This window comes from Rhamphochromis sp. 'chilingali' (assembly GCF_963969265.1).
Source record: "Rhamphochromis sp. 'chilingali' genome assembly, chromosome: 2".
In the NCBI taxonomy this organism is placed as follows: domain Eukaryota; kingdom Metazoa; phylum Chordata; class Actinopteri; order Cichliformes; family Cichlidae; genus Rhamphochromis; species Rhamphochromis sp. 'chilingali'.
This window is the reverse complement of record NC_137930.1, coordinates 54,770,063-54,872,134: the sequence shown is the minus strand read 5'-3', so window position 1 is coordinate 54,872,134 and position 102,072 is coordinate 54,770,063. Positions and strand designations below refer to the sequence as shown.

Here is a 102,072-nt window from a genome sequence, read left to right as displayed (position 1 = left end):
ATAAATGTGGGTCAGACAAGGGTGTGGTAGGCTGTCCTCTGTTTACTGGAAACCTCTACCTGTCTAACGGGAGATTAGTGCTCTCTGGTCCTGAGGAGGGGATTGCTTCCATGAGTATTTTTCATGCAGGACACAATAACATACAAAGAACAAAAAGTCAAGCATAACCTCAGTGTTGTAGTTTTTTCTTCTTCTTTTCTTTACCTTGCCCAGGTGTTTGCTCGGGTTTAGGTGGGATTTCCCTGATTGTTATTTTTTACTTAAAATAAATTCTGTTCATGTCCAGTCTCCATGACAATCAAAACTGTGGACAGTAAAATTAAAACAAGAGCAGAAAAAGAAAACTATCTCATAGCCATGTTTATTTCACAACCATTTTATTTTAACACTAAAAAAACACAACAACAGGTTGCTCATAATATAGATGTCCACTCGGTAACAGCGTCAACTCCCGGCCACCCCTCGCTGCTGCCTGAAATGGTCCTGCCCTCATTTGCATAAGTTGTCTGCGGGTTGCTGCATGACCAGCAGGGGTAGGTTAGGGGAAGGAGTGCATGTGGACTGTACACACATGAGTGGAGACACGAGCAGAGGAGCTGTGCGTGGACTGTATCGTGAGCCTGGACTCTTGCACTGAACCAGCAGAGTTATGTACTGCGCTCACCCCGTCTCTGGCGCAGGGAACAACTCACTGATGCACTGCTACAACATGAAACCAGTGAGTACATATTTATATATGTATATATATTACAGTTATATTTCTGTCATTTCCCCTCCCAAGGTTACGTGGGTGTGTTTGCTGATGATGCATTTGCACTGTCCTCTCAGATGTTTGTTTGCTGTATCTGTGCCCTCATTGACTGAATAACCTTTTCTTTTTAATAGATGAGATTTTAGCAGACTTGCATCAGCAGGAAACACATTTGCATACACAACTTGTAAAAGTTAAAAGTGTTCTCTTTCCTTCTTTTTGTGAGAAACTTAAGAGTTTGTGAGAATTTTCGTTGCTTTATTGAGATCATTAGATGCACCACGGGTTAATCTGTACATGCTTCTCTATGAAGGGCAACAAAGAGATAGAGCTTTACATTTTAAGGGTGTCTGTGCTTCAATAAGCTGTGTGCGTGATCAGAGCTTATTCTTTAACTTCTGCAGTTGCAGGTTAGAAGAGGACGAAGAGTTTCTGTGTTACTCTTACACTTGGTTTGTTTTGTCATAATCAAAAGGAGAGTTATTGACAACTTACACACATCTTCATGCACACAATGCTAGTAGCATTTATTTACGTATAACTGTAATATCTCAGTGATCTTTCTCTTAAGGTTAACAAGAGAGAAAAATAAAACGACAAGCATCAACTCGTGCTTCCTGTTTGCTGCCAGAGTATCATGTAGTCAAGCCTAGCAGCAGAAAACATCTTGACATGAAGCAGATTGCTGCTATTTCTATTTGATTTAACCCCACTATGTTAGAGCAGTCCCTCCACCACTGCAGCCATTATCAAAGGCAGCTTTGATCTCTGTGAGACTAACCATATCCAGACATCGTGGATCAGAGAGGCAGAAAATTGGTTGCATGTGGCTGGAGTTGGCCATGGTGGAGCAGAGAGTGGGCCCTGAATAGCAAGTTGAGCTTTTACTCATGCAGCATCGTAATGCTGTGTACTTTTGTTGTTTGCCTGTTTTTGTTTTTATTTCCCCAACTTTATCCTTATTTATAGACTAAAAAAACACAGATTGTAAAGAATAGATTGTAAAGAATATTTATCCAAGATGTTTTAAAACAAATGTCAACCTCTTGAGTATTTTAATGTCCTCCTTTTTTTCTTGTGGGGCTTAGCTACTTAAAAAAAAAGTCCTTTATCATTTGTGATGCCATGATTGATGGTTAATAAATCAATGCTATGCTAAAAGAGGGTGCTATGGTGACGGCTCTTCTCCAGTGGGGGCCAGAGAGGGCGTGCTGGGGCGGGGGTGTGACCATTATTAACGGGTCGCCTGCTATGCTGATGGTAAGGAGGACAATTGGCTTTATCCTCTGCCATATGCTGCCCATGGCGGCTCAGACGGGCCCAGTGTCGACAGGGGCTCCTCTGTTTGGCCTAGCCCACAATCACCATGGGACTCATGCCAGCCAGGGTCATGGCTTGTGTGTGTGTGTGTGTGTGTGTGTGTGCGCGTGTGTGTGTGTGTGTGTGTGTGTGTGTGTGTATGAGCCTGTGAGTGTGCACGCACAAGGATACTCAAGAGAGTCTTTAATAGCCTGCTTTACAGAACTTGTCGTCCGGGTAACTGACACCCCATTGATGCTGCGCAGGGAGGTTTATTTTCATTTCCTGGGGCACATCAAAGCAATGGAGAGAGGTGCAGGTGCAGCCCAGAGCTCTTGGTGTGTTTGAGTAAGTGAGCATGTGTTGGTCTGATTTTTTTTTTTTTTTTGTGCATATGTGCAGTTTGCAGCATCAACACTGGTCAAGAAAGAATTAAAAATATAAAAAAGCTGAAGGTAGCTTTAGTTTAGTCTAAATCTACTAGCCGTTAACAATACTTGGTTTCCAACAGGAGAGGATCATTAGGATCAGACTCTTTTATCTGTTCGGTTTCTCTTTGAGAACAATTCACAAGAAGACCTGGATTTCAATTTTATTCGGGAGGGTGTCCTATCCCAGCCTTCTGAAGCCAGCCGAACCTGATCGTGATTAGGGCTGGGATTTCTCATGGTGAATGGTTCCTAAATCCGGATGAGGAGGTGCATGGATCTGCAGCTTATGGATTAGCGCAATAGCTCTAAGTGTGCATCAGCTCTCTGCTTTGTTTTCATAATACTGTTGCCTCATCTCGCACTCACAGTATTCACGAGTTAGTGTCAGTCAGATTGGTTTTTGCGATACTGAGACAAAGAAATTTATGCTCAGAGTTCATTTTATTCTCTTACTTTTCTTTTCAGGCTTATGGGCAGTCTCCTGGTGCAGACATCGCCACCCAGAACTCATCTTCACATCTGTCGCCCAAGGCCCCCAGCAATGTGTTTGCAAGCATGTTCTTTGGTGAGCTCAAACCCTCTTTACAATTCTGCTGCAGTGCAGTCAGTTTTGATAACAAAATATAGGAAATAAATGCAAATTTAAAAAGTTTATTATTTTATTACATATGCTATCTACTTTCCTATACTTTAGTTGCAAGTTTATAGGTCTATATTTCATATTAAAATATACACGCTCTCTTCACCAGCTGTCTTCTCATAAAAATCTATTTTTACTAAAGTTCTCACTGGTTTTGGAAATATTGTTTTAGCAAATGCCTAAATTGGTGTTCAATATGAACTGGCATTCATTATAACACTAATGGTGTACTCGCCGGAAACCCATTAATATTCACCACAAACAGTCAGTGGGACAAGGAGTAAAGTTGATAGCTGGAATCAAGTTACCGTAACATATTTTCACAACTTACCCAAAAGTCCTATGATTTCACTCCTTTTTCTGTCTCTGTATTAAAGCAAAGTTAAACCAAAAGATCAAAAAAACGTGTCCTCCATTTCTGATTCTCACCGGAGAGAAGCCAGTCTGTGTGAGAAACACAGTTTTAAAGTGTAGCATGAAGAAAATTTTTCTCCAGAGTTGAAATGCTTTAACTCACATGAACACAGACTTGCCTCGATTCACGTCCCCGGTGGTAAATATTGCATCAGTTACTGTCACTCCTTAAAGTTTTGGTTGTTTTGGTGTGAAGAGGTCAGAACAGTCTACAGCCGTGCTAGCCGTGCTATTAAGTTCATTAAACATAATGTTTGCCATGTTCATCATCTCAGGTTAACTCAAACATTAACTCATTAGCCTGCAATACAGCTGAGCCTTATTGGTTTGGACGTTTGGACTCATCATAATTCATTGCGAGGTAGATAGATGGTATATGTGCACCACAGACAGTATAAAAAATAGATATAGATACAGTGACATCACCCACGGCTTTCTGGAGTCGTGTTTTGAAATGTTGAGATCAGCCACCTTGGTTGCAAAAACACATTTTTTAAATGTGTGGACGTGATCATGGCTTGTTGATCTTAACTTGTTAGCCATTAAGTGTGTGGTTTCATGCCACAGTTAATGCTGATTTAAAGAATACTTAATTTTTTTTTTATTCAATATGACCCAAAAATGAGCGACTAAATCCATAAACTCAGCAGGAGAGTGAAGAAATGAAGACTGGAGGTCATTTTTCTCATAGAATTCTAGACGACCAAAATATTTCGGCAACCACAGCTATCGCCATCTGGTGGCCTTCAGATAAAATACAGGTTTAAGGCGCTTCAGCTGTGTCTTCATTTTTCCTGGAAGCTACGTCCGATTTTCAAACTGTCTATGGAAGCTCAGAACAATTTTTTTTAAAGTCTGTTATTCTGGTGTTTATTGTAGTTGTCAGATATTTTACTTACCCAAAAATCCAGCGGAGAGCGTAAGTTGTATTACATTTTATTGGCAATCCACCCAGTAACTATGATGTCTCAGTCTTGGGGGTAAAAGAATCAAAGAAATGCCTAAAAAGCACCATGAAGATTAGATAAAGTCTGTGTACTTCACTTTATTTAAAGATCCGTTTGTATTCTCAGCTAAGCAAATTCAGCTGAGCATCATCGTGTCACACGTTAATGAGCATTGCTTTAACTGAATCTGGACTTCACTGATTTCATAGAGTGCCACTGTAGAGCTTCACGACCTGTCTGGCTGTTTGAGATGCTGCTCCAGTGCAGGCTATAACATATTATTACTCATTTTAGAGGGGATGGGCAATTCGCCGGACATCTGGAATGCTGTAAATGGGCTGAACCAGCAGGGCTATGAAGGTGCACTGGGAGCAGCCACAACCCACCAAACACAGCCGGGGAGTTACAGCAGCCTGCAACCGGCACACGGTCACCTGGTGAGATTTACCACTGGGACTTTGGGCGTTGATAGCAACAAACTTTCTGACCCCTGTTGTTTTTTTTAACTGCATGTTTTCCCCCACTCTTCAGGACTTCTCTCCACATTCAGTGTTGGCTGTGGACATGAACAGGGCTCTCCCGCCCATGTCCACTTTTCATCGTAGCAATGCAGTCTCGCGCACTCAGTCAGTCAACACCTCAGAGAGCTCTGCAGGTCAGAAAATGGAAATGGATACATGCTTTCCCTAATTTAACTGCTCTTTATCACGTGCTTATCTTGTATAATAAATATTTTCTTTTTTAAATTCAGTCTCAGGGAGCCAAGGAAATGTGTCAGGACCATCACAGACAGGCGACACCTTGGGCAAAGCTTTGGCCTCTGTAAGTACCACCACCTCAATCCTATTAGATCTAAGTCCTGAGAGCCCCAGTGGTATAATGCAAAACTCCCCCACTGCCAATGACAGGACACTGCACATTAAAAAGAGCTACTCTCATGCTGCACGACATTTTATTGGTTGCTCACAAGTAAAATGACCAGAATTCACGAGTTAAGTTGAGATTACGAGCCTATGAGGTTGCGGCTGCAGCCGTAAAAACCCATCCAGAAATGACAAGTTGTGCTTTTAAAATGATCCACACCCTGGTCACACTCCTCCTGCTCCCCCTCTCTCCTTTTTGTCGCTGTCTGCTGTTAGATTTACTCCCCTGATCACACGAGCAGCAGTTTCCCCTCCAGCTCATCCACACCGGTGAGGTCTCCGTCTCCGCTGCCCAATTCAGCAGAACCTGCAGGTAAACTGGAGCATAGCACACGTCAGCGAAATATAATTTACATCATCTATGTTCTGTTTCCCTGATGTTTTAAATCCGGTTGTTTTCTTCTTCTCAGGTAGCAACATGTGGCCACGGAGTTCAGTTCAGGCACCAGTCTCACCACATTATGAGTCTTCGCTAATATCGTTGGTAAGGAAGTAATCTGATATCACTGAAACTTTGATTATTTATTGAGTTACGTCTAGACATCACAGAGGTGGCCTTATGAAATATCTGGTATATTATAAGAAAGATTAAAGTGGGTGTGCACATGTGCCAACTTCAGCTTATTTCATGCCGATATAACAATTCTGATAATGTTGAAACTATTTGGTGCCATTAAAGGTTTGACTTTTGGTGATGTTTCTTTGAGAAACAACTTAAGCCAAAGATTAATAACACAAAATAGCAGGTAATAAACCCCTAATCAAAATTAAAGCACAAGCTTCTTGTACCTCACAGCGGGCCTTATTATTTCCAAGAAAAGGGCATTGAAACGCCCCAAAAGACACCAACAACACAAACAGAGGTCCAGTTCAGTTTCTCCAGTTAGCAGAGGAGAGGCCTAGCAGGTATCCGTTGGTTCCAGCTGTGCAGGGACACCTGTTGATCCAGGAGAGCACACCCATAATTCTAGTATCGGGCAGATGAGTTATTAAAAAAATTAAAATAAAATCACCCAACTTTGAGTTGTTCTTCAAAAAGACAGAAATTGTCTTTTTAACATTTATAATGTTGTAAACAACATTATAAGGTTTTGGCTTGGTTATAACTTGTGATAACATTTTATAATACAGCCCACGGCTCAGGTGTAATTCCCCTGTAATTAATTAAATCAAATGTAATTTCAGTGTATTTAATTTGAAATTACAATGTAATTATATTTACCTACAAATACTTTAAGGTGGATAACAAGTCAGGTTTTAAAGGAAATAGCGCAATAATTACACTTCAAGTAATTTTAAATAGTGTGTAATTTCCTGGTAATGTTGCAGAAAAACAAACAATATTTTGCCATCTTACATAATAAATATGCAGTATTTATTTGGGCACAGGGCATATGAGGGAGTTAATTAATCTTGCCTTTTTCTTTATTCAGCATTCATTATGTTGATGTGTATGATGGCTGTTCTGTTATTTAATTGTTCTTTTTTTAATCCAAATGTGATCAAGGACTGTTTTCTGTCTGTAACTTAGAAGAAAAAATACCATCAAAATTTGCAGGATTATGTAAACTTTTGATGACACAATTATAACAATGAACTGTTCTAAATCCCTACTTTATATACCTACTATTAAATAGGTGGATGAAAAGACCATCCATCATGCACATCAGCATAATGACTTTTAAATAAAGATGCAACAAAAAATACAACAAAGATATGAAATGCTAGCTTAATCTGCTCCATAATATGGCCCACGCTCTAAAAAGTACAGGGTACTTACAATGTAAGATGGGGCAGTGTTGCTTGTTTTCTTACAAAATTACAGTGATGTTATGCACCACTTAAAATTACTTTGCAGTATATTTGAATTAATTACGTTGTTTCCTATAAAAAAAACTTGACTTGTTAGCCCTTTATTCTTGTGTATCTAACTTAATTTTTTGTAATGCATTATAATTATATTGTAATTTCAAATAAAATACATTGAAATGCCATTTAATCACTGAAGGAACTACTACTACTGTCTTGCTGTTTTGGGCAAGAGGGTTTGAAATTTAGAGTCCTTTTTGTAAATTTTGAGGATTGTCCCTCTGGTGTTTTCAGTCTCAGGTGGAGGATCGTCTGGACAGACTGGATGACGTAATCCACGTCCTGAGGAACCATGCCGTTGGCCCCACCGCTGGTCTGCCCAGTGACATCCACGGGTTGCTGAACCAGCCCAACCACGGCCACCCGGGCTCTGCCAGCACCCTGCCGCTCAACTGTCACAGTCCAGCAATGGTTAACAACCCTTACTTTGAAGTATTTAAAGAAGGACAGGGCAGTGTGCATGGAAATTCCCTGTTGTGTGTGTGTGTGTGTGTGTGTGTGTGTGTGTGTGTGTGTGTGTGTGTGTGTGTGTGTGTGTGTGTGTGTGTGTGTATCTGCGCTGGCATTCAATTCCAGGAATTTTTCCACCCACTACGTCTGCATGTTTTCCTAATGTAAAGGTTGCTGTCCTTGAAACTGGAAACTGAGGACAATAGGAGCGCTGTGATGTGCTGTCCTTGTGTGTCCAGTATGTGCAGACTTCTAAATCCACTGTAGGGTGATTGGGGATGGAGAGGGGGAGGCAGCACGGTGCACTCCCATTCCACCATGTTTCCCTTTGAGCAGACCAGGGGATTTTAGCTCAGCTGGAGTGGAAGTGTATGCAAGGGAAAGGGGTTTTTAGTGTAATCCGCTGCGAGAGGGGGATATTAAATTCTCTCACTTTTATTTTATTTTTTCCAAACGATGTGTCAGTGAATCATTCCTGAAGAGAATTAGGGGTATGTTTAGGGAGTATATAGTAGTTTAAAGGGAAGGATTAAGATTGTCTGAGATTAAATTAATTCTGTAGAGTGAGAGATCCGCACAGGGTTGCTTTGGAAATGAGAGGGCAGATGTTGTTTTGTGGCCGATTTGTCTCTAGCTTGGATACTATATGCCACTGAGTGTCTTAGAAAGATTTATGGAGCCCTGCAGTCACATTTAGAGGATCCCAGTCTACAGAATACTTAACCATTGACTTATGAACACATGAAGAATGGTCTTATGTCATTCTCTGTGTCATAAAGGTTGAAGCTGTCAGTATGAACAACAACCACTCCGCCTTCCAGGGCCGTGCGCAAAATGGTCACCCGTACCCAGCCAGACAGAGGGCCACCCTACAGCCTGTGCAAGGTGGAGGTAGAGGTGAGCTACCCTTCTCCCTCGCAGCTCTTCTCCACCAGACTCGTATATTTCACTTTTTCTCTTTGTGACAAAAAAATGTTGTTTATGTTTTGTGTGATCGCCCACAGGTGGACTTGGGGTTCAGAGTAATCTAGAGCTTAAGATGGAAAGTGGGGAAATGGAAGAGATAATGCACACCAGCCATGGTCACAGTTCAGACAGCCAGAGATCAGATGAGGAGAGCGAACACAAAACACATGGAGAAAACAGTGCAAGAAACAGGTGAACACTCATGCCTTATCGTGTGTGTGTGTGTGTGTGTGTGTGTGTGTGTGTGTGTGTTTTAAAAAAAAAAAAAAAAAAAAAAAAAAAAAGGGAACAGCAAAACAAAGAAAGGAAAAAAACTGTGTTCATTTGTTCAAAAAATAAAATTTTGTGTGTAAAGCCGGTGAAAAAACCCTGCCCAATTATGAAGACAAAGCACTTTTAAAAAAAATTGGTTGGAATAGTTAATAGTAATTTAAATTCCATTTTAAAAAATATGTTTTAATTTAATTTTGTAATTTAAAAAAAAGTTACTATATATATATATATTTTTAAATAAACTACCTTTTAAAAATCTATTACAATAAAAGCCAAACGCAAGAAGAAGAAGAGCTTTCCTGCCGTTTTGTTTCATTTAAAACACTGCCAGACCCCCTGCAGTCAAGAACAGCTGTGTCTGGACCAGCCTATTTAACTTAGCCTCATATTTCTTCTTCGTGTTGCATTAAGTCGCAGTGAATTAAAGAAGGAAGAACAGCTGTCGGGACGTACACATCACAGTTAAGAGTTAACCAAGAAAATCCCCAAACCACAAAGCAGTCTTTGTAAACTGTCTTACAACTGTCCCCTTTAGCTCTGAGTGAACTAAGGTCTGTGTTCAGCTTTGCTGCACTTGCATTATTTATGACGCATGATTATAGATCTTGGGAAACCTTATAAAAAAGAATAAAAAGTATTTGTTATGTGACTGTGGTGATTTTAACTTGTACACCCAACAGTCAAAACCAAAAAGAACTCAATTTAAAATACATAAACCTGAGAGACAAGCGATCACATTTGTTTTGGTCAAAAATGTTTCAAATTAATGATAATTTTTAGCAGTTTTATATTCTGTCAATCCTCTTATCAATTAAAGGACTAACTGTCAGTAAGTGTGCCCGGCGACGACGAAGGATGCTTTTGGTATTACGTGAGTCACAGAAAAATTTATAAGGCCTGCGTCAGAGAAAAATGATAGCGTATGTCTTGAAAATGTCACAGACTGGAGCTCCTGTCCTGGTGTCTCTACATCCAGAGGTCTTTTCAGGCCAGACCTCTTCAGCTGTGATGTCTTGAGTGCATGTTTTTTTATTTAGATCTGTAATCTAGTTGAGGGATATCAAAGCTGACATATATGGACATCCTCCAGCATTATTCTTTTTTTGTTTGTTTGTTTTCTAAAATATTGAAACCAGATGATAACAAAAAGCAAAGCAAAATAGTTTAAATGTGATTCTAAGAATGGACATATGGGTTCTTTTAAACACACATGTTTAAGGGTTATTCATAAATCTGCGGCTGATTACATTATCTGCTGCCATTGTTCTATGGAAACCCTTTTTTCACTGAACTTTTTAGAGGATTTGAGATGATCCCTGGAGACTGGATCACGTAATCCTGGCACAGCGGCCAGCAGAGGGCAGAAAGACCCGGAATATATTCTGAAAGCAGTCTCGCTCACTTCGCTTTTCTCTGCTTCTTCTGGAGTGTCGGTTTGAATTAGATGAATCTTCATTTTTAAAAGATTCAGCCACACCTTTACCTGTGGGCTTCCTCTGTTCATGTCGTAGCATCCATGAGGATGAGGACCTGAGTCCGGAGCAGAAGGCTGAGCGCGAGCGTGAGAGGAGAATGGCCAACAACGCCCGCGAACGCCTGCGCGTGCGCGACATCAACGAGGCCTTCAAGGAGCTCGGTCACATGTGTCAACTACACCTGAAGAGTGAGAAGCCGCAGACCAAGCTGCTGGTCCTCCACCAGGCTGTGGCGGTGATCCTCAGCTTGGAACAACAAGTCAGAGGTCAGTGCGTGTTTGCTGCAGGGAGGCAGATGATGATGGCACACCCACGATGAAAACTAGGCTTCAGTCAGTTATCCACAGAAAACTCCTTTAGTCTATTTAGACATATTTTTCCTTTACTGCTTCTGGTTAAAATTGAATGAATTTATATATATATATATTTGGCCACATGAGGGCAGCACAGTAAGCTGCAAACACAGCATTATCTGACAGTAAAGATCTGTGAGTGAGAATCTGCAATCAAACAGCCTATTTACACAGTTAGCAGATGGGAAGCAACACTAGCATATATCTTGAGGTGTGCTTGTGTCCTCTTGTTAAAGAGGCCCTGATGCAGCCCCATCGGCCGCTGAAGGGAAAATATGTGGCTGTTTAAATACTAAATGCCATCTCAGTTCGCTTAGTCTGCCTGCTGTGCAAGAAATATCGAGCTTTTATTATTTTTTCCCCCTTTTAGCTGCTTTTTATCACTAAATTATAACTGAATAGGTGACAGCATGAAATAAGCAAAAAATAAAAAAGCTGGGAGATGCTACAAGGCTAAGGGAAGCTCCAGAAAAAAATATTTATTTTTATTTTATTAAACCTTTATTTAATCATTAATCATCCAGCAATAAACTATAAACAGTTCTTATTCTCTGGAGACGATGCTTTCTGTGCTGCATGTTGTAATTTGACCTGTTGCTAATAAGAGAAGCTTCATAGTTAACATGAAAACGTCTGTAAGGATGACTTATAAAGTTTCTAGCTTCTATTATTTTTCTAAAGCAGATTCCCAACATCTGTACCACTGTTGCATAAATACAATAACGAGTATGTACTCCCAGTGTTTCCTATTTTAGTCTTATGCTAACGTGTTATTTGTTGGACTCCACAGAGAGGAATCTGAACCCGAAGGCAGCGTGTCTGCGGAGGAGAGAAGAAGAGAAGGCGTCTGCTGTCATGACGGACCCACAGTCCATGCATCTTGCTTTTCATCCCAATCTGACAGACCCGGCGAACCCCATGGGCCACCTCTGAGCACCTGACCACATCGAGTCTACCATCAAGTATTTACCATCACCTTATATCAGCAATAAACTTTATGAACTAAAGGCTAAAACAATTGGATGTTTCTATTTGAGGGAATAATGTAAAGGACTTCCTCAAATTAATTTCCTGTCTTTGATGTCCAGATGCTGAGGGAAGAGCATCCCAGCTGTTTTGGATGTTTCTCATTTCTTCGGACTTTCAGACCAGGACAGTGAGGTCTTCTCTGATTAGAAAGCGTGATGCAGTTGAACAATCATCTCCTAACTTCCCAAACTGACTCTTAACTTTGTGCCTGAACGTTACTTGTAACAGACAAATGCATTGTACGCTGCAGCTGTTTTGTACATATTTTGTATATTTATTGATTATCCTTCTGTTGGACTATATCTGAATGGATGGAAACCAGTAGTAGCAAGGTGTCATCTGCAGTTTTTAATTTTGGCTTAGCCAGGTATGTTTCTGACTGACACTTTTTACAGTGTGTCGATATTTACTGCAAACATTTGTGTTTTCCACCGAGCTCAGATCCACATTCCCACATTTGTGTGTTCAGACAGCAGATTTTACTTGTCCTGAAGTGCGTGTGTGTGTGTCTGTGTGTGCGTGCGCATATTGCTGCAGGGGTTCGACCATTCTGTGAATGAACAGATCTCCAAGAATGTTCTTTAACACGTGGACAACATCCGGCATTTGTAAAGTTGTTTGAATGTTATTTGTGTTCTTGCACTCTTAAAAGATTACACTTACTGAAACACTGGTGGACAGGAGCCCTCTTCTTCTCAGTGTAATCACTGCTCTTCACACGTAGTCAAACAAGATCTTTGCATGTTTGAGTTTTTAATAGAACCTTTCATTTGTTTTCTAAGTTATATAAGTTATCTTTTATACAAATGTTGTGAATTTGATGATGTGTATTTGCTTTTGTCTCCGATTTTACACGAGGCAACACTTTTTTTTTCTTTTTTTTTGTGCAGTTTACTAGATGTAGCTACAGTTCAACCTCTGAGCAATACAATGTTACAGGATGATTGATGTCTTGCTTCTCACTCTGCTGAAACGATAATACAAATTTTAAAAAAAATATTAATCCTGAATGATCTGAAATACTCTTATCATAACATGTACAGTATGTGTACAGTTTGAACTAGCCTACAGGCATGTGTCAAAATTATATTGTAGCAATAAATGTCTTTTTCAATGAATTTTACTCCCAGTTCTGTCTTTTTCACTCATCTTTAGTCTAGTCCTTGTAGTTACCATTTTCAGATTTACTATTATTATTATTTTTATTTAACACTGACCTAAGAGTCATTCGAGCATTTAAAAAGCATTTATTCAAGTGATAAACTAGTGTTCTGTCTACACGCGGCATAGCAAGAAACCGACTGTATTTTAGTCACTTTGTTACTGTGAAAAAATCACATATTTTGTTCCCTGTCCTTTCTCGAATTTATGAAAACTACCAAGCAAAATTTGACAGGGATGAAGCTTTTTGCACCAAAGAACTATTTGCTGGTGTATCTTGGCATGGTGTGCTGTGTGTCTTTAAGTAATGCGAGGAAACTGGACAAGTGAAGAAGAATCTGAAAGTCATGCCAGAAATGGTCTCAGTGGAAGGGTGGCTATTAAAAGCAGGAAACAAGGACGGAAAGTCTGCAGCACGCCAAATTACACCAGAACTGGATTTAAAATCAGGCCTCGTAGTGTGATGAATCCAAATTTAAATAATCTTCGGTATGTATGTAGGAGGTCAAGAAACAAGTACAACAGTGAGCGTCTGCGGCCATCTGTGAAACACGGTGGTGGCTCTGTCATGGTTTTGGCTTTCAGCTAGGGATGCTGGGCATCTTTGAATGTCCTTCATGGAAAACTTTTCCTGAAGTCTACTGAAAGGAATAGCAAGAAAACTTGTCTAAGAGTTCCGACTGTGTTGAAGAATAAAGGCGGTCATAACAAAACGTGTTGAATTGCACAAACTCAGTTTTTGCTTTGCTTTTTGGTTTTTTGAATAAACTGCTGCACCTACTCCCAATTTTCCAAGTAAATTATAAAGTCACTCAAGACTTTTGCACAGTACTGCATATGCCACGAATTTGCAAATGTTGCCACAAATATAAATTAATACAGTTTTACAAACAATAAGAACTTTAGCCAAATATCAACAAGGCAGCTTCCTTTAAGACCTCTTTGAAATCAAATCTGGATTTTGTGTGAGTTGCCAGGTAAAAAAAAAAAAAAAATCACCTGCAATAAAAAAAAACAAAAAACAAAACAAAACCAAAAAACTCCTTTACCCATGCCTTTATTTATTTATTTTTTAGCTCGAATATTTGTAGTTAAAATATTTCGACCCTTTCAAAAACAAATAAATAAATACATGAAAAGAAAGAAAAGAGGAAGTATTATAAGGATATGAATCCTAAATAATCATGAATCAGAAATAACTAAACGTGCTTTAGAACTGCAGAACTACTAATACAATTACATGTAGGGAATTCTTCGTATCATTATTATAGATTTATGTATAAGCCTACCTCAAAGCGAGCACTAGGCAGCAGCAGCAGCAGTCATATGATGTTTCTGTGTGACAGTGAACGCCTCTCTGAGCGGGGCTGATCATGTCTCGGCGGGTGGAGGCTGGACAGTCCGATCGGACAGAGGAGGAGGAGGAGGACAAGTCAGCGCTCACACAATACGGTAAGTTTGAGATTAAGAACAAAACCTGCTCTAAATAACGCGAACGACCTCAATCCTTCAAAGATACCCCATCTGCGGTGATCAGCAGCGCGTTTAAAGATGTTACTCCAACTTTTTACTACACCTTTTCATTAAGTCGCGGTCTTTTTACAACAGAAGCAGGTAGAGTTCTTGTATCCTTTTTAAAGTAGCGAAGTAAAGTTTATCCGGATAAAGTGTGTGAGTGGCAGATACTGTAGTATCCAAGGACAAATGAGTTCATGTTAAGTACCTAGAATGACAAAGTAAGAACGACCCAATGAAACGTTAGAAGCTCTTATTACGCATGAACATGGCAGGTTGTAGAAAACCCACCAATGGGACAATTTGCTGTCTTTTTTTTTTTAAACCAAGTCATTTAACTTTTACTTAACATCAGCTGAGCAGTCGATTTAAGGGGAATTGAAGGGGGCTGGTCAATTTAAACTAACAGGACAAAGCAGCGGAGTGCTGTTTTTTCTACAACCTGGCAACCAAAAGTAGTTTATGACTGATAGGTGATTGGTGAAAGTTACTGTTTAGTTAGTCTAAGTTCAAACATCGCAATGAACTGAGGCTGGACTGGCTGAAAAATGAACATTTTTAATGTGTTTCTCTCTTTTTTCTGATTTTGTGGTGCTTATAAATCCCTTAAAACTATTATTATTATCATGATTATTTTCCATAACATTGATAGTTAACTAAATCAGCACATTTTGGAATAGTTAAAGGAAAAGATATACGCACAATAAAGCCATGTAGAGTGAAATAAAAATATATATATTATTGCCTACAATATATTGGGGTCACAAATGACCTCACCGGGTCACTTCTGTAAAAGTGTTGGTCATTCGAGGGTTATTTGGAGTGGCAGCATGCTAAGGATGGGGCTCGTAGGAAGACACCATACTGTCTTCTATTGTGTTTGTGTGTTACAGCCTCACAGTAGTGTGTTTGTTGACAAACATTTTCCTCAAGTGTCATACGACGGAGCGGATGACGACACCTCTCCACCTCAGCCAGTTGTAGTCGTCATGCAGTTGGCTCAGCTCGGGCTGTACAATAGTACGCTGTCATTAGCACACAGAAAGAGCTGTTTTCATTGCACAGCAATATCAGGCACTCACCAGCATCCATTTATTGTGTCTTTATGTGCAGCTGTGGGAGGAGCTCCTTCGATGTCTGTCCTTACGTTCCCTCTTAAGCTCCAACCCTGCTCCAGTGTTTTGTAAACAGATGATAAGGCCTGACCAACCTGAAGCATCGGTTTTCAATTCACTCTCCCGTGCAGTCTCCCTCTTGGTGTCATTTTTAACATACCTGTCTGTGCGTGTTACCACCAGTTTATCTCCAGAGGGGTTGGGATGGAGTCTCACAGGCCGAGCGGTTCTCCAGACATCAGGACACAGAGGGGCTACATGCTGGAGCACAGTCACAGGGGCAGCCAGGACAACTCGTTTGGAGTGAGGATTCAGGTTCAAGGGATTAAAGGTCAACCCTATGTGGTTCTGAACAGTTCAAGCCAGGACAGCAACAGGGACGTTTCTGTCATCACTCACCAGGCAGGGTACAACCCGGGTATGGCGCGAAGGTCCATGGATGACAGACAGCTATCACCTGAGCCACAGAAGATGGTTAACTCCCCCGTGTTTAATTATCAGAAACGCCCAGAGATCATGAGATCCTACAGCCCTGAAAATAATAAACTGAGCCCGGGGTTTCCTTCACAAACAGCCTCAAACAAACCGACTACCAACGTGACCAAACCCAGGATCCCTCTGCCTGCTGAGGGCCCAGGAGAAGACCCTGCTGAGTTGACCCAGAACAAGGCGCCTCCATCTGGTGGACAAATTTCTCCAAGGTCCCCAAACTTAGTGGAGACCGACTCCATCATTTCTGTAGGGAAACTAATAAGCCAGTTTAACAGCAACCAACGGAGGGGAAGAGGCCCGAGGAACAGGCTGAACCTCGAGGAGTGTCGTCGGTCACGCAGCGTGGACAGCAGTCGAACCTCTGAATCCTCCTCGCCCTCCCCTTCAGCTAGCAGGAACTCGTCTCTGAAGGGCGGGATGTACCCTCCTGGATCGGCCAGGGCTCGACTCCTCAGTGGAGAAGTCAACTTAAAGCCACCAAGCAACAAAGATACGACCGCCAAAGGGCTTCACAGAGCAGAGAAAGCATCAAGCGGTGACCGGGCTGATGAATCTGATGAAAGAGATGCACAGGTACAGGCTTTTGTTTTAGGGCAAAGTTGTCATTTGAAAGATCAGATTTATTTGCCGTATGTTCCCTAATCAGGTCACTCCCGATCTTCTGAAAGGACAGCAAGAGCTCTCAGTAGATCCAGCCGAAGACACGACGAAACAAATGCTGTTCACTTACCTGAAGGCTGGGTAAGTCCCCCCAAGCTTTCGGCACTTTACTTTAAAGGGGCAAACAGACATTTTAGGAACTATAGAGCATATATTTGATTTCTTGCAAATGGGTTGAATTACGGTGTTTGCCTATACCTTAAATAAGAGACTCCAACAGGAAAGGCAGCTTGATTTGTATTGTTAGCGTTTAAGCACACACTGTAAACTTGGAGGAGCAGCGAGCAAGGCTTTGTGCAAACAGTTACAAAGAACAGTGACCGGCACCTCTAAAGTTCAGCGTTTTCAATTTTGTTTGTTTAAAGTGCACAAAAGCAAAAGTTTAGAAATGTCAGATGACAGTGTTCTGGATTACTTTATAGGCTGTCACATTATTAGCTCTCTGAAGTCTAGCAAACAGGATATGACCTGTTGTGAGATTTAGACCCTTTTTAAAATAAATTATTAGCAATAACAAAGGAATTTTACTGAAATAAAAGTATAATATAGTTTCCCCTTTTTTCTTTTTCCTTAAAAAACAATTTAATTGACTTGGTCTCATTCTATATTCCCCCCCCTGCTCATCCACACCTCACCTGCAATGCCCCACATACTTCCTTACCAGTATATCCGTATATCAGACTCAAAATAGAGGAGTTGTGCACTAATGTGAACACGTGCGGTGGAGATGTTTGTGCTTTACAGACGATCTGGCAACATGGTTAACATTGCACAAACAGTACATACAATACTTATAAATCATAAACTCTGAAGGATGTAGACTTTATCTATACATTTTCCATGAGAAACAGCTTGTTTGAGCTTGAGATCAGATAAGCAAGTGGTCCGGGTGATGGGGGCAGTTGTCTAGGCTCCATCTAAAATATGTAATATCTTCCATAACGGCTCTGCTGTTACTCTAAACTATCTTAATAAACAAGTTTTGTTTCCTGTTTTCAACCTAATTTCCAATAAAAAACCAATCGAACAAAAACAAGTTATATTTGTTGTGTATAACATTGTCTCATTTTTCATAATAGTATATTCAGTACTCCCTGTTGGTCTAGTGGTGAGTGTGTGGTTGAGATCAGGCAGTGCAGTCTGATACGGGGAGCTGCTCCAGATGTGTGTTCTCAAGTCAGGAATGTAGAGCACGACCATGTTTTTACTGATAAAATATCTGCTGCACTTGGAAAGTTTGAAACATCTACCAGTGCCTGTTTGGTGCAATTTATTTACAAAAAAATGCTGAATTATGTGTTGTACCCCTAAGAGAGGTCAAGTGAACAATGTTTTATTTCTGCATACCAAAGCTACTTGACATCACGCTCAGAGGAGGTCCTGCCCTGCCGCAACCAGATCAAGTTTCATCTTTTCATCGGTGTTGTTACTGTGTTTGCTAAATATTTTTTCTTGCTGCCCAGAACGACTGATGACGACTCCACCACCCATAGAAAGGTCCACCTGCTCTTTCGGAGGATCAACAAGCTCAAATGGAGAACTGCTGCCAATGTGGAGCAGGAGGAGAAAGTCAGTGTTGGCATGAGATGTTCGTCAGGGCAGCTCACTCTCCAATGTGATTTATTGTGTTTGTCTGAAACTGCTTATATTATTGCAATGTTTTGCTTTTAGGACTACGAAGAGGCGATAAAGCTCCTGCGGGAGAAACAGGCAGAGCTGGAGAAAGAAGTGTTGGAACTGAGGCAAAGACTAGACGCTGAGATGAAGGTGTAGTGTAGCCCCATCCTGCTGAGTCACCTCCAAACAGCTCACTTCCTCTTCCTGTGACTGACAATGTCCCTGTCTGTTGTTGTTCTTTTCCTGCAGAATGAAATGACTTTAGCCAAAGCCTGTGAGAAGGCGAGGACAGAGAAGAAGAAACTTCAGGAAGAGCTGATAAAAAGCCAAGCTGAGCTCAGCCAACTCAGGGACAAGCTGGGAGAAGTTGAGGCAGAACTTCAGTTTACCAAAGAGGAGTAAGGCTGTGACCTTCAGGTCATTCACCAAAGCTTTAAAGTAAAGCTCTGCCTAGTGATTCAGTTTAATTTGGTTTTAATTATTTAGTGCCAAATCACAACAAATGCCTTAGTGCACTTTATATTGTAAGGTGAAGACACAATAATCAGTCAGCCCCCTAACAGCAAGCACTTGGCAACAGTGGGAAGGAAGAACACCCCTTTAAAAGGAAGAAACCTCCTGCAGAACCAGGCTCAGGGCGGGGCAGCCATCTGACACTAAAGTCAAACTAGACTCGCCAAGCCTGAATGTGTCATGTTTCTGCAGTTTAGGTGAAGCACTCCATATACAAACCGACTGTTGGGATTTAAATGGTCAGGTCCAAGTCCAAGTGCTACTGGTCATGAAAGAGCCCAGCACGTGCATTTTAAAATAAAAATGATACTGCACAGCCTGCTGATCTGGAGGATTTGTTGCTTTTTGACGGAACTAGTACTGCTGCCATATTACAAAGTGCTTTTGATCTTCTAAACTAAGCAAAAAGACAAATTAGTATTTTTCCCACTGGAAAAAAACTCAACAACATTATTTTAATGAAATCCTGAGATACAGAACTTTAACTCAATGCTGTTTTTCAGGGTCTTCGTGTAAGCCTCTGCTCATGCTCTCTGGTCACTTGAGTGCACTCTGATGTATGATTGGATGAAGGGCATTGAACTGAAAGCAGTTAGTTGAATACACTTTTGGTTTAGTGGTAGTTTGTTTCAAAAGTGAAGATTCCTGTTTTTCAGTCTATTCCAGTTAAGCAGCTTTTTGCAGCATTTAAGGAGAATAAGCGAGCTCCTGTCTTTGATATGAAATATGAATCTGTTCTCGTATGTTGCCAGGGTGGCTCAAATGAAGGCTGAGAAAGAGAGAGCTAAAGCAGAGATGCAGGACCTTCAGCAGCAGCTCTCAGAGATGCACGACGAGCTGGACCGAGCAAAGAAAGCAGAGGTGATAAATGAAGAGAAAGAAGTCCTTCTGCAGGTAAATGAAAGCCCGCGAGCCAAAATATAGCAGATGTAAAGCAGCTTTTTCCCTTAAATATATATTTGTGATGGTGAATTTGACAGGATTTATCCCAGCTGCATGCAGAATTTCAGGAGATGCTACAGGTGAAGGAAGAGCAGGAGGACTTGCTGCATCGCAGAGAAAGGGAGCTCAGTGCCCTGAAGGGAGCACTTAAAGAGGAGGTGGAGACTCAGGATATATACACCTCTGCTCTGAAGGAGGAGCACGAACAGGAGCTTCAGAAGCTGCTCGGGCACTTGGAGCTGGTTAAAGAGGTACCAGGAAACATACCTCCATTTGCTCTGATCTATCACACCCCTGTGTCACGTCATATTTCGATGTTGATCTCACACTTTGCTTTCGCCCTGTCTCTCAGAGCAATGCTCTGCTCTGCCAGAAGAAGCTCGAGGCGGAGGAGGAGAGCGGTGCAGCTAAGGTGCAACTGAAGGAGCTGAGCCAGGAGAGAGATCAGCTGAGAGGGAAGGTGCAAGAGCTTAACAACAAGTTGGAGCAGCTGAATCAGGTGATCCAGGAGTACAAAACCACAGAAAGACAGTTGGAGCAGAGATCAAAGCAGCTTGAGGTGAGGAAAGGGGTGCAAATGTAGGGAGATAAATGTCAAATTTTCAGTTTGTTCAGTTTTCTTTTGCTTCATGCCGTTTCAGAGGGAAAAGCAACAGGTTGAGGAAATGCTGGACGATGTGAGGAGGAATGAAGAAGAGATGTGTCAGTCTAACAAGTCGCTGCTCACTCGCTTGGAAGACGTGCAGGTATCAAGGAAATAAGGTTGAGCGGGAGAAAAATGGAGCACACTTCATCATGTCTACTATATCATATTATTTCATGAGCATCATAGCTATGCTCTTGAAATGAATTCTTTACTCTGGGTTTTCTTCTGACAGGGTAAACTAGCCAAATTGAACCATGAGCACAGAGACCTGAAAGAGAAGCTCAGGGAGGAGAAGAAGCAAGTGGAGGAGCTGTGGAAGACAAAAACTGAGCTGGAAGATGAGAGAAGGCTGCAGGACAGGGCCATGGAGCAACTGCAGAGGAAGGTGAGAGGGGGACATAAACTATTCTTTTAAGGCCTTCCAAAAAAATTCTGTGTGTTCTTGGAGCCAAATGAGGCCTGAAAGTCTGCTATCTTAACCCTGAAGCCATGAGATCACCAGAAACAGCTGTTAAGTCTCGTGCTTGCATAACTTCTTTCATCTCCTACACTGTAAAAAGAATAACCCTATTCAAATTAAAAAAAAATGATGTCCAGTTGTCACATCCAAAATATTTGGCTTTATAGAATCCAAATTGAGTCACTTGATATGACCTGATACTTTTATGTTGATATAAACAATATTACTAGACTTGACTGAAACTTTAAATTTTGCATTGATCCAAATTGATTTTTTTACATAGAACCATATTTTAATTATTGAACCAAGCTAATATATTGAAATTTAACCAACCTAATGTATTCACATCGAACCAAATTAACATGAACTAATATGTTTGTGTTGAAGCCAGGTAATTGATTTACATATATTCAAACTATATTTTTTACATTTCATTTCAGTTCAAAAATGCTCTGCATTTCCTATAAAAAACAAGACAGTTGGCCAACCAATTATTTCAAAATTATTTATTGTTCCAAACCATTTTAACTATAATCAATAGAGAGGATTAGTAATATACAGATTTAGTGCTACGGCAGAAATGATTAGAGAAATGTTTGTTTTATAAAACCTGCAATCTTTTGAAAACCAGTATAAAACCTGCAATCTTTTGAAAACCAGTATAAAACCTGCAACCTGTCTAAAACTGGCATAAAACCATTATAAAAACTCTTTTTAAACCAATTTGCAAGTACTCAAAAATGTTTATATGTGCACTGTGCCTGTACAATGTAAAAAAAAAAAAAAAAATCTACACATGTATCAATGAAATCAACTTAAATCTCCCTTTCAAATGGGTGTTCTTATAAATTTTGAATGTAGAATACCACTGCAGGCCAACCAAGCAAAATAACCAAGCACACATGCACATGCATGTGCACATACACATGCACACATGCATGCAAACACACTACTGTGCAGTGTTAAGTTCACAATTAAGTTTGCGAATCTTAGAGGTCATCTTGTTAAAGTCAAGCTCCATCATAATCTTTTGAAGAGCCTCAAAGGTGAACCTGAATCCTCGTGGATATTCCATATTAAGAGCATAACAGAGTCCAAAGACCATTGCCACTCCAGCTGCCACAGAAGGCAACTCATTCAGGACTTCCACACCATCAATGATTATCCCGATGTCTCGAGGCTGATGTAGGAGGCTTGAGTTGTCCCTGAAGACGAAGAGTGCCATGGTGGTACTCTGCAGCTCTTCCTCAGCTTCATCTTTCTGGGATATCTTGAGGTAAAATATGGAACAAAATGTACAAGTGAAGAACTGAAGTCTGGCACACCTGATAAATCTTTGACCATAATAAACTACTATTTTGATAGTTGTTTGGTCACAGACTATTAGAACAATTATTTGACTAATCAGATTGTGAATTGCATAATCATTAAATTAAATCAATGGTGGAACATTTTCATAAATGTTCCACAAAGCCCAAGAAAAAAAAAAGAAAACAGTACAGAACCCTAAGATATTAACTTGATGAGTTGATTAATCGTTGCTGTCCTACATTAATCACTGCATTTAATAGCAGAGTTGTCAAATTTACATCAAGAGACTGCATCTCATGTAGAGACAGAACAGATATGGACATACCATGTATTCTTTTATCAAGTCCTCAACACATCAGCAAGGTGAATGAGAGGATAATGAGGGAGAGTCTAGATTATTATGAAATGTTTAAAAAGGATGTGCAGTGTAAATGCAAAATGATACCTGTTCAGATTAAATGAAAATGTATGCTTCAGCCATGGAATGGATGGAGCGATCTGTGGTTCTGAAAGCATACAGAAAAAAAAGAATAATGTTACTTCTCTATAAAACACATTACACAGAAAAACCAAGAAATACGTAACATGACATACCAAACAGTCTACAGACCAGCCATTAGCGACTAAGTTTGGCATAGGGTCAATTTTTTGCTGTTAAAATTAAAATTTCTTCAGAAAATGCACATTTTTCCGAGCCGCGCCTGAAAGTCAATTGAAGGAATTAGTCTTATGTCATTGATCTTATATGCTGGCTTGTTATTTCTGTCTCTAAATCATGCACATTAATAATTATCTTTTGCGCTCGGTGTACACACACATAACACACAGATATTTATATGAAGAGAGACAAACGTGCGCGCACAAACACAAGCTTGTGTCTAGAAACCGCGCGCTCACCAGAAAAATTCAAACGAAGCGGAGCACGGAGTTATACTATGAATGTTATGAACTATGAACTTATGCTAGCTAGCTTTATCCACCACCGATGCATCGTGGTAACGCTAGCTAGTTAGGCAAAAAGCCGTTTTTTTACCAGTATACTAACTTGTATTCCCGACTGTGATGGTCGGTTTCTGGTAACCAGTTCTAACGTTGCGCAGGATAGCTAGCTAGCTTATAGCTAGCAGCTACAATCATGCAAAAATTAGGGGTGGCTGTCGACCCAGCTTAAATGGGGTTATTTTCTGCAATTTTGGCAATACAAATTATAAAAGCTTTTGTAACACACTTGGCTTTACTTACGTTTATTTTCAGATGAAATTAATCAAAGATGTGACATGATGTTTCCAGCAGCCATGCAGAATAAAAATGGGTCCCGGTCTATTTCTGGTGGGCGTGTTCAAGTGCAAATCACTTTGACTCAAATTAAAGATATTATCTGTTCAACATGAAAAGAAATATATGTTTTGAGAGAAATCAAAAACTTTGCGTTGTGTCCTTTGTACAGATATTTAGTTTCATCCAAATCAAAAGTGGTATTTTAAAATGCAAAAAGAAAGGGTTTCACAATCAAATCAATGATTTTATTCTGTTTTGAATGGCACTTATTAGATTGAATGAATGACTGCATGTTAGACTTTTTTCAGTGTATGTCTCGCTTATCTGAGCTCTTTGTTTATCTGCACGGGTAGATGAATGGCATCATAGAGGAGTGTGAGGCGTCCACAGATGTGCTTCAGAACCAGGTCGATGAGGCCAAAGAAAAGAGTCAGAGGGACTTGGCCGAGCTGCGGAGACAGCTGCAGGAAAAGGGAGCAGAGCTGGAGAAATCCAGACAGGCAGCCAAAAAACTGCAGGAAGAGGTGTGGTGCTCACCGTCTCCCTGATTCATCAGCATGAATTAGTCTTAGTCACCAAAAGAAAAATAAGAGTATGAGAACATGCACGTTTTGTATGATTTTGAATAAAAGTGGTCAGACTCTACGGATTATGTGTTGTCTGTAGAAGTGTCTGCTTTACTGCTCAGCACCGGACATTGCATGTTGCTTTGTGTTTAACCTTTGAGCTGTTTTCTTGTTCAGCTGTTTCCTCTGGAGGAGGATCTGCGGAGGTGTCGCAGGGAGCAGCAGGAGGCCCAGCTGAGGGGCCGGCAGCTGGAGCAGAAGGTGGAGGAGCTGGAGGAGAGGAATGTTGCCGCGATGGACGAGCGAGAGCGCCAGGTCAAACTCATGGAGGTAAAAACATCTCTGAACCTCCAGCTTGTCAAACTCAAAATGCAGCGGTGGTTACCACTGTTACCTCACAGCAAGAAGGTTGTGGGTTCAATTGCTCCATCAGGCTTTTCGGTGTGGAGTTTGCATGTTTTCTGGTTTTCCAAAGGCATGCATTTTTAGGGGCCTGGTTAACTGGTGAATTTGAATAGTTTCCTGTCTCTCTGTGTTAGTCCTGTGACAGACTGTTAACGTGTCCAGGGTGTACCCCGCCTCTCACCCCATGGTGGCTGAGATAGGCTCCAGCACCTCCTGTGTCATTTTATTGGATAAGCAAAAACATATGGATGGATTGATGGTTTACCTTCTGAAACAATATAATTACATTCGGATGGTAACAGAAACAAAATAACCTGTTCCTACCCCATTTTTTATTTTATTTTACTCCGTCCACACGTACACGGGTATTTTTGAAAACGGAAATTTTCCGTTTTCGTTTTAAAAAATAATCCCGTCCACACGTAAAGGCAGAAATGAAGGAAAACGCTGCTAGGAACATGCCAAAGCAGCAGGTGGCGCTATATTCCTAACCGTGTAGAAATGTTGGCCAATCAGAAGTCTAGAAGCCTCGGTGGGAAAAAGTAAACAAAGCTGGGGCATAGAAGCAGAACCGAGTCGTATGTGTGGAGGGACAGTAACTGTGTGTATATGTAAGCATTTAAACACTGCAGAGACTACAATTAACAGTATTGTAGAAATTCATTTCACCGAAACAATAACGTGGCGCACACTGTGACGTCAGAAAAGGCGCACATCTTTGACGCTGCGTTTGTCCACACGTAAATGCAAAAACGGAGTTTTAGAAAATATCCACCCTGGCCGGAGTTTTTTAAAATCTCCGTTTTCAGTGACAAAAAACGCCGTTTACGTGTGGACGAAAGGTGCAAACGCATAGAAAAATCTGCGTTTTCAAAAATACCCGGGTACGTGTGGACATAGCCCAAGTGAACACAAGACTGTTGGTAACACTTTGGCTACTTCCACACTAATGCGCTTTCATTTGAAAACGCATCGTTTTCTCTCCGTTTTGGCCTCCCGTCTACAAGGCGTTTTCCCCGAAGGAAAACGCAGCGTTTTGAAAATGAATAAATTTGAAGACGGTGCTTTCGCGTCGCAGTGTGGACAGCGAAAAATGAGACCTTGGAAAACAATGACGCATTTTAGTCATGTGATGCAGTCATGTGACCAATTAAACAAAGATAGCGGAGGGCAGCAGTTGTTTTGTTTGCTCTCAATTTCGACAGCCCTATTCAAGATTAATATCAGTTTGTACATGCTTCAGATAGCTTTTCTTCAAATTTGTTAATTCTCACTCGCTTTTGCAACTTTGTACTTTTGTGTTACTCGCAGCAACAAGTCCACCTCATCGGTAATCCATTTAAAAACTTGACCTTTCAAAGAGCCGGAAAGTAAATATGCGGCAGACAGAAATCAGGCAGGCCGAATCGTCTTGCGTTTCACGCATGCGCAGTACTGGAACGTAAGTGTTTTCGGCCGTTTCAATGTGGACGCACAACTCTATCCGGGCTAGTGTGGACGTAGCCTTTATTTCACCTTAGTTAATATACTTATTTGTTAAAAATATTTTACATTAAACATTGTAACAAATTGAGCTTAATTGTATCTCCAAACTAGCCAAGGAGTGGAAGTCCTTTTAGTCAGCTGTTATCATCCGTAATAGAATTTCATATAGTCACAGTATTTAAGTTGTTTTAGTCTGGATACTGTTCTGCTGCCCGTGCAAGCCACTTTGCAACCCACCTATTGCCCACCCCCTCCTTTTCCTGTTATTTCTAACTCATTCAGTGGCCTGCCTGCTGTTATTTATGTCTGCAGTGTTCTTTACTGTTCTTGCTGTTGCTCTTTCCACACCAGAGTTTCCAGATATGAGGGGAAAGGTGCTGAGGTTCCCAGGGCAGAATTAGAGAAAAAAATGACTGCAGATGGAAAAACAATCCTGTAATCACTTAAGTGTCTGTCTTACAGTGTCTGCTCATTTACCTACATCCCTATGGGTGCAGAAAGGGAAAGGTTAAAATGAAGCATTGTTAAACTGTCTTTTCCAGGTGCTTGCCTCTTGTTTATACAGACCTGGAGCGAGACTTTTTACTAAAATTTGTGTGGCTGCATTAATAAAACCAAGTAATACAAAAGTATCTCAGAGTTCACTGTAGATCTAATCCTCCAGTTTAAGCTTAAAGATGAAAATCTACCCACATGGTTAGATGGCAACAGTAATATTCCCAGCTATAACACGTGTAAGAGCGTGCAGTCACACACGTAATGTTTACCTGTTCCTCTGCGTGTATTTGCACTGTCACCTGTACCTGCTCTGGGTGAGGAGAAGTTCACTGGAAACAGCGTCTCGCAGCTCAGCCCTGTTTGTCTTGCCGATGCAAAAACATTACACAGTGATACCAGCGTGCGCACTGTTGACACTTTGTATCAACCGAGGAAGAGCGTATTTACTGTTGAAAGTTATCAGACCTGTCCGACCGTTCTCAGAAACCTTCTTCTACCTACCCCCACCCCCCACACACACACATCCACTGCTAACGCAAGCAGAGTTTAACATAATAGCAAAGCGGGTTTTTTTGTGCATTTTTCCTGAAGGCTTCCTTGTATAATGTTACCCAATACCCTCGTCTAATCTGAGTCAGCTTTCTAACCACATTCTCCAGAGATAAATATCTCATGTCCCCTGTGCTTCCAGCGTGCAATTTAAATGAAGTCGATGATGGTTTGAAGCATCTTTTCATTCATTTCCTCTCCTCTCAGGAGCGCATCAGCCACCTGGAAGAAGACCTTTGTGATGAGCGCGGCAGTGCTGACCGCTTGATGGAGCGATTAGACAAAACCAAGGAGCAGGCAGGTTTACTCCCTTGTTGTCTTTGCTGTTTTTTTGTGTGTGTGTTTTTTTTTCCAGATGAAGCTCACATTTTGCATTTTTCTAATGCTCATGAATTTCCCTCCACAAAAACAACAACCTACCAGTGATAGATTTATTGCCTGTCTCAATTTTGGGCCCTCAGCTCTGTTTTGATCATAAACAGATGTTGAGCTGAGAGCTCAGATTTCTCTGCAAACACCCAAAGCTGCTGATGTTTCTGAGCTGCGCGTAAAACAAGTTTGTTTTGTTGTTTCGTCTGGTCATTAATCATGCTTCTTCACCGCTTCCTCATCTTCAGTGTGCTTTTAATGCTGGCCTACGTTTAGGGGAGCAAAGTAGTACACAGTAGGTGACACAAAATGCTCTTTTGGTTAAACTACTAAGCCCCCCACCCCCACTCCCTGCTCCCCCAAAAAACAGCTAACTATTGTGAGCAAGTATTCACACTCCCTCCTCTGGGCCTCTGGATGTTATTAGTGAGGAGAGGCTTTAGATCTGATGTGTCCGCTCAGACCGGACTGAATTTCCTCTGTTTTTATGGAAACCTTTTATTTAAACTGAAAGTTTGTAATAACACATGGTCTTGTTTGCAGTCAGTATTGAAGAGAATGCATGTGAACGGAAAGCAAGTTGTGAGGTTTAGTGTTAAAGGAGAACCCTTGTGCACATTTCTAGTGCCTTATATTCCTTTTAAATCAATGTTTCTTGCATTATTCAAAGGTTACCCTGCAATTTATACTTTGTCCTCCTCTCTTTAAGCGAACTTTCCTCTGATTGGCTGCCCATCACAAACAAAACGTTTGAACGGTAGGAGGTAGATGCGTCTGTCCTCACAGCCTCCGGGCAACTCTGTGCATCTGAGATGCCTTTGTGTCTCTAAGCAAGAATATCAATTTCTTTGACGTCACATTGAACCAACAGGGAAAAAAACACCTCAAACTGAGTGTTTAGAGAAAATAAGTAAAAGTCTACTTTCAGGGGGAAAACATATGAAGTACAAGCTCAGCAAATAATAAATTAGTAGTTCAGTGTCCATATGTCCCAGCTGTATTTCTTATGTGCGATGTTATGCAGTACATGTATAATGGATAATAAAAACTATGTTTCTCTCTGCATTAACAGATGGATCAGATGCGGAATGAACTGATGCAGGAGAGATCTGCCAGGCAGGATCTGGAGTGCGATAAGATAAGCCTGGAGAGGCAGGTAATTATCCCTAACCCCCCAACACCAGACAGCTAAACAGAGTGAAATCATTTCTGGAGAAAAAAAAATCTTAAGGTGGAGTCAATGTGATGCAAGAGACTGCTGCTGAAAAATGAGGGTTAAGATCCAAGTTAGATACTCAGCTCTTTTAAGCTTTTGCTTTTAAATAATAACCAAAATCAAGTGAAATACTCATGTAAATGCATGTGGAATAAAATCAGCATGGCGTTCAAATTGTAAGATTCATGTTCAATATCAGCATTGATGTTAATGGTGTTAATGGAAACCTGCTCAAAGGTGCCCTGCAGAGTTTTTTTTTTAAATTTCTTGTAAAGATACAAAAAGGTTCAGCTTACTCTCAGCATTGCTCACCAAACTGTATTGCTTACATGCTTGAGGGTTAACAACTGTGCAAAGTTTTGCAAAGCTTGTTTTTTCCTACTTTGTTTAATAGACCATTGCCTCCCCCCTTTGGATCCGTGGAATAACAACCTCAAGCTCTTACATTCTTGTGCAAGAAGCAAACAAAACTGCGACCACCCTGAGAAACTACTGCTTCATGTTGCTATTACAGATTTTTTTTTTTTTTTTAAAAAGCTAAAATTCTTCATCGTATTCTCTCTGGCAGAATAAGGACCTTAAAAGCAGAGTGGCTCATCTGGAAGGTTCACAGAAGAGCAACCAGGACTCACTCGTCTCCAAGCTCAACATCCGCATCCAGGAGCTGGAGGAGAGGTTGCAAGGAGAAGAGAAGTGAGCAAACACACAGCAAAAAGTGACCTTACTTTAACAACTTCTCATCAGTTTTAGACATTAATATGGATTAAGGCTGTATGGATCAGTGCAACTACAGAAACTCAGATTCTTGGTCCTGGCTCTCAGTGAGTGGTGGACCCATTTATCACTTGGTTGTAAGAAAAATCATCTCTGGTCTGCACACTAGGAGTGTGTTAAGTTACACAAAGCTGGAGGAAAAAACAGGCACATGATCCCTTGTTGCTTTTGCTCTCAGGGACAACAACAACTTACAACAAGTGAACCGCAGGCTGGAGCGCAAGCTGAAGGAGATGAAAATGCAGGGAGACGAGGAGCGCCTCAACCTGCAGAGCCAGACGGACCAGGTCGACACATCTTTAACCACGAATAAAACCTTGTTACGATGTTCTCTTCAGCAGGCGACTCGACTCGTGATTCTTTATCTCGTTTTTCCCCGAACTCTGCAGCTGACTCAGAGGCTAAAGACGGCGAAGAGGCAGATGGACGAGGCGGAGGAGGAGATCGAGCGTCTGGAACACGCTAAAAAGAAGTTGCAGAGAGAGCTGGATGAGCAGATGGAGGCCAACGAGCAGCTTCACAGCCAGCTGAGTGCAGTGCGGAATGAGATGAGGTGATCGATCGCTCTCTGCCTTTAACATGCCGCTGCACTAAATCACGTCATCACCATCATTTAATGTTTTTGCTTCAACAGGCGGAAGAAGAAGGCCACTCCCCTCACTAAGGTCGCAGAGGACGATGTGAACGACTTAGACGACCTGGGATCTGACTGACCCGCGCTTAAAAAGAATTCAATCTGGAATTTAATGTCACTGTGAACATTTCACAATTGAGTAAAATGTCATTAACAACTCAGGTGTGACTTCCACCTTGAGCTGCATGGCACCTTGCCAATGCTGACCTCTTGTGGTGATATTTATAACTGCATTATCAGACCAACTTGATTATTCTTAATCTCTAATTTATTCTGTTGGTGTATTAATGAATATGACGTGGCGTGAACGTTCTTAAGATAATAACTAAATGCACTAAAATGCTTTTTTCAACATTCACCAGTGTATATACGCCTCCAGACACTGAAATAAATACAGCTGTGTGACATTTCTGTCAGTCTGAGACTTTGACTTTGAACAAAAAAATGAGAGAAAGCTTAGTTTAAATGTAAAAACAACACAAAACTCGTCTGCTGGTAACCCTCAGCTATGAAACTCTGTCAGAATGGTAGTTGTACGAATGGATCAATGGCCTGCTCTTAATGGCTGAGGCTGTGCAGAGGTGGAGATGTGACTCTAATGAGCTCCAGGGATTCAAAGCGCCTGACAGTTTTGACATCTGTTGGCACGGCGATACATGGAAGTACAAAACAAGAGAAGCATGAGGCAACACTGTGCTCTAAAACATGGAATATTTAAGGAATTTCTGGCAGAATTCCTGGGAACGTTTGTCTTGGTTGTAAGTATTCTTTTCTTTTAGAATGAAACTATTTTTTTTCTCAGAAATCAAACATTGCATCTGCTCGCTTTAGAAGTTCCTGTAATTCCTTCAGCTGATTTGATTGCTTTATTTCAGTTTGATTAATGATATGTTCCTCTCTGTCAGCTGTTTGGCTGCGGCTCCGTCGCTCAGACCGTCCTCAGTCGAAACACCCTGGGCGAACCCCTCACCGTCCACATCGGCTTCTCTGTAGGCCTGATGATGGCAGCGTATGTGGCCGGTGGAGTTTCAGGTAAATGCCGCTTTTAATGTTGCTCTTATTTAGTTAATTCTTTATTTCTGCTGACATAAAGTTGGCCTCAGATGGGCTGCAAGACCCCGATTAGCTCTGCTTAATTTATGCATGGCCAGCAGAGCTGACACACTTGTGAAGAAAATCAAAAGTAAAAAGTTTTAACATTGTAGTTGTTAAAAGTTTGTTTAGCGTTCTATCTTAACCTCTTAATTTATAGTCAATACAAACCGTCTCTGCCAGAACATATAAAACAATCTGACACGACTCTCTTGTACGTGCTGCTGTAATAAAAACATTGATACTCATGAGGCATGCAGCTTGTAGTATTAAATCTTTATGGCTTCCTGTCCGGCCATGTGCCACCTCCCCCAGCTCCGGCATCAACAGGAAGGTGCCAGCTCTCTGTCCAGATCCACCAAATGTGTACTGACCATTGATTTATTAACACAGCCTCTCTGGGGTCGTACATAACCCTGGGCACTAAATGTCCTGCAAACTGCATTGATCATAGGCTACGTTCATCTGTCTATAGCAGAGACCAGACTCAGTCCCAGTGAGAATGCTTACTTCATGTGAGCAGGGGTTTGAATTGAATTAAATCAAACCCCCACCCATAGTATTTCATGAAGAGATATAACAGGCAGGTTTCTCATATATATATATATATATATATATAAAAACTACCTGGCCTTATTAAAAATAACAACAGAATCTTTTTTGTTTTTTTGAGGTAGTGACCTTTATTCTGCCTCTAAAAAAACAAACCGTGAACCGCCCTGGGGGGCTGCTCCCCTGCTGTTGCCTCTTGTAAATGTGACAGCCTCACTAATGATGGAGAGGATATCATGCCAGCCACCCACACATACACACACACACACACACTGCACCCCTCTTTTACTCTGTGCTTTGTCCTCTCTCCCAGGGGGCCATGTGAACCCCGCTGTGTCTTTGGCCATGGTAATTTTGGGCAAACTGAAGATCTGGAAGTTTCCTTTCTACGTCATCGCTCAGTTTCTTGGTGCTTTTGCAGGAGCTGCTGCAGTCTTTGGATTATACTATGGTGAAGCCTCCTTTGCATATGTATATAAAGCCATAACAAGTGTTATGTAAAGAAGTGATTAAGTGCACAACACTCAGCTGCCGCTGTGAGAATATTTTAACCCTGGGTTTGACTGCACAAGATAGAAATGGATCCCTGTGACTTGTTGCAGTTATGTCAGATGTCTCTTTGTGCTCCTCACAGATGCCTTCATGGACTTCACCAGTGGGATTCTGTCAGTGACGGGTATCAATGCAACGGGCCACATTTTTGCCTCATACCCCGGCAGACACCTGTCAGTCCTCGGCGGCTTCATTGATCAGGCAAGCTCTAGTCGCGGTGAACCACTGACCTCCGCTCTCTTTCTGCCTCTAAATACTGTAAAGTCTGGCCAATGTGGCTAATGCAGAATCGATCGGCCTATTTAGTCTGAGAACACCCCCTTTTCGGCTCACTTTTGGCCCTAATGTCCATTTCCTGGTACTCTGCAGAAGGTCACATTTACTTAACGCCATTTCCAGTCTGTTTATTTGTTGCAGCAATACAAAATTAACACGTCTGCTTGTGTTTCCAAAGATGGTGGAAACCACAGCAGGTAAAGCGCTGCGATAAGTCTGCTTAGTGCGATTGTGTTTATGCAAATGTTATTTTCATTCTCATGCTCAGAGGTCAAGTACGATTTGAGTCAGAGTGAATCATCTGCACAGGGATCAGAGTTAAGACGTTGCAAATGTGATTTAAATGCACCCAGATCACTATACACATTAACTGGACATGTTTTATTAATTTGTATTCAGATGTTTTCAGTTAGAAAATTATAGTTATTTTATAATAGAAGTTTGAAGAAATTCACATGATGGCATATTATATGACTGTGAAGTAAACAAATAGCTTAGTTACTTCAAATTGCACAAAAATCCCTCAAATAAATGACATGAAATGAGTTAATGAATATATTAATATGTGCACTGGTCCGCGTTATAGAACATTAAACAAAGAAACAATATATAAACAATATATATCTAATATATCAAATAAAAACTACAGCTGAGTTGTGCTCAGCGTTTAGACTGTATCCATGGCTTATGTCTTTATTATGATGTGCGTTGTGAATTTAATAGTCTGATGGCAGATGGGTAAAAGCTGTCACTGGGAAACTGCTGCTCCATGTAGTATATTATTGTAATTGGGATGTTACCAGCGTTTATCAAAGCTACACAGCCAAACTCATCCATTAATCAGAGGTTTGCTGTTCCTCTCTCGAAGGTGGTGGGAACAGGTATGCTGGTTTTGTGCATTCTTGCTATCATCGACGGCGGAAACATCGGAGCTCCTAAAGGCGTCGAGCCGCTGGCCATCGGCCTGATCATCATGGCCATCGGCGTGTCCATGGGGCTGAACTGTGGCTACCCCCTGAACCCAGCCAGAGACCTGGGACCCAGACTGTTCACAGCTGTGGCAGGATGGGGGATGGAGGTCTTCAGGTAGGTGGAGTCGAATCACATATAGATGATTATATGATGATGATGGGTGGGCAGTTTGGCCATTAGGTGAAAAAGTTCTGAAGGATAGATCATTAATGTATACAAAGAAACTATGCATCACATACTAAATGTACACTTATGTAGTAACTTTATTTGATGATCTCTTACTTACAAAATAATTTTGCAGTTATAAACATGTGGACACATTCTGTGAAATGAAAATGTAAATACAGACATATCTCCCTGCCTCTCTTCAAATCTTTCATTGAGCTATTTATCGAAGTGAGCCCGTGCTGGTGACACGTGTTACATAGTGTCACATGCGCTCGACAGATGCAGTCGATGCTTGTGCATGATCCGATGGAGGCACCGGCGATCAACAGCTGCCTCTTTTTTCTCCCACTGGTGTTTTTGACTCTTCCTTCCTGTTTCCCTTTTCTCTGCACGCAGCACCGCAGACAACTGGTGGTGGATCCCAGTGGCGGGACCGATGGTGGGGGGAGTGGTCGCGGCTGTCATATACTACCTGTTCATTGAGCTGCACCACCCCCACGTCGAGCACGAGAAGCCCCAGGAGGAAGAGGAGGAGGACGAGGAAGACGAAGAGGATGATGACAGCAGTCTGAAGGACAAATATGAGATGATCACGATGAGTTAAGAAGACTTTCACCTTCAGGACTGAGCGCTTTTACTGTCAGTCAGATGAACACCAGCGCAGCTTCCATCTGTAAGGACAGGATCCATGTGTCAGTGTCATCTCATTGGTAGCTGTATAGGCTGTAGTTATACTTCAAGCTTTTTTCAGCCCGATACACCACCAAAGACTTCCATGGGTCTAAATAAAAATAAAATATATTTGGAAATGTTCTGAAAACACAGAATAACTTTTGCTCGATTGCCTGTTGTTGCATTTTTCATAAACTCATGGAAATCTCAGTCCTGTGTATTTGAGATCATTACATAAATATTAGCAGCATATGTGTTGTAAATACCATTTTGTATATACAAAAAAATTCTCCTTTTTTGCATATACTAAAAATAGAATATTAGTTCTGCATGCTTGCAAGTTCCCTGTTACATTTCTTTGTGTTTTTCTCAGTGGTTGTCGTGATATTTGCGTATTAACTTCAAACTTTTTGTGCTTGTTTTGACTTTTTGCAAAACTCTCTTACTCACTTTTGTTTGTCGACATTAAAGTTTCTACAAGTTGCAACTTCTCCTAAGATTTTTCTCTTCACCGCTCTGCTGCATTTGTAATAGAAAACTGCACATCAACCTAAAATGAGATGCTCAGTTGATGTAAACATTCTCATACGAGCAGTTTGTAAATTGCTCCACAGACGAAGTATGTCCTGTAGAATGTCATCGCTCCAGCTAATGTCCCCAATGCAGATGAAGGAGCTGAGACTCAGTGGGTTGTCTGATTTTACTTCCACCAGGAACCTCAGGTGGCAACTTCAACGCTGCAGAATTGTTAGAAAAGTCAAATATGATGGGATGATAAGACTTAAAAGTGAGAAGCTTCATCATTGTTTCATCTGGGGGATTCTCACCTTTGAGTTAAAATAAGAATACCAAAAGAATTATTTTAATAATATGGATTGAATTCTAGTTCTGATAATGTTCAAGAAAACCCATGTTAAATAAGAGCTGTGAAGTGGAGAAAAACTTGTTCCAAGTTCTCTAACTTGACGAGTGCTCCTGTATAACATGTGGAAAAGAAGCTATAAAATTTGAGAATAATTTAACATCCAAACAGGATAAATTTAATTCAAAGTCTCCGTTAGCTCAGTTAGCCATGCTTTTTTTTAAGGTTTTCCAAAATAAAAAAGAAAAGTAGTAAGCTAGTAGTAAGCAGCTGTAGCACAAACATGTTGTTGGGCTACCTGCTTCATTCCTTCAGCATTCCAAGAATAGTTAGAAGTGAGTCAGATTTAATGTTAAGTTCCATTATATTGAAAAAATATTTTGGATATTTCCAACAGAAATCGGTGTAAATTTAGGCCCTTATATCTCAGAGTCTCGGTACGTGCCTCTTAAATCTAGCAGAGTAAAAGCACACAGGCATATGAAACAAGTACAAGTAACTCAAAACTCTGTGAGTAAATGGATCATTATTTACAGTCCATATGGCTTCATACAGCAGTTCAACAGTAACACTAGCAGAGAGACAGCAACAATCAGGGGACAAACAAATACTAATACTAAATTAGCTGATATATAATCTTATTCTAAGCTGGGGAGCAGCTACAGAGGACAGAGTGGGCAGTTTGTAGACGGACATGAAGATACATGTGCAGGTACATGTGATTCTTGCTTCTTGTCTTTCATCCCTTTTTCAGGCTTTGAATAATGTGGGGTGACGGTAAAAGAACTGGGTCTGGGGATTTTCCATGTACACAAGTAACCAAGACTAATGACTAAACCCCTCAGACTGACTGAGTGTAGGAGCACTGAAAATCCTCTGGCTGCTGGACAACGAAACAAGCATTCATTCTGCGCAGGTTCTTTGTTTGTGCTGCTGCCTTCATGGTGAGCAGAGCCTTGCTGCCGCTCAGTCCACAAGTGCCCGTTTTACAGTCGTGCTTTTGTCACTGCAAGGAGAAACAAAAGGCACACTGCTTGCTGATCGGCTGTGACATCAGCTCCTTGCAGAGAGCTGGAACTGTAAATGCAGAATATTGATAATATCCTCTGTGTTACGCTGTTTCAGATGTAGAGGGACATAGATGTGGGAGCTGTGGGGGAATTGTATGAGAACGGATCACAAAATCAGTACATATTCAATCACTGGTGTAAACGTACTGGAATATAAATGAGACACAAAATACTAAACCTCATCCCTTGTTCCTGGATTTAATAAAATCGTGTTTACAACCAGCAACTGTAGCCGAAGAAATGCGCAGAGAATCGATAGCGGGCCACATTCCCCTGCATGTGCAAATGCATGCTCCCTGGATTTGACTTACTTTTTTTTATGGGTGTTACATCATTGAATGCACTCATGGAGCAAAGTGATCAATAAGTATAGGCAATAAATAATATAGTGCGTAACACACATGTGGAAGACACGAGCAGGCGTGTGGCGGAGACAGAATAAAAGCTTTTGATCAGCTGCTTTTTCCTTCCAACAAATGTATTCAAATAAATAAAAAAAATTATATCTGAGAGCAGGCAGCAATGAGTGTTGGATTGTGTGTCCTCCTGAAACAAAACATATATAAAGCTGTGCGCGTATCTCTGTGTTGCTGATGCTGGTGACTCACAGGCTGCTAGGAAACCTGCAGCACCATCATGGTCTCTGAAGCAGCTGCGCCCTCTGCTGTGAGCCTCACGCTACTGCATTTATCACAGTAAACAATGTTCACTCCAATGGTACTGTAATTTTTACAACAGGTTCTCATCCCAACCACATCAGGGGCGCCACCAAGGGGTGGGCAGTTGCCCCCCCCCTCCCCCAACTGCATTAATTCTGCGCATCCAGTGCAGGTTCTTTGTTTGTGCTGCAGCCTTTATGGTGAGCAGAGCCTTGCTACTGCTTAGTCCACAAGTGCTAAGTTTAACTAAGTTTAACTAATGCTAATTTGTTATTAAGGGGCCCAGAGTATGCCAAGGAAATATCCCCCACAGCATAACACCAGCAGTAGCCTGAACTGTTAATCCAAAGCAGGATCCACACTTTCGTGCTGTTTACATCCCATTTTATTGTCCGAAATTGCGCAGACCAGGCAACATCTTTCCAGTTTTCCACTGTATAATTTTGTTGATCTTGTTTGAATTGTTGACTCAGTTTTCAGCTGGAGTGATCTTCTGCTGCTGTAGCCCATCTACTTCAAGGTTCGATGTGTTGTGCATTCAGAGATGGTCTTCTGCATACCTTGGTTGTAAAGAAATGATACTCCCTTTTTTCTTTTTCATTCTCTGTAAATCCTACAGATGTCTATGTGTCATTGCTCAGGGCTGAAATATCAGCCTGTCTGGCACAAACAACCACGCCACATTCAAAGTCGCTTAAATCATCTTTTTCTAGCCATTCTGATGCCCAGTTTGATCTCTGGCAGGTTGTCTTGACCTTGTCAACATTCCTGCACTGAATTGCAGGCACGTGACTGGCTGATTGCATATTGTGTTGACCACTTGAACAGGTGTACTTAACAACGTGGACAACAATTTTGCAAGTTTAACTTTTAACTGCTGTAAAAGGATTTCTTATTTTATTAGCGGTGTGTAGATGTTCGCTTCACTAACAGAGTATCACACAGATTGGAGTGGGATGGTGCTTTTCCTCAGCAGTGCTCGTATTAGAACATAGAAAAACAGTTTGGTAAAAAAAAAAAAATCAAAAATCAAAAAAAAAAATCACAAGATCTAATAACTTCACATCGATCTCTTACATTCTCCCCAAACGCAACTTTTTCCACAAACAAAATCAGCATCTTTCAAACACCATGACACCAGTCTGTATTGCAAGCTTTCCATTTATTTCAAGCCCAATGCAAATGACGGTTCATGTGTTAAATCAGGGGGAGTGGCCCTTTAAACATCTGGCTGCACAGTCCTCAGAACAAACTGCCTCACACGGAGAGAAAGAGCCAGAGCACGCACACATTTACAGACAGCAAACAGGGGTCTATTTTATTTTGAATGAGTCTTTTAATTAATGCATTTCAAGTACTCCAAAAAATTACATCTCTTTGCACAATACAATTTGAATTTTTTTTGTTGTTGTTTTTTTTTTAGTAAAAATGTTCAAAGTGAACAAAAATTTCCGATACTGTATAAAACACAGTGAACATTAAAATCAGACAGTAGTATTACTTTTTAATCATGTGTTCTTTCGGCCTACGTCACCTACAACATTTTCAACTCAATTTGGACATTTTTCAGTGCACGTTTATTTAAAAACTTTACCAAGACTACGAAATTAAAAAGAAAGGAAATTTACAGGCATTATTCTTCTGCTCTTCTACCCAAACCATGCCACAGGATAACAAAGACAAAAATGAGAATGTAACATTGACTCCATCACACTGAATTGTTTTTAAGCATTGATGACGGTGGAGAAAAGTATCGTAAGCAAACTCCAGTTCAACTAGCACATATAAGAACAAAAAATAACTTAGAAGAGAGGAAAGTTTGTCACATATGAACATCTTTAAAACAACTTACTCTGGAATTAGGATACAAAAAAGAAATTAAACCGATGTATCAAAAATGTAATTCTCATTTTTCAAATGAAACGCAAATTTTATTCGATTATTTTCCCAAGTACTGTACAAGTTTACAGGTTCAGTTCTCCGGGCCCTGACAGGTGAGACGTGGCTCAGGAGATCAGATTTAAAAAGAGCTCAATTTTTGTACAGAGAAAAGGAAAACAAACAAAAAAAAAAAACACCCCGTCGACCCGCTCGATTCATCTGCCGCGTGAACGGAAAACCGTGAGGTGTCATTATGTTTGTCGCGTCCCCTCCAGAGCACATGTGTGGCTGTAATGACCAGATAGATATTAGTTATGATTAGTACCGCATGCATTTAAAGTATAGCCATAATGCCACGATAAAAATGAAGTCAGAGCACAGAAAGTCCTCCCACAGCATTTAATGCAAAAAATAAATAAAAAATCTGCAACGCGTCGTTGCTGGAGCATCCCGTCGGGCGAAATGTCTGCCTGGTAAATGAAATGACAGGACTTTAACACACTATGTCATGATTACATGATCAAATCCTTCCAGTGAGTGTTGTGATTAAGTTGGTTTTCCAAGATGCCCCTTTGGTGCAGCGAAGAGAGGAAGAAAACACCTGAGGTCGAATCGCACAGCCTTCATTTCATTCTCTTTAAAGTGGAAACGTCGCAGGTGCTTCCTGGATTTTAGGAAAACCTGTGCACTGCTCCGTAAAAGTTCTATGGCACGCTCATGTAAACTCTGAGGCCTGCACTCATGAGCTCTTAAGGGGAATTCAGTCCTTGAGATGAGAGATTGGACCAGAAGCTCGTTTCCCGTGGAAGCAGTGACCCCGCTGAGGGACGTGTTGGTGAATAAATGTGACAACACTGCTGCGTTACACCGCTTGCTCCGGGGGCCCAAAGTAAATCGTGTTGAGTGACATACAAACATTACAAACCTTGGTCAATTAATAGTCACATTTAATAAATGTGTCTGCATGCCCACATTAAAAACTTCTTAGTTTCGCTATCTGAAGAATAATAGAATGATTCCATCTTTTTTTTTTAAGTCATTTTTAAAATTTATTTCCACACTCATGTAAACTAACTCTGTAACATGATACACTCTCACTTCTACACTACGCCACAGCAGCCTTCACTCTTCACCTCGACTTCATATCTGAACAGGCAGGATCAACATCAGCTTCAGTTAGTGGTTATTCGTTCTTCATTATTATTAAAAACAAATAAAGAAACAAACAAACAGACAGTAAACGGTTGCACCAAACTAGGCGATTTCTCCTTCTGTTTCTGACCTCGTCCAATTTGGTGTACAACAGGGGCAAGACATGATGTTAGCGAGACAATTTAAAAAAAAAAAATGGTGAAATAAAGGGACCTTGAACAGAGAAGGCCTAAAACGTGGGATATGGCGACCTTGTTGTTCAAAGAAAAGCAAATCAAAACCTAGCGAGTTCATGAAAGTGAGAGAGATCCACCTGATTGGACTGCTGAGAGAACTCGATGGCGTCAAATCCTCAACGGCAGCATCCAAGGAACTCACCACAACTGTCATTCTTTCATTTATGTGTTAAAAATCCTGAGAGCACTAACCGAAAAATTAAAGAAAACAAAAAAAAAATGAAGAATTACACATTTACAGTAGAAGAAATAGTTTGTTTTCACTTATGATACACTAAATATTTACAATCACATGCAGAAGACCGTCTGCACGAGAGACCGGAGCCTGTGTCTTTTGCCGTTTGACATGTGTGAAATCACAAAAGTGCCGCAAATCCCCACTGAGTGTCTCTCATTCCTGGCTAAGATGACAAAAACAAAAGAACGAAAAAAAAAAAAAAAAAAAAAAAAAAAAAGAGAGTTCACCAGCAGCTACGAGCCTGTCACTCAAGAAGATGTTGCAGATGAAGAAAAAAGAAAAACAAAACAAACCACAGAATGAACTAAAGCTACAAATGATTCCTTAACTCCTTGGCACTCCTTAAAGAAAAAAAAAAGAAAAAACGATGGGGGAAAAAAATTTGCTAGATCGCACTGCAGTGGAAATGGCTGATGGTCAAGTCCCCTCCACAAAGAGCCAATCGAGTTGCTGAATAGCGTTTTCTCTTTTTCGCGTGTCTTGTTTTGTCTGTAGTTGGAGGATATGATGATGACTAACAACCATGTCAGGCGTTTCTTTGGATGGAGTGACGCTTTTGTTTCCCTCTGTAGGCACAAGGAGGAGCCAAGGCATTGGGGGGGGAGCAGGGGGGAGCTGGGTGCAGGGTCTCAGCGTCTCATCTGGCCCATCTGATAGTTCTCTCTGGGCTGACGGTGGTGCCTCTGGGGCTGTGCCTGGCGCTGAGGCTGCCTCTGTGCCTGCCGCTGGCCGCCGTGGCCCCCGTGTCCGCTGTGGCCGTGCGGGTGCTGGGACTGATGCTGCACCTGAGAGCTAGCATGCTGCTGCGCTCGTCGTCTTTTCAAAGTCCCTGTCAGAGGAAAGAGAGTTAACTTAGGCTCAAGAAAGACGAGTATCGTCCTAGATTTGTTTTGTTCAGCTGCAGCACTTGTTCCTAAGCTGGTGGTCTTGCAGTGTGATGAAGGATGACGTGTTTATCTCACATCTGTCATCTCTCATGTAGGGAAACTCAAAAAAAAAATCACAAAGTATCAGCAGCTGTTCTTTCACAGCGGACAAAGAGTGACCCCTGCAAGTGAACAGGCCTACCTTGCATCGCATTCATCTTACAGGGTGATGTCATTTATGACCCCGCGGTACTGAAGGAATTTATTAAATCAGACCCCAATGTGAGGTTTATGCCATGGCTGTACTAAATTAGCAGCATTAGTAATTACCTAATTAGTTTTCTCATGTTTCTGTAATGTTAAACTTGACCAATTTCTGACTTCTTAGAAAAGTCCAAGTTCAGATATAAAAACGTTCAGGGAATTCAGTCATTTTTATTTTGAAGGAGATTTCAGATTCAGATTAACTTTATTATTCCCCCAAAAAGGGTAATTTGTTCGCAGCTTACTCACACAACCACTTATCACCAACACTGTTGCATGTCAACGCAGCGATCGACAACAATGAGGTCCAAAAATAAAAATGTATAACAACGTCTTTTGCCTTCTTTATCACCTGATTTTCCCAGAGTGAGCACAAATCTGACCCCAGTGATTTTGGAGGTGTTAACATTATGACTGAGAGAGTTTCCATCCTTAACAGGCAAAATACTGAACCAGCAGATAAAAGAAGATGTTAAAAGACTTTCAATAAACAAACAATAAAAGTTACACAAAAATAAACCTGTTCTCGTACGGCGTCCTGCAGCTGTCGGCGTACGTAATAAAAAGAAGGGGTGACAGAGCACAGCCCCGAGATCAACGGGAGCTTGACACAATCCTACTGGATATTTGTCCATTAACGAGGACCTGTTGGACTCTTTCAGTGAGAAAGTTTAAAATCAGCATCAGGAGCTAATCTAAAAGTTTAAAAAGAGTCTCATTAAAAGCAGAGGAGAAATCAGCAAACACAAATCTTGCGTGAGGTGCTTATAGACTGTGTTTAACATAAAGTTTGACAGATTATTTTTTGAATATTTGTGCTTTTTTGTATTTATGACAGGTGGTCCAATAAAAGTGTTAAACAATGTTTATTAGAGCCTGACTGAAAATACTATAGAAAGAGTACAAAAATGGCAAAAACCAACATAAACGTCCTATATATGTGTAAGATACAAGCAATCAAAGTGTTTGATGTTTGCATTTTTCCTCTGTAGGCTTCAACCCTGAACCCGCACCTGGTAATCAAAGGTTTGAAAACCCTTGTTCTTAACAATCAAGTAAAGACATTGTCCAAAGTTGGTCTTTCTCACATGTCGGACACAGCAGGAGATACGGAGGCAGAACACCCACACACACTCTCTCTGTTAGCTCATACCGACAGACTTATGATTTATTTTATTTACTGTCAGCGGTTAGCTTTGCTGTCCAAGACTTCAAGAAACCACCTGCCACTAATTGTAGCTGCAGCAGAAAGAAGCTAATTGTAAACAAGCTAGAGGGACCGATCTGTGGTCCTTTGATCTAGAAAAATAAACGGTTGCACGTAGGCTGGAAGATCAGCACTCAAGTGGAGCCGAGCAAAACCCCATTCTGACTGCAGACGTCAACAACTTTAGGAAAGTTGGGCTGCTAATGTTATCAACGTGTAGCGTGTGTGTACAACATGCCAAAAAACAGCAACTTGCAAAAATACTCTTAACAAAGAAAATGTCATTAAACTGCTCTTAAATACATGCAAACATTTTGTACTGATGTTACATCACCTTACCCATTACACTCTGCTTAATTTGAATATGCCTTTTAGAATATTCAACTACACTTTCTTCTTCTCTCACATTTAAACAAGTAGATCAGTTGCCATGACCACCCTTAGGCGCAACAGCACAGGATGCAGTGAGAAAACCAAAGTCATGTAGAGAAACTCTAAGAGTAAGTAATCATAACACTGCTCTCATTCACAGGTATGGCTGCAAGGTTAACAAGGCACACAGTACAGTGGATTTAATGTGATGCTTTTTAGCCTGTGTGAACATTCAAAGCTCAATCTGAGTTTAATCTGGATCAAGTTTAGGAGCTCAGATCAAATCTGTAAGTGTTCTCAGGAAACTGTTCTCACAGCACTGCCCATATAAATTGTTAATAAGCCCGTAAATGATAACATGAACTGCATGATAATAAATAGGTTTTTACAAATATATCTGTATTTTTATTCATTTGTGTCCCTGTAGTGTAGTGGTTTACACACTCTTTTAGCAAGCAAAAGCTCCCCAGTTTGATCGCGGGAGGAGACACAGCGAGGGCATCCGACGTAAAAATCTGCCAAATCAAACATGCGGAGCTACCCGCTGTGACAACCCGTTGTGAAAAAGGCAGGAGCTAAAAGTAGCTTTCATATTTACTGTAATCAGAGTGTCCTCGTAAAAGAGAGCTTTCTCTCGGTGGTTTGACCTGCCTGAATAAAAATGATATTTAACCCTCTCCCCCACCCCCAAAAAACACTGAATGTCACATTCAAATTTAAAGGAGGTTTGAAAGCAAACTGCAGACATGTGACTTAAAACATCTGGGTGGTCAGGTAAGTTATCTAAAAATATTTCATGAAAATGCGTAACAGCTAAACGTTCTTATTAGACGAGGTCTCTTTTTAGTCTTCTGGACTCACCTGGAAGTGGTTTGGGTGGTGGAAGTTTGGGGTTGCTGCTGGGAGTATGCACACTACAGATCTTAATGAAACCAGCCATAAGCAAGATGAGGGCGATACCCATCAAGAGCACTGCCCACCAGTAAGCCTGGGATGAAAATGAAGCTCAAATCAAGCTCAATCAAATACAGAATAGAAAAAGACCCCCCACATACTAACTAATCATTCACAATCAAGATGTCGACACGTACCACAATCCACTCGGCGATGTTCTCATACAGCTCAGGGTTAAAGATGGCCTTCTTTAGTCTGGCAAGTGGCCCATCTGCGTCCACCAGTCGGCACTTCATGAACACATCGCAGTAGCCCTTAAAGTCATTGCAAGGCGAGCCAGCTGGCAACGTGGTGACTTTTTTATTGAAGAAACGAGCCAGGCGCTCTGATCCTGTGCTGCTGCATGTGCTGGGATTTGCTGTGCAGAGAGACAAATCCAGTTTAAAAAAAAAAGAAAAAAAAAAGACAAAACTCACCCGTATATTTATAAAAGAAAGAGCCTGCTTGTAAAAGGTGTGAGAAAGGGTAAATGACTCACTTTTCTCCATGCAGCACACGTGGCAAAGCTCGGTCTCATCCTTGCCATCTTGGCTGGCACAGGTACACGCCTCGAGCCCGTACTTCTCACAGATGGAGCCGGAGCAGCCCTGCGGAGGAGGAGCACGAGGACAGGCGAGATCAGACACTTGCTAGTATGAGTACAGTGTTGCTATGACAACCAGTTCTTCAAGGTGTGATTTCTTCAGCCACTCACCCCGTTGAGGCAGACTTGAGTCTCTCCGTGGCAGGCGGTGAAGTTGGCCTTGGGCTCCGACGTGGGGCACTGGGCGCTGTCGCCCTTACATACGCCATGGTGAGCGCACTCCGACTCCTCTCGGCACTTGTCACCGCGAGCCTTGTAAATGCATTCGCTTGTACAACAAGGACCCTGGCTGGGACTTTTTGGGGAAGAGAAAAGCGCCGAGTTAAGACTCAAAACATGAGAACACCCTCTTTAAGAGATATTAAAATAACTGAAAAATAAAAATCGCCCTCTACCTGCAGACTGTATGGTCCTTTAATGTGCACTTCTTGTTGTCAGGCTGGTTGGCATCATGGCAGCACTTGTCCTTGCACTGATCGCTGTAGCCACAATCGCACTGCTCACCAGGCTCCACCATACCATTACCACAGATGGGCTGGCCAGACTCTGTTTTGAGAAAAAAAAAAAAAAGTGTTGAGCCCTTTGCGGAGCAAGCTCAAAGTTTAAATTAGACATTTATTAAATAATATCAGGGTTTTTATGAATTACAGACTTTTTGATGCTCTGTAGAAGAAAACCGCCTTCTCCTAGTCAGGTGTGACAATGAAAAATTGTCCCCCAGTTTTTTTCTACATTTACACATTGAGATTTTTGATTGTTTTAAGGTTTTTACACCAGACGAATAATAATCGTACGAACATTTTGTGCTTTAAAAATATTTTTGGACTCGCCCATTCCTAATGCACCCTTACACAGGATTGTGCAACTTGCTGGACAAATTTGCTGGATTTATTTTTCCGGATCAGACCTCTGCATTTGGCAACAAGTGTAATTGCAGCACAAAATGTGCACCGCTACTGAGTATACAATGATAATATAATAGTAAAATAATACTATTTTATCTTAGACACACAACTAGATGCTGCTCCGGGTCAATCGATCAGATGTGGTCCCAACTCTGCCAACAAGAGTTCAAACTGCCCGACTGACGGTATGTAGGAAAATGGTTGTGATGCAGCTTCAACTCGTGGGTCAAACCATGAAATTCTTCCTGCTGCTGTCTTCTCCTGAGAACTGGATGAACTCAGATTCTTCCTTTTCACATTTACAAACATCAGGACCAACTCGTCATTGCTTGATCATCACTTGATGTCGACTCCATGTTTTGACTCCCATAGTGTGTTTTTTGAGGAGACATTTTTTTGTGTGCAAAATTTTAACAAAATAAAAGTTTGCTTCTTAAAAATTTTAAATTTCATGGGGGTTTTTTTTCTGCAAAGTGCTTTTTGTGTAAAGGCCTGAACCATTACAAAAATGCACAAAAATTTCCTTCACTGTGTACACAAATCATGCTGACGGTAGTGGACCCTCATCCCCCAAAGGCTCATTCTGAGCGTGCATGCACACCAAACCCTTGAATGCTGCTCTGGAGAGAATGAGTTGCTGGGGCAAAAAAAGAAAAAGAAAAATAGAAAAGGACCCTTCAAAGAGCCAAAAGCATAAACCCAAAAAAACGTCGGTTTGTGGGTGGGTGTATTAAGGCAGTGTCTGAAAAGCTAAAGCATTTTTCAGTCATATCAGTGCAGCCAAGATGCACATCACTTTGAACAGCTTGTGCAAAACAAGAAGATTTTTTAGACACGCCAATCACATGGTGAATTAATCGAGTGACTTCTGAAGCATCGGTTTGCTGTTCTACTGACTCAAAAGTGTGAAACTGGCAAGAAAAAAAAAAGACAAAGAAAAAAGATGACAAGGTTTACTTCCACAGTCTGCCAAATACTGTACAAAAATACCATGGACTAATGCCAAGCTGGCTTTTCTAAGCTGATACTAGCCAATAACTTCTCAGGATGCCTGAATTCTTTCACTAATTAAGAGTTTGCGGTAAAAATATTCCACACCATCAGAAGAACCCTAACCCGGATCACGAGTTAAGATCGAGGCCCTAGATCCAACAGAAACAGTAAAACGTACCGACGAAGCAGTTGTTCCTCTTTTTTTCCAGCACCTGGCTGATGTTGCGAATGCTGCAGAGGGAGAACTTGTTGTTGTTAAGCTTGTCTCCAGATGTAGCCCTTGCATACATGATATAATTGCCCTTCTCCTTCTTGTCTTGGCTTTTGGATTCCCCTGGTGTGCACTCAGATCCAGAGTCATGCTGGCAGCGAGGAAGAAGAAAGAAAATCAAAGATTAAAAGCAAAAAAAAAGGGACAAAGAGTACAGGCATCATAAATTCCTTCTCACCGTGCATAAATGCGGCACTCACCGGGGAGCCAAAGTTGTGGCCTACTTCGTGTGCAAAAGTGATATGGGAGACTTTCGGAGGTACGTGGGAGGCGTAGTTCTGTACAGTGATTATACCAGTGTTGAGAGACTTCTTTTTTCCGTCTGAGTACAGCTTGCTTTTTTCACAGATGCCTCCAGAGCTCCCTGAGAAGGAAAGGCACAATTTGCAACAAACTAAATACGGAAAGATTTCGCTCAATGAAGAGAGTGAATGTGATTAATTTAACACCAGCTATTAAAATAAGTGACAGGAGGCCTTATTTAAAAACATACTTCATCATCATGTTTACAGTACATGCTGAAGACAAATTTTGTTTGTCATTACTGAGAGAAGATGCCCATTTTACTGCAGCAAATTTGCAATTTAACTGCAGTGCTTTCAATTAAAAACTCAAATCAACCCCAGCGTAGAGTTAAAACAGACTGCAACAAATATCTGCCGACAGTTTTAAAGAAAAATATGTTCCTGCTTGATGAGCTTCAGTCTACATTTGCGAGGACAAATTCCTGCTAAGGAATGTGAAAAAAATGATGTTTTTGTACCTTTCTGTAAAAACAAGACACAGACTGCTTGCTTATCACAAGAATAAGATTTGCATACCTGAGGGCGCTCCCACCCAGGCCAAACCCAGCACCCCATCGTCAAAATCTCTGTCAGTGAAAACATAAGCCAAGCAGTAGTCGTCGTGGTTCTGCTCCGAGTTCAGCTCCAAAAACTTCTCCACACCAATGTTGGCAAAGCGGAATGGGTTGGACTTGTCCCTCTCATCATTGGTGGTGTTGATCTGCGAAGACAGGAGACAACTGGTTCACAGGAAAGACTGAACAGACCTAAAATGCAAAAGCGGCCGATCTGCAAAAGACTCACCCGGATCCGTTTCACCATGAAACTGATGTTACGAATGCCCATGAAGTCTGTGCCTTGATAAATGGCATCAATGGCCTTCACATGACTGGAGATCTGAAGGAAGTACGAGGTATTCATACTTTTAATAGCTGACATTTCACTCAAGTACGCCGTATGTGATGGTACAAGTACTAACAAGAGCTGCTTGTACGTAGCTCTATTGCTAACAACAACAGCTAACAGAATACATTATTCAACTGGCTATATGTGGTTTTCGCATTAAAAGAAAAATAAAAAATCAGTGTTTATGCCAGGCGTGGCACTGACCTAGGACATTACCCATGCGGTGGCTTGTCAAATGGCACTGTACGACAACACTGACATTAAACTGACGTCACATCTGCCGTCGCAAGTAGCCATTCCTGCAACTCTTTATTTTTGTAACCTGACGCATTGTTCCACTGCCACCGGGTTGAAGAGGCAAGTTTACGATCGTGTAGGTTTATACCACCGTTTTAATGACATATCAATACAGAATCTCTGACAGTCACAGATCGATGAGAGGGAGATGGTACAAGAATAAACTTTCTGATAATAAACAAACCTAAAAGAACAGCACTATATCAGCACTGATGTGGAGGTATTGTCTGACACCTGCGACACCTATCGTTCAGGAGAATACCGCGCACATAAAAGGATCATGTAATCAAGGTTATACTGGGGGCTTTAAGCTGGTGGAAAAACTGAAGTGGCAACGTGTAAACTATAAAGGGAGTAGACCGAATAATAAGCTACTGCTGGCAATAATATCTTCCTATTGCTGCTAGCCTCCTGTATACTAAGTTAGCTTAGCATACAGATTAGGAAAAATGGAAAACAGCCTCACTCTCATTAGTTGAGCGCAGTAGTTAATGGGTAGTGCTTGAGTGGTGCTAATGTCTTAGTATAACTCTCCCCAGAAAATGATAATAGATTTGCCAAAATATGACAATTCCTACACCGTAACGCAACTCCATAGAAATTGCACTTTGTGGACAATTTCTCTTATCAATATATTCCTAGGCTTTAGAAAGTATTAAGAGTAGTATATACCAAGTCACTTCCTGTGCGTTACCTGCGCTATGACAGCTTCTCTACTCTTGTAATACTTGAAGAAGAGGTGGTCGGTCTGAATAAAAAGCTGACATGTGTTTTTCTCAGCCTGGGCCATCCTCTTCTTCCTCAGCAGCTGGGTGTCCAGATCAGTGTGGACTTCCTGGTGTGAGTGAGACGGAAGAGGCAGAGCAGGAAACACACAGTTAAATAAAACATATTTAAAAGATTTTTCCAACAAAAACAGTAAAAAGAGTAAATAAATAATGTCCGGTATTTTTAGGCTGTGGTTCTTCAGCTGCAGTATGTTCATGAAGCTCTATTCTGCAGAGGAATATGTGCTTTCTATGTCACATACAGGGTGGAGGGAAAAGGCTGACCACTGCCACTGATGGACACCTATCTCAGTTTTAAGGTGTTCAGTACTTTTCGGTCACAGAGTTTTGCAGTGACATGTCACACCAAGTGAGTCAGAAGTAACCGATAAATCAAACTAATGCTTTTTGTTAATGTGGTTTAAATTGAACACAGACATATTTTATTACTGCCTACTATCTCTGATTGGATTGGAGCTAAGAGGCACAGCTTGAGATAAAGTGTTACATTTTATTGTCAGGTACCAAATTGAACATTATGTCGTCCTGTTTGAGTCCATCACTTGAATGTGATAATAATACACGTGAGGCTTAGATGCTGCTTTCCATATTTCTGAATCCAAAAGGATGTCTAAATCTGAAGTTTAGTGTCGCAAACGCGACGCTAAACTTGATCTGTGAAGATATGATGAAATGTCTAACTGTGCCCATCTTGCAGTGATAAAGAATCTTTCCCCAAAATTTCCTGGATTGAGATCTGAACTGACTCCAAGAATGATTCATTTCTGCAATGTGGGCCAAGCCTGAAATCTGGAAAATCTTTCATGCAGTTAAATCTTTAACTTTTTGAGTAATCCTGCTCCCACTCCTCTACAACGGTAACAAATGAACGGGTGAACTTTTATACAGATGATCGTCTGGCCAAACTAAACTGTGTCGTAATACAATTTATGGAAATCTGTGAAATAACAATCATATGCAAAACTATATAAAAAAAAATTACATATTAATAATAAAGTGACAAATCTTAACTGTGACTATACTGGTTTAACACTTACATGGTTATAACTTACAACATAGAACCAGGCACAGAGACTTTAAAAAGACATCTCTAGGTATCTTTGACCCTGACTAAGTAGTACCATAAAATATCCTCAAAGATCTTCACTAAACCCTGTCAGGGTTTATTGTAGTGTGTGGTGAAGTTAACCTTAGGGGGCTGCTCCACGGCAGAGGTTTGGTATTTCTTCATCTTTTCAAACACAGAGCTATCGGCACAGCCTCCCTCTGGGCCATACTTGTGCGGGTAGTCTGTATGAGAGAGACAGACACAACACTGTTAGGATTATGGGAGACAATGTTAGCTACTTAACCCCGTGAGTCACTATTTCAGGCGCTATTCACGATCAGCTAATGGAAGTACTTACACGTCACTTGAGCCTAGCTTTGCTGTGTGAGTTACTTTCCTGTCGCTCTCATTAGTGATTCCTCTCACAATTATGTTTAATTTGCCCCTCAGCCACACGCTATGTGTACACAGATGATGTGAAATTATGATTTGCAAGTGTAGTGAAGTGTACTTGGTGCTCACTATTAGTATCAACATTGCAAAGCCTGCTGAAATGAGCCAGTACCCAAGAGCAAGATTGTGTTACTCAGCTAATGAACACCCCAGGTGTCTGCGCTCCCCAGGGGGGCCTATCACACCAGTCTGCCTCCATCAGCTCGGCAGCACTAACCTCGCACTTTCCAGTCACACACGCACATATCTAAACACACACTCGATGATCACGGGATAATAGCCTGTCAAAGTATTTGCGTGGCTAAAGGTGCAGGGACTCACGTATGTCATCTTCATGGTAGATGACAGAGTGGAAGGGCACGTCTTTGTCCTCAAGGTATCTCTCCGCAGGCTCCACGTAGTAAGTGCCATGGTAGCTCTGAATAAAACCCTCAAATTTACCATCCACAATGGAGCCATGAGTCAATGTGCCTTTCTCGCCTGGGAGTCCAAATCGTACAATTATAAGCATCAGAAGATTGACACAGAAGAGGGTGCATTTGCATTTGAGAAAAACAAAGCCAACAGTTATTTTAAAAATCCCCTAGAGCAGCAGTACTGTAGTGACACATTTAAACAACTGTGAAAAATTTATAGTCTTACCAAAGATTTCTCCAGTGTAGATGTGAGAGGTATCATATGGAATCTCTTCACCTGAAACATCTACCTTCAAATCTGGGGAAAACAAGGTGGTATCTCTCTTCATTCGTAAATTAAAGTGCCTGAAATCAAAGAGATAAAAAAGAAGGCCTTCAGATTCAGGAGAGGAGCTGCAGTTGGCCTTAAGTAGTGGAAGTAAGCAACATTTACCCAGCCTTCTCTAAAAATGAACCTGCAAATTAAAAGGGGGGGGTGGGGTCGAAGCAAGAGCGTTCACAGAGAAAAACAAAATTAAAAAACCCACCAAATACGCCGTTTTCTGCTGCAGATGCAAAACTGTAGCATTTAAATTTGTAAGAGACCAAACAGAAAATTTGAAATTAGGGCATCTAGCAACAGTGCTGTGTTTTTTTGTAGTTCAAACATATGGAGAGGGAAAAAAACATGTTACAGTAAACCTCGGATTTCATGGAACACCTACACAGTGCTCTTATTGTACGCTCGCATTGTGTGAAAGTTGCTGTTCTCTAGGTCCGTGAACAGACGAAACACAAAGCCTTTGTAAAATTTAGATCTGAAGCCTAATATAATAGCAAACAATACATCCTGCAATGTGCACAATGCCTAGTGAATCATTAGGCATTTGTAGGAATCTCAGGGGAAAACTCTGCGGTACATTAACATGTTTATTGGCTGTTTCAGATACATAGAGAACTCTGCAAAGGTTTTAGGCTCTCTGGATGTTATCCACTGCTCAATCCTATTAAGGAGACATGTGAGAGGTCCAAAATCTTTATTCTGTAGGATGGCAATGGGCCCAAAAAACCCCAACAAGAGTCAAAGTCCGCTCTTTGGCGACAAGAACAAGGAGTCTTGCAACAGATGGTAAAGCTCCCACACTGTGATCACAACATCAACGTGGACTCAGTCTGGGATTCCATGAGAAAATAACACAGAGAGCCATAATTTACAGAAAAATAGGGCAATTCTCAAAGTTGTGTGAAGGAAACTACTGCCCCAGCACTTTGAACTAAAAACCTAAGAACTGGTGGCGTTTTAGAGGCAAACCTTATACTGCATATGAATCTAAAAGCATCCTCACTGTACTATTAGTGGCTGTTAGTGTAAAGCACAAGACATTTTGTTCAAATGTCAAAAAGGAAAGCCAGGTGGTGTGCTGCAAATTAAACAGAAGAATCAGGAGTTCTCTCTCTAGCTTTGTCGTAAATTCAAAAGGAAAAGAATATGATGCGGGGTTTTGTTTTTTTTTAAAGGAAGAGACATCTTCCTTCGGAGTTCGCCTTGCTCTTATGATACGCTTCCCTATTAAGCTGCATCTGAGTTTAGAAACAGCAGGCCCTGTTACAGGAAGGGCAACAAACTGCCTTTGCCAAGATCCCAGCCAGATGGTCGTGACTTTGTCATGGATGCTTTTTCACAACACCACCTCCTCGAAATATTAGATAAAGAACCATGACAAGGACGATTAGTATCAACCCATATACGATATTTGGAGGGGTTTCCACTCAGGCAGCATGAAACATCACATACATCACAGAGCTAACGAACACAGACAAATACATGCACAGTTTCACTTTAACTGCAGGGAATAAGAACACCTGGACAACAGCAATTATTTTGAGCTCAGGTTTGTGTCTTTAAATAGACCATTTCTATCCCACCAACACAGTTAGTTTAAGCAATTAAACAAACATTAGAGTAGTTGCCGGTTAATTCAACCAATCAAGGAATACTGAAGCTCCAGGGGAGAGCAGAAAACCCACACAGAAAATAATTGTGATCATTAAAAATCCATCCTGAACACTGACCTAACATGATGCACCAGCGTATGTTTTTGATTTTGTAAAACAACTTTCAATAAAATTGCAAATCCCCCAACACAGAAGACCTCCAACTTTAATCATAAACAGCACAAGTACACGGGACGGTGTTTGCAAATGAATAAACAGACAAATGAATAAAGATACATGAAGAGAAAGGGGAAAAAAAGAAAAACAGATGCAGACAGACTTTACCTTTGGATAATATCTAGGAAAAGAAAGTGCACGAACCTTCCATGGGCATGAAAATCTAAATGCAGGTACTTGTCTTCATGAGAGAGTGCCCTCTTGGCCCTCTGATGCTTGCTGTGCACAAGCTCTGTGTCATAGGACAGGCCTTCATAGTGGCGGATGTACTTGTTCAGGGGATTTCTATAGTGTCCTGTGTGAAAAGAACGAAGGAACATCTGTTAAAGAAAGGTATGCGTGCATGTTTGTTTCCCCCCCCCCTCAAATATATACATACAGCAGCAATTGAAAAAAGAAAAAACACGTTCCCTACTCATTAGAAACTGGGATGCGATTCTAGTTGGTAACACAAACTATTCCTAACAGAAAGACTCAAAAGAATATGTACAAAAGCTACATTTGTAAACAACTGACGCACTGCTCATGTTAGGGTGGGTTTAGATGCCCGTAAGGCGAATAATCTGGACAATATTTGACAGGCAGGATTACAATACAGGAAACAGACAGCAAATCAGTATGTTCTGGGTTTTAACTAAAATCGATTTAAGCCAAATGAATGGCAGCCTTAGACTAACTCTCAACGACAGCCCACAGCGTCACCGCTTAATTATTTCGTCACCAGAAGGCTGGGTAGTGGGCTTGAAAGAAAGCAATTCTTAACCGTCTCCACACATTTTGCCCACTGTTTCACACTGAAACAAAAATGGGTTTTTCTAGATTGATTTTGTTTATGGCATCTATTCCCCCAATGAATGTTGGCATGTTTTCCACATACATATACACCACTTTCCTCAGTGTAAGGTCAGATCGCTGCTCCATATAAAAAAAAGAGAGAGAAGCTTTTTTAGTAAACAGAGTCCATGTAATTAGGCTTCTCTGGCAGGTAATTATGCCTGACTAGTGAGCCATAAATTACAGGATTCTGTGCAACATTATAACAAAGATGGATAAGTAGACCAGGCTTCAGCTACTTCCCTTTTCATGTGCGGTATGAAATATTTAGGTGGTAACATTAAATTTTTCATTGAGGTGACTATGAGAAGTGAAGGCCATGACTATATCTCTGAAATAAATTAATTTCTAAAGACTTACAAAACATAAAGAAAATGTGAGGAGCCAAGATTGATACACTTCAAAAACACTAATCAAAGAGAAACATTAAATATAGGAAAATATGAGACAAGTTGGACTTAATTTATCTTAAAAGTTGGGAAAACTGCTGTGTTACAGTAGCCAAAAACAACATAGGTCAAAAAATAATAATAATGAATCAGAATCAGAAAGTAAAAATTAGAAAAAAGAAATCAAGCGGAAATCCAGGTATGTGAATGAATAGCTTGAGTACATTGTAATAAATAAAAAGAAGTATTGTGGTGTTAGGCATGAAGGATTTCCTGTAGTTTAGACTAGATTAGATTAATAAAAGAAGCATTGCAAGCAAAAACCACTGTGTAATTGTATATGTATCGGTGTATATGACTCCTATATTTAGCTGAGAACATTAGGATTTAAAAGCACAGCATCGGCATATAGCAGATAGTGGTAGGATAGCAGAAGTGCATTACACGTCAATACTGCATTTTACACAGAGCAATTTGGCACCCACACGCACATAGACACACACAAAAACTATTTTTTATTAAAATACTGACTGCAGGTTGATTTGACTTAAAACACCACTGACAGGGAGCAAAACTGCAGACAAAATTATGCCAGCAAAATGCGAAAACTTGTGTCTTTTACACTGAACACAGGTTATTTTCGGGGCTAAACTGTTGTTGTTGTTGTTTTAATAATGACAGAACAATTAGCGGCTAAAGTGGCAGCTAGCTCAGAGCTAACGCTGCTTTAACAGTCGGCATCTCCATCTTCTCATAACAATGGCTGTCGGCGCCGCTCGCACGGTAACAACAAAACCCTCACCCAAAAGCTGGCGATAAAAAACGGTGACAACACACGGACGTAACTCCCCAATGTCCGTTTATTTCAATCGACTGCGCGAATCCGAGTCCGCTTTTAAGCTATGTGTGATTTGTCGCCTTGAAGTAATACGGCAAAAAGGGTGCAGTCCTCTTCATAACAAGCAGGCCCTGCTGATCCCTTCTGTAGCTAGCAGGCTATCGGGATTTCTGCTCCTCTCCGCTCGCTGCTTCATGGATTCAACACAACTCGATTTGCTCCGACAGAAACCGCCTCACTCACCTTGGGTGTAGTTTAGCAAGTACACGAAGAGGAAAACTTTAAGGAGAAGGGTATGTGACAAATCCATTGTTAGAGCATTGATGCCGTTTTCACTTTATTGTCCTACTTAGATAGGCGCAGACGCCCTGTGTGTTTATTGCAGCTTCCTCACATCGCCTCCTCTCCCTCTCTCCAGCGCCGTGACGTCAGACGCAGGATAGCCTGGCATCCCTTCCCCCAGAAGCGTCCATGATCCACCAGGCCTGCATACATTACAACACTCAGTGTGCCTCGGATCTAGTGTCATACGTATCCCTCTCTGTCTGCATGTGTGTAATATATAAATATATGCACACATCAATAAACATGAAAATTCTACAGTTTTTCTCAGCATAACTACTTAACTGCTCAATTATTTCAGCTACGGGGCTTTTAGTACATTTGCAGATGATTTTACATTAATATTACATAAACATTCACTGTTGAAGCCACTTTATGCAAAACTGTGAAACACCCCCAAGTATCAACCTCCCACTGTGAATGATACTGCTACTTGAGTTTTTTTTTTTTTTTTTAAATGTCCACCAAGCAGGTTGTGATTGGCTGGTCTGCCAGAGAGCGATATTGGATACTTTGTGTCAAAGCAGTGACGTATGCCTCTGATTTATGACAGAAGAAGTAATTAAAGGTAATGGCAATCACAATGTTTCTGAATATTATAAATTATGATATATTTAATAACTCGTTAATAATGAATAATCACATTGTTTAACACATTTTCACACACAAAACAGTTTTTGTCATAAAGTAAATGTTTTGGCTTAAAATGATAACAGCGCACCATTATGAATTATTATTCCATCATTTTAATTTCTTTCTCAAACATCCTATTCATCATCCTATTCCATCGCCATATTTTCATGATCATATTTTTTTGGTCAGAATATTATTGATTATTATCGAGTTATGAAATATCATAAAAAGTATTACTGGTTTGACACTTGGTACCTAATATCATCTCTATTGCTTCTTAGGATAGCTCAAAAAGTTGATTCTGTTCATCTGGGCATAGAAACGTTTCGTCACTCATCCAAGTGACTTCTTCTGTCTCGGCTGAGTGGTGTTTCCTTAGTCTTATAAACATCACCTTTGCACAATGACTGAAACTAGCACCAATGATGAACAATGGGCTGTGAGGTCAGTTTCTTGATCATTAAATTGGCAGATGTACAGATGAACAGAAACAACTTTAGGGTTTTCTTACCTGGATGATTGAGCATGTATCAAAACTTTTTTTGTTTGTTTTGTTTTGTTTGTAACTACCTGTTTTTTGGCACTTAATATTTTTATTTCCTTTACTATTTTATGCTGTACAGTGCTTTACGACTGTGAAAAGAGCTTAATAGATAAACTTAATTTATTAATTTACTTACAAATTTCAAAGAGCTGAAACATGAACATTAGATAACAAATTCACTGTTTATGCTACAAAATAGTGAAAACACTTTTTTGGCCTCTAGTTTTGATCATTAAGTGCTTACTTTTACTTCCACCGAGGAGGTTGTGGTTGGTTTGTCTGGGTGTTAGCAGCATTACTCAAAACCTGTTTGGACAGGTTGGAATAATTTCTTTTACAATTATCAAATTGAAATAAAAAAACATTAAAATTAACATTTATCCATCTATTATTCTTTTTTATTTTGTGGTTGTAGGTTTGGCATACTTTATAAATTCTCATAAACTGCCAAAAACGTATGTTGCTTCATTCACAACACTCAGTTTAAACAGTGTGTCCTAAGCCTGTTTAACCTTAGAAAAGATTCACTTTATTACCTCTGTATTTTGGTTCAGCTTATTTGTTTGTTATGGATGAATTTACTCGATTTCTTAAAAATCAGAAGTGGGAGTTGGCCCAAATTTGACTTAATCCAGATCTGGATAAAGGGATTTCTGATACATTCTTCATCACTAACACATGACCCTACGCTGTGTCACTGCATCATTCCATGTTTGGCACTGATCACCACCTGCACTCATGTATATATCTTTCAACGTAGCACTCTTAATTCTTATTCTCATGTATATATCTCATGTATATCTCATGCACATATCTTTCCACGTAGCACTTTTAATTCTTATCCCTACTTTTATTTTTTTCCATGTCTATTTAAGTGCTATTTATGACACTATGTTTGCACTGAAGCACCGCAGCAATTTCCTAATGTTGTAAACCTGCTCAACATTTGGCATTCTGATTCTGATCACTGAATGATGGGAAAAGTTGGAAATTTTGTCTTATCTTCACAACTTTATATCAAACTGAAATATTAAAAAACTCATGATCGTCTTTATGTTCTCAATAAAATATCACTGATCCAGATTCAGATTATTCTGGATTCACGGACTCTTCTCATACCTGATGTAGAGTCATCTGTCAGTGGTGGTGTTTTTTTCTCAGTGTTCTTGTTCTGAGATGAGTCTTACAGTAAAGTGACTGAGTCACATCATACCAGTAATACGATTTTGTCATCTTAGCATCAGGGAACCAATTCAGACTGAACACTTACTAAGTTAATAGAGAAAGCAAACCACAGATTGACTGATAATTTAAAAAAGAAATAATGGGCCTTTGGGAGGATGACTGTACACGGCATTAAGCATGACCACTTTTCTTGGCAGGGTACGGAGCCACTGTGGAGGGGTAGTTTATCAACTATGATACACTTTTATTGTTAATAACTGATTTACGGCAATGTCAAAGTTTGAAATGAACATGCTGAGGCAGAGTCTTAGCTTATTAACAGAAAATCTGTTTCAAGATTTTTTTCTTTCTTTATTATTATTTTTTATACAGCATTTAAAAAGGAAGCAGATTTTTTTGGGCTGACTAAAAATTTCCTTCAGTTCTGCCCTAAAATACTCTGATTAAAAGTAGCCCTATGACTTCTTCTTTTGCACCCAGCTGATATCTTTGATTACCCAATGCTTACTGGCAAAAAGCTTATTTATAGGCATATTATCACAGTGTTTAATTGCATAACAAACTCATAGAGCTGTCATGTAATTTTTAAGCAGCCAAGAAAATGTGAGTCTTGGTTGCATGGCAACACACAATCCTGTGATTACAGGATGTCCCAAAAAGGAAACACCATTATATTAGTGTAGTGGCTGGATCTATTTACTGTCATGCATCAGTTGCAATTTTTGATCCTGGAAGCTGTTAACGATGATCCTCATCACATAGTGCACGACTTCCTGTTGAAGACCAGATGATAATGCCATACAAAACAAAGCACATTAACCTCCTCCTACATAGAAAGGTGAAATTTTATAGATTTTGAAATCAAGATTTACACCATTCTCTATAGGTTGATCAAACAGGATGTTTTTTTCCCAGCATGTCCGATTGCGGATGTTTTCTTTTTGACCGCAGTCTGATTAATTAGCAGCACAAGTCTTATCAGTCAATTTCTCTGTGTCCGTTTATTCCAGACGAGCTCCTCTGGCTCCAGTAGCAGTCACGTGACACACCTCCACATCGGCCCCAAGTTTCTGCAGCTCATCCAGCCAGATCTGTTGCTTGTGAGACAGTCGGTCATTGGGCCCCTTCACCTCCACCAGCTACAATCACATGACATCACAAGAGTTTAAACTACTGGGTACCAAAAATCTCCTGATTCCATAAAAAACAGAGAACAAAACAAGCCAGGATGGCAGGTGATCTCACCTTGTAGCTGTTGTTTGAGCTGTTCCACACCACAAGATCGGGCAAACCTCCACGGCAGTGCCTGTAGTCTTTTGCCATTCGTGCTATTACTCCACCTAGAAAGGCTCCACCCAGGCATGCAACAAGAGACTGGGGAGAGAAAAAAGAAAAGAAAATCAGCATCTAATTGCACATCAGTATCATGTTGGTACCTACAGTAAGAAATGTAGAAACTTACAATCCCCCCCCCCCCCCCCCCCAAAAAAAACCCCACATTGTGTAAAATATAAATAAAAACAAAAAAACAATGAAAACAGTACAAAGAAAAAAAACACATGGTCTTCTTCAACTGGATGCCAGCAATGCCATCAAAAAAAAAATCCAGGACAAGGGCACGTTTACTGACCTTTTCTTGTTTCTTATTTTTCTATTATCAGCTCATACAGATTCATTGAATGCTTCACAAGAAAGTTTCAAACCCCATTCTAAATGTATTACACCAGCATGGCTCCAAAGCAAGAGTCTACGTGCTAATCTGTCAATGAAGGATGCGCCAAACTTGGTAATGAGGTGAGACAATTATTAGAGTGTGTTTGAGGAAAATGTGTCCTCATATGCCCCACTGCGCTGACACATAATGTGAGAAACACTGTATACTGACAGCACTCAACATGTACTTTTAAAACCTTAAGTACCTGCGCTTGCTGAAGGGATGAGAAACGTTCCCAGCTCACCAACGAACACACTTTTCCCTCCTGGGAATTCCAGACATCTTCCAACATATTTTGCAGAGTTTCCACAGACGCCTCACAAAGTAACTGGACACGAGACTCGATTGCATCCTTTCTGTTTTCATAAAAGCAGTCGGTGTAAAAATCCAGCGGACACGTCTGTAAGGGAAAACAAACGTGAGCTCTAGTTTCATACATATTCAGATAAACACGTATAGACCTTTCTTTACCTGGTATGGGTTTCGGAAGACATCTGGAATACTGTCCATGAAAATGATGTCCCACAGCAGGAGAGCAAACAGTGTTGAGAATGTTGAACCCTCTCCATGGATCCCTGATGATGATGATAATAATAATAATAATAATAATAATAATAATAATAATAATACTTAAACAAAAGAAAAAACAAAAAAACCTACTGTTTCTGTTTGTATCTATACATTTTTACAGGAGAAAAAAAGTTGTTTACCTTGGTCAAAACCTTGCTGTCTGTAATGCGCCAAGGACAGCTCCTCTACAGAGCATATTACAGTGGAATGAGCGCCCTCTTCATTTGCTGGTAAAAGAAATTTAGACTTTCCCATGCCTCCCTCATGAGGAAACAGCTGTCCTCGAATAGTCACCTGCAGTCAGATGTAACAACAAACAAACAAACACACAGACACACACAAAAGCATCTTTTAGGTGAGCTAAAAAACTAAGCTGTTCCATTTTGAAACCCACACACTGACACTGTGAAAAACATACATGCTTGACATCTTGTACTTGGACAGTGGGCAGGTCTCTCAGTTGCAGGCGGTACTTCTTGCAGCTGGCAGACTCTTTCATTCTAACAGCTCTGTGATGCAGCGCGAGTTTATGTCCTGTACGCACCAAAGGGTCTGACAGCCCATCTCTAATAGCACAGATAGCCTGACAGGTAAAGAACACAGTCCAACAATTGAAAGATTAACACAAGACATCTGACAAAAAATTAAATCAGACTGTCTCAGTAGGACGTGAATGAGAACAGAGAAGGGTGCAGACTTGCTCAGGACTTTTGAGGTGCTGGTGAACGTTTAGCGCCAGCCTGTCCCACCATCGCCCGCGGCTGTCAGGACAGTAAACGGACTGCAATAGCAAAGACCGCAGCTCTTCAACTGCTTCCTGTGACACGAACAGAAGACCCATGAGATCTTCAACAATGACATGAACAAGCACTTTAATTTGTGTTTCGCGGTGAATGGACAGGTTCAGAAACCTCATAGCGACGGAGCCTTTGCAAAATCTCGACCCCTCTGGATAAAATTCGAGTGTAAGCCCATCCTGCAGTGAAGCAGCGCAGAAATACAGGCAGCTTTTCCTGATGACTGCAAACAAATCATATTGTTATCAGTCACAACTGACTGTTTTTGGAAACACTGAAGCAAATGTTTATGATTTCGCACCTGAGGTCATTGTTTTTCTTCAGCACTAGCCATTGACTTTTGGCTGCAGCATAGAGCTCCATGGCCGTCTCCCACTGACCACCCTGCATAGCCAGGATCACCTCTTGCAGTGCTCGCATGGAAGCTTCATATCTGGTGTGATGCATGCCATTATTAGTACTTATTTGTGCCTATCCTGCTTGATAAAACATAAGAAAGTCATTATAGATATTTTGGTAGAACCTTACCTGATAAGGTCCTCTCTATCCTGAAAAACCTTGGCTACACGCTGTACTGTATAGTCTGGGAAGGCCAGACGACCTGAGTTTACCAAAAGGATGGTATAAAGCTGGCTCTGTCCTCCAGCTGCCATCTCCTCTTCTTCCACGGTGTCCGTCAGAGAGAAGAGCAGGAGAACACGAGAGAAGACAGCCCGAGGACCCCGACAGAGACGGACACAGGAACCTGCAAGCTGCTTAGCCCTTTAAAGACAGGATGGGGTGTGACCACCACTGCAATACTGGTACTAAAAAAACATAACATAAATAATTATCTTACCGTTTAAGAATCACTGCTCCGACACTGTTTTGTGCAGTGGTCAGAGTGAAAAGAGACTTTTGCTTGCTAAGGCGGAGCAGCCCGTCCACTACCTGCTGTTTTTGGGTCGCTGAATTGCCCAGGTGGAAAGTCTTAGCCAAAGCTTTGAGTTCAGGAGCCGGCAGGAGATCCAGAGCCTCACCCAAGTCTTCAAGGTCATTCTCTTTGAGAGGTAAAAACACCAGACGTGGACATTATTAGAGAAAATTTGGTGATGTTTATTCATTGATGTAATTTGATGTTTATTCCAAACATTTTACTGTATTTCCTAGCTTCAACCATTAACATGATGCCAACATAATAGCTAAATGTGATCAGTGCAGTCATATTAATAACATAATTGGAAAAACATGAATATCGAACGGTAACAAAATGACAGTAACAAAAGGAGACATTAAATTTTTTACACATTTACCTGTCTCCAGAAAACCACTTTGAACCAGTTCCTGTGAAATGGGTCCAAGATCGCTGCATATCTCTTCATAATCCAGCTTATTTACTTGGAGCCACTTCAGTTTCCTCTGAAAAAGCCTCACATACAACTTCTGTCCCATGACTTCAAGAGAGAGAATACATGTGAACAATAAAGCCAGATTTTCACAGTTTTTAGAATAACTATTGAATAATATTTTAACATACCTGACAGATTTTCAAATGCACGTATAAAGGACAAATCATCTTGGTTGAACAACTCTCTGTCATCCTCATTCTCCAGCACAGCGTGTAGTACAGTTTTGAAGTTCCTGAGGTAGTAGGGAAGGTGCGGCGAAGCCGTAGTCGAGCTCTGCTCACTTGTGATGCTATCGGCACCAAACACTGGGAGTAAATCACCACTGACAACCGCAACCTTTTCCTCACACGTTTCCTCTAAATTCAAAGGTTGGTCACAAGCAGATAACGCTACTACAGTTTCATGCTGATCCAGATCAGTTGTTCCAGCTTTACCTTCAGAGGACTTCTTCTCCAGCTTGGCTTTCTTTTTAAAGCTAGCTGCCTTACTAATGGAAGATTTACTTTTTCGTTTTGCTGGTTTGGAGGGAGAAGAGTGTGGCTTTGGAGCAACTTGTTTTTGAACAGTATCAGATTTAGATGCTTTGTTTTCAAATTTATGTTGTTTTTTTGAATGTGATGGGTCTTGTACTGTTGCTGCACAGGTGACACTGGTGGACCGGCGTGTCATACCTTCTTTTTCATCTTCTAAACTCTGAATCAGAAGATTCTCCTTCTGTGAGCTATTCAGTGTCTCATCAAGTTCATCCACTGTCTCTTTCCTCTCAGATGCCTTATGAAAATTTCCAGATAATTTGGAAGAGAGACTTTCCCGGTCAATGGTCCTGACCACAGTCTTGCTGTTTATTTCCCGTGGTGCCTGTTGTGAATTATTTGCTGGTTTGGAGGGAGAAGAGTGCGGCTTCGGAGTAACTTGTTTTTGGACAGTATCAGATTTAGATGCTTTGTTTTCAAATTTATGTTGTTTTTCTGAATGTGATGGATCTTCCACTGCTGCTACACAGACAACACTGGTTGATCTGACTGGCAGGTCCTCTTTTTTGTCTTCTAAACTCTGAATCAGAAGATTTTCTTTCTGTGAGCTATTCAGTGTCTCATCAAGTTCGTCCACTGTTTCTTTCCTTTCAGGTGCCTTATGAAATTTTCTAGATAATTTAGAAGAAAGACTTCCAAGGTCAATGGTCCTGACCACCGTCTTGCTGTTTATTTCCCGTGGTGCCTGCTGAAAGTTATTCTTTTTGAAATAAGGGCTTGTTTTGGTCTCTTTGCCTTTTTCACCCGCTTCTTCCACTTTTCGATCCACCGCGGGAGACTCTGGGAGACTCCTTCTGGGTGACAGCTGAGTGCTTGAGATAACACTATTACTTGCTGAGCCGACAGTGCTGTCTCCTCTCTCAAAGTTCTGACATTGCAGATCAATATGCTCATTGATCTTGAATCTCGGTACCAGCTGGCCACACAGGGGACAGGCCAGCTTAGGTGGAGGCTTGCTGGAGAAGAACGACGTGATTGGACTTGTGGTGGCACCCCTGGCAGCAGTGCCAACTTTAACAACATTGTCCGTCTTTTTGGTTCTCGACAATGATAAACGTCCCCTGAGTTTGCCTTTGTTAGCTCGCTCGGCCATGTTTCAGCAATGCAGGCGGCAGTGGTGGTGCTGCTCGGTGAAAACTATTTTCCCCCACAGGTTTTCTTTGTTGCATACTCTGACAGTTGCGCTTTCGGTGTAGAAATGCTTCGTATGCTAGCTTACCTATGTCTCATTTAAAATGGTCACACATTTGCGACTCTTAGTGCTTCACAAATCCAGCAGAAAACTATAAAATACAGCCTGTCAGCGGTTCAAAACAATAGCTAACATACCGATAGCAGATATGGCACCCAATCCCGCTTCTTAGGCACAACCAGTAGAGCGCAGAACATCGAAATCGATCCCAGATACATCGATATTTTTCCTCAACAAACGCAAATAAATCCTAGGAAGCTGTAAGATATAATCATATTAAATATGGCTTTAAAGTAAAGATAATCTAATAATATAAATCACACCTTGGGTGTCTATTTAATGACTTACAAGCCACCACTTATACTGTTAAACAAATTATAAAATGACTAAAAAATTAAAAACAAACAAACAAACAAACAAACATAAAAATACAATCCATTCATATAGAGGTGCATCTGCGTGTGCATTAATGTTTTATGTTGGGTAGAACAGTGCGACTAGTGAGCACATGGTGCGTGTGTGCCTGTGTTAGGGGGTGTATTTTCTACACAGGTTCCTGGGCTGCTGTGCGGCTTTTATTCAAAAATCACCATCCCGGAGATCAATCTCATCTGATCAGCAAACGGGCATTTTAAGGGAGAGGCCCCCACAGGACTGATGTCGGTAAGTGGCACACACATATATTAATGCACGTATAGAGGGGAGCATGCAATATTGATGCATGTAGGCCTGCTCGTGTTTCTGTCACAGAGCGAAAACGATGCTAGATGTGCGTGCTCCTGTGGCACATCAGCCCATTAGTTGGGTGTCAGCATGGTGCAGTCTCCATGCTTCACATCAAGGTCGATGTGAATTTTCCAGCTGCTGTAGGATAATAAGATGCCTCCAGATGGTATAACCACTAGAGCGCGTGTGTGGAGGGAGCGCGCTCCATTAATGCACGGTATATGCGCAGGACATATCCGATTATCTTATCGACATCTAGGCAGAGGGAAATGCGGCGTCCACTTGTGGGGAGACTGGAGCCACAGCAACAACCACCCCTGCAGCTGCGGCAAAAGTTAGGCGTAATAGCTTTATAAAATACTACCACTCATTCTTCAAGGGCAGGGCAGGTGCAAGAAAACTGCAATGGTGAAGGCCAATTCTACTCTGTAATTGCCCCTGTTGTTTTAATTGCCAGTTCAGCACCATGGAGAAGTCATGCTTGGGACTGTTAGCAGGGATTAGAGGTTTTTTGTGCTGATGATGCTATAATCCCAGTTGCATAATGACCTGATCAACACTGATAGGATTCATTTCGTTGTGGAGTCTTTTTAGCTTGAGCCAAATAGTTTGCTCTATGATTTTTCTTTTCAGCCTCAAGCTTAGATGCTTCATGCTGAGATGAGGATGCTGATGATGACATGTTTATACTGGGCGTGTAGCACAGCACTGTCAGTGTGCTGCCTCTCACATATCCTGTACTAATCAAATGTAAAGCATGTATTACTAAACTGAGAGCATCACATTCACACTTAAGGAGCTCACTTCTTTTAAATGATGACAGGGATGAAAAGAGATTTGGTGGAATTCAGAGCTGAGAGAATCATAAATTATATCATTATAATATTGATAAATAAAATCAACAGCATTTTTATGTTGTATTGATGGATACTCTCTAATTTACTGGTGTTAAATCCTGCTGTTGTACATTTGTATTATTACTGTAGGGCTGCGAATAACAGATATTTCCCCATTTCTTAATCTGCCAGATGTTTTCTTGATTGAGAATATATGTTGAATGCACACTCACCAGCCACTTTGTCAGGTACACCTGTTCAGCTGCTTGTTAACGCAAATATTTAATCAGCCAATCACATGGCAACAAAGTTAATGGCATATGCCTAAATGCATATTTACGCATGCAGACATGGTCGAACCAGGCTGTTGACATTGAAACTGAGCATTGGAATGAGAAATGGGGCTGATTTAAGGGACTTTGAATGTGGCATGGTTGTTGGTGCAAGGCAAGCTGCTCTGAGTTGTTTCAGAACTTGCTGATCTACTGGGATTACAGCCATTTCTAGGGTTTATAGAGAAAAATGGTCAGAAAAAGAGATAAGATCCAGTGAGCGGCGTTTTTCCTTGTTGAATGTCAGAGGTTAGATGAGAATGGCCAGACTGCTTCGAGATGATAGGAAGGCAACAGTCATTCAAATAAGTACTTGGTACAGTCTATGCATATAGAAGAGCATCTCTGAATGCACATGATGTTAGTCCTTGAAGCGGATGGGTGACAGCAGCAAAAGACCGCACAAGGTGCCACTCCTCTCAGATAAGAACAGGAAACTGAGACTGCTGCAAAATAGGGTCTGAATCTGGAGTAAAAAACATAAAAGCAGCACCAGCAGTGGTTCCAAGTATATTTTCCTGGCACGCTTTAGGCCTCTTAGTGCCAACTGAGCATCACTTAAACACCACAGCCTACCTGGTTACTGTTTCTGACCATGTCCATCCTTTTATGACAGCAGAAGAACACACCATATCACAAAGCTCAAATCATCTCTAACTGCTTTCCAGAACACAACAGGGAGTTCACTGTACTCAAATGACCTCCACAGTCACCCAATCTCAATCTAGTAGTGCAGCTTTGGGGTGTGGTGGACTTCACATTATGGAGGTGCAGCCAACAAATCTGCAGCAAATGTGTGATGCTGTCATGTCAATATGGACCAAAGTCTCTGAGGAATGTTTCCAGACCCTTGTTGAATCCATGCCATGAAAAATTAAGGCAGTTCCGAAAGCACAAGGGGGTTCAGCTCTGTACCATTTAGGTGTACCTTATAAAGTGTCTGGTCAATGTAGACTATCATGTCTCTATTTAAAATTTCTCGTTTCTGTCAACTGTAGACTATCGGTAAAAGAATGACAGAAAAAAACCCCAAATAGTTACATTCGAGAGGCTGGAACTCGTTAAATGCCAGTATTTACTTTTAATTAACAGCTGTAATCATTTTTCCACGATTAATTTCTATCGGTTCAGCTGTGAAGTACTTTCTGACTAATTTAGACAGTTTTGTGTTGTTGTTCTTTGGTTCTTTACTGTTTTTCAAGGCAGCTTCTTGAAGATACTGTTTAGCAAACTATAAAACAATAACATAGTTTATAGAAAACACCACATGCTACAATCTGAAAGCAGGCATGGGCAGCATTTTTGTCAGCATTACTTGTGCCAGAATTTTGTAATAACTTTTTAGGATGTTATATTTCAAGCGGTGTGTGAGAGAGCTAGACTAGGTTAAGCAGATGACTTTCACCCGCAAGAGAAGAGTTTAAATTGTGTGTGAAGGCAGACTGACTTACAATAAGCCAGTATAGAGCATCTGCATATGTCTGTGCTTCTGTGGTGGGAGGTGCTAAGAATAGAGAGCAGTGTTGCAGAAGGAAGGCTGTGTGTCTGTAGTTTTACTGCAGGCTTCCTGTTCTGCAGGACATCAAGACAAAATTAGAGCAGGCACAACGGACCAAGATCACAGATAACAAACACCATCAAAGACAAATGGACTGAGATGGTGCATGTAAGTAAAATATGGATGTTTGGTACGGAGGGAGGATGTGTGTGTGTTTTTAAAGTATGACAGAGATAGTCACTGTATACAAAAGTGGATCTTTGACCATATGCAAAGAGGAATCTTTGATGTTTGGTTATTTAAATTGACGGCACCTGTGCTGTAGGCTTGTAGCGGAGGAGCTCGAAAACTGAGAAGAGTTGCTGAAGAGTTTCTGTTTTTATGAAAGAGAGCATCGAAGTCTTTGGAAGGTGATTTCTCCAGTGTGATGAACCTACGTCATTTGCAAAATACAATATGTGTTCAGTTATTTTTCATAATAATATAAAGAGTCTGAATGATGATATACTGTTGAAAATATAACATTTCTCAAAAATGTGAAATTGATTTTCTATTAATGTTTACAGGGCTTAGGGTAGTGGGCTAAAGGGGCCAGTTATGGCTCATGGAAAGAGGCCAGGATCCATTTCCAAAATATTGGTACCCGGCACTTCATCATGCCCCGGTCCTGGACAGAGCAAAGAAGAGCGGGGAGGTTTGGTGAACGAGGCGACTGAGCAACCACCTTGTGCGCTGGAGGAGGATAATAATGACCAGCTGACTTCTCCTGTTTCTGCAAATCACTATTACATGAGTTGTGACCCTAGTCCTGAGGACATGGAGGACACCTGCTCTGAGTACGACAACGTGGGCTCCGATGTCGAGCAGGACTATGATGAGGTTCTGCATTTGAACAGAGAGGGCGGTGTGGACATGAGGTATTACAAGCAGTACTGTCCTGAGGACGGTGGCTATATAAAGCATGCTGTCAGTGATAATACTAATGAGAACACCAGTGCTCCTGACCAGATGACTCCGAGGCCACGGCATGGCACAGAAATATGTGAGGGATCACAATCAGACGCTAAGCCGAGTAAGATGAGCCATCGCTTCAGGTCGCATTGTGCTCCAGTTGCTGGTGATGAAACAGAAGGGGGAGTTAAAAAGGGCCAGGAGGACAGGTTCTTCTTCGGTGATGGAGATGAGATAGAAGAGGTGCTAGATGGGGCCAAATTTATAGAGGATTTAGAGGAGACGGAGGACAGTATTCAGAGGCAGGCTAGCCTTTATCAGGGTAATGAGAACGAAAGAATTAGGAAGGGGGGAGAGGAACGGCAAAGAGAAGGTGACGTCCGAGTCACAAGGAACCCTAATGTCCTAGGAGCCAGCAAGAAGTGTGAGCCATCTCACATAGATTCAAAGGAGAAGGAGCGGCAGGGTAAAGGGCGAGGAAGGAGGGGAACAGGAGAGGGCATCGAGCAAATTGCCTCTGGGATCAAAGGATGCATGACCAGCAACACTGAGCAGCGTCCAAAGACTTTGCCCAGGGACTGCAAAAAAGTTGCCGTGAGGACCAAAGCTAGGTCCAGTTCCAGTAAGCAACACCCTATTCCCCCACCTCGCCACTCCCATGCTCAGCCTCCTACTGAAACCCAGAAACCCCAGCCTCACAGAGAGCCTCCTCCTGTTCCCAGACCCAGTAATTCCACTGCTAACAGCCGGGAGAATGAACCCAGGGTTATCAAGCCATCCCTGGCTCCTCTTCACACACCAGAACAACAGAGGGAGTCTCTCGAGGAGAGACAGAGACGGCTAGAGAAACCCCAGCAGGTAAGCAATGCAAATAGGACACATCTTTGTCAGCTCTTGTCCCCTGTGGCTTGTGATTGTAAATGTTTGTGCCAAACCTGCCTCTGCTGTGGTTTAGAGGGGATCAGCACAATTTTAATTTTATGCATCGCCAGAAATAGTCTTCATCACTTTTTATGAGTTCTTCTTAATCGGCACAGGACAACAAGAAATGTTAAAAAACACAAACTGTCCAAGATAAGAAGAAAACACCCCCCACTTATTTTTGTTTAGCAGAATGAGAAGCTCAGCCCGGCTGCAATACCTGAGGAGCTGCCAGAGCAGGCGACGAGGTCTCAGTGTCCAGAGCCTGTCTCTGCAGAAGACAGCAACACTCCCAAGGTTAAAATTCAGCTACTTTTAGCTTCTTATCATCCAGTTTTTGATCAAAAAACTGTCTTTTACTGTCTCTTTAATCGTATTCCCAAGAAACATTTGTTTTTGTAAGTTTTGTATGTAGGCAATCGTGGATATTGTGATAGATATAGGTTTTTATACTGTATCTGCAAAATATTTGCCCTTGAAGTCCAACTTATTACATTTTTTAAAAAAGAAAACACAGGAAGCTGCTTCGTTTCCCAGCTTTGAGGATGGTAAATATCTCAGAATATTCTCAAAATGTTGTCATTTTTATGAATCTGTGCTGCACGTTACAGGGGTCTTTTTGTCACACAGTCCCAGGTCCCTGTGAGCCAGAAGACCTTATTGATGGGATCATCTTTGCTGCTAACTACCTTGGCTGCACTCAAGTTTTGTCTGATAAAAACCCATCCAAGAGTGTCCGTATGTCCCAGGCTCATGAAGCTGTCAGTCAAATCAAGGTAATTCTTCTTCAGGGTTGTTACAGCTACCAACATGCATCCATTTAGTTCATAAATCTTTAAATTGGCCAGCATCAAAATGTGGGAACAAACTGAAATGAAATCTAGGGAACAAATTGAATTCGGGTCCAGGAGACTTGATTAGATTCTCTTGATGTTCTCCATCTGGGATTTTCAGCCTTAGAAAAGTTGGCTTTTATTTTTGGCTGGAGGGACTCGACTTTATTAGGGATTTGACTTTATTCTACATGTATGCTCGCAGTTGAAATAAATAATATGTATGTAGTTCAGGCCAGGGTCTTTCTGTGTGGAGTTTGCATGTTCTCCCCATGTTGGTGTGGGTTCTCTGCGGGTACTCCGGCTTCCTCCCACAGTCCAAAGACATGCAGTTAGCGGGGCTAGGTTAATCAATCAATCTAAATTGCCCATAGGTGTGAATGCGGGAGTGAATGTGAGAGCGAATGGTTGTCTGTCTCTGTGTGTTAGCCCTGTGACAGACTGGCGACCTGTCCAGGGTGTACCCCGCCTCTCACCCTATGACAGCTGGGATAGGCTCCCGTGCCCCCCACGACCCTGAAAAGGATAAGCGGAAGTGAATGGATGGATGTTATTTAATACATACAAGGCCAGAAGTATACATACAGGCTCAATTATATAGATACACTTACTTTAATCTTTTAATAAGTGGTGCTGAGTTCTGTCTTTTAACTTGACAAGGTTAAGGCCTGTTAACTTAAACAACTGTACATAACTATGTTATTCAGATGTGTCATCACTTTGCCGAGATCTGGATTTAGACCCAGACTGTCCCCCTACAATAAGAGGAATTTGGTTAGGATGTTCAGGAATAACCCAGGAACCACTAAGGCTCAAGCCTACCATGAGCTGGAAACTGCTGGAACACCAGCATCACTGTCCACAGTGAATCCAGTTTTATATCATCACGGACTGAGAGGGTGCCGACCAAGAAAGAAGCTCCTGCTCCAAAATGGAAACCTTCAAGCTCGAGAGAAATTTGCAGCTGCCCACATGGACAAGCCAAATGCCTTCTGGAGAAAGGTTTTATGGCCATATGAGACAAAGATTGAGCTATTTGTCCACACTTGACAACAAGTATGTTTGTAAAGGTGAAAGCTTCAAACCTAAGAACACTGTACCAATTGTAAAGGACGGTGGTGGTAGCATCATGCACTGTGGCTGTTTTGCTGTCAGCAGTACTGTTACATTGTACAAAGTGGTTGTAATAATGAAGAAGAATGACTATCTCCAAGTTCTTCAGCGTGTTCCAGTAGCTCAGTGATCCAAAGCACACGTGTGAGGTGGTTTTTGAATGGATGAAGCAGGCTAACGTTAAACAGCTGGAATGGCCTTACCAAAAACCGGGTGTGTGCCAAGAAGAGTGGTCAAATATACACCAGGAATTATGCCAGAAGTTTCTTAATGGCTACAAAAAGCTTCTGGTAAAGGTGTAACTTACTAAGGGACGTTTAACCAAATATTAGTGGAGGTGTATGTATACATCTAAAACTGTGTGGATTAGAAAAAAAATACAAACTAAAGTCAAACTTGTGCACCCAGTTCTTTTCAAAGTGCAATAAAGATGTATGCTGTACAATCTTTCCACACTGAGAAAATGAACAGTTCAAAGAAATAATTCAAGGCCCTAAATTACAATGACCATAACACGTATTAATACTTCTGACCACAACTGTATGTTGCTTGTGACCTATTTATAAAAAGTCAGCTGTGCAGTAACCTCATCTATTTACCACACAGTGGAGCTGTTGCATGTCTTTCTTTTGGCCACTTTGTTCTTTTGATACGGCCACATGTTTTTGTTCCTGTGTATTAAGTGTTATATCCTGTGCTTGTGCCTTGAATGTAACTACAAATGAACTGCTGGTCACAAAAGCAAAGTTTGAAAAGAATAATTTAAACTGTCTCTGCCTTTCAGGCATAAGCACAAGCGTTATTATTGAGGTGCAAGAAAAAAAATGCTATGCAAGATTAAAGCATCACATTCATTCTCTGAAATGCAAAACGTCTTATTAAAATTCTGTTTATCTCAAAGAGCCAAGATGAAGATTCTCAAATGATGACAGAAGTGGACCTGTTTATCTCCACTAAAGCTGTCAAAGTACTGAATGCTGACACACAGGTCAGTGGCTCTTAAATTTGTGTGTTGCCTTCTTCTTGTGCATAAACACAATTTATTTTGAATCATGATTGTCATTACTTTTGTTCCTCATAGGAAACAATGATGGACAGTGCCTTGCGAACCATCTCCTACATCGCAGACATCGGCAGCATTGTAGTTCTGATGGCACGGAGGCGCATGTCTCAGGCCTCATCAGAGGAGCTCTCTGAATCTTCGGACTCCACCAGCGAAGGGAAGAGCCAGTACAGAATGATCTGCTATGTCTTTGAATCAGAGGATGTAAGTATTGCCATTCTTTTCTACTTTACGCTCTAGTTTTACATTTTTACAATAATCTCTGGTCACTTCCTTGCTGTTGTCAGCTGGGATAGCCTTTCTGCTGAGCGGTTTCCTCCAAATGCTCCCCTTCCCGTAGGCGCAGCTAATCGCACAGTCTATTGGTCAGGCGTTCAGTGTGGCCTACAGAGAATTCCTGCGAGCCAATGGCATCAATCCCACCGACCTGAGCCAGAAACAATACAGTGACATCATCAGCTCCCAGGAAATGTACCACGATGACCTCGTTCATTTCTCAAATTCAGACAACTGTAAAGAGGTGTGACATGTTTTTTATTCCACTGTTGGCTAATTGTAAATGATGACTGATGGATTTTCCACCCTAACAGAATCTCGCTAAATGAAATGCATATACTATTATGAAATGCATAAACTATTATATATTGTACATATATTTATTAGTTTCAGATGTAGCCATTCTTGTATTTTGCTTGTTTACATTATTGTATTTTGCACAACTCTGTTGCTTGTGAAGCTCGCACACAAGAATTTCACTCACATGTGCTGTACCAATGTACCTGCACATGTGATGTGACAATAAAAGTGATTTGATTTAATTTTCAATATGAAATTCAAAGTGTGCTTAAAAAGGTTTAAAAAATACTTGTATACTGTATTACAGCTGTATATAGAGAAGCAGAAAGGCGAGATCCTCGGCGTGGTAATAGTCGAGTCTGGCTGGGGCTCCATTCTGCCCACGGTCATCCTGGCCAGCATGCTGAACAGTGGGCCCGCAGCTCGCTCTGGAAAACTCAACGTGGGCGACCAGATTATGTCCATCAATGACACAAGTCTCGTGGGGCTGCCACTGGCCACCTGCCAGGGCATCATTAAGGTATGGAGTACATCAGGAACCTCCAGTTAGCCCTTTACTTAGAGTCATAAGTTAGATAAGGAAGTATTTGAATCAAAGAATAGCACAAGGAAAACTATCTGTAGTTAGTAGTGCTGGACTGAACAGCCCAAAAGTATGAATTACAGTGAAAGTACCTAAATATTAGTGGACTTTTAGGTGGTCCCTCTTTTCACCCTAAAAGGATTAAGTGGACAGGAAAGAAGAACACGAATGAATAAATGTAATTTTGACCATGACACTAACAAGCACATAGAAATACCACATAAGCACAGGGACAGCACCAGTCTTTAGTCCACCTCCACAAACCTTTTGACTTCTGAAACATGTGAATGCGTTTCTGAATGTGTCCCAGGGTCTGAAGAACCAGGTGAAGGTAAAGCTGAGTATTGTAAGCTGCCCTCCTGTCACCACCGTCCTCATCAAGAGACCCGATCTCAAGTTCCAGCTCGGCTTCAGTGTTCAAAATGGCATTGTGAGTGCAGCCGTATCACTCGTTACCATGACTCTAAACTTAAGATTGAACTTTCAACTCAGGCTTATTAAATGCTTAGGTGCATGCAGGTTTTTTTGTCATGTTATAGCATCACAGTGATGGCTGCTTATGTTAAAAATAGCAATAATGAGCTCAGCGTATGTACAAATAATTGCTGTGAGCCAAAAGCTCAGGCGTCATTCTGCTCTGATAGTTTTTGAGCTGCTGCACCAGGGCCAAGATAAATAAGGAACTGTGAACTGTGAACCATGAAAGCTACTCTAGTACATGCCAAAAATATGTTAATATTTACAACATACCCCCTTGTTGACTGGGAGTGTTGGTATTTATGATGCAGTTCCACATTTGGGGTTATTTTGCTTCCTCAGATCTGCAGCCTGATGCGAGGCGGTATCGCTGAGAGAGGCGGCGTTCGTGTTGGACACAGAATCATTGAAATAAATGGTCAGAGTGTCGTTGCCATGGCACACGAGAAGATAGTTCAAACCCTGTCCATCTCTGTGGGTGAGGTAGGAACTCCTCATGACACAAGATGGCAATTTTCTCCGATTACTGCACCACACAAACACTGTGCCACACAGGCCTTTCATAGATGCATGCACATTAGAGTTTGGTTTAAAGCCAAATCACTGGGTACACACAGGGCCACAGAATGCCTGTAAGTGATGGGTCAATAAAGTCAATAAAATCCTGTGATTAAACAAACCATGGTTAAATATTTTTTTTAAATTAAAACTGACTAGTACAATAAAGGATGTTTGTGTGAGAAAACTCACATTCCAGAGAAATTAACTATTGTGTACTTTCACAGTGATTACAGGAATCTATTTCCTTGAGTGCAAGTTTATAATTTATCCCTATGAGCGTGCTTTAAAGGAACAGTTTGGGAAATCTTTTGCCCTTCCTTGTTGACTCATAGTCCAGCACATTAACTCCAATAAAACCATCACGTTGTTCGCTGTTTCAATTAGATAAACTCAGCTGTTTCAAACTAACTGTCAGGCAGCTCATGCTTCACATTGATTTTTTTTAATTTTTTCAGGAAATTGTTATACATCTTTTAACTCTTGACCAAAGTAAATGAATATGGCAACATATCAAACTAGTATTAAACACAAACAAATGGATGGAGAATACAGAGGAGACCTGATGGTTCAGATCCCAGTTTGTGTTGTGATGCTCAATGCTTCAATGCTGTAAATAAAACTTAAAGTTAAACATAATCAAAAATATGTACCGAATATTATTTAAAACTTTAACTTAATTTTCAACCACTCTTGTATTTTCTCTGTAATTTCTTCAAGTGTACGTTCTGATAGAAAAGATCTCTGTTTGACAGCAATACATCTGAATCCTTTTCTCAGTCTCTGGTGGGACAGAGAGGAGTAAGTAAATTAGGGCCGATTACATATCTGTGCATGTGTAAATGCATCTGAAGTTGATGGGTTAACCCAGGGAGCTCACTTTACATTGTGGGCCACATACAGCCCACTTTGACTTTCAGGCGAGGGATAAGTTTAACCCCAGTCAGAACCCCTCTGATATCTTCACATACAAAAAAAGAAGTACAATTTTAGCTGCATGTCTCAGTTTTTCTATATGATAAAGAAATTCTGCTGTAGTAAATGGAAGAAATCTGTAAACATGGCACTTTGGGACTAAACTGTAAGTAATAGATGTGTAAAAGCACAGAGAATGTATCTCATTGCCCAGACTGACCTGTAATAATAAAGCAAAGTTTTTCTTGCTTTTTAAAAGATACCATAAAGAAATAGAAACTCTTCTATTAGATGGTGAAAAAATAGGATTTCTTTGTCATTTCATTGTTCTTTTTTTTCTTTAACTTAGGTGTAGTACGAACAATCGTGAAGGAGGCCTTTATCAGTAGAAAAAACTGTACAATTTATAAAAATGCAGTTAAAAGTCCCAAATCGTTCCTGTGGGCCGCCTCAGAGTCTTTGTGGTGCCAATTCAGGGCCCGTGTGCCACATGTTTGACACCCTGCATTTACCCACCCTGCTTCTTTCATGTTTCCCTCTGTGCCAGATCAACATGAAGACGATGCCTGCTGTGATGTTCAGACTGCTGACGGGACAGGAGACGCCCGTCTACATATAGAGGACCCTGCATGGATCAGCCCCACTGTAGCTCTGCATGTCTGGCTGCGTGACGACAATAAGACGGGTGGCTCAGTGGGACGAGGAGAATTTATTTTTCTATCATTTTATTTTTTTTGGCCTGTTGTCGCGACGCTGTAAAGAACATCCGTTTCTCATTTTCCCAGGTTTTATCTTGAATTACATCGTCATAATGGCCTTACAATGTGAATACTCTGTCTGTAGTACTGTACGTGAGTTTATGGTGTTGAAGAAAAGTAGCTTTACGGTCATGTTTATTTTCTTATGAAGAGATAAATTAGTACATTTATTTTTTATTTAGTCATTTTTATAATGTGTATGGAGTTTAAAATTGTACTTCTACTGTAAATACTTTGGATTTCTCAAGGACTTGATTGGAAAGGCCATATAACTTCTGCAGTATATGCATGTGATAACGAAGAATACGATTTACTGACCAGGGATTCATTCTCAATCCAACATGTTAATCTATTACAATTAGTATCAAAAGAAGATAATAAGATGCTGTACAAAGGCACTGAACTCTGTGTATTGTGGTGACGCTGAAGGCCAAAGACACTCTTAATTTTCAAGGACATACAGTATATGGATGATCATTACTTTTACCAGAGCGTACAAGAATGTATCAGAATATACAATACTGAATGAATGTACAGTTATAACACACAGAAAATACAGTTTCACTGCTGAGCACTTGTTTGTTTTCATTTTATTCAGCTCTTAAAAAATTACAGGACAGAAAAAAAACATATTTAACAGGATTACAAGAGAATCAATTCAACCTATCAGAGCACTGTGTGTGCATGAATCTGATGCAAGGAAACCACATGTTCCAACATTCGGGCTCTCGCTGCTTCTCACTAGTGTGGGGTCGCTTAGAAATCTCCTTTTAGAAATAAAAAGCACATTTGTTTTTGCTTAGTATATCATTAAATGTTCAGAAATGTGTTCACCAGTCCCGTCGTAAATTTGTGCCATCTGGCTCTTGCAGGTATTCAATAATGCTGCCAGCTTAGGAGTTGTGTTTCTGAAACTAGAGACTCTAATGTTTTCTGTTCTGGTGAGAGCCAGATTGCACTGGTCTCTGGAGGGAGTAGCACGTGCTGTCGTATTACATCTTCAGTTTTTAAGCAGTTTCTTGGATCGAGTAGGCTTAATTTTAGTAACCTCTTAAGCCCCAAGCCTAACTGATCCCCTGCCTTTTGCCCCCGTATCAGGGGGCGTTGGGGCTTAAGAGGTTAATAATGTCTTTGACCAAGTTTCTGATCAGTTTAATGTAAATAAAACCAAATGTGCATTTCATTTAAAAAAGCGGATTCTTAAAGTGTATACTCTGTGTACAATCAATATGTATCTGTGTTGTCTCATGTTTCATTACCAAACAAGCAAAACAACGAGAGCTCTACCATCCACACCCATCACACTATATACACATTGTATGGATCCCATACGAAGTTATGTTTATTTACAGCTACTACAACATGAGAGTGACCTTTACAAATGTGACTATTTACAGTGGACTCAATTTTAAGACATTATTATTTACAGGCTCACACAGATAACTAACACATGTGAAAGTCGAGACTTTAACTGTAACACATTCAACAAAAATTATTTTCAAGTATGAACAAAGAAATCTCCCTGAGAGGGAATCTGCACAGCTTCATAAATGTTCCTGTAACACAGAAAGAAAACGATCAAAGTTAGCTGAACGACATCTTTATCATGGATATAAAGGTGACTATGGCGGCCGTATAAACTAACTATGGGAATGCCTTATTAATACACTGTTCGGTCTTGTCCCACAGTAGAATTGACTTATATTAAAGATAAGAACTGTTGCTGCTTTAAACAAATGATTGAGATATTAACAGGCAGCAGAAAGATAATTTGTTGATTACTAATATTCTCAAAAACTGTACGAACCACCCTCATGAATGTACTTACTTCTGTAACTTTTAAATTCACTGGTGAAATTGTCACTCCATCGAGGAAAAATGAATTCAGGTAGCCCTCACTGTATGAATCATCCTCGTCTTCACAGCCGTCGACACCGACACTGAAAGCCTCTTTCATCTTCTCAGGGACCAAAAAGTCAAGCAGCACCACAAGAAGCCCAATGAGGGTGCACAGGATGCCTGAAAATCACCTGAGTTAGTAACAGTCGGGCTTGGAATGATAAATTCAAGTGCAAAACATGCAAAATCTATGTGCAAATTCACGTGTTTACCTGTAGCCAGGGCCAGCCAAAACGAATGGCTGTATTCTGTTTCAAAGGAGTCAGTTCCTATGTAGAAAACACACTGAGGCACATTCATGATGGTGGTGAAGGAGATCATGGAGAAGAAGATGAATGCAGCAGTGGCAACCACCATGTACCCAGCGTACCGGATTACTGGCATGGAGAAAAGGATGTTGGCGAGCATCCAGCAGCAAAATGCTGTCCTGTGGAGCAATTATTGCACAGGGATTGGAATTTCTACATCGCCCGAAAATTAGAGCGCACGGTATTATTTGACAAAATCAAGATATGAGTTATTAACAATCACCAGAGTGTTGCAGACGCGTATCGTCCAGAGTATCTGTACTGAAAGATGAGACCGCACGGGCTGCTCGGGGTGAATTTTTCAGCGATATACAGAATGGGGTTGGGTAAACCTTTCTCCAGAGCTTCTTCATATTCTTCAATAGTGTCATGCCAGGTGAACATCTCATTGTAGTCAATGGTCTCATTAAACTGTACGACAGGATTCCCTGAGTGAGATCAAACAGATGTAAATACTACTAAGCAACACAGATAAAAAAGGAACTTTTCTGACGTGTATATGCAGAAGATGTTGTTGTAGCACCGACTCCTTTCACAATAAAAACTGCAGGAATATTTAACGAGACGTCACAGGTTGCTTACTGTGACTCACCTTTCAGCGTAACGTTAATGCCATACAGTCCGACATGCAAGCCAATCTCCGCGTTAACCACCGCGTTGCTGAAAGACTTATAGGTGGCTTTCGTGGTCATTCTGGCCTCGGCCCAGTCGTTAGTGAAGTTGAGTGCTGCAGGGAAAAAATTAACTTGAAAGTCTAGAAAACAAAGGTGGCAGGAAGAATGAAATCTTTGAAAAACAATACGAATGCAAAACTCACCCACTATCACGGCACCAATGAACAAGCTGGTAACTATTCTAAATGTCCAGAAGAGCCGCTGAGAGGAAGAGACAGACAAATTATTTCAGGTGACTAAAATGGAAAAAAAAGGTGAGGAAACTGAAATGACAGCATTACAACTGCTATTATTTTTGCACTTTTCAGCAACCACTGTTGGAGGCGCAGAAAGAGAGAGAACAATAGTGAGGTTTCGTCACTCATTTGCAGTGAGTAATAGTTTTTCTTTTTTTGGACTTGGTTGCACTCACCGACTTCCCTCGTATCCCGGGTAGAATGAGAAGAAGACTGACCGCTAACACAAGGAAGACCAGAATAATGGTGAGCAAGCGGCTGCTGAAGATAAACGGAGTCCTTTGTACAGTGTAGAATGGGTAAATGTCATCGTAGAAAGTCATCTTAGCTTCTGCTCTTACAGACACAACTGAGACTAGACAGCATAACAGAGAAGACAGTGTTAGTGACAGAGTTCTCAGTTTCCCCACCCAGATGCAGAGATAGACACTCTTGTTACTCACAGCTGATAAGGTGCTTTACATTACTACGACTATGTAACATGGCATGATTAAACATAAACATGGCCGCCTTATTAACTCCTCTGGCACTGTGTGCCTTCGCTGCAAAGAAATAAATGCATGTGTTTAACAGACAAACACATGCAATCCTACATCCATTCAGCCACCTCTGCCACTGTAATGTAAATCATTGCTCTTCTCTTTTCTCCATCCTGATTTTAGTGTGTTCAGTCACACCTTAAATAATCATGATAATAATAATGACAAAAACTCAATGAACCTATTGTATAGAAATATCTTAGAGATAGAGATATCTTACCTTAAAGTTAAGTCAGTGATCACTGAAGGAGAAGGAAGTTAAGTGTGAAGGTTGAAGAAGCATAGGCTTCTTTTATACCAGCAGGGCCCCCCCTCGTTTCACCAGGGAGGAGGATGCATTAACTGGAATACTGTGGAAAAGAGGTGTGATCCAGGAATGATGGCCATTCCCATTTGGGAAATAGGTCACATTGAGTTTGTGATAAGCTGTGCAGAACATTTAAGCTTTAGTATTGCACCATCCCTCCGCAGCACCTGTGCTACTGAACTATTCTGCGCAACACTTCAACCTCTGCAGTAGGTGAGAATCAACTACTTCCTCATCTTCAGTCAGATACTAAGAGATAAAAGGCACATGATATTTTCTTTGGACTAGAGTTAAATAGACATAAAATACACGTTAAATGGTACTGTCGCGATGAAGCGGTGCAGTTTAGGTTTTTGTCAAGTTTTGCTGTTTGTTTGAAAAACTAGAGCGCAGTCGAGTTAAACTTGTAGGAATTTTCTTCTTTCTGTTAAAGCAGCCTTGTTTAATTACATGTTAATCAGGATATAAAAGGAAATACAAGTTACCTTCACTCCGTCTTCACTTCTCAGTACTCAACTACTCCTCTTGGCCGAATCCTGCGCTGAGGAGCACCTCTCGCATCAATGGATTTGCGTAAATGGGTTTGGAGTGTGTGTGCTGCGTTTGGCTTGGTGCTCACTGTTAGTGAACGTAAGTAGAAAGGAAAGACCGTGTTTTCAGACTCTTTTAACTTTATTAATGTAAAATAAATTCCAATTTGCTCGACATGTACCGAACAGGTTCGCACTGTGAGATAACCTGGGAGGTTCCTCGCTTTGACGGCTGGTACAACAGTCTGGGATATCCCCGACGCGGAGCTGTCGGTAAGTCAAGGAGTTGCTCAAGTGTGCAGCCGCGGTGAACTCTGCAAACTCTACATCACCGCGCTGTGCTTGTGCTCGCGCAGGTACTCATCTGATGCGCCTCGTGCCCGCGCATTACCCGGACGGAGTCTACCATCCTGTCCAGGAGCCGCTGCTTCCAAACCCCCGCAGACTGAGTAGGCTGCTGGCGGAGGGGCCCTCGGGTCTCCCCTCCACACGCAACCAGACCGTGCTCTCGCTTTTCTTTGGTAAATATAAAGCTATATAAATAATGTAAAATAAAATGGTTCGCTGAGCAAAAGAAGGATACAAAGCACAGATATTACTGACACTGAAACATGGCACGCCTAGAATCCTGACTGGAAATTTACTTGTGCACCTTCAAGGGGGAAACTTTTTAAAAACGTAATTTAGGGCAAATACAGCAAACCTTTCACACATTATGAAGGTCGGATTTGATTGGTGTTTCAGTGTGTGTAGTTTTACGTCTTGTTGACTCTGAAATTAATGTTAATTTAGATCATCCTTCAAAATAAGAGTTCGGAGGCGTTACCAAGATGTCTGCTGAGATAGTGGTGTGCGATACTTCAATTTCGGGTTGGGAAATTGATAACAATTAAATGCATGGCTAGTGTCGCCTATACCAATAACAATACCGATACTTTTAACCGATAAAGGCAACTTATCTAGGGGAGAGGAGTGTGACATGATTCACCGGATGAATCATCATAAATCATCATAAATGTGCAAATTCTGGACACATTTTAATGACCACTGAATCACTGTGAACTTTCCACAGTACTTAGTTAACACAACAAAAAACGCTTTCAGCTTTTCCCTTATTGGACACGTTTAATAAGTTTTACTGTCATCTGAGCGCCTGGTTCACTCTGACAACTGCTAATATATGTAGTACAGTATAAAGCAGGTAAAAGGAAGTTATTTTCCATTTTTTCAGGTTATCATGTTACATTTGAAATTTTTGACTCAAGAACTCCTGGTTGCCCACCTGAGTTCATGCACATCCCAGTCCCAAAAGGTGACCCTGTCTTTGACCCGACCGCCTCCGGGAAAGTCCTCCTGCTCTTCCAAAGAGGACCGTGGGACAAAGAGTCAGGACAAAGTCCCAGTAACCCTCGCATACAGGTACCAATTCTTTCTTGACCATTGTGTTAAGATAGAATTGTGTTGCGTCTAAGGTCTTCAGCGTAAATGTGTCTCTGTGCAAACAGCTGTATGGGCAGTTTTTTCCTGATTTATATGTGACATGCACACTATACAATACAGGTGAACTTGGTGACCGCCTGGATAGATGGTAGCTCCATTTATGGCCCCTCCACTTCCTTGTCCGACTCCCGGAGAAGCTTCTCTGGAGGCCTCCTCACTTCAGGCTCTGAGTGGAACATGCCCAAGAAAGGAGGACGCCAGATGTGGAGCGCTGCTGATCCCTCTACGAGAGAAGCTGTAGCAGAAGGCCTTTATGGTGAAAAAACAAAGTTTTGATAGTGTCAAACACTAATTTCCCATCCGACAAGATCACTAAATATAAATAATATAAAAAAGGAACAAAATTAACCCTCATATGTAATTATAATACTTACATGTAGGAGGACATATAGCATGTAGGGAATAGCTTTTTTAAAACATAATTATTTTCTATAAATGGAGTCTGGGAAGCCCACACAAATAGTATTATTTTACATTTTTTAAATCTTAATTTTGTTTGCAAGAGATGACATTTAGTGTGCCAAAACTTAACAATGCAGTTGCCTATTATCTGAATATTTTCTTCTCCTTAAAAAAAAGTAAGAGGAAGTCATTATATATCGAGACTGATACTGAGGTTTTTCCACATACACTATATGGAAAATATTGGGCCACACCTCTTAAATTCAGGTGTTTTTATTCAATTCAATTCAGTTTTATTTATATAGTGCCATATCACAACAGCAGTCATCTCATGGTGCTTTATATTGTGAGGTAAAGACCCTAGAATGATAGAGAGAAAATCCCAATACTCAAATGACCCACTTTAAAAACGCACTTGGTGACAGTGGGAAGGAAAAACTCCCTTTTAACAGGAAGAAACCACCAGCAGAAACAGGCTCAGGGAAGGGTAGTGATCTGCCACAGCCAGTTGGGGTTAGAGCAGGGATGGGCAATCTCAGTCCACGAGTGCCGGTGTCCCTGCAGGTTTTAGATGTGTCCTCGAACCAACACAGCTGATTTAAATGGCTAAATTAGCTCCTCAACATGTCCTGAAGTTCTCCAGAGGCCTGGTAACGAACTAATCATGTGATTCAGGTGTGTTGACCCAGGGTGAGATCTAAAACCTGCAGGGACACCGGCCCTCGTGGACTGAGATTGCCCACCCCTGCGTTAGAGGGAGACAGGATGACACTGTTATCACCACAGGTGTATAAAATCAAGCACCAGTCATGGAGTCAGCCTTTGTAGACAGTTGTGTAAGATTGGGTCGTTCTGAAGAGCTCACTGGATTTGAGTGTGATACTATAGCAGGATGTCACCATTGCAACAAATTAGGTTGTGAAATTTCTTCCCTGTAGATCTAAGTTCAAGCATTTAGGAACCATAGCAACACAAAACAGCAGACCATGTAAAGTTACAGAGTTGCCAAGTGAGGCAGATAGTGTGGAAAAGTTGCCAACACTCTGCTGGCTCAATAACTGCAGAAGTCTAAACCTTCTCTGCATGAACATCAGCACAAGAATGGTGAGCTGGGAACTTCATGCCCCTCTAAGTTAAAACTGCAGGTGCCTCAGTACATTTGTCCACACAGTGTATATGTTTTTGTTTTGTAAGCATCACTAAATCATTGTGATTGCACATTATATAAGTCCAAATCACATAACTCTCTTTGTACGCCATGTGGTAATATCCACCCAAACAAGAAAACAAACACCCAAAAAATGTATGCAAATACTTCTTCACCCTCAGTCTGTGTTACAGTCTGCCAGGGTGAGTCAAGGGAGGCCCAGACTGACGTGGGTTATGACTCTGTAGTTGTTTTGTAAATGGCCTGTCACGCCAACCACAGTAAATCCCTTTCTTTATAGCAGAGAAGATGGCATACAGGTGTCATGAAACCAGTGTTTTTGTTGGCTGTCTGGGGAGGATCTTCTCCTTTTGTTGTCACGTCCTTAAAAACAAGTAGCTAAATTATTGTTCTATTAGCGGTCAGAGATCTTGAAAAATCAACACAAAATGAAATGGACACTTGGCTAAAGATGCATGAAATATTAATGATCGTTCGGTTGATTTTTATTTTATAATATTAACTGTAAAGGCAATTTCTGTATATTGTGTTGTGATAATAATGCAAAATGAAATGATGGCAGAGGAGAATTTGCTAGATTTTCTATCTTCTTTTCTGCCCAGAGTTGGGAAATGCCTGGGCTAACGAGAACGTGTTCACAGCAGCAGAGGGGATTATCTGGTTTCGGTACCACAATCATATCGCCTCCAAACTCCACAACAATCACCCAGAGTGGTCAGACGAGGAGCTGTTTCAAAACGCCAGGAAGACCGTTGTGGCCACATTCCAGGTAGATGGAAAAGTCTCCACGTAATCCTCTCGCTGCACAGATGCTGATTTAATTTGCACTCTTGAGAGAAGAAGGTTGCATCAATGCTAGGTGGTCGTTAAAGGCGAATGCATCATCCCTCACTCATTTGATTAGCACTTCTGCTCCCTGCGCAAGCTGTCATGAACCGCAGTGACCATGTCTTGATGTTTTTAGTTGTTTTTAGAACAATAGATCATTCACCCGCAATTAATTATTTTTAAAATGTAAGCTACTGGATTCATCATCACATCAATCTACTGCGTTATGCCTGGTTCATACACAGTTTAAATATAAAAAACTGATGTTTTTCCTGCCTTGTTTCCACACAGAATATAGCTCTCTATGAATGGCTGCCTGCGTACCTTAATGGCAAAAAGCTTCCTCCCTACCCAGGTAAGAATCAGCCAGAGTGCATGTGCATGTAGAAGCAGGGAAGAACAGGTCATGCACCGGTGACCACAAGCCGTGGTGAGGTGAGCCATCGGTGGTGGAGTTTGACAAAAAGTGTGTGCCGTCAGCAAAGCATTAACCCGAGTCTTCTTCTTGTGCTGAATAAGCAGCCACGGCTGAAGAAAGTTAGAAGATAATGGTCAGATGATCCCATCACCTCAGTCGCTTTTTCACTGTTTCTTCTATTCACTGCGTTTGTTGGCTCACTGCGGTAGAAGTTTGCATGCTTGAGGAGTAATTCTCACTCTGTTGTTGTTGCTGTCACTCTTTTTTTCACTTTGTTTTTATTATGTTCTGACTTACATGTATGCAGGTTACCAGAAGTTTGTTGATCCAGGGATCTCACCTGAGTTTCAGGCTGCTGCCATACGGTTTGGTATCACTATGGCTCCACCTGGTGTTTACATGAGGTAATGATTCTTTATTTCCTGGGACCACTGGGAACAGGGGGAATGGGGAACACACCTCTGAAGTTTAAAGAAACATACCACTGCTTCCCATATTTCCTTTGGAGAGAAATAATAAAAGCTCAGTATCCTGCTGTTAATATTGTTAGACAGCATGTAAAACCCTACATCTAGATGCTGTGAGAATAACTGTGCGTTGTCGCTTTGTTTTCCTACAGAAACAGAACCTGCCATTTTCGGGAAATTATCAACATCGATGGGAGCACATCGCCAGCAATGCGCCTTTGTAACAGCTTTTGGAAACGTCAGGTATGTTTTGTTTAGACTGCTGCATTTTATTAAGTTTGCTATAGTGCACCACACGCTTCACCACCAGCTTTCATTTTGATGTTCTTATTTGTATAAAAGATTTTTAGTGAGAGCAGGATCAAAGTAGTTGTTTATTTTTTTTAGTGGAAACACAGAAAGAGACAAATCCCAAGGATGACTGAAAAGATATTTAATCAGTTCAGTTTTATGTAAATGCTGCCAGTTCACTGTAAGAGTTTTATCAAGGTGATTTGAAAAGATAAATAGTGTACAGTATTAGTGATAGAACCCGAGTAATCAAACAGCGTGAGGAAGCACTTGGTGACAGTGTGGAAGAAGAACTCCATTTTGGCTTTTGCCATTGTAACCTGAATGTGACGTGTGTCCCTCTATCTTAATAAAGTGATTTACACTGCTGGCACCAAGTATAACATCTACAATATCTGAATCTAGGGCTTGTATCAAGAATCTTAGACCTAGAGCTTTCCAGTTTAGAATTATCACAGATTTACTCAGATTCACGCTCACTGATCTACTAGGATTGGGAAGGAGACTGGCAGCAGCAAACTCTGTAGGAGTAAATTAAGACCTCCAACCCACACAACACACAGGACCAAAGATTTATGAAACAGAAAATTTGCTTTATCTAAATGTCTTGTTCAGTTCCATTTGGCTTTTTGTTAAAGTAGGAATACTTTCAAGTAAAATAAACAACTCAAATATACCACAAAAATAATTTAGACAACCGAAATGAATGTGAAAACCAGAAAGAAATGAAATAGTTCAACACCCCAAACAAAAAGGAAAAGAAAGGAAAATGTGTTATCAATTAACTATTTATTGGATGTCAACCTTCAGTTTCTTATGATGTCAGTTTAATCAGTTATCAGTTTATCTTGGTCCAAGAACAAAAACCAACCCAAGCCTCTGAGTTTCACCATGACTGGTTAAAGGGTGATGGAAAGAGGGGAGAGAAAAGAAGAGCATAGAGAGGCATTTTTTTCTGTGTACAGTATTGTGCATGTGACAGAATTTAAAGCATGAACTACTATACTATGCACTTCCCATTCCTAGATTTTAAAATGTTTCTATCATTCATTTTTTCCCAGGAAGTTAATATGAAGAAAAGCCAGGATGTAGATGACCTCCTCATGGGAATGGCCTCCCAGATTGCAGAGAGAGAAGATAATATTGTTGTGGAGGACTTGAGAGGTTTTTAATCTTTCTTAATCACTACCCAATAAACAAATAAATATGCAGCGCTCTGATTTTATTTATACTTTGATAGATTTTATGTACGGACCGTTGAGGTTCACCCGGACAGATCTGGTGGCTATGACCATCCAGCGAGGAAGAGACTTTGGTCTACGGAGTTACACTGAGATTAGAAAGGCTCTGGATTTGCCTCCTGTAAACAAATTTGAGGATATTAATCCTGAGCTCAACCACACCAACCCACAGGTACAAATCTGAAAACCAAACACACAGTAAAGAAAGTTGGGCATTAATTCTGGGAATTAAACGAATGTGTTGTTGCAACAGTTGCTCCGCGACATTGCAGAACTGTATGATGGAGACATCTCAAAGCTGGAGCTCTTCCCTGGAGGACTGCTGGAAACTCTTGATGGGCCGGGTCCTGTTTTCTCCGCTATTGTGCTGGATCAGTTTGAGCGTATAAGAAATGGAGACCGCTTTTGGTTTGAGAACAAGCAGAATGGGTAATTTCAGTTTCCTCATACAGTAGAAAGAGAATATTTTATCCTTTACATTTACAAACTTCTGAACAGAAAACTCACTGCATTTGAGTTAGTCGTCTCAGTGTTTTTTTTCTTGGGGTTCCAGTTTGTTTACGGATAAAGAGATCCAAGCGATCCGCAGTGTGACGTATCGTGACGTCCTTATTGCGGTGACAAGTGCAGAGGCCTCAGATATACAGAATAACGTGTTCTTCTGGAAGGATGGTACAAATAAATTAAGTCTATGATCAAAAAGTTTCAGTTTTATATATAAATATGTCCTTTAAAAATAAAAAAAAGCTCTCTTTGTTGTCATTAGGTGACCCCTGCCCTCAACCCACACAGCTAAATGCATCAATGCTCCATTCTTGCACTAATGCCACAAAACTTGATTACTTTGATGGGAGCAGGGCTGGCTTTGGGATATTTGTTATTGTCATGTTCCTCTTCCCTGTTGGTAAGTATCGTCACGGTCTCGCTGTCTTCTTGCCTGGCAAAAACTCTGATTTGAATGTGAAGCATTTGATTGTTTTCCTTTACAGTGAGTTTTCTGGTGGCCTCTACGGTGGCGTATCTAAGAAAGTATCGCTACAGGAAGTTCCAAAGAAGAAGGAAAGCTGGTGACAGAACAGATGAGCCGGCTGTGGGACTCAGTGGTATGAAATCAAAATAAGATTTAAAAGGAAAAGCTTCAAACGTTATTTATTTGCTGTGTCCATTGTTGGGTTAGATCAATGTCAGTTTATGTCATCAGCTATGATTTATGTCTCATTAAAAAATGAGCCAGTTGTGTGAATATAACTGTAAAAATATGTCATCTAATAATACTAATGAATCTAAGGATATAGTTGACCTTAAACCTACTAGAAACAAGAAAAGCTGGAGATGGTTAAAGAAGTTTTTAGTTTTTCTCTGCTCATGTTCTTTTAGACTCCTCCATATTTTATCCAGAAAGCTATCACAACCTTCATCTCATTCTGCTTATGTTCTCTAGCATACGAGTGGCAGGGTCATAAAAAACAGTTGCAGCCCGTCAGCGTGGAGATCGATGAGAAGCGGAGGCTGCAGGTCTGTGACAGATCTGGAACTGCTCACCGCTGCATCAATCTGCGCAATCAGGACTACCTAGATGTCGTTCTCTCCAACGACTGTCAGCAGAAGGCTCTGCTGCTCAAAGTGCCAAAAGAGTATGACCTGGTGAGTACTGGGATAAGATGGTTTTAAACTATGGATACAGTTGTAATCAGATTACCAAAAACCCAGAAATGCCTCTGCAGCATCTGGTGCAGGCACCAACGTTCTCGCTGACAATGTGATGCCCCCCCTTTTTTTCCACCTCATCTGGTCCTAGATGCATGCATGCATCACTAAAACCCATTGCTTTTATCACCCTCTTCCTTTTTAAATAATGTTTTACACAGGTGCTGTTTTTTGATGAAGAGAGCAAACGTATGGAATTTGTCAGGCAACTGCGCCCAGAGGTGACAGACGTCAGGCCGGAGGTTAGAGTCAGAGAGATGAGGGAGAAGGGACTGCTGAAGGAGGCTTTGACCAGACAGCAGAGGGCTCAGATTGTTGAAACTTTCATTCGCCACGCTTTCTCCAAGGTACAGTCACCTTCTGGATGTTTATGTCATTCTGTCTCCTGTCACCTGTGGCGGCAGCTTTGTGCTTGGCCGCAAAATGTCGTCAATCCTAGTTGAAGGTCAAATTAGACAGACCACAAACCAACAGAACTAATTGTTGGTCTTGATTGTGATCTCACCTGCCATGACATTATGCTGCTGACGTTTGTGATATTAGTAATGACACTATGGTGACATGTAATAACACTTCCCTCACAGGTCTTGGAAATAGAGAAGTGTGACGCCGGAGACATGAGTGGCATATCCCACAAGAAAGCCAGGGAGGTTCTCCAGTGTGAGCTGACGGCGTTGGAGTTTGCTGATGCACTTGGCCTCAAATCCGATTCCTTATTTGTGGACTCCATGTTTACACTAGCTGATAAAGATGGCAATGGATACCTCTCCTTTCAAGAGTTTCTGGATGTTATTGTTATCTTTATGAAAGGTAAAACTAGTGACTTCAAAGTATGCTCTGCCTTTTAGCCACGGCTCTAAAAGTGCATCTGCAATTTAAATTCTTTCAATAGTAATTAAAAAACAAACAAACTCCAAAACAACAAACAAGAATGGGTTTCCAGAATTTAAAAAAATGCTGGAACAGTATTTAAAGCATCATGAAAAACAGTCCAACTTCAAGTAAAAATGAAGAACATCAGTCACACACATGAAAGCAGTTACACTGTAGGTACACTGCTCCAAAAAATAAAGCAGCACATCTCATTTAGGAATGATAGGATGCCACATTGCATAATGATCAACATACAGAGGGCTGAATTCAAGAGATCCTGGGGGATCTCCTTCCAGATTGACCAAGGCATCACTGAGCTCCTGGACAGTTTGAGGTGCAAACTGGTGTCCCAGAAGTGTTCTACTGGATTTAGCTCAGCCAGTTAATGTGTGCACAGGCCAGCAGAGGTGGACCTGCCACTTCTGGTATTCTATGCTAACTGACAATCGGGCTCCACTGCCAGGAAGTGAACACGGGAGCCTGTGAGGATGTTGGGCCCTCAGACCACCCTCATAAAGTCTATATGTGATTGTTTGGACAGGGACGTTCACACCACTGGCCTGCTGGTTGTCATTTTCTTGCTCTGGCAGCGCTCATCCAGCTCCTTTTTGCACAAAGGAGCAGATACTGATCCCGCTGATGGGTTAAGAAACTTCTACGGCCCTGTCCAGCTTTCTGCCCGTTTCCTGGAATCTCCTCCATTGTCTTGAGACTGTGCTGGGTGAAGTAGTAAACTTTCTAGTAATGGCACATATGTCGTCCTGGAGGAGCTGAACTACCTGTGCAACCTCTGTAGGGTTCAGGTATCGCCTTGTGCTACCAGTAGTTACACTGACTATAGCCAAATGCAAAGGTTGTGAATAAAAAGTCCGAAAACAACCACCTAAATCATTCCTTTTTTGGGGGTTGTTTCGTTGCTGCCTCTCTGGTGCACCTGTTAACTCCAAAGAAACTGAAACTGATTAACAAGCCCCTCTGCTACTTAACTGACCAGATCAATATCCCAGAAGTTTAACTGACCTGATGCTGTACTTTGAAAAGACTTCCTTTAAATTTTTTTGTTTTGATTGATAGACATTTAAATTCTGATGTCTGATGATATGTGTATGTGTTCAGGGTCTCCAGAGGAAAAGTCCAAACTCATGTTTTCTATGAACGACATTGGCGAAACTGGTTTCTTATCAAAAGAAGAATTTGCCAGGATGCTCAGGTTTGGTCTTTCCCTTTTTTTACGAGTGCACCACATTTATTCTGTGTGTTTTATTTGTCATTTTCAACCTTTTGATGAATTGCAGGTCTTTCATAGAAATCTCCAACGGTGCTCTTTCAAAGAGTCAGGCAGAGGACGGCATCAAGGCCATGATGCAGGCCGCGGGCTTTGATGACAAGGAGAAAATCTCGTGGGAGGACTTTCATTTTCTGCTGCGGGATCACGAGAAGGAGCTGCAGTTTGCTCAGCTCAATGTCAAAGGTTGGAGAAAGTTTTGTTTAAGAGCATCCTCATTTTTCTGACCTTGTCTGATGCAGTTGTGTGTCTGGCATGTGCACAGGGATGGAGAAACAGGGGAAGAAGAAGCTGAGTCGAGACCAGAGAGTGTCCTTCATTTGTCCGGCAAACAGGTGAGAAAACTGGATGCCATAACTCATTCACATCAAAAATGTTTGCAATACTTAAGACAAAAATCCAGGATTATTTCTTTCTTTTATCCAGCTTGTATTTCTATGATGTTCAATATTGTTTTGCTTTTTTTCAGCAGTCACAAGACAGACGGACCAGAGATACGCAAACGGAAAAGGTATGGTTTCTTTAAGTTCTTTAAAGAATGAAAATTATGAATACCGAGAAAGACAAAAGTCTACCACAGCTTTAAATAAAACCATACTTGGTGTGTGAAGTGTATTTACAAGACAACCTAAATGCAAAACCAAAGGTGAGCCTTAATTAGGCTGATGAAGTTCAACAATCAAAGTAAACAAGTAGAAAACAAACTAAAGGAAAATGGGGCAAAACTTAAAAAAAGGCGTAAGCCTAAGTTGCAGAAGATGCTGTGAGTGACAAAGACAAGGCCCAATCACATTGAAGGACTGATGGACACACAGAATAAGTACACACAGACAAAGACGGGAAGTGAAAACAAAAGAAGGCACACAAGAAAAGTAGTCTTCAAAGTAAGACGTGAAAAATTTTAAAGAGAGACATCGGCTGCTTGTCACTATGCTAACAAGTCTCCTGGCTTCCTTCACTTGGATCCTTTCCTTGCATTTCAACTCCACTCAGCAAGCATGTGAAAGAAAGAAAGAAAGAAAGAAAGAAAGAAAGAAAGAAAGAAAGAAAGAAAGAAAGAAAGAAAGAAAGAAAGAAAGTGAGGAAGGGACAGCCCGAGCTGCCAGTTGAATCCTTGCTTGTGTAGTGTTAGTCTTATACATCACTGAGGTGTGCCCTGCTGCACACCTGAATCACCTTTCAAATCCACAAGTAAACACAATGCCTGACAATGTAACTGTGTGTTGGTTGTAAAAATATAAAAACAAATTGGTGCTTTTTATGATGCTGCAACACTTTGAAGTTAGATTAACCCACCTACTTAAGTGTGCTAGATTAATGACACACATTCTAGGTGGGGCAGCAGTTAGCAGTGTTGCCTCACAGCAGGAAACGTTCCACCAGCTGGGTGGGACCTTTTTCTGTGGTGTTTGCATGTTTTCTGTTTTCTTTTTGCATCTGTTTTAACACTTAGATTGGGAAACAAAATGTAACAGGTTCAACTGTTTTCAGGTTAAACGTCCATACTCCAAATGTCTATGTGAAGCCAAAGCGCGAGAAGTACATAAAGAACCCGGTCCAGCAGAAAATCCAGCAGTTCAAACGTTTCGTTGAGAATTATCGGCGTCACATTGTGTGCTTCATCATCGTGTACGGCATCACAGCTGGTGTTGCACTTGAAAGATGTTACTGTGAGTGGAAATCTTCCTTGTGTGTCCCCACTGCATCACAGCCCCGTAGCATGTTCATTTCCCCCCCATCTAATCTGAATACAATTACTGTGCGCAGACTATGGCTTGCAGTCTGTATCTACAGGTGTCCCCGAGACATCCATGGTGGGTATCATCGTGTCCCGTGGTTCAGCCGCTGCCATCTCCTTTCTGTTTCCTTACATGCTTCTCACCGTGTGTCGCAACCTCATCACGCTCTGCCGAGAGACCTTCCTGAATCGATACATCCCCTTTGACGCTGCCATTGACTTTCATCGCTTTATGGCCATGAGTGCCATCATCCTCTCAAGTCGGTATTTATGGGAAGGATGGTCACGATTTGATGTTTGGTGATATAAATATTCATGTGGTGCTCACTGTTTTCTGTTTTCATTACAGTTGTTCACAGTTTGGGCCACGTGGTCAACATCTACGTCTTCTCCGTCAGCGACCTTAACATCCTATCTTGTCTCTTCCCAAAAGTCGTATCAAACAACGGGTAAGACTTCAAACGAAACCTTAGATGTTGCAGATTTTGGAATTTTATCCCAGTTTATGTTTGGCGTGTTTTCCTTTTAGGTCTGAACTTCCTCCCAAGTGGTACTGGTGGTTCTTTCAAACTGTTCCAGGTATGCTATGAAATAGTTGATTACAGACATGCTGCAGTATTACTTTTTTAATAATTAATTTGCTTGCTCTGCATTTTTCTTTTCTTATAGGAATGACTGGGGTCTTGCTTCTCTTTGCGTTCGCATTCATGTACGTTTTTGCCTCACACTATTTCCGTCGCATCAGTTTTCGTGCATTTTGGATCACCCATTACCTCTATGTTGCCGTGTACATTCTTGTAAGTACTATTTGGGTTTAAAGCGCACAACTGAGGCAGTTTTGAACAGCGGTGTGATACCAGCTTTGGTTTTGTCCTGACAGACAGTTATTCATGGCAGTTTCGCTCTGCTTCAAGAGCCTCGTTTCCACATCTACCTCATCCCACCTGGCCTGCTCTTCCTCCTGGACAAACTAATCAGCCTGAGTAGGAAGAAGGTGGAGATCCCGGTTATCAGAGCTGAGCTGCTGCCATCAGGTGACCCTTTCGGGAGATTAAACATGGCTTTTCTCTATTAAATGGCTCATTGTTCTGTCTCGACCTGATTTCAATCTCTGCTAATGAAAATGTTGCATTGTCTTCACTGAAATCATGCAATGTGTTTGTGCATGACTTATCCTACCTGCAGGTGTGACACATCTGGAATTCAAGCGGCCACAGGGCTTTGTTTACCGTTCGGGCCAGTGGGTTCGCATAGCATGTCTGATGTTGGGCACGGATGAGTACCACCCATTCACTCTCACATCAGCTCCTCACGAAGAGACGTTGAGCCTGCACATCCGAGCTGTGGGGCCGTGGACCAGCCAGCTCAGAGAGCTCTACACCGAGGAAAACCTGCTGGAGCTTGGAGCTTTTCCAAAGGTAGGTTGTTTTTGCATGTGGTTTCATCTGAATCTCAGTTATTTTCATGGCACTGGTATTCATCTTTCACTTCACCCTAAGCTGTACTTGGATGGACCTTTTGGCGAGGGCCATCAGGAGTGGATTGACTTTGAGGTGTCTGTTCTGGTGGGAGGAGGGATTGGAGTCACCCCGTTCACTTCAATTCTCAAAGACCTGGTGTTCAAGTCCTCTGTCAAGTCCAAGGTTTTGTGCAAAAAAGTGAGTCCTGAATGAAACAACCAGAAACACATTTTATCTTGAAATTCTCCTCCTAACAGTCCTGTACTTTTTCAGGTTTACTTCATCTGGGTGACACGGACACAGCGTCAGTTTGAGTGGGTGTCAGACATCATCAGGGAGGTGGAAGAAATGGACACTCAGGATCTGGTGTCGGTCCACACTTATATCACTCAGGTGGCTGAAAAGTTCGACCTCCGCACGACCATGCTGGTAAGATCTGCAGTCACCATTTCAAAGTATCACATGAAATAGAGAGTGTAGTGAAATGTATTTAAACCTTTATCAAACAATTAAATCAATATTTGTATTAAAGGGATTGTTTAGGACAGTGGTGTTCAAATCTAGGCCTCGAGGGCCGGTGTCCTGCAGGTTTTAGATGTGTCCTTGATCCATCGCAGCTGATTTAAATGGCTAAATGACCTCCTCAACATGTCTTGAAGTTCTCCAGAGGCCTGTTAATGAACTAATCATTTGATTCAGGTGTGTTGACCCAGGGTGAGATCTAAAACCTGCAGGACACCGGCCCTCGAGGCCTGGAGTTGGCCAAACCTGGTTTAGGATACCAAATGCCTTGATGAGAGTTAGATGACAAGATTCATGTCACTCGCCTTCTAACAAGGAAGCTAACCTGTGCAAAACATCTGTAAAGCTGGCTATTAAACACATTACATCTTATTTGTCTAATTTTGATAAAACCTTTACTGATTTCTTAGCAGAATCGCTTTCATGGGCACGATTAGAATTTGCTTTGTTCCTATTGAACAGTCAGAGCAAGTGCTCCTTTGAAACCACTTTTTACAGGTCGAACAAATAGAATAGAGCACATGACTGAGTTTCACGGGCTGTTTTCCCTGGTTTCCAGACTTTTAGCTGAAGTTTTGAGTCATCCATTAATTAGAAAGCTCCTCCATTTAGCATGTCAAAAAGTGTCCTTAGGCAATATACCGGTGCCCTCGGTGCATCTCTTAGAGTGTGAAAAATGATATTATGCATAGAGTATAGATCTGTTTGAATCCCACTCGTAGTACAAAAGTATGCAAATTTATTGTAATTACCCAAACCGCTATCAATCTTCCCATGTGAGGAAAGTTAATAAGTGGGCTAACATTAAACAACCAGAGACTTGGTGTTTTAATGGTCACGGGTCACAAAACTAGAGAACCAAAGAAAACAAGATTAACAGCCAAACAGAAACATAAAGGGAGTAGTATCCCTGAACCTGGTGTGTGTTTCTGTAAACATGTAAGACTGACATCTTGCTTAGTTTTCAGAGTTTGGTGAGTGTCTTAAACAGCAGGATACTACAGGACCGCTGCAATCAGTGTAGAAAACAAAAACAACAAGCTACAATGAACCTGTAATTGAAAGCTCCACTAGAATGAGACACAGGAAGGCTGCTGAGACTGAATCCCAGCTGCCCTGAAATGCAGTCTAACGACACTTTTGAAGCAAATGAAGTGATAACTCTTGTCAGGATTCACATGAGTACTGTACTCACTAATGAATTTCCCCATCTTTGTGTGTGCAGTACGTGTGTGAGCGCCATTTTCAAAAAGTGTGGAACCGCAGCCTCTTCACCGGCCTCAGGTCCGTCACCCACTTTGGCCGCCCACCCTTCGTCTCCTTTTTTAGCTCCCTGCAGGAGGTTCATCCAGAGGTCAGGCCTTCATCCGTCCTTATTTACCCGACGGAGGACATGAGTGGATTATTCTAACGTCTGAATTTGTATCATTTTCTTTAGGTGGGTAAAATTGGAGTGTTCAGCTGTGGTCCTCCAGGACTGACCAAAAATGTGGAGAAAGCTTGCCAGCAGATGAACAAGAGGGATCAGGCCCATTTCATACATCACTATGAAAACTTCTAACTTATTTACAGAAAGAACAAAACTAGCCATGTTTATGTGTTAAGAATAGAGAGTGGTAGAGCCATTTTGGTAGACTCTAGTTTTTATTTTAATTACTTGAATTACTTGAAGGATACAACCTGATACATTTTAATCCAATCATAAACATCATTGTAGAATCAATAAGGGTATATCTTGTGAGAAATAATGTACCTATAATTTGTCAAATCATTTTTATTCATTGTGAATCTTGTGAGTGTTTTTATCTGAAGTGTACGGCCGGTTTATATTGTTGATTTCTTGCTTTATTGTATCTGTATAACTTTGAGAAATAAACAAACATTTTACATTAAAAATCTGGAGGGTTTTGTGCTGCTTTTGGCTCCTTCTGCAAGCTTTTGGACTAAACATTCATTTCAATAACCAAAACTCCTAAAATGGATTTGCTGGTTGAGCGGTAAGCCAAACAAGCCTCACTGCACTAAACAGTGGATTGCATTTATTTATTGCTTATAAAACACACTTAAGATCAGATGGGTGGATGCACGGGTATCATAAATTTCTAGTTTAACTTTAAGCACGAGATACAAGCTGACGTGAACACAGAAACACTTAAATGCATTTTGCACTGGTAAATGTTTTACTTGGCTGGCACAGGTGGTAGGAAAACACAGAGGATTTACTGTAACTGTGTGTGTTGTTTAGCTAAACCTCTCTGCTGGTGCATAACAGTCAAGAATATTTCACCAAGGCTCTGAAGCATGACTGGGTCTAATGATTGCTGTTCTTCACCTTGCACACAGTTTCACAAATTGAAACTATTGTCCAGCTTGATGCATCTGATCTGACAGACACTGAGAAGCTTCACTGGAGCAGCTGAGGTGAAAGGCCTTAAGAGTTTCTGAGCAGCACTAATGAGGAAGACATGGTCTTTGAAGTAATATGGATTTTGTGCCTCTGGGTCAATTTTATTTCAAAGCAGTTCATAACAACAGTTGTCCTGAGGTGCTTTTTGTTTTAAGGTAAAGACTGTAATTTTAGGGGGACAACCCCAACTGTCAGACCATTTACCATTTGGCAGAGCTGAGAAGGAAGAACTCATTTTTTAAATGTTTATTTATAACATTTAGAAAGAACTCCTTTTTAACAGGAGAAAACTTCCAGGAGAAGCAGGCTCAGGGTTATTCAAATACACCAGTTGGTGGGTTAGTCTCAAGAAAGAAAAGGAGAGCAGAGAGACAAAAGTTAGTGACACACAAAAGTGGCACATAACCACACAGGGAGTCAAGAGAGGGCATCAGAGAGAAAATGCTCAGTGCATTGTTGGGAAATTAGTGCAACAGCCTGAGACTACTGCAGCACGCCTAAGGCAAGGTTCAGGGTCACTGGATCCTGGAACTGTAAGGTTTAACAAAAAAAAAGAAAATTTAAACTCTAATCCTTAAAATAGAGATAGTGTTCGTGTCCTGAGCCCAGAGTGGAAGCTGATTGCATAGTAGAGTCAACTAAAAAATCATCCTCCCAGTCTCTAAGAAGCACAAGTAAGCCACAGTGAAGGTAATCTAAGAGCAAAGATTAGGATTATATGGCCCTTCACAGGCCTGACAAGGATTTCATAAACATCTTTACGGAGACTGTGGATGACTACAACACTGCGGGTCAACTGATTTCAAAAGGTTCAGAGTTTTATTGTGACACTTACTAATCTTATGTTGCCATATTTAGAGTACTGTGTGGCAGTCTGGGGTAATACATACGAAACTTTACTTCAACTCTCACGTAAACTTTAGGGAAAAAAAGCAATCGGGATCATGTATCAAGCCAGAATTTAGAAACCACACTAACATTTTGTTTTCAAAGTCAAAAACCTTGAAGTTCATGAAACTCATGAAATAAATTAAAAATTAAATTAAAGAAAGAAGAAAAGAAAATTAAATTTAATGCTGATATAATTGACCATTTTATATGTGAGTATATTGGTTTATTTCATTTTATATGTCCGAAATAGTTGTCATCATCATTCTCATCGTCTCGTCTCTGACATCTGCTCTCCGTCCTATAACACTTAAAAAGACTAAAATTAGCAAATGAATAGAATCTAAACTAAAACTAAACATTTTCAAACCCTGAAACCTGCACTGGAGACTAATGGAAATGAAACTGAGATTGAAACTAAACGTCAAAATAAAATAAAATAAAAGTTCACACTGATTTGAAAATGCAAAAGCTACAATAACTCGGTCACTGGCTTCCTTGGGAGATAAAAGGTTATCTAAAGAAATCATTTGGAAGTTTATTGCGCCAATCAGGAGACAAGGAAGCAAAGTTACATTGCTGGGAAACTGTTTGCAAGACGCAGTATATAAATTCTTACTTGGAAACACCTGTAGAGACTATATGAGAAGCAAGAGGTGAACATTTCCTTGTTTTTATAATGTGTAAAGATCACATGAGTCATTACTCATTGTCACAAAGAGCGTCTCACGCTATTAGAATTATTCTGTAGAACAAAGGTGACACAGGAGGTCATTCTGCTGTTTACTCCTTCATATCAGCACCTATCAGCATCTTTAATGCAGTGGCTCAATTTTCCTACTGCTGACTATAATGTAATTTATTTGAGTTACTCTGATACGTTTCCCTGTTCTCTGAAATACTTACAGTAATAAATACAGTAAGCATGGTTACAACTGTTATACTCGAAGACCGCTGGCTTACAGTACAACTTCCACAAACGTCCCAAGGATGTGCCATACCCTTAATTTATCATCATGCCTTTGTCACCTACATTCACTCATTTTAAAATTTCAAAATTTAGTGTTACGGCGGGGTGCGCCGGAGTGTTTAGATTTCAGGACCCAGATGCAGAGAGAGAGGTGTTACAGGAGACGTGACGGGGCTTTAACAAAAGGCGAGCTTTATTTAGCTGGTTGCAGGCAAAACGTGAAACTAAGAAAGCAAAGAAGACTGAACACTGTGCAACTAAAGACTATGAAACTCAGTGAAAAAACTATGAAGAAACCATGAACACTGAGTAACTATGAACACAGTGAAAACAAAACCCATGACTGAGAGATAACAGACGACTTGAACGTGAACACAGGAAGCCTGAGGACATAAATACACACATGAGGTGATCAGGGGAAGTGGAGACACAAGAGGACATGGCTGACTAGAATTAAACATAATGACAGCACAGGGGAGATTTAATCTAACCACATGAACACAGAACACACACAACCTTTTTCAAAATAAAACAGGAAACATAACGAGACACAGACATGACTGGAACTTGACAAACAAAGAAAACTTGGACATGAAACATGACAGATAAACACACGTAGACTTAACATGACAGGCTGATACGGAAGACTTAACACAGGGATGAGACAAATGGGGAGCTTGATAAATCATGAACTAGAACTGTAACCTAGGCATGACAGAATGTAAGTAGATAAACTGAAATGAAACTAAACTCAAACGAATAACAAAAAAATCAACAACCTCATAACACTGGGTCACACGACCCAGGACCATGACATTTAGGACTGGGGAGAGTATCAAAATGACATGTCTCAGCAGCAATGTAACTTTTAAAACCTTTCAAACATATACTTCTCCCAGTATAGTCAGTATTCGTTCGGTTCAACACACCAACACAAACAAAGCGCCTGCACTAATATAGTGTACTTAGATTTGTTACATTACAACTGGAAAATATGTTTTCGGTGGCCAAAATTTTGATAACTAGTCGTTACAAAAATTTGCATTATGATTTTGTCCTCTTTTCCTCAGAAATTCTCAATTGTTTTATTTTGCTTATCTTTAAGTGCATTTTCTCTGTCTGGTGCGATAATGTCAAACAGAGGTTGAGTCATGCAGTAAGTAGGGTTTTTTGGCTTGACTTTATGATAAAGATTCAGGAACAAAATATATAACAAATGAATACATGTCAGTGTGGGTCAGTACTGAGAGAGTTGATAAAGGCACAACTATAATCCAGAATTAGATAAAAAAAAATTTCATTGTTAAATGTGTAATGGGAGCGCAAACAGAGAGCTGCGATTAAAGATTAAGTATGCAGCCTTACCCTCAGGTTACGATCTCAGGCAGTAGAACATAATGTCACTGATAACGGATAAGCCTTTCATTTGTAAATATGTAATAACAATGGGATGACTCAGATCTGCAGAATTGGAACTGGAACTGATCCGACCTGCATGGCACATTCACATTTACAAATGTATTTAAACTTTAAAACAGTGCCACTCTGGTAAATTCATTAAATTTGAAAGCAGAACTAATAGCTGGTCTTACTTTTTTCTTCATTATCAGTTAATAATTAACTGCTGCCTTACTTACACTATGCAAAAAAAACCATTTGGTTCGAAAAGATATTTTTAAAGAACAAACCTCAGTTGTTCTCTTTGTGCGTGACGTCGATCGGTAAAACCCCACTATGATCAGGTTGCTTCATTTCATTTCAAGTTTTTATTTTATTATGTGTATTAATGTTTGGTAATGCATTTGGTCTGATGCTGAGGTTTCTTGATCTGTCTTACCAATGTGAGGATATAAAGTAGCCTTGAGTGTAAAAGCAAGAATTTAAGGGTGGACTTAAAAAATGTAAATAAAAAGATCATATTCTGGATTAAAAAAAATTCTGAGCTTTAAAAATCTGGCAAAAACTCTGGAATTGAGGTTTAAAATTTATGACAAAGCAGTCAGTAAGCATGCGTTTGCCTATAAGTCTTTCCTGCATGTCCTTTATTGATAAACATGCAAGTCTAAATAACTGCAAAACCCTTTTTTACCGGTTTATTTATTATTAGTATTATTGCAGATGTGGTGAAGTTGTGGTTGTGGAAAAACTGAGATCCTGCTGCTCTACAATGGTCCTATTTTCTTTTTGCTAAAACAGCTGTGGTCTCGGTCACCTTGACATAGAAAATGCTGCTGTCAGAGAAACAAGCGAGACGAGCCATCTTTTAGAAAGTTTTTAGAAAATAGGATCCAGGGCTGAAAGTACACTTAATGTCTTGAAGAGGTGTCATTTTATGTCTGAGGGAACATGCTCACCACTCTTTGAGTGTGTTTTTCTTCTATTTATGCATTGTGCAGGAATTATTTGAATACAGCAAGCACTCAGTAAAAAACCAAAGTTGTTGAACATGGTCTGTGACCTTTGATGCACTGATGCAGACGTGTACACAGCCGTCTGACACCTTTCATCAATTCCAGACATACAGTCATGCTTTTAGAAACAATAATAATCAGTTGTTAGGCAAGGAGATAAGGAGCTTTGTAAATATAGGCGCAGAAAGACTTTGTCTACATGTGCATTGTCACGTTTACTGGAAGGAGTGGACTCAGTAAACTCGGAAAGGTGAAAGTTCAGTGTGTCTATGTGCAGTCATCACCAGTTCTGCTATATACAGTGTACAAGGGGAAATGGGGCTCCAGGGATACAGGGGAAAAGGCATCAAAACATCGGACACTCCTCAACTCATTTCTCTCTCAGGCAGGCTCAGCACACCCCAGGGCAGTAATCAAGGGAAGATGTGTACGGAGGGAAACACACACGAATTCAATTCAAGGCAAAACACAAACAGAAGCAGCCAGCACTTCACTAACTAGATTGTTCAACAATCCAGCAAAGAATGACAGCCAGCAACTATCTGGATTGTGGCTGCTGATGAGATAATTGGAGATAGGTGGGGGATTTCCATAGGTGTGTAGAGTCTAGAGCGGGAACCCAGAATGAGTCCCACCCAGTAGCATAGACAACAACATAGAAAGAGAAAGAGAAGTGGAGAAGAGAGAAGCAATAGAAGCAATAGAAACTGAAGCAGAGAGATAGAGAGAAAATAAAAC

At 41.0% G+C, this 102,072-nt stretch overlaps 8 protein-coding genes and 1 long non-coding RNA gene across 15 annotated transcripts; 5 read left to right on the top strand and 4 right to left on the bottom strand.

The window, feature by feature from the left end:
* Positions 1 to 534: 534 nt before the first annotated feature.
* Positions 535 to 12,929, top strand: LOC308392452 (transcription factor 12-like). Its single transcript, XM_080875510.1, has 13 exons — positions 535 to 718; positions 2,947 to 3,046; positions 4,777 to 4,919; positions 5,014 to 5,137; positions 5,234 to 5,304; positions 5,622 to 5,718; positions 5,816 to 5,889; positions 7,509 to 7,685; positions 8,504 to 8,621; positions 8,729 to 8,882; positions 10,475 to 10,704; positions 11,582 to 11,753; positions 11,880 to 12,929. Exons 1-12 carry the CDS (start codon positions 650 to 652, stop codon positions 11,722 to 11,724), a joined length of 1,500 nt encoding a protein of 499 aa, XP_080731636.1. The 5' UTR covers positions 535 to 649; the 3' UTR covers positions 11,725 to 11,753; positions 11,880 to 12,929.
* A 1,391-nt stretch (positions 12,930 to 14,320) lies between these two features.
* Positions 14,321 to 30,419, top strand: LOC308391550 (cingulin-like protein 1). Of its 4 annotated transcripts, none has more exons than XM_080874188.1 (19): positions 14,321 to 14,433; positions 15,795 to 16,676; positions 16,750 to 16,844; positions 18,227 to 18,332; positions 18,435 to 18,530; positions 18,630 to 18,778; positions 19,646 to 19,787; positions 19,886 to 20,086; positions 20,188 to 20,394; positions 20,477 to 20,581; positions 20,714 to 20,866; positions 23,884 to 24,054; positions 24,274 to 24,426; positions 27,241 to 27,330; positions 28,475 to 28,558; positions 29,187 to 29,311; positions 29,571 to 29,679; positions 29,782 to 29,945; positions 30,027 to 30,419. In XM_080874188.1, the coding sequence occupies exons 2-19, from the start codon at positions 15,816 to 15,818 to the stop codon at positions 30,103 to 30,105; spliced, it is 3,090 nt and encodes a 1,029-aa protein (XP_080730314.1). In that variant the 5' UTR covers positions 14,321 to 14,433; positions 15,795 to 15,815; the 3' UTR covers positions 30,106 to 30,419. The 4 variants fall into 4 exon arrangements, with proteins under 4 accessions (XP_080730314.1, XP_080730311.1, XP_080730312.1 ...); XM_080874185.1 differs by having other exon boundaries at positions 19,874 to 20,086; positions 30,027 to 30,417; XM_080874186.1 differs by having other exon boundaries at positions 14,367 to 14,433; positions 15,610 to 16,676; positions 19,874 to 20,086; positions 30,027 to 30,417.
* Positions 21,433 to 23,875, bottom strand: LOC308391552. The gene is made up of 3 exons (XR_013970653.1): positions 23,495 to 23,875; positions 22,698 to 22,758; positions 21,433 to 22,211 (listed from the first exon to the last, which is right to left on the bottom strand). It is a non-coding gene; the product is annotated as an uncharacterized lncRNA (long non-coding RNA).
* Positions 30,420 to 30,604: 185 nt separating the features above from the next.
* Positions 30,605 to 34,786, top strand: aqp9a (aquaporin 9a). The gene is made up of 6 exons (XM_080874189.1): positions 30,605 to 30,784; positions 30,932 to 31,058; positions 31,984 to 32,121; positions 32,305 to 32,423; positions 33,367 to 33,584; positions 34,035 to 34,786. Exons 1-6 carry the CDS (start codon positions 30,683 to 30,685, stop codon positions 34,240 to 34,242), a joined length of 912 nt encoding a protein of 303 aa, XP_080730315.1. The 5' UTR covers positions 30,605 to 30,682; the 3' UTR covers positions 34,243 to 34,786.
* Positions 34,787 to 40,582: 5,796 nt separating this feature from the next.
* LOC308389021 (disintegrin and metalloproteinase domain-containing protein 10-like) lies at positions 40,583 to 55,644 on the bottom strand. The gene is made up of 16 exons (XM_080870123.1): positions 55,471 to 55,644; positions 53,311 to 53,461; positions 51,242 to 51,360; positions 50,921 to 51,079; positions 50,288 to 50,388; positions 49,005 to 49,145; positions 47,912 to 48,004; positions 47,645 to 47,828; positions 47,024 to 47,187; positions 46,731 to 46,914; positions 45,050 to 45,200; positions 44,766 to 44,949; positions 44,550 to 44,658; positions 44,209 to 44,429; positions 43,979 to 44,105; positions 40,583 to 41,237 (listed from the first exon to the last, which is right to left on the bottom strand). The coding sequence occupies exons 1-16, from the start codon at positions 55,535 to 55,537 to the stop codon at positions 41,038 to 41,040; spliced, it is 2,355 nt and encodes a 784-aa protein (XP_080726249.1). The 5' UTR covers positions 55,538 to 55,644; the 3' UTR covers positions 40,583 to 41,037.
* Positions 55,645 to 58,154: 2,510 nt separating this feature from the next.
* Positions 58,155 to 64,301, bottom strand: fan1 (FANCD2 and FANCI associated nuclease 1). Its single transcript, XM_080870074.1, has 13 exons — positions 62,529 to 64,301; positions 62,305 to 62,445; positions 61,851 to 62,052; positions 61,541 to 61,774; positions 61,314 to 61,445; positions 61,127 to 61,235; positions 60,913 to 61,032; positions 60,634 to 60,798; positions 60,356 to 60,509; positions 60,117 to 60,220; positions 59,851 to 60,045; positions 59,177 to 59,305; positions 58,155 to 59,070 (listed from the first exon to the last, which is right to left on the bottom strand). The coding sequence occupies exons 1-13, from the start codon at positions 64,024 to 64,026 to the stop codon at positions 58,933 to 58,935; spliced, it is 3,321 nt and encodes a 1,106-aa protein (XP_080726200.1). The 5' UTR covers positions 64,027 to 64,301; the 3' UTR covers positions 58,155 to 58,932.
* Positions 64,302 to 64,629: 328 nt separating this feature from the next.
* Positions 64,630 to 77,080, top strand: apba2a (amyloid beta (A4) precursor protein-binding, family A, member 2a). 4 transcript variants are annotated; one of them, XM_080870085.1, is made up of 12 exons: positions 64,630 to 64,788; positions 68,084 to 69,326; positions 69,582 to 69,686; positions 69,898 to 69,937; positions 70,020 to 70,165; positions 72,237 to 72,323; positions 72,417 to 72,602; positions 72,739 to 72,918; positions 73,282 to 73,494; positions 73,868 to 73,987; positions 74,377 to 74,517; positions 76,055 to 77,065. In XM_080870085.1, the coding sequence occupies exons 2-12, from the start codon at positions 68,115 to 68,117 to the stop codon at positions 76,124 to 76,126; spliced, it is 2,502 nt and encodes an 833-aa protein (XP_080726211.1). In that variant the 5' UTR covers positions 64,630 to 64,788; positions 68,084 to 68,114; the 3' UTR covers positions 76,127 to 77,065. The 4 variants fall into 4 exon arrangements, with proteins under 4 accessions (XP_080726211.1, XP_080726210.1, XP_080726212.1 ...); XM_080870084.1 differs by having other exon boundaries at positions 69,579 to 69,686; XM_080870086.1 differs by lacking the exon at positions 69,898 to 69,937 and having other exon boundaries at positions 69,579 to 69,686; positions 70,001 to 70,165; positions 76,055 to 77,080.
* Positions 77,081 to 77,644: 564 nt separating this feature from the next.
* Positions 77,645 to 79,705, bottom strand: duox2 (dual oxidase 2; the record flags this gene model as incomplete). The annotated part of the gene is made up of 7 exons (XM_080874865.1): positions 77,645 to 77,821; positions 78,094 to 78,284; positions 78,377 to 78,591; positions 78,696 to 78,900; positions 79,065 to 79,199; positions 79,290 to 79,347; positions 79,559 to 79,705. 7 exons carry the CDS (start codon positions 79,703 to 79,705, stop codon positions 77,810 to 77,812), a joined length of 963 nt encoding a protein of 320 aa, XP_080730991.1. The 3' UTR covers positions 77,645 to 77,809.
* Positions 79,706 to 80,384: 679 nt separating this feature from the next.
* duox (dual oxidase) lies at positions 80,385 to 96,219 on the top strand (the record flags this gene model as incomplete). Its single annotated transcript, XM_080874849.1, has 34 exons — positions 80,385 to 80,441; positions 80,738 to 80,858; positions 80,948 to 81,031; positions 81,115 to 81,279; positions 81,990 to 82,177; positions 82,319 to 82,514; positions 84,431 to 84,597; positions 84,948 to 85,011; positions 85,382 to 85,478; positions 85,694 to 85,784; positions 86,894 to 86,996; positions 87,073 to 87,245; positions 87,327 to 87,502; positions 87,627 to 87,745; positions 87,840 to 87,977; positions 88,063 to 88,176; positions 88,515 to 88,717; positions 88,942 to 89,127; positions 89,365 to 89,590; positions 90,770 to 90,863; positions 90,949 to 91,124; positions 91,204 to 91,273; positions 91,408 to 91,449; positions 92,430 to 92,608; positions 92,706 to 92,936; positions 93,026 to 93,125; positions 93,206 to 93,255; positions 93,346 to 93,473; positions 93,557 to 93,710; positions 93,862 to 94,094; positions 94,176 to 94,334; positions 94,410 to 94,565; positions 95,884 to 96,012; positions 96,097 to 96,219. The coding sequence occupies exons 2-34, from the start codon at positions 80,792 to 80,794 to the stop codon at positions 96,217 to 96,219; spliced, it is 4,581 nt and encodes a 1,526-aa protein (XP_080730975.1). The 5' UTR covers positions 80,385 to 80,441; positions 80,738 to 80,791.
* Between the last annotated feature and the right edge of the window lie 5,853 nt (positions 96,220 to 102,072).

Excerpts from the sequence above, each read along its gene's own strand:
- LOC308392452 (XM_080875510.1), top strand. The coding sequence starts at position 650 with ATGTACTGCGCTCACCCCGTCTCTGGCGCAGGGAACAACTCACTGATG. Across the intron at positions 5,890-7,508 it reads AGTCTTCGCTAATATCGTTG|TCTCAGGTGGAGGATCGTCT; the intron begins GTAAGGAAGTAA and ends TGGTGTTTTCAG. Across the intron at positions 10,705-11,581 it reads CTTGGAACAACAAGTCAGAG|AGAGGAATCTGAACCCGAAG; the intron begins GTCAGTGCGTGT and ends TGGACTCCACAG.
- LOC308391550 (XM_080874185.1), top strand. The coding sequence starts at position 15,816 with ATGGAGTCTCACAGGCCGAGCGGTTCTCCAGACATCAGGACACAGAGG. Across the intron at positions 16,677-16,749 it reads CTGATGAAAGAGATGCACAG|GTCACTCCCGATCTTCTGAA; the intron begins GTACAGGCTTTT and ends TTCCCTAATCAG. Across the intron at positions 20,867-23,883 it reads TGGAGCAACTGCAGAGGAAG|ATGAATGGCATCATAGAGGA; the intron begins GTGAGAGGGGGA and ends CTGCACGGGTAG.
- aqp9a (XM_080874189.1), top strand. The coding sequence starts at position 30,683 with ATGGAAGTACAAAACAAGAGAAGCATGAGGCAACACTGTGCTCTAAAA. Across the intron at positions 30,785-30,931 it reads TGGGAACGTTTGTCTTGGTT|CTGTTTGGCTGCGGCTCCGT; the intron begins GTAAGTATTCTT and ends CCTCTCTGTCAG. Across the intron at positions 33,585-34,034 it reads TGGGGGATGGAGGTCTTCAG|CACCGCAGACAACTGGTGGT; the intron begins GTAGGTGGAGTC and ends CTCTGCACGCAG.
- LOC308389021 (XM_080870123.1), bottom strand. The coding sequence starts at position 55,537 with ATGGATTTGTCACATACCCTTCTCCTTAAAGTTTTCCTCTTCGTGTAC. Across the intron at positions 49,146-50,287 it reads CCGTGGAGCAGCCCCCTAAG|GAAGTCCACACTGATCTGGA; the intron begins GTTAACTTCACC and ends CACTCACACCAG. Across the intron at positions 44,430-44,549 it reads CGTGTGCTGCATGGAGAAAA|CAAATCCCAGCACATGCAGC; the intron begins GTGAGTCATTTA and ends CTCTCTGCACAG.
- fan1 (XM_080870074.1), bottom strand. The coding sequence starts at position 64,026 with ATGGCCGAGCGAGCTAACAAAGGCAAACTCAGGGGACGTTTATCATTG. Across the intron at positions 61,446-61,540 it reads GATAGAGAGGACCTTATCAG|ATATGAAGCTTCCATGCGAG; the intron begins GTAAGGTTCTAC and ends GCATCACACCAG. Across the intron at positions 61,033-61,126 it reads AAAGGCTCCGTCGCTATGAG|GAAGCAGTTGAAGAGCTGCG; the intron begins GTTTCTGAACCT and ends TTCGTGTCACAG.
- apba2a (XM_080870084.1), top strand. The coding sequence starts at position 68,115 with ATGGCTCATGGAAAGAGGCCAGGATCCATTTCCAAAATATTGGTACCC. Across the intron at positions 69,938-70,019 it reads GTTTCCCAGCTTTGAGGATG|TCCCAGGTCCCTGTGAGCCA; the intron begins GTAAATATCTCA and ends TTTGTCACACAG. Across the intron at positions 74,518-76,054 it reads TGTCCATCTCTGTGGGTGAG|ATCAACATGAAGACGATGCC; the intron begins GTAGGAACTCCT and ends CCTCTGTGCCAG.